This window comes from Aquarana catesbeiana, linkage group LG03, assembly GCF_042186555.1.
Source record: "Aquarana catesbeiana isolate 2022-GZ linkage group LG03, ASM4218655v1, whole genome shotgun sequence".
NCBI lineage: Eukaryota > Metazoa > Chordata > Amphibia > Anura > Ranidae > Aquarana > Aquarana catesbeiana.
This window is the reverse complement of record NC_133326.1, coordinates 651,783,629-651,905,524: the sequence shown is the minus strand read 5'-3', so window position 1 is coordinate 651,905,524 and position 121,896 is coordinate 651,783,629. Positions and strand designations below refer to the sequence as shown.

General features: G+C 43.8%; 2 protein-coding genes across 2 annotated transcripts; one reads left to right on the top strand and one right to left on the bottom strand.

The window, feature by feature from the left end:
- The first annotated feature begins 875 nt into the window (after positions 1-875).
- On the top strand, positions 876-69,375 carry CNN1 (calponin 1). Its single transcript, XM_073622663.1, has 7 exons — positions 876-1,122; positions 50,759-50,880; positions 51,618-51,684; positions 52,937-53,074; positions 59,412-59,522; positions 65,006-65,152; positions 65,429-69,375. The coding sequence occupies exons 1-7, from the start codon at positions 1,063-1,065 to the stop codon at positions 65,672-65,674; spliced, it is 891 nt and encodes a 296-aa protein (XP_073478764.1). The 5' UTR covers positions 876-1,062; the 3' UTR covers positions 65,675-69,375.
- A 10,389-nt stretch (positions 69,376-79,764) lies between these two features.
- Positions 79,765-104,403, bottom strand: ELOF1 (elongation factor 1). The gene is made up of 4 exons (XM_073622662.1): positions 104,281-104,403; positions 91,903-92,021; positions 86,650-86,720; positions 79,765-84,902 (listed from the first exon to the last, which is right to left on the bottom strand). The coding sequence occupies exons 2-4, from the start codon at positions 92,013-92,015 to the stop codon at positions 84,838-84,840; spliced, it is 249 nt and encodes an 82-aa protein (XP_073478763.1). The 5' UTR covers positions 92,016-92,021; positions 104,281-104,403; the 3' UTR covers positions 79,765-84,837.
- Between the last annotated feature and the right edge of the window lie 17,493 nt (positions 104,404-121,896).

The following is a 121,896-nucleotide window of genomic DNA, read 5'->3' as shown; positions in this document are numbered from 1 at the left end:
ATTATAGAGGTAATAAGGCACTCGGGAGTTGGGTTACTGTAATAAGATATTATAGGGTAATAAGATACTGAGGAGCCGGGTTACTGTAATAAGATATTACAGGAGTTATAAAGCACTTGGGAGTTGGGTTACTGTAATAAGACACTCAGGAGCTGGGTTACTGTAATAAGATATTAGAACACTGAACACTTGGTACATTGCACTAAAATGGAATTTTGAAGCTGAGTTACTATAATAAGCTATTAAACATTTCAAATTTCTTCAAAGATCTCTCCCACTCCAGTGAAGTTAAATAAATCACGATGTATATAATATAGACACGGAGGGAATTCCAGACATATACTCTCCTTATAAGTCCTGGCCTATATACACACACAGGGCAGAGGATGAAAAGTGATAATTGATCTCTTGTATCTGTTTGTAGAGATGAATTTAAATGCTTCAAGAAGCTTACACTCTATCGTCTGACTGGTTTACTTTGAGCCTATATCATATTTTATTGCCCGTCTGTACTCTGCCCCCTTTCCTCTATGTATCCAGCTCTGCCCTATCCTGGATTCCTATGCTCCTTGTCTCATCTAATGATTGTTACTCTTTCATTTCCTGATTGTTGGCTTTGCTGCTCCGTATTTCACGCATTATCTGAGTCCCCTCCCTAATATTAACCCTTTGTGGCCCACTCTTGCTCAGATTAATTTTTCAGCCTCTATCATTCTTGATCTCCTGACTATTCCCCTCACTTCTCTCCTCCTCCTCCTCCTCCTCATTCTCCTCCTCCCTCTCCCTCTGCCATCATCACTCCAAAAAAATCCAAAGTTGGAAAGTCTGACACACTCCTGATATCTCTGACTATATAAATATATATATATTTCATTTTTTTTTTTAATACCAACATGTTGACATCACAGGGAATGCTGCTCCACCATTGGCCGGGTCTTGGACCAATCCTTGGCGCTCCTTGCAGACACACATCACCCAAAATATCAGACATTTAAAAACTTGCAGGAAAAGTTTTGAGAGCATCTTCTGACGGAGAGAGGTGAAGAGATTGAACTGTCAGCCATGTCAGCTCACTTCAACAGGGGCCCAGCCTATGGACTCAGCGCCGAGGTCAAGAGCAAGGTGAGCTGTGTTCAGAGGAGGGGGTGTTCTATGACTGGCCCAAGGAGCTGACACTTTAAAAGGTCACCGGTCAATTTCTTCATAGGCTGAAGAGCTGACTATTTATGTATCCATGCCTGTCTAGCCTAAAGAGGTGACATTTCAATACTATAGCAGTTTTAACACTTGACCAAAGAGCTGATACTTTACTTGTCTGTTAGTTCTGACAGCTGAGCTTTTGTTTTTATAGTGATTAGTATCTATGTAATCTGAAGAAGTCACACTTAATTCGTTTTTTTGTAGTAAAAGTACAGAGTATTGAGTATAGTAGATTTTTTTCTTTGACCGAAGAGTTTTATAGTATACTTGTCTTATATTAAAAGACCAAAAAGCTGACACTTTATACATAAATCATTATCTGAGTAGTCTAAAGTGCTGAAATTCTGGTACTACATTGGTCTATTTACCCTGGTATTGAGAGCACCTGCTTTGTTATTATAATGATCTATTCCCTTGTGTGAAGAGCTGACACTCTATCCCCTGGAGTGTCTGACATTTCGGTACTGCTGTGGTACTCGTCCATATCGCGCCAGTATGATATAGATAGTTAACACTGGCTTATAATCCCTGGTGTGAAGAGCTGACACTTTGTTACAATACCGCTCTATATTCCCTGGAATGTTTGACACTTTGATACTATAATAGTCTATATACCCCAGTTTGTTATAAAGAGCTCACACTCTATTATTATACTGGTGTCTATCCTTTGGTATGAAAAGATGATACTTTTTTTTACCACGTTGCTTTATATTACCTAGTATGAAGAGCTGACACTCTGTTACTGCATTGTTTTATATACCTCAGTATGAAGAGCTGACACTCTGTTACTACACTGCTCCATACTCCCTGATATGAAGAGCTAACACTAATATTAGACTGTTCTATATACCCCAGTATATAGAGCTGACACTCTCTTACTACACGGCTCCATACTCCCTGGTATGAAGAGCTGACACTCTATTACTACACTGCTTTATACTCCCTGGTATGAAGAGCTGACACTCTTTACTACACTGCTCTATACACCCTGGTATGAAGAGCTGACACTCTATTACTACACTGCTCTATACCCCCCCCCCCCAGTATTAGGAGCTGACACTCTATTCCTAGACTGCTCTATATACCCCCGGTATGAAGAGCTGACACTCTATTACTACACTGCACTATACCCCCCCCCAGTATAAAGAGCTGACGCTCTATTCCTAGACTGCTCTATATACCCCCGGTATGAAGAGCTGACACTCTATTACTTGACTTCTCTATATCCTCTGGTAAGAGCTGACACTTTGTAACTACACTGTTCTTTATCCCCCAACACTGTTTCCACACTGGTCCATATCCCCCATTATGAAGAGCTGACACTCTATTACTGCACTGGTCCATATTCCCCGGTATGAAGAGCTGACACTCTATTACTACACTGGTCCATATTCCCCGGTATGAAGAGCTGACACTCTATTACTACACTGGTCCATATTCCCCGGTATGAAGAGCTGACACTCTATTACTACACTGGTCCATATTCCCCGGTATGAAGAGCTGACACTCTATTACTACACTGGTCCATATTCCCCGGTATGAAGAGCTGACACTCTATTACTACACTGGTCCATATTCCCCGGTATGAAGAGCTGACACTCTATTACTACACTGGTCCATATTCTCCGGTATGAAGAGCTACACCGGTCTGTATCCCCTGGTATGAACTTGTGACAATTTGTTAGTATATATTTGAATTTTCCTCTAGCCCGTAGACCTTATATTTCATAAATACCTTATCTATGTGTATCTATTCTAAAAAATAAAGGATGATATACTTGCTCTTTATCATTCCAGCCCAAAGAGCTAACTCTTAAATAGTACAGTATTCTATATATCTCCACTCTGAAGAGCCAACACTTTATTAATACTCTGCTATGACTCTCTGAACTGCTGCTTTATGTCTGTCTGGTCTGAGGACACTTACACATATAGTGATATGTCTATGCATTGTCCAAAGAGCTTACGCTTAAAGCTGAACTTAGGGAAAATGAAAAGTCCTGTGGCCACACTGCAGGATTAACGTCTCTTTCAGGTCTAGGGGGACCAGGCACTGCAGTTGTTCTTAACCTGTCCCTGCAGCCTGTTCTCCTCCAAATTCTGGTGGCCTAAAGGTCTTCTAACATCATCAAGACCAATGCAGGGACCATAGCTCTGCACCGGACTTGAGGATGCCAAGGAACAATCCACTGTCAGAGCGCAGGGGTGTGCCATCTCCCGGGAGAGGGGGGCCAGGTAGGTAAAAGGGCTTTTCCTGTCCTCTGGACAAAAACAAGCATTTAAACCTTGCAGCGTGGGCTCAGAAGGACTGTTATTTTTTCCGGAGTTGGTCTTTAATATTCCATCCTGAAGAGTTTGTGGATTTATAGTCGGAATGGCTGGCAGTGTAAATATTCTTGATTGTTTTTTATTGGTCTATAGAGTGACACGGGACTTTTTGGTCTGTCTGGTCCAGCAACGAGATACGGTATAAAAATAATAATCTCCATACAACTGACAATTGATGAATGAATGGAACTCTAGAGGTCCATTTACTCCAAAATCAAATGCTAAAAGCACAGTTTCAAAGACATTCGTCAAATTGTCAGAAGTATTGAAGATTTTTGTTTTAACGTTCGTTTAAAAATCTACTGGTGTGTGGCCAGCTTAACATACTGGAGCCATAGATAGCCCAGAATAATGTTTTCAGTCCACCAAGGGTTTGTTCTCACTTGCTTTGGTCACTGAAGAATGATCCACGTTGGGATTGCTCTTCAGAAAACATTTGACAGGCGTTGGCCTAGCATTGCCCTGCAGCATGTTGTGATGTATTATCTAGAGTAGGAAATGCATGTATGTCCTATTCTTTTTATATTTTTAAAGGAAATACCGACTGAAATCATAGGACAGGGGTGTCCAAACTTTGGCCCATGGGCCACATCAGGCCTGCTACAAGATTGTATCCGGCCCACAGCTAGGGTCAGCGACATAAAGTTCACAGATTGATTGAGGATTAAGGTCAGCAGAGGCTGCCTATGGTCTCCGCTTCAATTCTCTTCCCCATGTAATGGGGGGGACTTTAATGCCAGGGGGACTCTGATGGGAACCCTGATGTAAGGGGGCTATAAGGGGAAACTTAATTTAAAGGGGGCTCTGATGGAGATCTTGATGTAAGGGGGGGCTCTGAGGTGAACCCTGAAGGGGGCGGTCTGATGAGGATCCAGATGTAAGGGGGGCTCTGATGGGGATCCTAATGTAAGGGGGGCTATGAGGGGAAACTTAATGTAAAGGGGGCTCTGATGGAGATCCTGATGCAAGGGGGGCTCTGAGGACAACCCTGATATAAGAGGAGCTCTGATGGGGACTCTGATGTAAAGGGGGCTCTGATGGGGATTCTGATGTAAGGGGGTCTCTGAGGGGAACCCTGAAGGAGTGGTCTAATGGGGATCCTAGTGTAAGAGGGTCTCTGAGGGGAACCCTGAAGGAGTGGTCTAATGGGCATCCTGATGTAAGAGGGGCTCTGAGGGCAACCCTGATGTAAGAGGAGCTCTGATGGGCACTCTGATGTAAGGGGGGCTTTTATAGGGATGCTTATGTAGGGGGGCTCTGATAGGAAACCTGATTTAAGGGGGGTTCTGATGGGAACCCTGATCTAGGGGGGGCTCTGATGGGGACTCTGATGTAAGGGGGGATTCTGATGGGAATTCCCATGTAAGGGGGTGCTCTGATGGGGATCCTGATGTAAGGGGATCCTGATGTAAGGGGGGTTATGAAGGGTACCCATATGCAAGAGGCTGATTGGCTGCAGTCGCTGGTTGAGGAAATATTTCCAACATGTCCCTTCGACAGAAGTCATTCAAATGATTGACTTCTGCCCAGCGTGAATGGCCACACACTGATCATAAGTCAGCTGGTCTCTGATGAAACAGACAAATTTCTGTCAGTTATACAATAACTGGGTGCCCTTATCTAATCAGAGGAGCCAAAACTCTAATACAATAAGTAGGAGCCCTTAACTGATCTGAGGAGCTGACACTCTAATACATATATAATGACCACTGATGGAGAGTATAGCTGGTGGAAGTGATCGTGCGAAAAAAAAACAACATGCTGGTTGTCCTGAAGTCAATCGATATGTCGACTTCAGTACAGCGAGTTTGCCAATTGATGGATCGGCTCAGCAGGAAGTTCGATCCGTCTATGGCAGCCTTGATGCAATAACTAGGAGCCCTTATCTGATTAGATGAGATGACAATCTGCCTTCAACTGATCTGATGCACTCTAATGATGACCACAAACATATAGATTTCACTCATCAGTTGATATCCCCACCCATGATAAACAGTGTGGATAAAGGAATCTCCCCTGCTCATGACTACTGCATCTGATAGGATGCTGTCACTGTTCGGCCGATAATGCTCAGTGGATTTCTAAATTGACTTGTGTGAAACCCGGTGATGTCCAGCTCCTTCGTTTTTTTTTTCAGTCAAAGTTTCTAAATAGGTCCGATAGGGCCACCCATGGATCAAATTTCTATTCAACAAGAAATGGCCAAAATTGGAGCCATGTATAGCAGGCTGAAGTGTGGAGGGATTTGTTGGAAAGTAGCGACCAATTTGCGGCATCGGTTTTCGTTGGATGCTTGAAGCATAGCAGTATTATTGTCCCCGTCATGTGTATTTTGAGAATGTTTGGTTTTTTAAAAGAAGCGTTTGCCTCTGTTAATTGATAGATCTTTCATTTGAAAGGACATTCGTAAAAAAGATCTTTCTCGGATCTGGTGAGCACTGCCAGACATCTATGGCTGGCTTATCACACTAAGAAATCTTCCTCATCTGCTGAGCCTACTCAAGGTTGTCAGTATTGTGTGTATGGAATAGACGCTCGCACACAGCCAACACATGGCAGGTGGCCTCCCAGTGTTCTGTGCTTCTAAAACATGAATTGGCAGCACTGGGTGATTCTACGACCACGCTATGAACCTTTTGTTGACAGAATACGATAGCTATAAATAAAGCAGCTGTTAGTGAGGAGCAGCAGATTTGTTCACATTTGGCCACAGATGGATTGACTACTGTGTGATTGGTCTGCCAATGTCGGAGAGAGAAGACAACAGTCCTTAGTTAAACCTTTCTCCACATTTTTTTTACATATGATATTATAAATCAAGGAAATGTGAAATGAGCCCATGAGCAATATTGACGACTAATAATAATGATTATTTACAAAAGAATTCCAGGTATGGATATTGTTACTATTACATTGGTCCAGCTCGGTCCAACAGGTCCAACATAGTTACATTGGTCCAGCTTGGTCCAATAGACTCCAACAGGTCCAACATAGTTACATTGGTCCAGCTTGGTCCAATAGAGTCCAACAGATCGAATAAAGTTACATTGGTCACGCTTGGTCCAATAGAGGCCAACAGGTCCAACATAGTTACATTGATCCAGCTTGGTCCAATATAGTCCAACATAGTTACATTGGTCCAGCTTGGTCCAACCGATGCCAACAGGTTCAACATAGGTACATTGGCCCAGCTTGATCCAATAGAATCCAACATATTCAACATTGTTCAATTGGTCAAGCTTGGTCCAATAAAGGCCAACAGGTCCAAAATAGTTACATCGGTCCAGATTGGTCCAATATAGTCCAACATAGTTACATTGGTCCATCTTGGTAGAACATAGTCCATCAGGTTCAACATAGTTGCATTGGTCCAGCTTGGTGCAAAGGAGTCCAAGATGTCCAACATAGCTACATTGGTCCAGCTTGGTCCAATAGAGTCCAACAGGTCCAACATAGTTACATTGGCCTAGCTTAGTCCAATATAGTCCAACAGGTTCAACATAGTTCCATTGGTCCAGCTTGGTCCAATATAGTGCAACAGGTCCAACATAGTTACATTGGTCCATCTTGGTAGCACGTAGTCCAACATAGTTACATTGGTCCAGCCTGGTTTAATAAAGTCCAACAGGTTCAACATAGTTACATGGGTCAAGCTTGGTCAAATAATGTCCAACGGGTCCAACATAGTTACCTTGGTCCAGCTTGGTCCAATAGAGTCCAATAGGTCCAACATAGTTACATTGTCCAGCTTGGTCCAATAGAGTCCAACAGTTCCAACATAGTTACATTAATCCGGCTTAGTCCAATTGAATTGATTAGGTCCAACACAGTTACATTGGTCCAACTTGGTCTTATAGAGTCCAAGCTGAATCAATGTATCTATCCAAAAATAACTATACCTGGAATGCATCTTTAAAATACATCTAAAGCCATAATTGATTTTTTTTTTAGTTTTGGATAGAAGAGGGAAGATGTAGACCCTCTGTAAGGTTTTTATAATTGTCCGTGTCCCTGCTGGGGGAATTCACCCTCACCATTTGTCCTAGTGACCATTGTCCTTGAGGCAGAATATGATGGATAGAAAGCATTTATTGTAAAAGCATGCAGCAAAATTCTGATGCCATACATTTGGCAACTGTATCACTCAACATAAAAAGATGAAAAGACTTCACCACCCGCAAATTTAGTAAATATAAAAACTATTGGCAAATCTTTGGACTGGGTATATCTGGAACCAGCTGTAACAGTCGGGCCATTGACAACTGTAAATGTTGTACAGCATATCATTTGATGGCATTTTGGCAGACCCTTCCTTGCAGCTACCTTGCTCTGTCTGCAGGTATTGCAGGTGTCATTATGCTGATGCTTCTATATTATCTTCATATTAATATTATTGTGAAGTGCTCACCGAAGCAGACACCTGATATTTTGTAGACTTTGTTGAGAATTGGTCAGTCTATATTAAAGGCACTGATGTCAGCAATGTGCACTATAAATTGTGTAAGGTATTGTGGGATGGGCTTCTTGTATAGCTAGACATGATAAGACCATATTGACAGAAGCCTAAAGCTAGCTCAAATTTTATCTGATTCTTGCTGAAATGGGCAAAATTCGAGCTGCACGTGGCCCTGCAAGCACCACTCAGCTCAACAAAATTTAGTTAAAAAACTGACAGAGCTGAACATTGGCTGCATCCTCTCAGATTCAGTCACTGTTTGGTACTTAGGCTGCCTTGGTAGCCTGAATACAATAGCTGGTAGAGATTCCTCTATCCATCCTGTTTAGCATGGATGGAGCAATTGATTGTCCTTTGGGTGTTGAAAGACCATCTAAAAGAAATGGGCTCTTTTAACACAACTCAATGCAAAAAACTCATACGTTAAATACGCTCAAAGCTGTGAAGGGGGCCTTAGAGTGACATGGCCCTTAGGCTCCATGAAGTCACTGTCACATCTTTTCTTCTAGTTTTGATCCCTGTTAGGTTTTTATTGGCGCCATTGCCCCTCTAGGAACACAGACATTCTTTTTTTGTTGTGAGGGAAGTTTCTTTACAATTGTCACCACAACAGGAGTAAAGGGAAAGTCTTCCAATGGGGACACAAGTTCCGATGACAACTGTCAAAGGTGGGAATTACTCTTACCTATTGGATACAGAAACTGCAGGGCAATCTCACTGATGGGGAAAGTGACAGATGTTCCACTATATATAAAACTAAAAAGGTTTTGACTGGAGCTAAGCTTTCTTAAAATTAAATACATAACTGAAGTGTTTTTGCTTAGTGCCTGCCCTCAAAAATCAGCTTTAAAGGAATTCTGTTGCTAAAGTAAAAATGAAAAAACAAAAGCCCCTGCAAAAGAAGATCCCTTTAGTGGATTCTTTGCCCTGTTGCAGAGCAAAGTCACCCAAAGAATCTTCACATATGACACTTCTGGGTGGCCACGTGCCTTTGCCCCCATCTGTGCTCTGTGGTTCCTTCCACCTGCCAGTAGTGGAAATGGGGCTGGCTGTAGGAACTACAGAGCATGTGAGGGTTACACAGGCATCCAACACACCCAGAAAAGTCAGATGTTAAGATTTTTTGGGTGACTTTGCTCTGCAAAAGAGTGATGATTCCATGAACATGTTGTTTTTTGTTTTATTTCAGTAACTGAATTGCTTTCCGCATATGATTGGAACTGAAGAAATTCTTACATTTGGCTTAATGTACAACATCAACACATGTAGTTCCTGCTCCTAATGGGAGTTATTAAGTATTGTAGGCCTAGTAGGCCAGCCTAGACATTTCCTGGTTGGCTTTTCCTTGGGAATTCTGAGCTCTTGAGCTAACTGTGATTTATTCCAATTCGTATAAGTCTTCCCCTGGGGTCTACTTTTAGCTTGACATGCAAATGTCAACTTTTCCAGTAAAAGGTAAGCCTGGTCCGTCCCCTCATTTCCTACCTACTTAATCATCCTTTAATGTAAGGGTATTTCACTGACCAATAGGGAGATTCCTGAACTGGAATGATGTTGGAGCCAGTCTTAACTTCACAGACTTTTTTAGACTTTTTGTTGGTTTTGACATGTTAATACTCAGTGTTCACAATGCTGTGCTACTATAGTCCTATGTTCTTCCATGTTTATTGTATTGTCTTGTCCTACTTTAGTCCTATGTCCTTCCACATTCTTGTATTGCCTTGGCCTATTTTAGTCCTATGTTCTTCTTCATGTCTTGCATTGTCTTGGCCTACTTTAATCCTATGTCCTTCGAAGTGTCTTGTATTGTCTTGGTCTACTTTAGTGCTATGTCCTTTGAAGTGTCTTGTATTGTCATGGTCTACTTTTAGTCCTATGTTCTCCCTCTTGTCTTGCATTGTCTTGGCCTGCTTTAGTTCTATATTCTTGCATGTGTCTTATATTGTCTTGGCGTACTTTAGTTCTGTGTCCTTCTAAGTGTTTTGTATTGTCTTTCTATACTTTTAGCCTTGTGTCTTTCTGTGGGTCTTGCATTGCCTTGGCATACTTTACCCCATGACCATCAAAGCCTCTGGTATTGTCTTGGCATACTTTAGTCCTGTGTTCTTCCACATGTGTTATATTGTCTTGGTGTACATTAGTCCTATGCTCTTCCATGTGTCTTGTGTTGTCTTGATGTACTTTAGTTTTATTTTCTTTCACGTGTCTTGTATTGTCTTGTTGTACCTTAGTCCTATGTTCTTCCACATGTCTTTTATTGTCTTGGTCTACTTTAGTCCTATGTTCTTTCACGTGTCTTGTATTGTCTTGGTCTATTTTAGTCCTCCGTACTTCCACATGTCTTGTATTGTCTTGGTGTACTTTAGTCCTACATTCTTTCACTTGTCTTGTATGTCTTGGTCTACTTTAGCCCTATGCACTTTCATGTGTCATGTATTGGCTTGGTCTACTGTAGTCCTATGTTCTTTTGCTGTTTTCTTTTTACCATGCCTCTACTAGCAGACGGGGCTAAGGAAGAGTTAGGAGTGACCCTTTGAAAAACATTACATTAAAATCAGCAATTTAGCACTTGTGATTGTGAGAGTGGTGGGTGGTTACTACATGAAGAAGCTGAGAAATTTCAGTTTACATCACAGAAGACTTGCCAACAGCAATAAATCAGTCATAACTTCTGCACATTTGCCGTATTTAGAAACAACCGAACTAGAGACGCTTAAATCCTGAACTATTATGTCCGTATAACAGAAATGTGATGAAATATGGCATATAGAGGTCATCCACTATGGAAAAAACTGGCATTGTTGTAACCTTCATGTGGTTTGAGACAGTAGAGAAGCAATTTGATGTAATTTTGAGGATGAGATATTTTGGCGTCAATTGGCAACTGTAAATTGATTGCGTATATGAAAGAATCTAGGTACCCTGTACCAGAATAGTAGGATGAGATTTCACGCCTGGAGGAACAGACTACAGGGTTACATCAATGTTTTATTTTAAGCTACAGGTGTAGTAATTTTGAAAGATAAAGGTGTCAGCAGGCTTGCACATGTACCTGCATATGCGTGCTGTCATGTGCTGAAGGCTGCTCATAAACAAGTATGCAAGTGTGTATGTGATGAACACATACAGCTAGTGATCATGTTATTTGAAGATAATCACCTGATACATTTGGGGTGTTTTTTCAAACCAATACATTTCCAATAAACCCTAAATTGTACAAGGATAAAAAAATTAAAAAATGAAATATTTACTGTATCTCCAGGCAAAACATTATTTTTAGTTTTGGATAGAGAGCAGAAGGGTAAACCCTCTCTCGAGTTTTTCTTGGTGTCCCCATTGGGGAGATTCATCCCACAATTTCTACTGGTGACCATTGTCAGAGAGAAAGAAAAAGAAGGGAAATCCAAAATTTTAGAATTATCCCTAGAACAAGGAAAGGGGAAATCTTCAAATGGGGACACCTGCACCCAGGACTTCTATTAAACATTTTTAAAGATTTGCTCTAACTTCCAGTTACATCTGGCAATAAATATCTGAGATCATGGAGAACTGTTTTTTGCTGGCCTGTTGCCTTCACCCCAATACTTCCCTATCGACCCAGTGCATTTATTAACCAGTAGGAAAATGTAAATGGGTGGGGCTGAGCTGAGTGTATCAATGCCAGCTCTGGTCACTATTGGAGGTAATTTTTGGATGCATGCAGGCACCTGGAGTCCTCCACTCTAAAGATGGCAACATGCCAGGAGAAGTTCATTTGAACTTTTGTTCAAAATTCTGTAAAATCTTTTGTCAGAGCATTCAACTTGCCATGGACTCAACAAATTTTGTTTGAAAGCCCTTAAAATGTTCTCCTCATCTGCCGCTTAAAGGGAATCCCAGAAATATTATACAGGTTTCGAAAAACGAAAGTCACATTTAGTTAGAATTTTGTTAATTCGGATAAGAATTGTGCAACATTTTCACTCCTTCTTTTGAATTTTCTTGTCACTGTTGTCAAAAATGATTACCGATTCGATCCCACTAACCATTAGAAAATCTAAAAAATTTACATATTCTAATAAAATTGTATTGGAGTATGGCCAGCCCCACTCCATGGCTCGTTTTTTGTCTAGGGCATTGAAGAAAGCTTATTCTCCCCCGATCCTCTGGTCCACCTACAAACGGCGCTCCCCACGATCCATTGGTGGACTGTTCCTGATGTCCCGATGTCCAGAGTAGGTCTATGGGTGTGATGACATCAGGACCAGTCCACCGCACAAGACCGCTAGACCGGGGGGGTTGTTGTGCAGGGAGGATCGGAGGACTGGGTAAGTATACAGTATATCCATTCTCCAATCCCCTAGACAAAAACGAGCAGTTAACTCATACTGCATGGAAAAACCTTTTTTTTTTGCTCGGAGTTGGGATTTAGGGACCCAAGGCCACTTTACCAGCTAAGGAAAGCTCAGGGACTTCTTTTAAACTGCATAATATATAGATTGCGTGTGCAGACACAGGCAGTTTAAAGACATGATTTGTAATACAAAAAATGGAAAAAAAAATGAGAAGAATGAGCTACAAGTTATACTGACGACACTGAAAAAAACACTGTAAATCCAATAGGAAAAATCAAACCAACTTTAATAAGCATTTATGTTTGTACAGTGATAATAAGACAAATGGGTAGATATTTCATAAAGGGTAGAAAAAAAAATGTAAGTGAAAGTTGTAATGTATTTCTATTGGAGTCATCATTAGAAGCTTTCTCATAGGGGTTCCCTCTCCCCACCATTCCCTTCTTTAACTGTTATGGACATAGGCAAGATGGATATCCTCTTGACAAATGTTGTACATGTTGTCCTGATTTCCAGTTTGTGCCCATATACAGTTCTATTTTAACCATCGCAACCAATGAGATGCCAACATTTCTTCACTGCAGCTGAAGATAATAGGGAAAGTCTGAAGGAGAACCTGGTAACCATCAGGACCCTTCATGCCAGTAACGCCTTACACTGCGCAGTATTCATATACAGCAATGCATACACATTGACTCATACCGCCAGGCACAGGTGTCATAGAGCAACACATTTTATTATGTTTGAGCTTTTTAATCAGGTTTACTCCATGAAATTTTGGTCCATTTTATAAATCATTCTCTGACGTCGTTCTTTTTTTATGTCTGTCTCAGGATCATTTTTGGGCCCACAAATTTTCAGTTTTAGTAGTCTGTTGTTAAGAATGATTATCTACATCTCACTGTTTATATGAATAAAAAAGTACACCCATGGTATGGAATTATAATGCTCAACATACCAAAATCCCATGGTAAAATTACACTGTATACCCTTAAGGACCCTTAAAAAAAGAATACAAAAATAATATAAATATATATATTATATTACTAATTACTAATGTGTGTGTGTGTGTGTATATACATACAGTGCCTTGAAAAAGTATTCATACCCCTTGACATTTTCCACATTTTGTCATGTTACAACCAAAAACATAAATGTATTTTATTGGGATTTTATGTGATAGACCAACACAAGGCGGCACATATTTGTGAAGTGGAAGGAAAATGATAAATGGTTTTCACATTTTTTTTACAAATAAATATCTTAAAAATGTGGCGTGCATTTGTATTCAGCCCCCATGAGTCAATACTTTGTAGAATCACCTTTTGCTGCAATTACAGCTGCAAGTCTTTTTGGGGATGTCTCTACCAGCTTTGCACATCTAGAGAGTGACATTTTGCCCATTCTTCTTTGCAAAATAGCTCAAGCTCTGTCAGATTGGATGGAGAGCGTCCGTGAACAGCGATTTTCAAGTCTTTCCACAGATTCTCAATTGGGTTTAGGTCTGGACTTTGACTGGGCCATTCTAACACATGAATATGCTTTGATCTAAACCATTCCATTGTAGCTCTGGCTGTATGTTTAGTGTCGTTGTCCTGCTGGAAGGTGAACCTCCACCCCAGTCTCAAGTCTTTTGCAGACTCTAACAGGCTTTCTTCTAAGATTGCCCGGCATTTGGCTCCATCCATCTTCCCATCAACTTTGACCAGCTTCCCTGTCTCTGCTCTGCTGAGGAAAAGCATCCCCACAACATGATGCTGCCACCACCATGTTTCACGGTGGGGATGGTGTGTTCAGGGTGATGTGCAGTGTTAGTTTTCCGCCACACATAGCGTTTTCCTTTTAGGCCAAAAAGTTCCATTTTGGTCTCATCTGACCAGAGCACCTTCTTCCACATGTTTGCTGTGTCCCCCACATGGCTTCTCGCAAACTGCAAACGGGACTACTTATGGCTTTCTTTCAACAATGGCTTTCTTCTTGCCACTTTTCCATAAAGGCCAGATTTGTGGAGTGCACGACTAATAGTTGTCTTGTGGACAGATTCTCCCACCTGAGCTGTGGATCTCTGCAGCTCCTCCAGAGTTACCATGGGCCTCTTGGCTGCTTCTCTGATGAATGCTCTCCTTGCCCGGCCTGTCAGTTTAGGTGGACGGCCATGTCTTGGTAGGTTCGCAGTTGTGCCATACTCTTTCCATTTTCGGATGATGGATTGAACAGTGCTCTGTGAGATGTTCAAAGCTTGGGATATTTTTTTATAACCTATCCCTGCTTTAAACTTCTCCACAACTTTATCCCTGACCTGTCTGGTGTGTTCCTTGGCCTTCATGATGCTGTTTGTTTACTAAGGTTCTGTAACAAACCTCTGAGAGCTTCACAGAACAGCCGTATTTATACTGAGATTAAATTACACACAGGTGGACTCAATTTACTAATTAGATGACTTCTAAAGGCAATTGGTTCCTCTAGATTTTAGTTAGGGGTATCAGAGTGGGGGCTGAATACAAATGCACACCACACTTTTCAGATATTTATTTGTAAATAAAATTTGAAAACCATTTTCCTTTCAATTCACAATTATGTGCCACTTTGTGTTGGTCTATGACATAAAATCCCAATAAAATACATTTACGTGTTTGGTTGTAACATGACAAAATGTGCAAAATTTCAAGGAATGGGAATACTTTCTCAAGGCACTGTATACATATATATATATATATATATATATATATATACACATATACACACACAAAATAATTAAACAATTTATATTACAACATTTATAACAATAATATATATATATATATATATATATATATATATATATATATATATATATATATATATATATGTGTATATATATATATATTATATATAATGTTTATATAGGCAACGTGCCTTAATCTACATCAACATATTCTTACTTTTTCTAAAATTGTTAATGCTAGTCTACCCTAAGATGTTTTTCGACTTCATATACAAGTGATCCTAAAATAAAAAATAATATTTTTATTGCATGATATCATGAGCTTGACCCTTTGGTTGCAAGCACCTCATTTGTGCTACATTGATTTCAATACTCTGGAAGTGACGCACATGTTATCTAGGGGTTAAATTCATGTCATAATTATTTCAAGTCTTTCAGGCATGTTGTAGGGAAAATTTCCATCTATGCTCATTGGGTGGTATGTGTAACAAGTCTCATTGTTGCTGCCTCTGCAGGCTGTCCTATAATTCTTATTACTGCAAACCTAGGACTGCGCTTTTATCAGTGTCTCAGATCTAACTGTCAACAGGAATAAAATACGCCAATCTGTTTTAATGATCGGGTTATGGATATAAGTGCACCATTGTAAAAAAACAAAGCAAAAATATCTCGTAAATTCCTCTTCTTACACCATTTATATGTTCAGAGATTTCAGTATCACTATTTCCAGAAATTCCTTATGAACTTCAATGTCTGGCAGATGAACATTTAAAACAGAAGAAAACAAAGAAGGGAGAGGAGAGACAGACAGATTGTATTTATATGGCTTGGTTTGCTCCTTGCTCATTCCTTCAGAAGATGGGGTGGCATTGTGGGTAGGTAACCCTACAAGAATTTTTCGGATACTCTGATATAAGTAATCATCTATAGACAAGGCAACTGAAAGAAATCCACAGAATGGTTAATCTCTACAGAATACCTTGGGGACAACAGGAACCAGGCAATGGTACAGACTTGCTTGCTTTGTCTGAATATATTAAATGAGCACATAGGTTTTCAAGTACCCTACTTGAGAATTTAGGACTTGGACAACTTTAGAATGGAATGGAGAAAGAAGGTATGATCTGAGCTTTGCTTGAGTTTCTAGCTTACAGGTGGAGATAAAAGAAACATGTCAGGTGACAAATCAGGAAGCTGCTTTTGCAAGCCATTGGATGTAACAATTAGAAGGTACCTATATCATGATCTGGATCAACAAGAACCTTCACAGATACAACAAGCCCAGAAATTGTTCCTGAAAAACAAGTTGCCAATGGTGTCAATGGTGTTCCCTTATTTTTGCTCACGCGGGTTCCACGTAAGCGTTATACACCAATAAGCCATAACTTTATGACCACTCCACATAACCCTTCGAGACATGGATTCCACTAGACCTCTGAAGGTATGCTGTGGTATTTGGCACCAAGCCATCAGTGTCAGATTCTTTAAGTCCTGTAAGTTGCAAGGTGGGGTCTCCATGGATTGGACTTGTTTTTCCAGTACATCCCACAGGTGCTCGATTGGATTGAGAACATGTGGAACTTGGAGGCTAAGTCAAAGCTTTAAACTCAATGTTGTGTTCCTCAAACAATTCTTGAATTCATTAGACCAGGCCACCTTCTTCCATTGCTACGTGGTCCAGTTTTGATGCTCACGTGCCCCTTGTAGGTGCTTTTGGCCGTGAATATAAGTCAACATGGGCACCCTGACCGGTCTTCGGCTACACAGACCCATATGCAACAAACAATGAGCGTCGTTCAACCACTGTGTGTTCTGACACCTTTCTATCGGAACCAGCATTATTTTTTTCAGCAATTTGAGCTATAGTAGCTCTTCTATTGGATTGGAATACACAGGTCAGTCTTTGCTTCCCTTGTGCATCACTGAGTCTTGGCCGTCCATGACTCTATCTCTAATTCGCCTGGTTTTCCTTCCTTGAACCACTTTTAGTAGGTCCTGATTACTGCACACCATGAACTTCCCACAAGACCTTGAGTAGCTCAAATCCTTATGCTTTCCCATTTTTTCTGCTTTCAAAGCATCAATTTCAGGGACAACATGTTCACTTTCTGCTTGATATATCCCACCCACTTTCAGATGTCATTGTAAAGAGGTAATCACTTCAATTTACCTGTCAGTGTCATAATGTTATGGTTAAAGGTAATGCATGAGAGTAGGGGTCTTACCTTTTTCTTTAGGAGGACTTTGGAAGCCATGTAAGTCTCCCTCTATTTGTGCTGGTCATTGTTGTATCGCTGCTTTAGGTTGCCTCTTTTTGTATTCTCCGATAATCTATCAAAGCTTACCAATGCTGCTGTATAATTGTTGTGCTGGGGCCCTTTTTGACATTTCTTCATTTGTCGGTACTATATTGGCTGTGACAGGTCAATGGAAAGCGTCCGGCCTAATGACAAGGGGACAAGCTTTGCAGAACCAGAATTTGAGAACATTAAAAAACTGTTTTCTGGCATGTCACACGTCAATGATGAGGTTAAAATATAGCAGAAATTATTTATACATTAATGCTCATGCACCAATGCCTGTGTTAGCATGCATTGCATTCAGACAGTCCATTGAAACAGATTCATCAAAACACCCCAAAAATTGGACATGTCACAAATTTTTTGCCACAATGCACTATGGTGCATTGCTGTTGCAGTGCATGTGCATTACCTTAGTGTGTTGGGGTGCTATTCAAAATGAATGCCACCACAACGCGTCAAAGCATGTATTGTGGTTACTGTGCACAGTAATGTGTGTGCTCTCAGAAAACATAGATGTAAATCGGCCCTTATTGTGTACTGTTATAAAAAAATAAACTTTCAAGTGAGAGCAGTATCTGAGCTGGAGACCATTCAACACATGATTCCCAGCACCAGTGTACAAAAATACCCCGTATAAAAAATGACCCACAATCTGCTGGGCAAATGTTTACTGCTGCTGGCCTCACAGAGTAAGGCACTTATGAAGGGACTCCTCTACAGAATGGTGGCCTATACAGCAAGATATGTAATTTGGAGTCTGTCCCTCTTACCATGGGGTGACCCCACCCAGGGGGAGCTATGTGTCATGGGGTCTGTCCCTCCCACTACAGGGTGACACAAACAGGGGGAGCTATGTGACATGGAGTCTGTTCCTCTTACTACAGTATGACACCACACAGGAAGAGATATGTGACATATGTGAGTCTGTCGCACCCATGATAAGGTGACACAGACTGAACTTTGAACGGATGTAGAGGAGAGAATACCCAAGGTACAACTTATGTAGGAGGATTTGTTTCATCTCTGTGTATGTCACTTAACTGGGTTTATGTAAGGGTTTACAACTACTTTAATTAAATTAACTTCACATCAAAAGCCTTCCTTCACTTTATAGCCCCCCCCCCCCCCCAATTACATCAGACACCTTCCTTAAGAAGTTCCCCTATCACATCAGAGCTCTTCCTGTCACATCAGAGGCCCCCAATCACATCAGAGCTCTTCCTATCACATCAGTGGTCTCCCCATTATGTCAGAGGTTCCCCCATCACATCAGAGCCCCCCCCCCCCCATCACATCAGAGCTCTTCCTATCACATCAGTGGTCTCCCCATTATGTCAGAGGTTCCCGCATCACATCAGAGCCCCCCCCCCATCACATCAGAGCTCTTCCTATCACATCAGTGGTCTCCCCCTCAAGACAGAGGTCCCCCCATCACATCAGAGGCCCACCGTCACATCAGAGCTCTTCCTATCACATCAGTGATCTCCCCATCATGTCAGAGGCCCACCATTACATCAGAGCTCTTCCTATCACATCAGTGGTCTCCCCATCATGTCAGAGGTTCCCCCATCACATCAGAGGCCCACCATTACATCAGAGCTCTTCCTATCGCATCAGTGGTCTCCCCATCATGTCAGAGGTTCCCCCATCACATCAGAGGCCCACCATCACATCAGAGCTCTTCCTATCACATCAGTGGTCTCCCCATCATGTCAGAGGTTCCCCCATCACATCAGAGGCCCACCATCACATCAGAGCTCTTCCTATCACATCAGTGGTCTCCCCATCATGTCAGAGGTTCCCCCATCACATCAGAGGCCCACCATCACATCAGAGCTCTTCCTATCACATCAGTGGTCTCCCCATCATGTCAGAGGTTCCCCCACCAGAACAGAGGCCCCGCATCATGTCAGAGGTTCCTCCATCACATCAGAGCTCTTCTTATCATATCAGTGGTCTCCCCATCATGTCAGAGGTTCCCCCACCAGAACAGAGGCCCGCATCATGTCAGAGGTTCCCCCACCAGAACAGAGGCCCGCATCATGTCAGAGGTTCCCCCCATCGTGTCAGAGGTTCCCCCATCACATCAGAGGTTCCCCCATCACATTAGAGATCCCCCTCATGACGACAGAGGTTCCTCCATCACATCAGAAGTCTTCCTATCACATCAGAGGTCCTCCGTCAGGTCAGAGTTCCTCACCACGTCAGAAACTCCATATAGGTCAGAGTCCTCCCTTCACAATCACCTGGTCTTCTCATCACATAGGCCTCCAATCACATAGTCCCCTCTTCACATCAGCGCTCCACCATTTAGCTCCATTATTGTGGCAGAAGGTGGGAGGTTGAGCAGTTCTGGAGGAGCCAGACTTTCATCCTCTCCTAAATATTCGGGGTGTGCCATTTGTCCTGAGGCAGTATCATGCATTGCCATGGCACAGGTGGGCTGGCCACCAACACCGTATCAACAAGTGACACCCTGCATACTGCTCTAGAGCATCATTGGTTGATATGGTGCTGGCGGCTGGCCCTCCTGCACCATGGCACCTCATGACTCTGATCCCGAGCAAACTGAGTCCTGTGCTCACAGCACCTTGGGGGAACCAAAATGGCACCCCATTTGAGAAACATTTTGCAAAGACTAAGGATGGGTTATAACCCCTGTCCATTTTTTTTTGCCATCTGTGTCCCATTGGGGAGATTTCCTTTCATTTTTTGGCCCATAGCCAAACAGGAACTCTCTCCAAAGTGGATGGAGTCCCTGGTTGCACCAGAACTAGTGTCCTCCATAGGAGGGAAAAGTAAAAGAAAATCCCACATTTTGAGTTGTCACTGGAACAGGAATAAAAAGAAAATCTTCCAATGGAGACAACCAGGGACTCCGTCACTATGGAGGGATTTCCCCTCACATCCTGGTTTGGCTATGGGACAGGAAGTGAAGGGGAATCTATTCAATGGGACACAGATGGCAAAATAAATACTGACAAGATTTATAATCCTCCCTTACTCTATCCAAAATGAAATAAAACGTTTGCCTTAATAGTGGCCACATGCTTGAGTTTTAACAGTCAATCAATGTGCAATTCAATCAAAATGATCAAATCCGTAAAACAATCCAATAGCTATTAGCTATAACTTCTCTTCCAATCGATTTATGATGACCATACATTTGATAAATGATCAATTTATTTTCGATCGATCTCTTTTTTTATAGGAATATTGTTGACAACCCATTGGATTGATAGTTAAAATATGATTGTAATTTAAAATCTTAAATTATCAATCGCATCTCTGTTTCCATTCTCTTGTCTCATAATCTGATCCATCGAAATATGATCAATACATTTTTACCCTGGCAAATCAGCTCAGTTTGATCAAATCTGATCTAAACTGAGTCTAATGCTGTGTACACACGGGCGGACTTTGACTGGACTGGTCCGTCGGGACGAATATGTCGGACAATCCGACCGTGTGTGGGCTTCATCGGACCTGCAGCGGACTTTTTCGGTCGATAATCAGACGGACTTTAGATTTGGAACATGTTTCAAATCTTTCCGACGGACTCGAGTCCAGTCGAAAAATCCGCTCGTCTGTATGCTAGTCCAACGGACTAACAAGATCTTTTTTTTATTTTAACAAAAAGAACAAGATCAATTTAGGCAGGAGCCGATTACAGGAGAACTAATGGTGGTCATACACACTTTGATAAATGATCAATTTATTTTCCAATCGATCTTCTCAGATAGGAATATTATTATTATACAGGATTTATATAGCGCCAACAATTTACGCAGCACTTTACCATATAAAAGGAGACAATACAGATACAATACAATAAACTACAAGAGGATTAAGAGGGCCCTGCTCAGAAGAGTTTACAATCTAATATTCAATCTATAGTCGACAACCCATCCGATCAATATGTCACACACAGAGAAGTGGATCCCAATCAATAGTTAGGATACGATCAATACATACTATTCCAAATTATCGATCACATCTCTGTTTCCGCCATGTAATCTCATAATGTAATCGATCAAAATACAATCGTATTCATGACTAAAATATCTCAGTGTTGCCAATTGATGCAAAACAATCAATAATAATCTGCCCTGAACAATCTAATCGTCGTTCTGATTTTATTTAATCTAAATCTAGTCTAATGGTAGCCATCGGAAGATTTTCTTTTTAAAAACCGAAAACCGACGCTAGCGCAGCTATTGGCTACTGGCTATGAACTTCCTTATTTTAGTCCGGTGTACGTCATCACGTGCAAATCCGTCAAACTTTGGTGGTGTTCGTGTATAGGCAAGTCCGTTCGTTCAAAAGTCCGTCGGAAGTCTGTGAAAAGTCCGTCGAAAGTCCGTCGGAAAGACCGTCAGATCTTTGATGCCGAAAAGTCCACCAGTGTGTACACGGCATAAGGCCCCTTTCACACCGGCGAGGCTTGTCATGCAATTTGACAGGTCTAAATCGCCTGAGAAGTCGCTCCCTATTTTTCGGCAATGGAACCGTTCAAAATGGTGCGACGCCGACTTTGTGGTGCAGCACCGATTTGAAAAAGATGTTCCCTGCACTGTTTTTTGGTGATTTCAGGTGCGACTTGCATTGACATCTGTTCGCGAAGTCACACAGATGTCAGCCAAGCCGCACCTGAGGTCGCACTGACATGCGACTTTGAAGTCGTGCGATTTCAAGTGAAGTCGCGCAATTGCAAAGTCTGATTTGGTGTGAACGGGGGGGCTAAATCAATCAAAAGGGATCGATTGTTTGCGGATTTGATCATTTTAATTGAATCACACAGTGTATGGAGTCCCTGGTTGCACCAGAACTAGTGTCCCCCATAGGAGGGAAAAGTAAAAGAAAATCCCACATTTTGAGTTGTCACTTAAACAGGAACAAAAAGGAAATCTTCTGATGGCTACCATTAGACTAGATTTAGATGAAATACAATCAGAACGACGATTAGATTGTTCAGGGCAGATTATTATTGATTGTTTTGCATCAATTGGCAGCACTGAGATACTTTAGTCATGAATACGATTGCATTTTGATCGATCACACTATGAGATTACATGGCGGAAACAGAGATGTGATCGATAATTTGGAATAGTATGTATTGATCGTATCCTAACTATTGATTGGGATCCACTTCTCTGTGTGTGACATATCGATCGGATGGGTTGTCGGCTATAGATTGAATATTAGATTGTAAGCTCTTCTGATCAGGGCCCTCTTAATCCTCTTGTATTTTATTGTATTGTATCTGTATTGTCTCCTTTTATATGGTAAAGCGCTGCGTAAACTGTTGTCACTATATAAATCCTGTATAATAATAATATTCCTATCTGAGAAGATCGATTGGAAAAAAAAATTGATCATTTATCAAAGTGTGTATGACCACCATTAGTTCTCCTGTAATCGGCTCCTGCCTAAATTGATCTTGTTCTTTTTGTTAAAATAAAAAAAAGATCTTGTTAGTGTGTAGAGATTGGCTAGACACGTGTTCTGCATGCCGGTCCCGAACCCGAGCAACTGGGGAGGGTTTAGGAAAGACCTGGCTACCTTCTATGAAAAAAAAAATTAAAAAATTGCCAACTTTTTTTTTACGGAAAAAGGGCTTTCAAGTCGCGGCGCCTATCGAGTCGGATACACCTGAACTGTTACATACGTATAAAGCATGTTGGCCTTGTATGGATGGCGGGATCAGGGGGATCAGACCAAGCACATGGGGGGTCTCCCTCCCGCCGCAGACGCACAGCCCCCACCGCCCTCCCCTACGCCAATCACTTCGTACGCCATCCTGACAGAGAGCAGCCCTCGGTATAAATGACATATTTAGCAGTCTGGGAGCACAAGCGGCGGGCTGGCTTCGGTTAACCCCTCGCGAGTCCCAGCCAGCCGGGAGCTGCAGGGCTTCTTTACAAAGAACATAATCGTCCCTGGAAGCGAGCGAGCACCATATAAGGCTGCCTGCGCTCTCCCATGGAATGCCTCTACTATATAAGGTTATTGGTGAAGTTGGCTGTATACAGGGGGGACAGACCCAGGTGTGAAGGGTCCCCCCCTCCTTCCCCATTGCTCTTCACTCACATCCAACACCCCCCTCCTCCTCTTCCTCCCCATTCATACAGCCTGCTCGCATCACTAATTAGAACCTTGGCAATTAATGGCAATCCTGCAGCAGAACATTCCTGAATCAGAAATTCTCAGTCTGCGCTCGCAGGGAAGCTGATTTTTTTTTTTTTTTATGTAATTTTCTGGCTGGATGGCGGAGCTTTCTGGATGCGCGGCGGAGAGAAATAACAACTTGGATGAGGAAATATTTGACCTTTTAGCTATTTTTGGCAAAATTGAAAGCGGCATGATAATAAATGTCGCATACGTTAGAAGTGACGCAGCAATGGCCGCAAGCTTAACCCTTGTCTGTTTCAGTGTATAAATCAGAGGGGGGCGGCACGCCGCTCCACCCAAAACTGACATTGCGGTTTATGGCGGATAACAACGCTTTTACCCATTGGATTTTTAAAAAAAAATCTTTCTTGGTGATTTGCATTAAAAGCGGCATTATAATAAATGTTGCGTATGTTAGAAGTGACGCAGCAATGGCCGCAAGCTTAACCGTTGTCTGTTTCAGTGTATAAATCATAGAGGCGTCCGCACGCCGCTCCACCCTAGCTATTTTTGGGAAAATTGAAAGCGGCATGATAATAAATGTCGCGTACGTTAGAAGTGACGCAGCAATGGCCGCAAGCTTAACCCTTGTCTGTTTCAGTGTATAACTCATAGAGGTGTCCGCACGCCGCTCCACCCAAAACTGACATTGCGGTTTGTGGCGGATAACAAAGTTTTTCCCCATTGGATTTTTAAAAGAAAACCTATCTTGGTGATTTGCATTGAAAGCGGCATGATAATAAATATTACATACGTTAGAAGTAACGCTGTAATGGCTGCAAGCGCCGCAAGCTTAACCGTTGTCTGTTTCAGTGTATAAATCAAAAAAGCGTCCGCACTCTGCTCCACCCAAAACTGACATTGCGGTTTATGGCGGATAACAACGTTTTTCCCCATTGGATTAAAAAAAAAAAATCTTTCTTGGTGATTTGTATTGAAAGTGGCATGATAATAAATGTCGCATACGTTAGAAGTGACGCAGCAATGGCCGCAAGCTTAACCCTTGTCTGTTTCAGTGTATAAATCATAGAGGCGTCCGTACACCGCTCCACCCAAAACTGACATTGCAGTTTGCGGCGAATAACAATCGCTTTTTACCCATTGAATTTAAAAGAAAAAAAAACTTTCTTGGTGATTTGCATTGAAAGCGGCATGATAATAAATATTGCATACATTAGCAGTAACGCCGCAATGGCCGCAAGCTTAACCGTTGTCTGTTTCAGTATATAACTCATAGAGGTGTCCGTACGCCGCTCCACCCAAAACTAACATTGCGATTTATGGTGGATAACAACGTTTTTCCCCATTGGATTTTTAAAAAGAAATCTTTCTTGGTGATTTGCATTGAAAGCGCCATGATATAATAAATGTCGCTCACATTAGAAATGACGCAGCAATAGCTGCAAGCTTAACCCTTCCTCGTTTGTTTCAGTGTATAAATCATAGAGGTGTCCGTACGCCGCTCCACCCAAAACTGACTTTGTGGTTTTCGGGACGGATAACGATGCTTTCACTCAGCGTATTTTTTATTTTTTTTTTTTAACTCTTGGTGATTTGCATTTAAATTTTCTTTCTCCTGGTGCAGTAGAGGAGTCTCACTCTAGTGGCTGCACACTTAGGCCCCCTTCCCAGCTAACAATTTGGAATCAAGGGCAGAATGAGCACGATTCTGCCCGCAATTCCAGATTGCACTGAAATTTCTGCAAAACACGCAACAACTTGGGTACCATTCATTCTTAATAATGGCACCACCAAACGAAGTGTGAATTTGCTGCGATTGTCGCGAGTCAAAAATGCACGTCAATCCTGTCAAAATGTGCATGACAAAATTGCGTGAAGGTGGTCACCCAGAAAGGTGCGTGAGCTTCTTTTGCACGACAAATATGCATAGGTCATCTCATTGAAGGAGCTTCTCTACATGAACAGGCTGAAACATGTTTAACCACTTCAGATCTGAAAGATTTACCCCCCTTCCAGACCAGGCCATTTTTTGCGATACAGCACTGCGTTACTTTAACTGACAATTACGCAGTCGTGCGACGCCGTATCCAAATAAAACTGACGTCCTTTTTCTCCCACAAATGGAGCTTTCTTTTGGTGGTATTTGATCACCTCTGCGGTTTTGTTTTTTGCACTATAAATGAAAAAAGACCGACAATTCTGGAAAAAAAAGCAATATTTTTTACTTCTGCTATAAGACATATCCAATAAAAAAAGGTAAAAAATCAAATTTCTTCATCAGTTTAGCCCAGTATGTATTCTGCTATGTATTTTGGTTACAAAAATTCCCAATAAGTGTATATTGATTGGTTTGCATGTCATAGCATCTACAAACTATACAATATTTTTATGAAATTTTAATTTTTTAAATTTTTTTTTACTAGTAATGGCGGCGATTAGCGACTTATAGTGGGACTGCGACATTGCGGAGGACAAATCAGACACCTGACACTTTTTTGGGGACCAGTAACATTAATACAGTTAACAGTGCTAAAAATATGCACTGTTACTGTATTGATACTGACAGGGAAGGGGTTAATATCAGGGGCGATCAAGGGGTTAAATGTGTTCCTAGGGAGTGCTTGCTAACTGTGGGGGAGGTGCTTTGACTGTGGGAAGGCGGAGATCCGTGTTCCTGCTTAGCAGAGTCAAAGGATCTCTTTCTTCCCTACTGACAAAACAGTGATCTGCCTTGTTTACATAGGCAGACTGCTGTTCTGCCTCTCTCAGGAACGATTGGCAGGTCCCAATGGACATCAAGTCCGCGGGACCCGCTAATTGGCTGTTTGGACACAGCGGGGGCGGGTCCCCGGCTGCGCGCGTGCACGCCCCGGAAGTGCAAAATCACGTACCTGTACGTGATTTTGCACAGGAGAGCTGACTTGCCGCCGTATATGTCCTGCATAGGTCAGTAAACGGTTAAATTGCTCTAAAACAAAACGCAAACGGGAACACGCATTCCCAATACGAAAGGTATGAACAAGGCCTTAGGGCTCATTCACACAAGCTTTAATCTCTGAAAAGCGATCTGCATTCAGAGAGCATTTGACAGGTGGTAAGGGGGGTGTATAATTGCCTTCTCTCCGCCTGCTTTAACTCCTTGATTGCCTCACTAGAGCGTGGTTGCAGGGCGCTTGCTCACTCAAATGGGTCGCGTTCGGTGAGTGCTATGTCTGCCAAAAGCGACAGGGGGTATAATTCCGGCCATAGCCGCAGTGCATGTGTACATCCCTTTTGGCATTTATAGATGCGTTTAGAAAGCCTTTCTACCCGAGATGATGGTATAAGAATTCATACAATAGAAAACCAATGCAGAGGAGACGTCTGGAAAATGTTATTTAACGTGATGCAAAAGCATCAAAAACGGCTGCAATAGGCGCGTAATGGGCGTCCGTCCGTGGTATCAAAAATGTCAAAGTATGTCTAAACAAGCCCTTAAAGTGCACCTTCACCCCTTTTCTGTGGTTCCTCTCTCCTGCCCCCTCCCCTCTCTCTATGTGTGGCCCCCTGCAAACTGCCTCCTGGGATTTCTACATCACGCATCCCAGGAGGCAACTTGCAGGATCTCTTGCATGCACAGAAATGGCACATGGTTTCTGCAAGTTTACTGTTAGGGCCCACAGCATGTCTGCGCATGTGCAGGGGGTCCGGCACATGTGCAAACAGGCTGCAAGGATCTGCCATGTCCCATAAATCTGGCAAAGATCTCTGCAGCATGTCTGCGCATACACTGGATCTCAAATCAAGATGATGGCACCAGAAAGGAGCAGTGAAAGGAGAACTTTCCCTACAAGCAAGCCAACCCTGGACCCCAAGGACTAGTAAGTATGTTTTTGTTATCTCTTTTGAGGGAAAAGTTTTAGGATTTAAAAATCTTATTCTTGATAGTAAGGGCAGAGTTCCTCTTTAAAGAGGGACTTCAGAAATACTGTAGTTGCTGCCTTTTAAAAATGTACTTACCAGTACAAGGAATCCAGCACTGACTTCTTGCAACCAGTTCTTCTCACCGCTGTGGGTCCCCCAGGCCACCATCTTGGATTTTGGAATCAGCTCTCAGCTACGCATGTGTGAGAATGTGTGGTGCAATGAGTCTGGTCCTGTGACGTGTCCCATATGGCTACGGGTGGGACCAAGCAGATGCCATTTTCACCTAGGAAAGCATTGAGAAAGTGGGAGAGGGTACCTGTCAAAAAAAGGTACCCGTTCCCCATATAAAAAAAAAAAAATAGCTCAAATGATTTCGGGGCAGGGGTGAGGAGGGGGATGAACCATACTTTTACTTTTGCCGGAGAGAAATGTTCCTGTTAGCACAAGTTTATATATACCTAGTGGTAGATCCTCAGTGATGACTCTCTATGGAGGCTCACCTGTTCCTAGTGTCCTCAGTGATGGCTTTCTGAAGAGGGTTTCTCAGTTCCTAATGGCATATCCTTAGTGACAACCTTCTGAAGAGGGTTCCCCCCATTCCTAGCAGAATATCCTGAGTGATAATCCTCTGGAGAGAGTTACCCTGTTCCTAGCAGTATACCCTCATTGATAACCCCCTGGGGAGGGTTCTCCTGTTCCTAGTGGTATATCCTCTGTGATAACCCCCTTGAGAGGGTTCCCCCGTTCCTACTAGTATATCCTTAGTGATGACTTTCTGAAGAAGGTTCCCCTGTTCCTAGCAGTGTATCATTAGTGATGGCCTACTGGAAAGGGATCCCCTGTTCCTAGTGGTATATCCTCAGTGAGGACTCTCTGAAGAGAGTTCCACAATTTCTATCAGTATATATTTAGTGATGACCCTCTAGAGAGGGTTACCCTCTTTCTAGCAGTATATCCTCTTGAGAGGCTTTCCCTTTTCCTAGTGGTATGTTCTCAGTGATGACCCTCTGAAGGTGGTTCATCAGTATATCCTCAGCGATGACCCTCTGACGGGGGCTCCCCCATTCCTAGTTGTATATCCTCAGTGATGACCCTCAGGGGATCGTTCCCCCTGTTCCTAGAGATTATACTCAGTGATGACCCTCTAAATAAGGTTCCCCTGTATATCCTCAGTGGTGGCCTTTTGAAGAAGGTTCCCCCATTCCTAGCACTATATTCTCAGTGATGACCCTCTGGTTAGGCTTCCCCCATTCCTAGTGGTTTATCCATAGGATTGACCTTCTGGAGAGGGTTCACCTCTTCCCAGTTTTCTATCCTTAGTGATAACCCTCTGAAAATTGTTTCCAAGTTTCTAGCAGTATATCCTCATTAATGACCCTTTGAAGAGAGTTTCACTTTGCCAGTTCCTAATGATATGTCCTCAGTGATCACCCTCTGAAGATGGTTCACCCGTTCCTAGCGAAATATCCTCAGTGATTACCCTCTGAAGGGAAATCCCCCATTCCTAGCAGTGTAAGCTTAGTGATGACCCCTGAAGAGATTTCCCCTGTTCGTAGCAGAATACCCTCAGTGGTGACCCTCTGAAGGGGGTTCCCATGTTCCTAGCAGAATATCCTCAGTGATGACCTTCTGAAGAGGCTTTCCCTGCTCCCAGTGGTCTGTCCTCAGTGATGACCCTCAGGGGATAGTTTCCTCTGTTCCTAGAGATTATACTCAGTGATAATCTTCTGAACAGGGGAGTTCTTAGTGGTGTATGCTCAGTGGTGGCCTTCTGAAGAAGGTTCCCCCGTTCCTAGCGGTAAATGCTCAGTGATGACCTTCTGGAAAGGCTTCCCCCATTCCTAGCGGTATACCCTGGGTGATGACCTTCTGGAGAGATTTTACCTGTTCCTAGTGGTATATGCTTAGTGATGACTCTCTGAAGATGGGTTCCCAAGTTTCTAGCGGCATATCCTTATTGATGACCCTCTGAAGAGAGTTTCCCTTTTTCTAGTAGAATATCCTCAGTGAAGACCCTCTGGTGAGGCTTCCCCTGATCCCAATGGTATTTCCCCAGTGATGACCCTCTAAAGAGAGTCTCCCCTGTTCCTAGTGAATTACCCTCAGTAATGACCCTCTGAAGAAGTTTCCCCTGTTCCTAGTGGTATATCCTCAGTGATGGGCTTCTGAAGAGGTTTCCCCCATTTCTGGCAGAAAATCTGTAATGATGACCCTCTGGAGAGGGTTCCCCTGCTTGAACAAAAATCTACTGATGTATAGCTAGTTTACTGTAGACACAACATTAAATAATAGGAAATCCCTTTAAAGTGAGAAAAATGCCTTATTGGACAGTTGCCACCAAAGGACATGCCTCAGAACAAAGATTCCCTCTGTATTTCTGTTCTGGTGACAGCTAAAAATGTAGGATTTTTCCTTCCTTTCAATCTTTGTCAAAATGGCCACTAAGAGGAAAAAGTTTGAGAAAAAAATCCTTTTCTCCTGGTGGCCATTATCACCAGGATTGAAAGTATGAGTATGGCACTGACCCTTCCCTATGCAATCCACAACCAAAGAAAATAGTTTGGGCTTTAGATATGCTTTAAATCTGTGGCTCTACAGACCACACTGGTGGCCCAAGGAAAATGACATGGTCCATAGTTTTAGCGATGCTGGCATAAAAAGGGTGTGCGTGCCTTTGACCATTATCCTGACTTAGGAAATACATTTCTTTTGTTTTTTTCATGCTGTTCCGAGAATGATGACATGTAAAGGCCTCCTATATTAGGAGGTCCGTTTGGTTCCTTCTCTCCTACCATACCCTAACCAATTTAAATGTTAGAAATAGCTTTTCATTAGCTTTCCCTGTGGGTAGACTAGCCCAATCAAGTCCTGGGGAGCTTTGTACAGGGCTAATCAGAGACACTTAACAATGTAATTCCATAGAAATCACTCTGCATACTTTAAACACCCTGGCTGTACTTTGCAGAACCTTATAAGCCCTGTTTTGTCCCTTGGCATCAACACCACAACTGAAAGCTGTTTTTTTTCCCGTGATGAAACAAGCAAATCTCATCCATTTTTGGAAATTATGGGCTGAAAAGGGCAACCCAAATGATAATCACAGAACTGCTAATTTGCATTGTTCTCAGGCTGTCATGTGTAATAAGAGCTGCAAGGCAAGACGGAGGTCCAGGATTGACAGGAGCCAAGAAACCTACCTGGGGTTGCTGTGCAGAGCTGCCATTGTTATTGACTTTATTAGACAAGGTGACGGGTTTGCTTTATAGCCGGCACAACAAGCAGTCACCCCCTTTGTAATGCTACCTGCCACCGAAGCCCTGAGGATAAACATGACACTGCACCTGCCTCCCACAGTACAGCATATATTAGGACCACATGCATCAATCTAATGGTTCAATGCATGCTGCCATGGCAATAGGAAACTACTGCATGCTAGTCACAGGAGGCTCACTACGAAGCAAGAATGAGAATCCCAACCAACAAATGGCAACTCTCATATTTATTTTATTACAGGTTCACTTTAAGGAGCCATGTACCGCATGCTGCTGTAATGTGGCTACAAGAACATGGTAGGGAAGCAGATTGCACATGGGGGGGAGAGAGAGGTGTTTATAAAGGTAAACAGCATGCTTACTGTACCTGCTATAAGGTGAACCTGTTCCTGTGCCTACTATAAAGTTTTCTTTAATAGTGTGGCTGTCATCCTTATCCTTGTTTCGCTACCTAGTGAGTCAATGCAACCTGTCATGGCAGTCTAAAAACGACTGCATGCCAGTCCTAGGTGGTTTGCTGTTGCGCTTTATGAAATAACTTACCTCCTTAGTCTGTCCAGGAAGTCTATATGGTCACCTGCTGACTTAGCAATATCTACAGGCAGCTTAAATCTTCAATAAGACACAGAAGTTGAATCTAATGCAATTATACTTCTGCTTATTTCAGTACAGAGGATGTTTTTCCAGCCTTTTTGAAGTGTAAGCAGACAATGACCTTACTGATCCCTGTCTTTGCAAAGAACTAACACTGACTGACGGAATGTAGAAGAAACAGGGAGGGTCTAGCTTGCACAAAACGAACTAGCACTAAACAAGGAGGAGTACAAAAGGAGATACCGAATCACATAAGCAAACAAGGTGTAGTGGCTCTATAATGCTTTGTAGCGAGCTGTCACACTTATATGAATGAGTTCAGTGGCGACCGCTCCATTAGGGGTGCAGGGGCTCCACCCTCCTAATCCATGTGCCCAGCCCCTAATCTAACATGCAGGGCGCCAGACGCATGGATTTCAATGTTTTTTTTTTTTTTTGCTGAAGCATGTGATTAGAGCCTGAGGCTCCAATTGGCTTCAAAAAAGGGTGGGCTCAGGGCGCAGAGCACTGTGCCCTGAGCCCGTCCTGTTCTGTGACAAAAGTGAATTAATAATCACTATTGTCTTCCTGCTTCTCCTCCTGGCCAATCAGGAAGCGGGTCTTAAGACCCGATTGGCCGAGAGGAGAAGCGATAGTATTGGCCGGGAGCAGGGAGGGGGGAGGCACAGAGGAGGAGACGCAGGGGAAGCCGCTGAAGCTGCCCGTCGCCTGGATGGGGAAAGTGTGGGGCTGATGGGTGGACAGAGGGATGGGTGAGTGACGGAGGGGTGGGGGGGTTTGACCGACTGACTGATCGAGCGCCTGAGCGACTTGGGGGGGGGGGGACTGACCGATTGACGGAACGAACGGGGGGGTCAGGTGGTTTGTTTGCCGCCCCCCCCAAAAAAATAGAACACCAGCCGCCACTGAATGTTTTCTATTTTGTATTGAAATGGAATTAATAATAATTAAACTGCTATACAGAATTATTGTTTTGTATGTCAGCCTACTACAGAACAATAATTCTGTATTGCAGATTAATTATTCATACAATTTAAATCCAAATCAGAAAACATTCATATAAGTGTGACAAAGAACTCAGAAGCAAGGATGAGGATGACAGTCCAGCAATGGCAACTTCCATATTTATGTTCTTACAGGTTTACTTTAAGGAGCGCTGTACTAAATACTACTGTAATGTAGACAAAGGAGAACATGGCAAGTAGAAATGGACTCAAAGTGAAATTTACTGCAGACTTTTTACCACTTCTGCTCTTGTACTTGTACACCCCCTATGGACATTTACATTTCCGCTATGGGCCTGTTTATTTAACAATAATTTGTCATTATTTAGGTTAACAACGTCATTATTTCCTGGGTCAGACTAGCCTTTTTTTTTTTTTTTTGACAATATGATCTTGCAAAAAATGAATTTGCTTTCCATGAAATCTATAGGCAATTAAAGGTCAACAAAATGTAAAAAAAAAAAAAATGTTATTTGATTAGTGATTTTTTTTTAAAACATTCTAATAAAATATGTTTTATTCTATGATTTGTCCCATTTTAAAATGACACTAACATAATATCTCTGGTACAAAGCACTGCAAAGATAATTGCAAATGAAAAAGGGTTCTCTTTTTCAATTTTCTACTTTTATGCGACACAAACCAAGTAACAAAATTAATTGAAAATGAAAGAATTTTTTTTTTTTAACACTTTTTTATTGGTTTTCTGAAAAAAGTTGTACAATACAGAGCCTTTGAGCATTCCCCGGCTCAAACAGCACAAAACAATCAAAAGAAAATGTAAGAATTTAAATATTAATGGTATACAAAACCAAAACCAAAAAATCAGCAGTAAATACCTAGAGGGAGAAGGGGAGAAAGGAGTTAATTTGCACCAATTAGGGTTAACTGAGGGTTAGTAAAGACATTCAAAAAACACATTTTATGTATTTATTTTTTTTTGTTAAATATACTTGCAAGGTTTCTTTAGCTGATGTCATAAATTGTTATATTTTATTTACTGAGTGACACTTGCAGGCTCTCTGTTAATTTTTTTTTGTTAATTTACACAAAAACTCCTTTTGTGTAATACAAAGCAACACACGCTTTGCAATGGCAAGTCAATGCAATACACGGCACTCTGTGCTGCAAATTTTATGGCACATTCGATTTTCGGGGACATTCGTTTCAAGGAGCTGCCTAAAAACCCAACACACATTAACAGGAGCCACTGAAAAAATGTAAATCTAAATATAAAATATAAAGTCTTCTCATCCTTCTTCAGTAAATTGAGGTTATAGGTTATACCCTGTTTCCCCAAAAATAAGACCTAGCGTGATTGTCGGTGATGGCTGCAATATAAGCCTTACCCCCCAAATAAATCCTAGTTAAAGTCCTTGTAGGTCTTATTTTCAGGGTAGGGCTTATTTGGGGGGTAGGGCTTATATTGCAGCCATCACCGACAATCACGCTAGGTCTTATTTTCGGGGAAACAGGGTAGGTTGAGGGTGAGTATATAGTGTTTTTGTATATATTTTCAATGGGCAATAAACTTTTGTTTTTTTTCAGTGGTTGTAAACCCTCACCTATATCACATATACCTCCTATATAGGTTATATCCATTTTTCTGCAGTCTTTTCTTCTCTACAGCCATTCAAAGTCCAGAATTTATACAGCTTATCTGAGCTTACAGAAATCAGAGGGCGGGGAGCTAAAGTTACACTCTGCAGAACTCAGTGAGGAGAGCTGATTAGAGGGAAGGAACAATACTACCCACCCCCCCCTTCACACAGCACACAGGTACACTGAGGCTGTCAATCATATGCTGTGTACTGTAGCTCCCTCCCCGTCACCTTTTTATCTACTGGTGCCAGGAAAACTTGTCAGAAGTAATTCATGCATATAGCAGAGGGATTGGGCAGCGGACAGAAATGACAATTAGTGCTTTGGATTGAGACGAGTACACTCTATAGAGGGATATGCTTTGTTCATATTTCATGTCTGAGGTTTACAACCGCTTTAAGTGTAAAGATGATCGGCTTAAATATGAAAATATGTGTTAAATCATGTCTAGATTCTCTAAACTAATACGAGTCTACCTAAATATTCCATCTAGTTGGTATCCAATTAGGTAGGCCCTTGCACTGCATAGTTTCAGGTAGACCTAAAGGTGATTGTACAATAAGATGGTAGGTGATCCTGATCCAGTACATGGGTTTGGTACAACCCTCAGGCAAAGGTGACTCCTAGGAGGTGATAAGAAACGCATAGTATCTTGAAGTCCCCCGAGGATTCTCAACTCCTTTAGTAAATCAGCCTCCTTATCACAGCCCAAAAGAGGAAGGCAGTCCCATATTTCCCAATACCTGGAAGTACCAGCAGGCAAATGATGCTGCATATGAGCGAAGGGAAGATGAGCATGAGCAAGTAAAGTGACCCTGTCACCTGCTCACTGTGAGCAGAGGGAGAGTGTCTCCTGTTAGACCCCCCAACAAGGTATACCTACTGATCCACCTTGAATAAGCTTTGGTGTTGGATGGCATTGGAGCTTACACTGATAGAGGACCATCCTCCGCCCAGACACTGTTAGGGCCTAGAACTTGGTTTTGGTCCATACCCAGAAGAATGCTGTCAGTACTGGGCCCAGTCGGATGCAGCCTTGTGATTGGGCCAGCACTAACATCCTTCTTCCAAGTTTGACTGAACCCAAACCCATCCTTACTAGCAAATGGGTGCTCTGCCCCAAACACAGTCACATGGAGGTGGTCACATTTCTTCTGTGTCCTCGGAACCTACACTCCATAATAGCAACCTGAAGGATCAGGTTGGGGATGAAGGTGTGCATATGGGTGAGAATACCTTGGTGGGCTATCAGGAGAGCAGAGCCGGGGTCGAGGGGCAGGCAGGAAAGGCTGCTGTCTGGGGCACATGAGCCGGAGGAAAGCCTAAAGTAGGCAGCACCTGAAAGGTACTTCACAGCTCATGGAGGGCTTATGGATCACATTTCAGCCTTTTCTTCTTATGCACGAAAAACCTTGCCCCACCATTGATCAGGAGGGGCTGTCACTAAATTAACTTTGTATATGAGCTTTACAAATGGGGAAGGCATGGTCTCTTTAAGGAAAGGTTTTGGCATGGGCACAATGTGATCTTTGCTTTCCCCAGGGTGGGAGCGTACATGCAGCAATTTGGGGACTGTGCTATTGTGTCTTTAAAGTCTTTAGCAGTCTGTTGATTCCCATGACAATGACAGACACCTGTTCTCATCATATCATAATGATCCTCAACGGTCAGAGTGCGGGGGGAGGGGCGGTTGTGTTGGTTTTGGATCGGTGTGACCACTTGTCCCTTTTCTCGTCCTAGTTTGGTCAATTCCAGATCTGTCAGTGTTTGGGTTGGCAGAGGAGAGGGGAGTGCGTCTGGTGTCACTGCGTGGTCATCCATTTCTGTCTGTTCCTGAGCTTCCCCTACACCATGTCTGCTCTGCTGGGTCTCTCTATACTTATATAATGCTACTGCCTTTCTTATTTCTTTTATGTATATGCTCCACAGATCTCTTCTTGTATTCCTGATGCTCTCTGCTTCCACTTTGTAAACTCTTCTAAGTCTTCCCATTCTATGTCACATATGTAGGCAACAGTGCGCCGTACAACACCAAATATATGGACTAGAAAGAATTCATACACAAGAAATGATAAGTTACACATTATGGTTCATTTACACTTGCATCAACTTTAACATACATTGAAGTTCCTACCGCTTCAACATGCTTTTTTGTTGTGTTTTTGATACTTCTGTGGTGCTCCAGTGACGCTTCGGTGGTGTTTCAATGATGCTTCAGTGAAGATTTAGGTTGGCTAATGCCCTGGTGTATGTGTGCTGATTTCCAAATTTTAAAGTTTTAAAGGGGCCCAGTAGAACTCTAGCTTAGTAGTACCCCGACTCAGCAGATTCCCATCTCATTAGTAACCCTGTTCAGCAGATCCCTAGCTTATTAGTATCCTCATTCAGCAGGACCCCTGCTCAGTAGTATCCCCAGCTCTACTGATCCCCCACTCAGTAGTAAACCCTAGTTCTGCTGATCCCACATTCAGTAGTAACCCCCAGTTCTGCTGATCCCCCACTCAGTAGTAAACCCCAGTTCTGCTGATACCCCACTCAGTAGTAAACCCCAGTTCTGCTGATACCCCACTCAGTAGTAAACCCCAGTCCTGCTGTTCCCCCACTCAATAGAAACCCCCAGTTCTGCTGATCCACCACTCAATAGTAACCACGAGCGCTGCTGATCCACCTAGGAGGTGAAAAGAAACGCATAGTATCTTGAAGTACCCCGAAGATTCTCAAATCCTTTAGTAAATCGGCCTCCTTATCTCAGCCGAAAAGAGAAAGGCAGTCCCATATTTCAATACTAACCCCCAGTTCTGCTGATCCACCACTCAGTAGTAACCACGACCACTGCTGATCCACCATTCAGTAGTAACCCCCAGTTCTGCTGATCCCCCACTCAGTAGTAACCCCCAGTTCTGCTGATTCCCCCACTCAGTAGTAAACCCCAGTTCTGCTGATACCCCACTAAGTAGTAACCCCCAGTTCTGCTGATCCCCCACTCAGTAGTAACCCCCAGTTCTGCTGATTCCCCCACTCAGTAGTAAACCCCAGTTCTGCTGATACCCCACTCAGTAGTAACCCCCAGTTCTGCTGATCCCCCACTCAGTAGTAAACCCCAGTTCTGCTGATACCCCACTCAGTAGTAATCCCCAGTCCTGCTGTTCCCCCACTCAATAGTAACCCCCAGTTCTGCTGATCCACCACTCAATAGTAACCACGAGCTGCTGATCCACCTAGGAGGTGATAAGAAACGCGTAGTATCTTGAAGTACCCTGAAGATTCTCAACTCCTTTAGTAAATCGGCCTCCTTATCAAAGCCGAAAAGAGAAAGGCAGTCCCATATTTCAATCCTATCCCTCAAGTTCTGCTGATCCACCACTCAGTAGTAACCACAACTGCTGCTGATCCCCCACTCAGCAGTAACCCCCAGTTCTGCCGATCCACTACTCAGTAGTAACCACAACTGCTGCTGATCCCCCACTCAGTAGTAACCACCAGCTCTGCTGATCCCCCACTCAGCAGTAACCCCCAGTACCACTCAGTAGTAAACCCAAGTTTTTCTCATCCCCCACTCAATAGTAACCCCCAGTTCTGCTGATACCCAACTCAGTAGTAACCCCCAGTCCTGCTGTTCCCTCACTCAATAGTAACCCCCAGTTCTGTTGATCCACCACTCAGTAGTAACCACCAGTTCTGCTGATTCCCCACTCAATAGTAACCCCCAGCTCTGCTGATCCTCCTCTCTCTGTACACCACTTGTGACATTGCTACTTTCTCCTGCTCCGGTCCTCCATCTCTGCTGATCCTCCACCACTCAGTCCTCTCTCTCCAGTCCCTGCTTACCTTCCCCTATAGCGTTCCCATTTTGCACACCACGTGTGTCCTCTGCTAGTTGCCCTGCTCACCTTCCTGCTGCTCCACGCTGCGCACAGGATGTGGCGTCTGCATCAGACACCCCAGAATATTTACACATGAACCAGAAGTGACTGCTAATGACATCTTTCTGGTTCACTTGTTGGTTTCCCAGTGCTTCCAGGGATATCTCATATCTGAAATATCTACAAAGCAAAACAAAGCTAAAGCTGAATAAAAGCCTCTCAAAAGCTGCAGGTGCTGTTAGCGAGCATTGTCATAGACCTCTATGGATGCTTTGGAAACGATTGGAAGCACCAAGAAAGCGACATTGGGTATAATTTCTGAAGGGAAGTAAACACAACCTGTGAACAGGGCTGTAAGATAACCATTTTATCGAGTGACGAGGCTTTGATTGGCATTCAGAGTGCTTTAAAAAAAAAAAAGCGTATCCAATGACACATTTTGAAGCAGGTGTCTCACACCAATAGATTTTCATAGCTCCCAACTGTCCCTGATTTCGAGGGACTGTCCTTGATTTGTAGCAATGTCCCCCTGTCCCTCTTTGTCCCTCATTTGTCCCTCATTTTGGTCTGATCCATATAGTTGTATCTAAAATGCACTTCAAAATTGTACCCCAGTGCTAAACCTTTCATCCAATTTCTAAATTGCTGCATTTGTAAATTTAAAAGCCAATATAAAGGAATAGGAATAGGAGTGGTAAAAAAAAGTCCTTGTGGATTTAATTAACCTTTTTTCTGAATAATTTAAGGGGGTGTGGCAGGGGGCGTGTCCTATGCCTACATACGTTTGCTAGTAGGTGTCCCTCATTCCCATCTCAAAATGTTGGGAGGTATGCATTTTAGCGCAGCTGTAAAACACAGATCAACAGAGGGACATGTGAAAAACAATCATTTCAAATGTGTCTTATTCAGACCATAATGTTGTGTTGTACTAAATAGCAAAATGGATGTCAACGGACGCCAGCATGCCTTAAAACTCAACCAAAATGGATAGAAACGTTCATGCATTTTAGCGCAAGTAAGGCTGCCTTCACACTGGCAGCGCCCGCTGTTAGCACTAAAGCTCATGAAAACCGCCTCAGTGTAAAAAAAAGTCTTATGCCCTGTATACACGGTCGGATTTTCCTACAGAAAAAGTGTGATCGGATTGTGTTGTCAGAAAAAATGCACACATATCTGACGCACAAAGTGCCACACATGCTCAGAATAAATTAAGAGACGAAAGCTATTGGCTACTGCCCCGTTTATAGTCCCGACGTACGTGTTTTACGTCACCGCGTTCAGAACGATCGGATTTTCCGACAACTTTGTGCGATCGTTTGTATGCAAGACAAGTTGGCCCAAAGTCCGTCGGAAAAAATCTGATGGATTTTGCTGTCGGAATGTCCGATCAATGTCCGATCGTGTGTACAGGGCATAAGTGTGAATTAGCTTTAAACGAGCCCTTAGAGACGGTTTTCATCCATGCACTGTGGCAGCACACATTTGATACATTGGCGCATTTCGGTGCCGGTGCTTTTGAATAGCACCCCCAGGCAACACAGATGCGTGGCAATGCACCATAGCAAGATGCGACAAAAAATGTAATGATTCACCTGATAAGCGCTGTGCAAACTGTTGCCGCCATATAAATCCTGTGAAATAATAATTTAAATGTTTTTGTACACTGGAAGGCCATTGATTTCAATGGGGCTGTCTTAATGTGTTGTAAACGCATTAACGCGCCACACAAATGCAAATGGGACCTAAGGCTCTGTTCATACTGGGCAGGTGAGACAGAGCGCACATACCCATTTCCATGCACGGTGTGTAGAGCAGTCTATTCTTTTTAACAGACTGGCCAACGCATGAAAAAAGGAACGAAAGAAGCCCCTGACCCTTTTCGCAAAATCGAGCCGCACCAAACTGCAACCATGCATTTTAGTGCATGCAAAAATGTGCACGTTAACAGATGCACGGGGGTGCCACGCATCTTCTAAAGGCCAGTGTGCGTCTGTGCGTGTCAGAAAAACGTGAACTCTTGATGCGCATGAAGCGTTAAGCTGGCTATACAACTTTTATACAATTTTCTTGTACAACTTTCTTTTGGATTTACCAAAACCATATAATATGAGGTCACACCTAAATACTATCAAATTGTATGCAATCAGGCAGACCCTTCCACTACATAACAAAAAGAAGAATAGGGCGAACCTACAGATGGGAACGTCCGGAGAAAAAAAAGACATAGTTGAAGGTAAATCTAAAGGAAATTGAACAACAAAAGTTGTATAATGTGTATCCAGCTTTAAAGTGGCCAAAAACATTAGTTAGAAAGTCATTTTTTTCACCACCACTATTTCCTTAGGCTATGTTCACACGCACAAAATTGCGCGTGCGCGTAGACCTGCATCGGTGCCATTAATTCTATGCAGTCCGGTGCGGCGCACCCTTTTGAAAAAGGATCAGGGACTTCTTTTGTGTGTTTCTTTTGCAAAAGGCAGCCCACTGAAATGAATTGCTTGCCGTACACAGGAACATGCAGAGGAACTAAAGTGGGGGCTGGCAGGTATTTGGCCGCACAGTGAGCTGAGCAGTACTTATGTTTAGGGCCGTATGCGGCCAGGGGTGAATGCTCGGCACGCAATCGGTCTATATTTCAAGCATTTGTCCCTGGGCGCAGACTGCCGTAAATGTAAGTACCTCCATTGCACCGTCCAGCCGCAGCAGCTGTCAGCCTCTCATAAACTTTTACAGACTGCCGGTGGTGGGGCACCCTCTCTAAACACCCAAGCCTGCATGAGGCCTGACATGTATGTCCATTGTAAGACTCCTCTGCCAGTCATGGAAGGGCCACACAGTATTTGCCACCCCCCCCCCAGACCGCTGTGTGGTCCTATCAGCCTGGCATGCCGTGAATGTTGGCACGCTTGTCTCTTGCATAGCTGCATACTTGGTTCACGCTAAGATTTCCTGGGTCATTGTTCTTTATATAAACCTCCCAGACGCCAGAATTATGCCCCTGAGGGTTGGAATTCGCCCACCCACACGTTCCTCATTAGTGCTCCATACATTCCTCCCCTTCCACATCCGCCTGGCATGGCACCTAATCTGTGGTCAGAGGGATGTCATGTGACATCGGTGTTCTGGGAGAGAGAGTTGTGCCGCGTACACACGATCGGAATTTCAGCCCGCAAAAGACCGATGAGAGTTTTTCATCGGAAAATGTGACCGTGTGTATGCTCAATCGGTTTTTTGCTGGCTGAATTCCAGCCAGCAAAAGATTGAGAGCATGCTCTCAATTTTTTGGTCGGGAAAAGTTCCTATCCGAAAATGTGATCGTCTGTGGCAATTCCGACGCGCAAAATTCCTACGCATGCTCGGAAACAATTCGACGCATGCTCGGAAGCATTGAACTTCATTTTCTCGGCTCGTCGTAGTGTTGTACGTCACCGCGTTCTTGATGGTCGTAATTTCAGCAAACTTTTGTGTGACCGTGTGTATGCAAGGCAAGCTTGAGCGGAATCCTGTCGGAAAAGCCGTCATATCTTTTTCCGACGAGAAGACCGATCGTGTGTACGTGGCATGACATGATCTGCCAATCACATGTCAACGCAAGTTTTGGTGCATTCAACACCCTACCGCTTACATATGCATTAAAGTGGTTGTAAACCCTTACATATACCCAGTGAAGTGACTGGTCTCAGGTGATGCACAGAGATGAAATAAGTCCTCTTACATAAGTTGTACCTGTCTATCTACAGCCATCTCTCCGCTACAGCCATTCCAAGTCCAGAATTTATACAGCTTGTTTGAGTTTTCAGAAAGCAGGGGGCAGGGAGCTGAAGTTGCACTCTGCAGAGATCATTGAGAGCTGATTGGAGGGGAAGGGACACACCCCCTTCACGCAAAACAGAGGAACAGAGCTGACGCTGTCAATCACAGGCTGTGTGCCGGAGCTCCCTCCCCTGTCACCTTTTTTCCCTTGATGTCAGGAAAACTTGTCAGAAGTAACTTGTAGCACACCCCTGCAGGGACTGCTGATGAACTTGGATCCCCCACTCCTGCACAGCCAGGCACACCGAATCTTCACAAACACCCAGAGTCAGAGAACAGTCTGTGACTTTGTTTTTGTTATTTATTAGGTGTTAATAACTTGGATAGGGACAGGAGGTTATGGGATGCCCACTTCAGCAAAACTTTCAGTACAACTTCCTATATACAGCTATATATAGTCTCCTTTACTTTCCTCCTGCACACACACTTGCTGGCTCCAGCTGAATCACTGCAGAATAATCTGACAGGCTTCCAATCAGATTTTATTAATAGCCCTTTACAGGTAGGAACTCTTAGTCCTTTGTTGTGTAGCAAAAATCTAGTGAGACAGCTTGTAACTTCTCCTCTGCGGCCACCAAGGATGAGCTCCGGCATGTTCCTACAGCCCACGTGCAGAGCCGCCAGGAATTCGGCACGGCGATGCACTAATCACAGGCAGTGAGACATTGTCCCGATGTGCGGCTGCAGAGATCGGGAAATGTCTCACTGCCTGTGATTAGCGCAGCGCAGTGCCAACTTCCTAGCGGGCTCTGCATGTGGGCTGTGCGAACACGCCGGAGCTCATCCTTGGTGGCCACTGATCCCCTGATCCCAGCACCACCTCTTCAGGCACTGCCAACCCACCTGGCTGCAGCTGTCCCTTTCACTAACCCTCCAGGCTAACTCTTCACCAGTCTACCCAGCTAACTCTTCACCAGTCTACCCGGTTGACTCTTCACCAGTCCACCTGGCTGACTCTTCAACAGGCCGGACTCTTCACTAGCCCACCCAGCTGACTCTTCACCAGTCTACCCGGCTGACTCTTTAACAGCCCGGACTCTTCACTAGCCCACCCGGCTGACTCTTCACCAGCCTGGACTCTTAACCAGCCCACCCGGCTGACCCTTCACCAGCCCACCTAGCTGAATCTTCACCAGTCCACCAGGCTGATTCTTCACCAGCTCACCCGGATGAATCTTTACCAGTCCACCAGGAAGATTCTACACCAGCTCACCCGGATGAATCTTCACCAGTCCACCCGGCTGACTCTTCAGCAGTCCACCCGGCTGACTCTTCACCAGCCCACCCGGCTGACCCTTCACCAGCCCACCCGGCTGACCCTTCACCAGCCCACCCGGCTGACCCTTCACCAGCCCACCCAGCTGACTCTTCACCAGCCCACCCGGCTGACTCTTCACCAGTCCACCCGGCTGACTCTTCACCAGTCCACCCGGCTGACTCTTCACCAGTCCACCCGGCTGACTCTTCACCAGTCCACCCGGCTGACTCTTCACCAGTCTACCCGGCTGACTCTTCAACAGCCCACCCAGCTGACCCTTCACCAGCCCACCCCCCAGGTGACTCTTCACTACCCCACCCGGCTGACTCTTCACCAGCCTGACTCTTCACTAACCCACCCGGCTGACTCTTCACCAGTTCACCCGGCTGAATCTTCACCAGTCCAACCGGCTGACTGTTCACTAGCCCACCTGGCTGACACTTCAGCACCCCACCCGGCTGACTCCTCACTAGCCCACTTCGCTGACTCTTCACCAGCCCACCCGGCTGCCCTTTCACTAGTCCACCCTGCTGAATCTTCAGCAGTCCACCCGGCTGACTCTTCAGCAGTCCACCCGGCTGACTCTTCACCAGCCCGGACTCTTCACCAGCCCACCCAGCTGACTCTTCACCAGCCCACCCGGCTGACCCTTTACCAGCCCACCCAGCTGACTCTTCACCAGCCCGGACTCTTCACCAGCCCACCCAGCTGACTCTTCACCAGCCCACCCGGCTGACAATTCACCAGCCCACCCGGCTGACTCTTCACCAGCCCACCCAGCTCAATCTTCACCAGCCCACCCAGCTGAATCTTCACCAGTCCACCCGGCTGACTCTTCACCAGTCCACCCGGCTGACTCTTCACCAGTCCACCCGGCTGACTCTTCACCAGCCCACCCAGCTGACCCTTCAACAGCCCACCCCCCAGGTGACTCTTCACCACCCCACCCGGCTGACTCTTCACCAGCCTGGATTCTTCCGATGAAATCATCCTCCCCTGAGATCAGGAATGAGTCAAGAGGAAGAGTTGAAGTCCCCGTTGCCGATTTTCCCTTTACTTCCTGTCTGGGGAAGCGGTTGTCAGTGAGATGTTGGGGGGAAATCTCTCTGGGCTTGTTATGAGGTGCGCAGCCCTCGTTGAAAAGCAATCAGGAGTGAGGAGGCTGAACCACCACACCACAACGCAGTCCCAGGCCGGTTTCAGAGGAGCCCCATACACTTAAAGGGGTCACATTCAGCTCCGAGGAAGAGGGATGTCCCCGCTTCCCCAGAGCTGAGGAAGAGAGGACATCCCTCGAAATGCGTCAGTTTTTTGGACTCTTCATTCCATAATTGGTACTTGCCAGCAGATCATGCTAGGTGGAGCATCTGGTGCACTATATATATTTTGCGTGACGAATGTATTCGTTTGTGAGTAAATGTTATACATCTTTTTATAATAAATTGTTGCAAAGGTAATGTGCTAGGCTGGTGCGCCCTCTGTTCCTTTTCTTTTTAGAGTTCTCTTGGGCTTTCCCTGACCTGTTGGGAGTGGCAGCACAGCCAATGTGGTTGCTGAACCAGTGGAGACATCCGTTTTCAACCAGCTGCACAGCAACTTCTCCAGTGCAGGAGTATTTGTTTTTCTTTTATGTTGAGGCCACAGTGTTACCCCTGACAATGCCTTCATTTTCTTTTCTCCCCAGAAGGCCAGCACCATCTTTGTTCAGGCATCATCCAGGATCTACTTCCTGGACTAGGCTGCTTGCCCCTAAATGGCTCATGGTTGTGTGCATAGTTGTTTTTTTTTCTCCTTTTATGACTTACTGCAAAGTTACTTTGTATAGTCTAAGTGATCTCTGGGGGGGGGGTGATGGTCGAAATACCTTCTCTTGTCAACAGCCAACTGATGACATCATCTCAGCCTATGGAAAGGCTCTTGGCCAGAGTTTAGGGACTGCTTTATGATCACTGGAAAGGTGTACTATTGTGGCATACTGTGACAGTTCAGAAATGTATTCATGCAGACTTGTAAAATTAGTGTTAGGTGCGCTTTAATGTAAACAATATTATCAACGCATGTTAGGGCCCCTTCCACTAAGAATTGCTGCAATGTGCAATAAAGGCCTTGTGTGCACTGTGGTGCAATTCATTCTAAATGGCATCTCAACACACCTTCCCATTGAGAGGCATCAAAACTTATGGCTTGCACTGCAACACATGTCTATTAACCACTTGCCGACTGCGCTATAGCCGAATGACGGCTACACTACGGTCGTCTAGTTCTGGGATGCCGTCATATGACAGCGTGCCGCGCTTGCGCTCGCCTCGTGTCCGCTGAGGGGCCCGGGTGGCGCTATCTGCGAGATCACATATTGAGGTAAAGATCCAATCAGCGGCTCTTTACCACGTGATCAGCTGTGTCCAATCACAGTTGATCACGGATGTAAATAGAAGCCGGTTATCCGCACTCCTTTCCTCATGCTGACAGCATGAGGAAAGGAGAAGGGGACATCTACACTGATAATCCGGGCACTGATTATCAATGTCTTGATTATCAGTGCCCTCCCAACAGTGCCCACCAGTGCTGCCAATCAGTGCCTCCTCATCAGTGTCACCCATCAGTGCCACCTATCAGTGCTGCCTATCAATACCCATTAGTGTCACCTATCAGTGCCCATCAGTGTCACCTATCAGTGCTGCTTATTAATACCCATCAGTGCCACCTATCAGTGCTGCATCATCAGTGCCCACCAGTGCTGCCAATCAGTGCCTCCTCATTAGTGTCACCTATCAGTGCTGCCTACCAGTGCCCATCGGTGCCGCCTATCAGTGTCCATCAGTGCCACCTATCAGTGCCCATCTGTGCCCCCTATCAGTGCTGCCTATCAATACCCATTAGTGCCACCTATCAGTGCCCATCAGTTTCACCTATCAGTGCTGCCTATTAATACCCATCAGTGCCACCTATCAGTGCTGCCTATTAATACCCATCAGTGCCACCTATCAGTGCTGCATCATCAGTACCCATCAGTGCCCACCAGTGCCACCTTGTCAATACCAGGGGTTGCGGTAAAACTCATAGGCTCATGTTGCCACAATGCCATAGTGTGAACGGGCTCTAAGTATTATAAGCAGCTCCTTAGCGTTTGTAGTGCATCTCCATTCGCAGGAATGGGTCGCGTTTGGCAGTGGTTCTACCCATTAATGCAATGGGAAAGGGGGGGGGTGGGGATATTTGTTGCACCCCTGTACACCCCTGTCTACCGCCCCCCGTAGACCCCTATCTACAACACCCCTGTCTACTGCCTTTTTCAGCTTAGGGAGGGTGCTAAAAATGTGGCTCAACTGCATGTTGTTAATGCCACCCCCCTCAACCACAAATCTAAAGGAGCCCTTATGGTGTTGAAGCAGGCAATGGGGAGGCATCATATTGCCCCTTCACTGCCTGTCAAGCACCTCTGAAAAGCAATCCAGATGCAGATTTATTTTCAGAGGCTTGGCCATTTAGCCACACATCTAAACCTAGCCTTAGAATTCCCCTATCTCAATGCAATTCAACCAGTCTAGTGTGACTAACTAAAAACAATGCAGTTGGTGGAATTTGATCTCTGCAGTTGTTAAGCGGGAAGGATGACTAAATACACACACAGCGACCAGCAGCAGAATCTGCATCTCTGTGTGTATAAGAAATATGGTACATCAACGGTTGTACAAAATGTGACTGTTACAACCATAACTTGATTCAGATAAACATCGAGAATAACTCAAACTCTGTTCTTGCTATAGACTTACTATACTCTCCATTTAAGGCTCCATAGAAAAATAATTGTAGGCTTTAGAAAATGGAAGTCTCTTGGGGATGAAGCAGCTATATAAACATGGGAGGCCCTGATAGAGCTGAGGACTGGCTCAATCATTGTCTATTACAGGGGCTCAAAAACACTTCCATCTTGAGCCCCCCCCTTGCTTCTGCCCATGAGATGCTTTTCAGTCTCTGAATGTGAATTTTATTATTGAAATAGCGTGTGACAGCTCAGATTTTTTTTTGTTTAAGAAAAATTGTGAACTGTGAAAGTTCATGTACTTGCTATTAAAAAACAGACATTATGTTTATTTCCACAGCACTTGACATGAGTGTTACTTTACAAAACTCTCACACTGAGTCCTAAGCACTGTTTATATCTGCAGGTGTCTGGGCTGTCTGGCAGACTGGGAGAACATGATGTGGCTGCAGTTAGCTAAATGACCACTGTGTGGCAGCACAGGGCCTGGGACTATATTATGGAAAAACCCATTATGCAAAGTGGAATCACTCTTACCTATAAGAAGGATACTATTTTATAAGATCTATAATGAGGTAAAAGAGCCCCCCTCTATACAAAAATATAATAATTAAAATAATAAATAATCAATCAATAAAAAATTAATAAATGGCTTAAATTAATTAATCAAAATAATAAATACGTTGTTTCATTAAAACCACTTCAAGCAGAGTTCCACCCTGAAATTTTTTTTTTGACATTTTCCTAATCCATTATTAATAATAAAAAACATTTGGAGAGGGAAAAAAAAGTTTTTTTACTTAACCGAAGTGCCCTGTTGCTAGGTGGTGGCTCCTAATCTGCCACTTCCGGCTCCGCGGTGCTCCGCATCACTTCCTCCCTCACCTGTTCTCCTGGGAAATGATGACATTTCCCAGGAGTCAGTGGACAGGACTGTGTGCAAAAATTGCGTTATTTCCCGACAGGAAATGACGCAATTTAAGGCGGATTTAAGGCTTATCTTGGTTGACATTACAATGGGGCGGGCACTTCCGACGACGACGCCCATTGGGATGGCAACCTGAGAAGTTTTCTGCACCCCTAGATGTCCTTACTGCCCATGCGCAAGAACAGGCGGTTCATGCTGGTTATACAGCAGCACCGTATCCCGGAAGTATATGTTTGTTGGCTTCACCTGCCCACAAGTAAGCTGGGAATGCCCGAGATACATCAATATAAGGTAAGTTTTTAAATAAAATATCAAGAAAGGTGGCACTAGTAATAAGATTAACCAATGCTAAATCCACAGAATGTGATTAAAAGAGATAGTTTAAAAAAAAAAAAAAAACAAAACATTTTTACGGCTGGAACTCCGCTTTCAAATCAGGTTTTTTTGCTAGAAAATTACTTAGAACCCCCAAACATTATATATATATATATATATATATATATATATATATATATATATATATTTTAGACACCCTAGAGAAAAAAATGGCGGTCGTTGCAATACTTTATGTCACACCGTCTGTGCGCAGCGGTCTTACAAACGCAATTTTTTTGGAAAAAATAACATTTTTTGAATTAAAGAATAAGAAAACGGTAAAGTTAGCCCATTTTTTTTTTATATTGTCTAAGATAATGTTACGCCGAGTAAATGGATACCCAACATGTCATGCTTCAAAATTGCGCCCGCTCGTGGAATAGCGACAAATTTCTACAGGTTACCAGTTTTGAGTTACAGAAGGGGTCTTTTGCTAGCATTATTGCTCTTACTTTAACGATCACGATGATACCTCACGTGTGTGGTTTGAATACCATTTATGTATGCTGGGGCGACTCACATATGCGTTCGCTTCTGTGCACGAGCACTGCAGGACGGGGCGCTGTAAATAATTTTTTTTTTTCTTTATTTTACTTTTTATTTTTTATTTTTACATTGTACATTTAAAAAAAAAATTGGGTCACTTTTATTCCTTTTATAAGGAATGTAAACATCCCTTGTAATAGAAAAAAAGGATGACAGGACTTCTTTAGACCCCTTTCACACCGAGGGCATTTTGCAGGCGCTATAGCGTTAAAAATAGCGCCTGCAATCCGCCCTCAAACAGCTGCTTCATTGTCTCCAGTGAGAAAGCCCGAGGGGCTTTCACGCTGGAGCGGTGCGCTGGCAGGATGTCAGGAAAAGTCCTGCCAGCAGCTTCTTTGGAGCGGTGAAGGAGCGACGTGTTTACCATTCCTCCACTGCTGCTCCCCATTGAAATCAAAGGGGTAGCGCTGTGATACCTCCGGCAAAACGCCGCACCGGCGGCGTTTTGCAGGCGGATTCAACCCCTTTTCGGCCGCTAGTGGGGCACCCCGCTAGCGGCCGAATAGCGCCGCTAAAACGACGGCAAGCGGCTCGGTGTGAAAGCCCTCTAAATGTGAGATCTGGAGTCCAAAAGACCTCAGATCTCACATTTACACTTAAATGCAATAAACAAACAAAAAAAAAAAAAGTATTTTTTTTTTTCAATAATTTTTTTTCCCCGCCATTTTTAAAAATACCAGGCTTATGGCAGCTATCTGCTGCCATAACAACAGTATTTAGCGTCAAAGTACCGGCGTACAACGAGGACGGGCGGTCCGGAAGTGGTTAATGTATCCTGGGGAACAATATTTTTCCAGCAGTCATCAATGAAAGCTTCTCCTGGTATATTGTATCATTTTTATCACGGCTCAAGTGAACCACGCATAGCAAGCCTATGATAGCGTGTACATTGTCGCATCATAATGACACTGTGTCCCACATTTTTAAAATGTGTGACTATAATTGAGGAAGTAAACCAACTCTTTGGTCAGTGATAATATAGTGAGAACATTTTATGTGGAGGTTGTTAAAAAGAGTCGGAATTCTGGTGTGTAGATTTCGGAGTCAGCCATTGTTATCTATGGAGACTTCACAGTACAAAGCAGCATAGCCATGTTCTTTGTAACTTGTCTTACCTAAAAACCTTTTTGGAGTTGTGCTGGCATGTATTTACATATATACATATATTTACTTCAGATATAGCTCACGTAACCTTTCATTATATGTATAACTTGACAGTTCCAGTGATATGCAATAAATGGACTTTGATGTGTAAATTTAGTATTTTGATGTGTATTTGAAAGCCCAACTCCAGGAATTAGACAAACTGCAAGGGTTAAATGCTTATTAAGTCTAGTGGGAAATGAAGAGACGGTATTGCTTACCTTACCACCCACTCCAGCTGCCCTTTTCTCCCTCCTGTGCTCCAGGTTCTGGGTGAGTGTTGCCAGGAGTGCCTTTAAGGGGAGGCATTGCTGGATCATTGGCACCCTTGCTGGAGTGAGGAACAAGGTAAGTATTACATTTTATGCATGTAGCCTTATGCCGCGTACACAAGAGCGAACTTTCCGGCAGCAATGGTCTGACGGAACGATTCCAGCGGACTGTGGGCTTCATCGGACCTTTTCTGTCGAAAATTCCAACGGACTTAGAAATAGAACATGTTTCAAATCGTTCCGACGGACTCGATTTCTATCGAAAAAACTGTTTGTCTGTATGCTAGTCCGACAGACCGAAAATGACGCAAGGGCAGCTATTGGCTACTGGCTATTGAACTGCCTTTTCTAGTCTGGTCGTACGTCATCACGTTTGAAAGGAACGGACTTTGGTGTGATCGTGTGTAGGCAAGTCCGTTTCGTCAGAAGTCCGTCGAAAAGTCCTTCGGAGTTCAGTCCGACGAGAAGTCCGCTCGTGTGTACGCGGCATTAGACTTAATAGGCAGCTAAGCCTGGAACCCTGAGGAAGAGGGATGATCACTGCAAGGGCAGATGTTGTACAATCCCTGAAGTTAGGCTTTAATTGGGGTCACCACAACCTGAAGTGCTCCGGGTCCCCAAGGTCTAAATCCAGGCCCTGTCTAGGATAGAAAACAAGAGCATCTTTTGATACAAGGTAGGTAAGCAAAGAACACAGCTTTGTCACACCCTCAATAGAACATGAAGAATGAATATGCAGTGATTGATACCTAGTGATTGGTTAAAATGCATCCCTTTGGGGAGATCAATTTAGGTCCTGTATATCTAATAATTTGATCACCACTGATCTAGCACCTATAAAGGATATGGGGTCATTTGTCCCCATAATGCCCCTAAATAGGACTGGTATGACAGCTGGATAATGTCATATAAATGGAAAAATTTACAGAACCACACTGACAGGCTCCTTTGTCTTCTTTCAGTTGGCATCAAAATATGACCCACAGAGGGAGGCCGAGCTGAAAGAATGGATAGAGAGGACCACCGGCAGGAATATTGGGAATAAATTCATGGAGTCCCTGAAGGATGGAGTCATACTGTGCGAGTGAGTATCTACGAAACAGCAATCTTCAGAGACCTGAGGAGAAGGGCAATACATTTTAGGGGTCCTAAGTATTAATGTGCCACTTGTAGGCTAACCCCAAAGCCCATCTTCTGTGGACTTTATTTAGATTAACAGGGTTGGACAGGGACACAAGAGAGGCCCACTGTAGACTGGTGCCAAAGTCCATCTTTTGTGGAATTTATTTAGTTTAACAAAGTTAGGCTACTGTAGGGCTTACTTAAATTCAAGGCAACCATTGTGGTATTGCCCAGCTGAATTAATGCCATCGTCAGCCATTCATTCTCCAAACAGGTCAGAAACAGTTTGTTGGGGCATAATAAAAACCCAATCAATCTAGTCAAAACTTTAGTTTGGCCAGGCCAACTCCATTCTGTACACTTGCCATCACAGGTATCACCGCCTATCAGAGTGGACTGAAGAAGGTGGTATTAAGTCAGATGGGCATTGCTACATCCGTTGTCATGCAGTAAGGTATATCCGACAGTAAGGCTCGTATTGAATTTTTACTCTAACGTGCCATATAGCTTTTGATTTTAGAATAATATAAGAGCAGCCCTTCTGATGTGTGTCTCCAGTTCTTTTGTCTTGCTTTGAGATCAGTCTGTGGAGGCTGAGGAGGAGGGTAGTCCTTGGCCTTTGGTGGTAGTGGTGGGGTTGGGGTAGATTATGGACACTACTTGTTCTGTATAACCAGAATAGCCCTCTTCTATCCACAGATTAATTAACAAGCTGCAGCCTGGCTCCGTCAAGAAGATCAATGAGTCTACACAGAACTGGCATCAGGTAATAAGCTCAGGGGGTACATGACTGAAACCTTTAAATATATTAAGGGTATGAATGAAGTCCAGGATGGCAGTATTTTCAATATGAAGCTGGGATCAAGAAGACAGAGACGTGACCCCAAACTAGCAGGAGCTTAGCTCAAGCGTAACAATAAAAATTACTATTTTACCGAAAGAGTAGTGGATGCTTGGAACAGACTCTAGCAATGATAGACAAAAACAGTGAGGAATTGTAAGGAGCTCTTAATGCTGGAGGTTTCTCCTGACCTTCTTGATCGTGTGATCACTGTTATTGGCTGTCACAGTGCTATTGACTGTCACATGATTGGGAGCCTGTCCTACTAGCTTTGGATTGCAAACACTGACCAGGAGCTGTCGGTGACAGCATAGTCACAGTGCTGGTAGCCTGCAACTGAGCACGCTCCCAGCACAAAGCAGCGCTACTGGCTGCATGCATATATGTAGGGTTGCCACCTCATGCCTGTAAACCCGAACACATATTAATTACACAGGTTCTGTGGCTAATTAAGGTGATAATTAAACTCACTCGCTGCCTTATCTGCATTAAATTAGCCTCAGAACCTGTGTAATTCATATGTGTTCGGGTTTACAGGGATGAGGTGGCAACCCTACATATATGTGGCACCCCCACTAAAGGGTTTTGGAAAGCTTGGTAAAAGCATGGACCACTGGGTCTTTTTTTTTTTTTTTGCCATCACTCTTTGTTTCTCATTTTCTGTACAGAAAGTCCCCTGTTTGACACAATACAAACACTGGTACACCCTTACTTGTTCTCCACCATGGTTATCTCCTCCATAATTGGAGAGCGTGTTGTCACATCTACCCCTCCAGCCTCTCCACTATGTCTAATCACAGAAAATGCAAAGCGATCTCTGAATGGTGCCTGTGCCAAGTGGCTGACCTCCTGTACTCACAATGCAGCAGGGCAGGTGACTGGCACGGGTTCCAGAAGATCGTGGAAATCCCTGTAATAGTGGTGTCTACTACAGTGATGTCCAGCTTCTAGAGGGATCCCACGGGTATGGTATAAGCATAGTTTCCCTGGTCCAAGCTGGGCCTATTTTACCAAAGGAATTCTTCTTTAGGTAAGTTCCAGTTGAAAGACTTTGGCTTACAGACACCACTTCCTTTTAGCATATATAAAAAGTCCACTGGTAATGCATTTCTTTAGCTATATAAACTATGACTATGGGACATATATTGCCATCATTCTAACTTTGCTTTATTTGCAGCTGGAAAACATTGGAAACTTTATTAAGGCAATCACAGATTATGGCGTGAAGCAACACGATATATTTGAAGCAAATGACCTGTTCGAGAATACGAACCTCACTCAAGTCCAATCCACACTATTGACATTAGCTAGCGTGGTAAGTCTTTGTAAGTGCTTCAAGGTAGTAGATGCCACCACATCTTCTCTGGAGAAAAAAAAAAGTCCATGCTATCAGAGCATAGAACCGCTGAACCACCATGGTCCCCTAACCATGATTCCCTGGCATAGCATGCGGAGGAACCATGACACCTTGGGTCCTGCATTTTTTCACTTGCTCCTATTTAGTCATTTCCAGACCTCCAGGAAAGCAGTGAGATCATGTTGAAGTATTAATTAAGCACAATACCTAAATAGATCATTATTTAAGGCAGGCCAGAGGAACAGGCTGAGACAAGAGCCCGACATTTAGAAGTGTCCTCTGAATAATGGCCTTGGGACATCTAGGATCAGCCAAGCTTCACCCACTTTTACTACATGCTTCATCAGGAGAGCGCTGAATGACATAACGCCCACACCTATTAAAGGAGAGCTGTAATGGTGGAAATATGTAAGCTGCCACTGCTGACTTCTCCCTCTGAAAATGCTAGTTGCCTGGCTGCCCCTAGACCCAAAACAAGCAAATAAAATCAGAACAATGGTGAAGTCTCTGTTTCTTAGTACAGGTTAACTTAAAAAGAAAAAAACATGCAAAAAGCATCTTAGGCTTAATCCATACAGAAAGAGGGCACAAGTTCCTAACTCCTGCTCAATACCTTTGAGTATGAAGCCTTTAGGGCAGCCAGCCTCAACCAGGGTTCCTCCAAAGATTGCTAGGGGTTCCTTGAACTGTGGCTGATTGACCTCCCATCTGATGATACCATTCTTCACACTGACAAATTTATTTTAGCCGGGGTTCCCTGAAAATTATTTTAAGGGCTGCTCTGATGTAGAAAGGTTAAGAAAGGTTGTCTTAGGGGGTAGAAAAACCTACAGCTTCACACACAAGAGTGCTTAGTGAGGCATTTATTGGCCTGTGTGCAGCAGTGTCTCTGATGGGCTTTGATGCTGTCTCTTCCTGAGACTGTAATTACTGTAATGCAGCCATGGCTGCAAATATGGTGATAAATATGTTGTTTATGATGACTATGAGGTCTGATAACCCCAAATTGAATGAGGATTAAATACTAGGAGTGCGTTACGTATAGAGTGCAGGATTCCAGAGTGCGCTACGTACAGTGTGCAGGGTTCAGAAATGCGCCATGCACAGACTGAGGTCAGGAGTGCGCTATGCACAGAGTGCATAGTTCAGGAGTGCACTACGCACAGAGTGCAGAGTTCATGAGTGTGCTATGTACAGAGTGCAGGATTCAGGAGTGTGCTATGTACAGGGTGCAGGATTCAGGAGTGCGCTATGTACAAAGTGCAGGGTTCAGGAGTGTGCTACAAGTGCAGATTCCAGGAGTGCACAGTTTAGGAGTATGCTATCCACAGAATGCAAAGTTCATGGGTGCGCTGTGCGCAGAGTTCTGGGGTGTGCTACGCATACAATGCAGAGTTCAGGGGCATGCTATGCACAGACTGCAGAGTTCAAGGGTGTGCTACGCACAGACTCCAGAGTTCAAGGGTGTGCTACGCACAGACTCCAGCGTTTCAGGGGTACACTATGTACAGAGTGTAGAGTTCAGGGGTGTGCTACACACAGACTTCAGAGTTCAGGGGTGTGCTACCCAGAGACTTCAGAGTTCAGGGGTGCGCTACACACAGATTGCAGAGTTCCGGGGTATGCTACACACAGACTGCAGAGTTCAGGTGTGCGCTACACACAGACTGCAGAGTTCCGGGGTACGCTACACACAGACTGCAGAGTTCCGGGGTGCGCTACACTCAGACTGCAGAGTTTAGGGGTGTGCTACGCATAGACTGCAGAGTTCAGGGGTGCGCTACACACAGACTGCAGAGTTCAGGGGTGTGCTGCACACAGACTGCAGAGTTTAGGGGCGTGCTACACACAGATTGCAGAGTTCCGGGGTGCGCTACACACAGACTGCAGAGTTCAGGGCTGCGCTACACAAAGATTTCAGAGTTCCGGGGTGCACTACACTCACACAGCAGAGTTACGGGGTGCGCTACACTCAGACTGCTGAGTTTAGGTGCGTGCTACGCATAGACTGCAGAGTTCAGGGGTGCGCTAGAAGCAGAATGCAAAGTTCAGGAAAGCTCTATGTGCAGAGTGCGTATTTCAGTGGGTGCACTACACACAGCATGCAGAGTTCAGGGGTGCACTACACATAGAATCCAGAGTTCAGAGGTGTGCTACATAAAGAAAGCAGAGATCAGGGGTGTGCTACATGCAGAGTTCAGGGTGTGCGCTACATACAAAGTGAAAATTTCAGGGGTTCACTACATAAAGAGTGTAGTGCTCATGGGTGTGCTACGCACAGAGTACAGAGTTCAGGGGTGTGCTTTGCAGAGAACACAGAGTTCAGGGGTGTGCTGCGCACAGAGTTCAGGGATGCACTATGCATAGAATGCAGAGTTCAGAGGGATGCTCTACATACAGAGTGGAGAGTTCAGGGGCGCGTTACATACAGAGTGCAGGGGTGTGCTTTGTACATGGTGCAGAGTTAAGAAGTGAGCTAAATACAGAATGCAGAATTCAGGGTTCACTATGCATAGAATGCAGAGTTCAGCTCTCGTCTATACTTCTTTACCTCACATCCCCTATCCACATCTCACTTCCACCCCTCCTCAGCTCTGACCTCTACACATAACCTCCCACCACTGCCCTCATCTCCCTTCCCTCAAAATCTCCATCATCTTCCAAGTGTATCGACTTTGTTGCTGTGTAAGGGTGAACCACCCGCCCGGCTCTTGTCCCTCCCTACACACTGTAGGCAACTCTGCCTCTCATCCAGTGGCGGTGTCAGCATCCGACCACCAGGCAACAGATGGGGATCATAGGGGGTGCTACCTACCACATGACACCCCAGCTCCCGCCCATGATCGCACTGCAACAGGGGCATCTCCCTTGTTCACAGAGATCTGTGCGAGCCGCCAGGAGAGGTAAGCTAGGCTTCTGTGTTTAGAAGTGAGAGTGGTGAGTGGGGAGTGGAGGGCCAGAGCCAGAGGTGGTGCAGTTCTGCTTGACACTGTTCTATAAATCTTTTTACCTGTTTGGTGCTGCAGTATGAGTTAATATACCCTGTTCTGGCAGCACCTAGGAGAGTCGGACTGCTGTTCGCACACATAAAACAACGGTTTGGCTCTCCAGTGTTCCAACCATCATTGGTATCAGTGGAATGAATAGTGCCCCATCATTGGTGCCAGTGGAATAAATAGTTCCCCATCATTGGTTCCAATGGGAGGAATAGTACCCCATCATTGGTATCAGTAAAATGAATAGTGCCCCATCATTGGTATCAGTGGAAGGAAGAGGGCCCCATCATTGGTATCAGTGGAAGGAAAAGTGCCCCATCATTGGTATCAGTGGAAGGAATAGTGCCCTATCATTGGTGCCAGTTGAAGGAATAGTGCCCCATCATTGGTGCCAGTGGAATGATTGGTGCCCCGTCATTTGCCCCGTCATTGGTATCAGTGGAATGAATAGTGCCCCATCATTGGGATCAGTGGAATGAATAGTGCCCCATCATTGGTATTAGTGGAATGAATAGTGCCCCGTCATTGGGATCAGTGGAATAAATAGTGCCCCATCATTGATATCAGTGGGAGGAATAGTACTCTATCATTGGTGTCAATGGTGGGAATTGTGCCCCATTATTGGTATCAGTGGAAGGAATAGTACTCCATCATTGGTATCAGTGAAATGAATAGTGCCCCATCATTGGGATCAGTGGAATAAGTAGTGCCCCATTATTGGTATCAGTGGGAGGAATAGTACTCCATCATTAGTGTCAATGGTGGGAATAGTACCCCATCATTGGCATCAGTGGAAGGAATAGTACTCCATCATTGGTATCAGTGAAATGAATAGTGCCCCATCATTGGGATCAGTGGAATGATCAGTGCCCCATCGTTGATATCAGTGGGAGGAATAGTGTCTCATCCTTGATGTCAGTGGGAGGAATAGTGCCACATCATCGGAATGTAATGTGCTGTATTGTATTGTAATGTATTCTTTCATCTACGAGCATGCGTGGTCTTGGTCTTCCGATTTTTTTTTAAAACTAATACTGTACTGATTACACAAAAACCGTTCGCTCTGCTATCGTCTGAGAAAAATTTTTGGGCTTGTCCCTTTGGATATTGTTGCATGAACTGTCAGGATTGACTCTCGAAAGCTGTGTACTAACGATCAGATTATTGGACGATCGCTTCAAAAGCGATTTTTGTCATCCGATTTTCTGATCGTGTGTACCAGGCATAAGCTTTGAAAACAGAACTGGTACAGAACTTTCAGTGAAGGTACAGATAAAAAATAGTGTCATTGTCACCAACCGCTCAGTTTAGTTTAGTAGACCACAAATTCAACAATCAGTTGGCTTCATACTCCACCTAGTGGTGGCTTATCACAATGACTAGTTTAAGTTGGCTTCATACTCCACCTAGTGGTGGCTTATCACAATGACTAGTTTAAGTTGGCTTTATACTCCACCTAGTGGTGGCTTATTGCAATGACTATTTTAAAGTACAGTAAAACCTTGCATTGCGAGCATAATTCGATCGAGAAATATGCTTGTAATCCAAAGCACTTGTATATCAAAGCGAATTTCCCCATAAGAAATAATGGAAACTCAAATGATTCGTTCTGCAACCATTTATTCATAGGTCCTTCAGTTTATAGTCCATATAAAAAGATTATAAAAATGTGATAGGTTGTGTAACCATAAAATGTCCATCCACAAATGGAAGCCTCCACAAGGGAATTAGAAGCAAAATCCAGCAGGAGCTCCAGAGTATAAAAGAGAAGAGAGGCGCCTCTAAGTGTAGCAATATGGTTGCATTTAATGAAGGTACAACATTTAGCAAGTCACATGGTTTATGATTAAAAGAGGCATATCTAAGTATACAGGCATCTGGGGTAAATCTGTCCACATAGACCATCCCCCGCACCACCGGCTCTCACTGCTCTCAGTCTGCAATCATGACGGGAAGACTACTCTGCAGTAGAGCGATCTGAAAGCGAGGCTTGAAGCGCTCATGGAAGGGACGATGACGATGGCGGTGTGGAGGACGATCTATGTGGACAGCTTTACCCCGGATGCCTGCATACTTAGCTGTGCCTGTTTTAATCATCAACCATGTGAGTTGCTAAATGTTGTACCTTCATTAAATGTAACCATATTGCTACACTTAGAGGCGCCTCTCTTCTCTTTTATACACAGTTGTGACATGACGCTACTCTTTTATCAAGACATCGCTTGTATATCAAGTCAAAATGTATTAAAAAATTTTGCTTGTCTTGCAAAACGCTCTCAAACCAAGGTTTTACTGTAGAACTAAAAGATAAATTTATTTTTTTTCTTCATTTTGGATAGAATATGGGAGGGTTATAACCCCTGTCAGGTTTTTTCATCCGTGTTCCATTGGGGTGATTTCCCTCCACTTCCTGTCCCATAGCCAAAACATGAAGTGAGAGGAAATCCCTCCAATGTGAAGGAATCTCTGGTTGTCCCCAGAATTAGTGTCCTCTTGTCTCAGGGTGACAACACTGCTCCTCCATAGATCCAGTCCTGTAAGAGAGCCTTGTCACCCTAGGGAAGAAATAAAGTGTGTTACTGGGTGGGTTATATTGTATTTTTGTTCTTGGGTTTGGATATACCGTACTTTAAAAGAAGTCTGTATTAGGATAACCACGGAAGCTACCATGGTTGATCTCCCATAAAAACGTCTCTGGTTTCAACCCTTTCTAAGTCAATAACCTGAGAAAAGAATATAGCAAGTGAAGTCAGAAGTTCCGATATGCAGGTTTGCTGCTGGAAAAGTACTAAAATCATGACAGCCAAGCAGTTAGCATTTTCAGGAGATACAGGCATTTCCATTGTTAGGGCTGCTGATCGACATGGGTGCACGCATGGCAGGCTAACAAAACTGTTGGTAATTGCAAGGCAGCAGCTTAGCATTGTAAACCTTCAGGCAGGAAGTGCTGTTACTGGCAGGATCTCCAGGTAAGAAACTTTTGCAGACTCACAAAAAACACATACCAAAAAAAAAAAAAAAACTGTATACAGTGAGGTATGTTGCCAAACATAGTGAAAATTAGATTTGGGTTTACATACAATGGCAATTGGCAAGAGATCACAGAATTTATTCCAAGCAGCAGCCTTTCGGAGATCACTTGACCAAGCCCATTCTATACTAATGCACATTTTCCAACTGCTGCAGGTTGGCAGTTATTGGAGACATGTATATGGATGTCAGAGGCACAAAGCTTGACTGTAATAAGTGCTTGTTGGGCAGACCAAGACCCTGATGGTCGTGTAATATCTGTTTTCCAGGCTATGGCAAGGGGAGCCAAAGTTGACTTCGGAGTGAAGTATGCCGACCGACAAGAGAGAAAATTCAACCCTCAAAAACTCAAGGAAGGAAGAAATATCATTGGACTCCAGGTGAGTGCCGACTGAAATGAAATGCCTGTTTTTTTTTTAAAGGATTTCAAAGAAAATTAACATCTTTTAATGGTCTTGGACAACTCCAAAGACACCCTGGTAGGTTAAAATGCAACTTTACCCATAATGTCCTGTACACACGACCGGACTTTCGGGCAGAATAGGTCCGACGGTCTTCCCGACGGACTTTCGACGGAGTTACGGCGGACTTCCGAACGAACGGACTTGCCCACACACGGACTAAAGTCCGTTCATTTTGAACGTGATGAGGTACAACGGGACTAGAAAAGGCCCCATCGCAGAGCATACCAGGCCCTCATGTCTGGTATGGATTTTAAGGGGAACCCCCTACGCCGAAAAAACGGCATGGGGGTCCCCCCAAAATCCATACCAGACCCTTATCCGAGCACGCAGCCCGGCCGGTCAGGAAAGGGGGTGGGGACGAGCGAGCGCCCCCCCTCCTGAACCGTACCAGGCCGCATGCCCTCAACATGGGGGGGTGGGTGCTTTGGGGAAGGGGAGTGCCCTGCGGCCCCCGCCCACCCCAAAGCACCTTGTCCCCATGTTGATGAGGACAAGGGCCTCTTCCCGACAAGCCTGGCCATTGGTTGTCGGAGTCTGCGGGCGGGGGGCTTATTGGAATCCGGGAGCCCCCTTTAATAAGGGGGCCCCCAGATCCCGGCCCCCCCGCCCTATGTGAATGAGTATGGGGTGCATGGTACCTCTACCCATTCACCTGGGGAAAAAAGTGTCAATAAAAAAACACACTAGACAGGTTTTTAAAGTAATTTATTAATTTATTAAGTAATTTATTATGGTGACCCTGCCCCTTATGACGGCACAGTCTCAGCATTCCCAGGGACTGTGACGTCATAAGGGGCGGGGTCATCGGGTGACATCACCCGGTGACCACGCCCCATGCCTATATAAGTCGTTGCACGCCGTGCACACAGCATTACAGCGGGAGAGAGCGTTGTGTCAACATCGGAAGAAGAGAAGAGGGAAGAAGACGATGGAGAAGACCGGGTCACCGCTAGCAAGAGAGCAGAAGATAGAGGAGGAGCTCGGCAGAAGGACCAGAGAGCAGGAGAAGAACCAGAGAGCGGAGAAGAGGCCGGAGAGCGGGAGAAGAACCAGACACTGGGAGAAGAGGCCGGAGAGAGCGGAGAAGTCGGAAGAGACCCCCGAAGTCAGAAGAAGACCCCCGGAGCTGCCTAATAAATTACTTTAAAAACCTGTCTAGTGTGTTTTTTTGTTGACACTTTTTTACCAGGTGAATGGGTAGGGGTACGATGTACAATGCTGCTTTTTTTCTCCAGAATGAACAGTTTTGTTAAGGAAAGTGGAAAAATAGCAGATCTACTGTCAGGATCAGAAAACTATGTTAAAGAAAACAAAAACTGTTCATGTTAATGCTACAGACCCACCATATCATATATGCCATTTTTTATTTTAGGAAAATTATTTACAAGTGTCGACAGAAGTGGACTCTTGCTCTTTTTCCAGTATAGGCTTAAGAATTAAAAATGAGAGGCTGGGCAGTACACAAAGTAAAAATGTAATTTAAAGATGCATGTTCATCAAGTTCCACCTCTCACAACAAACCCCAGGGGAAGGCAAAACAGCACTTTGGGGCAACTGTTGAAAAAAAACTTCCAAAAAAGGCTCCCGGGGATCACATAGGGACAGGGGTGGTGGACACCACGCAATCCCCGGGACACGTGTCGGTGGTTTTTGAAGCATGGGCTTACAAACGTCCCCCTGATACTTTACCAAGCCGGAAGGGAAGCTTGTATGCGCAACTTATTTACAACTATTTGATATACTCCACATGATTGATGATCCCCTAGGCATTGTGTCACTGACAGAATTGGGTATACTGGCAAAGATCACTATTTTTAGATATACCCGCTTTTTACTGTCTAAGTATTGTGGGTCAATGACGAAATAGTCCCACCAGAACTAGTATATCAATTGTTATCAAATCATATGTGTCCCCGCACTCACTCGCTGGGACCCGTTGTGTGACCATGGTTTTTCCTCCCTTACATCCTCTACTTGCCCATGTCATTCCCATTTTCTGCATTTTTATGATTTTAAGCACAGCTCTCAAAGAAGCGCGTTTGGCGCGAAAGGTGTTGGGCTGCATTTAGAGCTGGACCTACCCTTCCCAGGCTGTGACCATCATTGACTTTTGACTGCCTTAGGGCTTATTGTTGGGTGAGATCCTAATAGATAGTCAGATGGCCCAGATTCTTTGTATGGTTGGGTACTTCTGGGTTGGGTACCAGTTACTTCTGTATGAATGTGTATTATTTGTATACCCCAATTCAGCTTTTTAATGTTTTTGTCAAAAAAAGAAATATGTATTTTTAATAGTATATAAAGTCGTGGTGCTTACAAAGTCTGATTTCTTTTTTCCATTCTAGGCATATCAATATAAGTGATATGTCTAGACTGGAAAAAAAAAGACATCTAGAAGAAAAGATTTTCTCATCACAATAGTAAAGAGTTCTTTACAACATAATATTATATTGTGTGTGTGTATATACAGTATACTATATATAATAGATGACATAAGATCACAAAGCGGCAAGAGAGAAGAAGATTTTGAGATATAGTAACAAGCCATTTAAAGAGTTTAAAGAGTTACTCAACTTTTGTTGAGAAAAAACAATCTCCTCTGGATGAGCAATGTACATTTATGAAGGATCACAGGATTAACAGCCTGGTCTCTGAGCTGGGAGAACACTCTCAGCATGAAAGCATTGGCCGCCCACTGATGTATATGTGTAGCACATGGGCGTTAAATCCCACCCTTTTGCTGCTGCATATATATGGTTATCAGACTTTGTAGCAGAGTCCAACTTTTTATTGCTCTGAAGAAATAGCCGTCTGTTTCACCATGTCCTTTGGATACTGATTCAGAATGAGAGGGTCTAACTGGAGATTTCACACCTCCTCTAAACTTTGGATCCCCCTTGAAAAAACTATAGCGGGCCCTTACCTTTCTTATGCGACTTGGGTACCTTCGGGTAACAGAGGTCCCAGATTGGGTTTCCCCACTGATCACCCACTCCCTCAACATCTGGGACAGATTGAACAAGTCCTTAAGGCTGGCCTCCCCAGTTTCACCATTGGCGCCCATAGGAGGATACCTGTTGTTTCTCCCTGGCGAGACCTTGGCCATGGGTGAAAGACGGTGATTTTAGCCTGGTCAGTTTTATGAAGGATGATGATTTGGACCCGCTAGATTCTCTCAGGACACGGTTTGGCGGCTTTCCTCTAGATTTTTGGAAGTACCATCAGCTTTGTCATTTTTTTTCTACGCAGGGTAGCCCTGCTCATGTTAGATCCACCCTCATGACTATGGGCCTCAAAGGACCCTGTCTCACACATGCTCTTGTCCCTGTATAAGCTCCTTAACTCGGCTGCCCCTAGACCCACACCAAGCTATATCATAGAATGGGAACAGGAGTTTTCTGAAGTGCAGTTGCAACATGTGTATCAATTGACACACTCTAGCTCAGTAGACTCAAGGATGCAAAATAATAATTATAAGATACTGACATGGTGTATAGAGTACCCACAACATTAGCCCGGATTTACCCGTCGGCAATCTTTGTTGGAGAGGTTTTGGTCATGGAGGTATGTTCCTCCATATGTGGTGGGAATGCCCTGTCATAAAGCCTTTCTGGACCGAAGTCAGAGACCTTATAGTGGAGATCATGGGCATGGATCTCCCTCTTTCTCCATGTCCCCGTTCTTACACTCTCCCGCTAAAAACGCAGTGCTCTCTCTCATCTCCAAAATGCTGCCAAGAGTCTCATACCTATCCATTGGGAAAGCCTGAGGGTCCCAAGTTGTAGAGACTGGACCAAGAAGGTGACTGAGATCATGGAAGCTGAGGAGTAGATTGCTACATGCAAGGGTATCCTGGAAAGTTTCAACTTCACATGGGCTTCTTGGAGATGCCATGTATCTGGGTTACTTCCGGTCTCCTCTAACCTAGACACGGCCTTGCTTGCCTTGGCAGACCCAGATTTTCAACAAGTTTTACAGGCGCACCACTGAGATCAACGCCCTTCCCTGACACTTTGCAGTTGTATGTTCTTGTTTGTAGTCCTTTTTTTCAGCCTGAGCCCCGACATGTCAAATTGCCACCTATTGCCGGCAACCGCACCTACCTGCACTACTTTTGGTGACTTCAGGGGCGATTTTAATAGACATCTGTGCAGGAACCTGCACAGATGTGTCTGAAATCGCTCCCGAAGTCGGACTGAATTGCAGGTTTGAAATCATGCAAGTTCAGCTGAAATCGTGCGAGTTGAGCTGAACTCGGATGATTTCAAACCCGCCTTCAGTGTGAACCTAGGCTTAGGCAGGGTTGCTGAGTTTTTAACTCCTGGTTTGCCATGTGTCCTTCACCCCCCTTCTTTCCTTTTTTCATTGGGTGCTGTTATCGTACTCTTTCACATTTTGTTGGCCCTAGTCCTTTGCTCTCTTTATACAAACATGTAGCTACAGCCTACGAATTGCCTTTTTTTTTTTTTACATTATTATTATTATTGGTCTGCTATTGATGTATGAAGATTCACATAATCTGATCCCTCCCTTGTGTGCTTTGTATTTTAAGTTTTTTTTTTTTACTTAGAACACGCCTCCCTATTTGGGAGCATGAGGCGTTATGTCTCTCCAGGGAGTAGAGATTGTGAAGTGATTTAACTTGTTACATTGCATACCTTGCTCACAAGTGGATACAGATGTGTCTATTATTCTGTCTTTTGTAAATCAAAATAAAGATTACTTAAAAAAACAAAAAAAGAGGGAAGGTCTGCTTCATTATCAGTGTTCTAAGGAAAAAAGCTGCAATGTCTGCATCCCTTTTCGAAGTATTTACCCTTGGGGATTATCTCACAACTGAAATTGCTACTGCAGGGGATGCCTAAAATTTGACTTTTATCTTAGACCCAAACATCCAAACAGGAAATGACATTTCTGGGGGTATTCTGTACACCAAGAAGGCAGAAGGCCTTCAGGTTGCCATATTGCATTGAAGTTTACAGAAAATTACAGCAGCTACAGTTTGAAAAGGAAAGATATTTTTTATTAACAATAAACTACAACGTGGCTTGTGTAAAAATTATACATACTACATATATATATATATATATATATATATATATATATATATATATATATATATATATATATATATATACTACATATATATATATATATATATATATATATATATATATATATATATATATATATATGTAGTATGTATAATTTTTTACACAAGCCACGTTGTAGTTTATTGTTAATAAAAACTATCTTTCCTTTTCAAACTGCAGCTGCTGTAATTTTCTAAATATATATATATTTTTTTCTTTTTATTTGGTTTACTTTTTTCCACTAAATTGGAGTTACCCTTTAAATGTATTTCCTGTGTGCTGATGCTTTTTTTTGTCTGTTGACAGATGGGAACCAACAAATTTGCCAGCCAAAAGGGGATGACATCATATGGCACCCGTAGACACCTGTATGATCCAAAATTGGGCAATGAACAGCCAGTGGACACATCTACCATCAGCCTACAGATGGGCACCAACAAGGGGGCATCCCAGGTGAGTGGTTTAAGGAAAGATTGGACACAGTAGATGATATTCTTTATCCTCTTCCATCAAACTTGTCAACTAATTATAGTGTAAGCAGCCATTTTGTGCATGAGCCACTGGTTATTAAAATACAACCTGTCAAGCCGCTGGCAACGTCGTACCTCGAACCCCAGTGAGGTCTAATTTTTTGGTAGGACAATTATTGGCTCAGACCACCAAAATGGCTGCTGAGAATTAAAAAAAAAATGTCTGACTGGCTAGAATAACCGAGCTGTTTCTCTTTAGGCCGGAATGACGGCTCCAGGCACCAAACGTCAGATCTTCGACCAGAAGCTTGGCAATGACCAATGTGACACCCAAACCATCCCCTTGCAAATGGGAACAAACAAGGGGGCATCTCAACAAGGCATGACAGTGTACGGCCTCCCGCGTCAAGTCTATGATGCCAAGTACTGCCTGGACAGCAACGTCTATCAGCTCGGTGAGGACGGCCACTACGACAACGATCATCAGTATTACAACTCTGAATAAAGCCGCCCGTCTTTCAGATAACCTCCACGTCACCCTCTCCTGTGCCACCGTCTACCTGCTACCCGTGGCAGAGAAGGGTGTCCATTTTATGCCAGCGTGTGCTAGTTGCTCTGGCAAAGGGGGTTAATGCTACCCACTATCCATGTTTGCTCTTGCAGAGTAAAAAAAAAAAAAAAAAATTAATGATACCACTAGGTGCCAATATGCCTCCTGGCACCTAGAACGCTGCATGTCCCAAACCTGCTGTTCTGGCAGAGAATGATCTCCCTCCTACCCCCTTTCTTCTTTCCTGGCAGAAAAGGGGGTATAACTGCCCATTCTGTGCCAGACTGTGCCCGCTGTTTTGGCAGTAACAAAATAAAAACCCATTCCCCATATGTCTGACGCTACATTAAAAGAGACTGGGAATAAGCTATTCGCGGAGCCTTGCATTTCTTTTTTTTTTTTTTTTTTTGCCAAAAAACACAGCTCAGCATTCAAGTGTACATCTGCAGAGCATTGCTCTTTCCATCTCACTGTTAGGTGAGACAGAACATTGCACCCTAACCACCATGCCGCTTTGGTCACTCCTTTCAGCTGTATCATTTCCCAGTAGGCAGTGCTGCAGTGTAGAGTCTTAACCGCTTCGTAACCGAGAGGGTTATGCTCTTTGATGGGAACCATATTCAAATCTATTTTTTTTTTTTTAAATATATATCTTACTGACCACGGTCAACGGGATTTTCATTTTTGGGCATGGTAGAACACGGGCAAAGAAAATAAAAGGATGCATTACAGTTGTCTTACTATGTTTTACTACAGCTTTATTTTTTATTTTTTTTTATTGGTAATAAAATAAGGCACTTTTTTTTGCCGATAAAACCATATGGATATACAGACTTTATCCAAATATTTACACAGGAGTAGAAATTGACTAATTTAATGTAGACGCTTACATGGTGCCCTTCCAGATACTTGTAATACTGTTCAAAAAAAAGAGGAATAGAGAGTTTTTAGAGAACACTAGAGAAACCACTAAATCACATCATTTTTTAATGTTTACAAAAGGAAAAAAAAATCTTACCAGACATGTACATATTTAAAACATGTATTAATTAATTTTAAAAAATCTTAGTGCCGAAACCGAAAATTCAGGATGCACTTGGCCGAAACCGAAAATTACAGTTTTTTTTTTTAGAAAAAAAAAATATATTTTTATATATAATTGTATTGTATTCAACTTTTTAATTAATATTATGAATTTAAATGAATATGAATTTATTGGCGGCCATTATAGACACCTTTAGCGCAAGTAAAGCTCAAGAAAAATGCATCCTTTTAAATTCTATGTATGTCTTCACACTGGTCTGTTGCGCTTCCATTGTGGTGTTAAAAATCCTGCTTGCTGAATTTTTGGTCAGTTAAAAGAAGAACGCAGCAAAAATGCATCTCCTCGTTGAAATGCGTTGAAAACGCAGCAAGAACGCATCAATAACGCACCCGTGTTGCATCTTTGAGTCAAATGACTTATGAAAAACACACCATGAGCACAGTAAAATTGTGTCAAAATCGCGTGCGTTTTTGGCGCCATTATCGGCACCTTTTTCTTTATCGGTAAAACAGCGGAAACACCATTTTCAGCTGCCGAAATTCCAGTGCATTTCTATATAATTATAATAGAAATATATATATATATATATATATATATATATATATATACACATACACATTAAATTGGATAGATCATTAGATGCTAGTGACATTATGTTTTACCACCATAGGGTACTAGTAATCAAAACCCTTGTCAACACGTTTCAGGGTACGACCATCTTTGTCAGGACAGGGCAAGTGTTCAATATCACATAAAAGTGTTCAACTATATGTATAATCCATCTGAAAGTTAACATATAAAAATCAATTGCCATATAGCCATAAATATTCTATTTAATGATGTGAAACGTGATTGTATATGTATGTGTATATATATATATATTTCTTTTATTATATTATTGTATAATATATAGTCAATTTTAAATATGTTCATGTATGATAACAATTTTATGTTTTGAGTTTTTTTTTTTTTTTTTGCTTTTTTACTTTAGCGGTTTATCTAGTGTCGCCTAAAAACTCCCTGTTCCACTTTTTTTTTTTTCCACCATGGATGGAAGGAAAAAAAAATGCTCGATTCCCCCATCAACACAGTATTGATGGGGGATTCTCTCCCGCAGTGCTATTGTGTTCTGCCCCTGGGGAGCCTTTCCTACTAGTAAAGCACAATGATTAGTGTTGCCGGCTATACCTGGCGGCACTAATCATTGGGGAAAAACCCGACAGGCTGGTTGCACACAAATCAATTGATGGATCGACTTGTGTACAACCAGGGAGCCCATACCTGGATCGAAATTCCATCCATGTATGGCCAGCTTTAGTCTTGTTACAAAAAAACATTCGCTGTGGCCACTTTGGCTGCCACAATGAAAACTGACAGTCTCCTAATGGGTCACATCAATCATAAGCTTCCTTGGCCACCACAAAGAGCCATCCTAATGTGTCCCATACGCAGTTCAGTTCGACCCTATAAAACACAATGCATGCATGGAAAGTTTTTAATCACGACTGATTTTTATTCGCTCTAATCAAAGGCGATTGGACAAGTCGGATGGTAAGCCCTTCTTTTGCAATTTAATTTTTAGATGTATGAATAAAAAAAATAAGGGGCCCACTAAAAACGTCTTCAAAATGATTCCATCTGTAGTTGGGTGGAATCAGAAGCACAAAGCAATTGCACATATAGAAAGAAAAAAAATCTAAAATGTGTTTGAAAATATTGATTAAATCAAAAATAAAAATTCAAAACTGATGAGTATGACCAGATTATTGGATTTACTGAAGCTATATCTTTACTGATGTGTGTCTAAAACTGGCCATACACCAGTATCATTTCAATTAAAAATGTTTGTTTTTTCGAAGCATGTTTGATTTTCTAATGGTTAGAAGGATGACTATTTTTGACCGTGGTGATGAGAAAAGTTTGAAGGATCAAGATAACAATTTTTTCTTGAATAAATTATCTTTTGTGAATGTGGTTTATCTTCGGGAAAAATGTTACTTATTGTAAAGTAGCCTGTTTAATACCTCTGGAAAGCCATAGCTGTAGGCGGATGAAATTTTTAAGGGCTCGGTAATGGCAAGATCAAATGCTCTGGCAAACAATTTTTTCCAAATTTCCATACAAACAAAATTCTACTGGCCAGCTTTTTTTTTACAGGAAAGTGAACCGCAAAGCTGCTGGTTTCCAAAAATCAAAAATGCCACCAATGCCGTTGTCTCAGGTGGTCTGCAGAGTGTCGCTGCCTCTGTGGTTGCATTTCTGGCCATTAAGGGGAATGAAGAAGTGAATGGAAGAGTGGTCGGGGCAAGAATGCTCTGCAGATTCGGGAGTCTTACTAGTAATGCGTAGAAGGGACGTTGCAGGTGTGGAATGGGAGGGGTGGGCGCTGGTTGAATAATGCTCTGGCAGGTGAGAGGCTATCAGGACAATGACAACCACCAGGATGAGTGCAATGCTCTGCAGACTACCATGTCATACTGTATCTTGATCTTGCCTGGCTCTGTTTTTGTGCATGTTCCTATCCCCTCTCCTCACCGCAGCATAGAGTATGTGAACGACACCTCACTTTACAGAACTGACTGCAAATATATTTCTATATATATATTTCTAATTTGTCTCTCTGTGCTTTATTTGCGCAAACATTGTACAAAAAGGAAATACTGAACATGGGCCACAAGAGATGAATAGCCCTGGATGTCTACAAAATGAGCTTCCCATTGCAGCTGTGTCTACCAACTCCACCATGGAGCTGTCTCCTAGCTCTGCCTCTAAGGCCCATGTTAGACTATCAATCCTGTCGCTTGGGGCATTTCGCCAGCAACAGGGTTGCTAATTAGAACACACACACACACCTGCCCTTGATGGCTGAACAACTATAGCATCTCTGTTGCCAGTGAGGCTCCTGTGCTATTGAAGCAATTGAGTAATTTGCCATCAATCGGGTTATTGTGTAATCATTGCTAGTGTGTCATGGGCCTTAGGGTAAGACTATATGGGCTTTTTTAATCTACTGAAAGGTTTACCACTCATCTCATAAGCAGCACATTGATATTCAGTGTTGCAATGGACTGGTGGTTTCAGAAAGAAAAGGAATAAAATCCCCAATGCAGCCCAGGACCTAAAGTGAACTTGACGTGGCCAAAACACCAAGAACTTGACGTGGCCAAAACACCAAGTGCCATATTTCTTACCTCATAGACTAAAGAAGTAAGGAAGTATTTAACGCATGCTGTGGGCAGATGGGGGGTGTTGGGTGTTACTGGAGTTAATCTTAAAATACAACACCAACATGATTCAACAGTGTTAAAATGCAGTTTCTTGCTGAGAAATATTGTGTTCAATAGTTTTAAATCTGGTGATCCTGCTATGAAGGTCCTTATTTAGGCACTTTAGGGTGATAACTTTCTATTCCTGTTCTGGGCTGCTGCGTTTTAAAGTAAATAAAACAAATGCCCCCCCCCCTCAAAGAAAAGGTATCTGTCCCAAAAATCTTTACTCTAGATCAGTGGTCTCCAAACTGCGGCCCATGCGCTGGATGAAGCTCTTTGCTTGCATCTATCCATCCTTTTTAGCACTACTTCTCCCCCTGACACTGACAATGGGGCACTATTCCTCCCACTGACACAAACGATTGTCTCTTGCCACTGACCACACTCTAGCTCCCTAAAGTCTGAAGGACAGTAACCTAGCCCTTTGTATAGAAAGTTTGGAGACCCCTGCTCTAGAGTGGTCTCCAACTATTTTTTTTAGCATCGGACACTTCCTAGAGCAGCCTTTCTTAGCCTTTTTTTCCCCCGAGGAACCTTTGAAAAAAAATTCAGATCTCAGGGAACCCCTGCTAAAATTAATTTAATAGAAGTCAGTTAGTAGAATCCCTCTTACATTGGTGCTCAGCATAAAGGAACGATGTTCCGCTTACAGTGGTGGTCAAAACATCACCCTTGCGGACACTTATTATCAGTGTGAGGCCCGGACTATGCCAAGTGGCATTGACCACCAGTCTATGTAGGCACCATCATATAAGAGGTCAAACAGCCACCTCTCAAGGAACCCCTAACAAACTCTGGAGAAACCCTAGTTGAGAATGGCTTTCCTTAGTCATCCCTTAAATTCTGTGGTTTCATTCACCGTCACCATAGGACACAGAAGCGGAGAGGGAACCTCAGCACACAGAGGTGTACAAGGCAGGTGTGTTAAATGCTGAAAATTCTTCAAGATAGCAAAGATCCTCAGCATGGGACAGGTAAGTCTTAGTTGCAGGGAGGTATTTTGAGTACCCGAGTCGCTTTAAAGCAGGGGTCTCCAACCTTTATAAACAAATGGCCAGTTTACTGTCCTTCAGGCTTTAAGGGGGGCATGCTGTGGCCAGGTGGAGTAGAAAATGTCATAGTGTGGGAGCAAGCAATGCCTCATTAGTGTCAGTGGAAGGAAAAGTGCCCCATCATTGGTGTCAGTAGGAGGAATAGTTCTTTGCATCGTTGGTGTCATTGGCAGTAATTATGGCCAATTGTTGGCACCAGTGGAATAGTTCCTCATATAAGTGGAAGAAATAGTGCTCCAAGGGCCTGATAAAGACAAGCAAAGAGCCACATCTTGCTGCTTTTACGGAAACCAGTCTTATCTGCAAATGTATTAAACTGCCACCCAGAGCTGAAGGCAGGCATCTTCTCATTAATGGCTTCTTGAGCACATTCAGACTCCATTACTCTAATTTAGACCGTAGCATAGAAGATGACAACTGTTCTCCCTCTTACCACACCTTGGTGGGCTCACCCATCAATTTATACAACCAACAATAAGCTGTATCCAACTCTTGGTGACCCTATAGTCCAGATTCTCTGGGTACCACATCTGATAATGCTTGAAGGCCCTTTTCACAAATTTTTCTAGGCAATTTTTTTACATCACCGGGTCATTCCTCAACCTTCCCTAATTGCTCAGGCTTAGGACAGCATGTAGAATGTAATAGCACATGTACATAGCCAATTTGTACACATATACTATGGCCAACTTACCAATCAGCATGTCTGTGGTGCATATCATGTATGGGAGGAAACCCATGTAAACACAAAGAGAACATGCAAACACCATGCAGATCGTGTCCTGGCCAAGATTCAAACCAAGCAACCCAGTGCAGAAAGCCAAAAGCATGCCAACCACTAAGCCCACTGTGCTGCCAACAGTAAATTATCAGAGGACAAACTCAACTTTGTATGCTGAAGATGAGGCTTTGGATATTTGGTTGTGAACGCAGCTCATCTTGAAAACTATATTTAAACTTCTGGCTCCCAGCATGCAAGTTCGTTTTTTCAGAAAGCACCAATGAAAAGCCTCAGCGGTACATTTTTATATGTTTACATTATTATAGTTCTGCTCAGTGAAATATATAGAAGTGCTGCTTGTTATGAAAAAATGTATGTACCTTCGTCCTATTACTAATTACCACGAGAGTCCATGTTGTCTCCACAACTGTCCAAATTTCTAAATTTCTGCTCAGTGAGATAATAGAACAGAACCGAAATAAGTCCAGACACATAAAAAAGCATCCCAACACAATTCACTGATATTATATTGAAAATATATTATAAGTATGCCAACACAGTCTGATGCACCGTGTCACACAAGAATGTTTACTGCCTGTGATCTCATACCATTGGGTCTAGCAGGGGGGAGGATCTTCTCCAAAATATAGGTGACCACTTGACACCAATCTCAGTGTTTTCATATTGGCTTCAAAGCCTAAGGACTAATTTAGTAGATCCTTTCTAAGCCTAGGTTCACAGTGTAGCGGGTGCAGGAATGCATGTAAATTGCATGCATTCCCACAGCCAAAATGCACTGCTCTTTAGGAGACATGCAGGGGGTCACAAATCAGAAAACACGGCACGTTTTCAAGTGCATGAAACTGCAAGGTGCCAAAGCACCATGGCCTGCCATGCAGCCATGTTTTACAGAAAAAAAAGGGTCAGGGAAAATAGGGATTTTTTTTCCAGCAGGAAATGCAGGTACAGCAGCCCATTCAAATGAACCACTCACACAGATGTGAACCTACACTAAGCAGACAGTATCTATACATCTCACTGCCATCACAAATCCCACCCCCCAAAAAAATATGTGGTCCTCTAGGATACTGGGCAGAGCCTCAGATCACTCGTTTAAGTAAAGCACCACCAAATGTGAACAATGTTTGGGTAACTGAACTCAGATGGATTTCTGACACAAAGGCTCAATATGGTAAAAGGTCCAGTCCACTCAAAAATGATGTTCCAGCTACACCTACAACTTAGGTCATTTAAAAGAGACCAATGCTAAGAACATTTTCGAGGCTTCCATTGCTGACCTAAAAAAATGCAAGCTGCCTGGCTGTCTCTGGCTGAGGTGTTAGAAAATTAGCAATTTTCAGAAGGTCTGAGGCTTTTGGACGTCTACACAAGGAAGGAAATTAGAGCTAAAAAAAAAAAAAAAAACATACATATGTCAAGTACACATATAATCTTATAGGAAGTTCCATGTTAAAATTAATGGTCTGGTGGTGGGTTCCAAATAAGTGATTAACCCCTTTATGAATGGCCAATACATATGTGCGGTGGGGTTAAAGGCTAAGTTCACCTTTTGGAGCATGTTACACCCATATTTAGGACATGACGTGTAACAAGCTCCAGGATCCTCTCCCTGCCATCACATTTTAAAACCGTTGCAGCTGTGCAGGGCTCCAGCTATACAGCCACGTCATCCATTCAAAGCAATCTGTGAATGAGAAAACTACAAGTCCTGTCTATCACCGCAGCAGATGGCTTGTAGTTCTCAATGAACTGCGAGGGGGCTGATGAGTGCCCCTCATAGTTCATTGACACTTCCTCCACTTTTGTAACTGCCTGTACAGAAGGATGGGCAAGAAAGCTGGAGATAGTGTCTGCAGGAGCCTGACATTGTACCTGTGATATACCGATCACTGATGCAATGCTCTGCTGCAGGCTCCTCTAAATATACAGTATCTCACAAAAGTGAGTACACCCCTCACATTTTTGTAAATATTTTATTATATCTTTTCATGTGACAACACTGAAGAAATGACACTTTGCTACAATGTAAAGTAGTGAGTGTACAGCTTGTATAACAGTGTCAATTTGCTGTCCCCTCAAAATAACTCAACACACAGCCATTAATGTCTAAACCGCTGGCAACAAAAGTGAGTACACCCCTAAGTGAAAATGTCCAATTGGGCTCAAAGTGTCAATATTTTGCGTGGCCACCATTATTTTCCAGCACTGCCTTAACCCTCTTGGGCATGGAGTTCACCAGAGCTTCATAGGTTGCCACTGGAGTCCTCTTCCATTCCTCCATGACGACATCACGGAGCTGGTGGATGTTAGAGACCTTGTGCTCCTCCACCTTCCATTTTGAGATGCCCCACAGATGCTCAATAGGGTTTAGATTTGGAGACATGCTTGGCCAGTCCATCACCTTTAGATTCTTTAGCAAGGCAGTGGTCGCCTTGGAGGTGTGTTTGGGGTTGTTATCATGTTGGAATACTGCCCTGTGGCCCAGTCTCCAAAGGGAAGGGATCATGGTCTGCTTCAGTATGTCACAGTACATGTTGGCATTCATGATTCCCTCAATGAACTGTAGCTCCCCAGTGCCGGCAGCACTCATGCAGCCCCAGACCATGACACTCCCACCACCATGCTTGACTGTAGGCAAGACACACTTGTCTTTGTACTCCTCACCTGGTTGCCGCCACACACACTTGACACCATCTGAACCAAATAAGTTTATCTCGGTCTCATCAGACCACAGGACATGGTTCCAGTAATCCATGTCCTTAGTCTGCTTGTCTTCAGCAAACTGTTTGCAGGCTTTCTTGTGCATCATCTTTAGAAGAGGCTTCCTTCTGGGATGACAGCCATGCAGACCAATTTGATGCAGTGTGTGGCGTATGGTCTGAGCACTGATAGGCTGACCCCCCCCACCCCTTCAACCTCTGCAGCAATGCTGACAGCACTCATATGTCTATTTCCCAAAGACAACCTCTGGATATGATGCTGAGCACGTGCACTCAACTTCTTTGGTCGACCATGGCAAGGCCTGTTCTGAGTGAACCTGTCCTGTTGAACCGCTGTATGGTCTTGGCCACCGTGCTGCAGCTCAGTTTCAGGGTTTTGGCAATCCTCTTATAGCCTAGTCCTAGGCCAGGGGTAGGCAACCTTTTGAGCACAGTGTGTGGAAATTTTTTTTCAAAGAAATTGAGCGTGACAATTTTATAACAAAAAAATGTCAACTTCACACTCATTCACGAAAATGTTTTTCTATAAAGTAAATGCTGTAAACTACTTTAGTAGTGAGAAATTAACATCCTGAACTCTCACGCCTGAGATCAGCCCCAATTCCTGAAACTTCACACTTCAGATCACTGTACCCCCCTGCTCATCTGCCCCACCACTGTAACCCCCTGCACATCTGCCCCACCACTGTACCTCCCTGATCATTTGCCACACCTCTGTAACCCCCTGCACATCTGCCCTACCAATGTACCCCCTTTCTCATCTGCCCCACCTCTGTACCTCCCTGCTCATCTGTCCCCCCCCCTGCTTTTCTGTCCCACCACTGTAACTCCCTGCTCATCTGCCCCCCCTGTTTACGTGTTCCACCGCTGTACCCTCCTGCTCATTTTCCCCACTGCTGTACCCTTATGCTCATCTGCTCCACCGCTGTACCCTCTTCTTGTCTATGATATGCAGAGTGGTGAAAGGAAGCAGAGATGAGACACATCTACCTGTCCTGGCACACTCACCCTGCTGATCCACCTCTCGCATCTAGCCCACGTGCTTGTATGAGATGTATGTGATGTCACATACACGCATCTGGAATGGAGGCGCAATGATGAGCTCAGGTCAGGGGCATTTTCTGAAAGCAGTGGGCCTGTGTGCAGGATCAGAAGTTAGCCCCCAGCAGCGGAGAAAAAGTGAGCCGCAGGAAGAGTTGGGTGTGATTTTCACTGTGCTGAATACTGGCTCTGGCATAAAGGGACACGGAGTGCAGAGGGGTTCAGTAGTAAGTGATGCAAATGTTCAGGAATAATTTCAACAAAGTTCCCAGAAGCTCAACAGTAATTCCACAAATTGTCATAATGTTTTACATTTCCCTTTTACTGTACCTGTAGTACCCTTGTAATAGTCAGTTTCAGGGTAGTTAAAGTAGAATTCCAGGCTAAACTTAACTAATTCCACAAAATTCCAACCACCTGATTGTGGTTTTCTCAATCACAGTGAAATCTCTTCTTTCTGAGATCGGTAGTGGCAACCAAGTGAGTCATTTTCCTCCAGATGGTGGGCGGGGCTAGCAGGACTGTGATTGGCTTTAGCAGTGGCCAATGACAGTCCTCCAAAAGCTGACGATCGCAGCTACAGCAAAGTTAGAGAAGCAAAGGTTTCCCATCTTTTACAATGTGTGGGGGCACAGTGCCTCCCCCTCAGTGCAGGTGAGGTGTGGGGAATTGTGAAATTTGGAATGCATTCGTGTCTCACTGACACTTCCCTGCACTGCTGATGGGGAGGGAGTCGAGTGCTGGCAAAATAGGCTTTGTGAGCCACTTGCAACACCAGTGCCGGGGGTTGCCTACCCCGTAGGGTTGCCACATCATCCCTTTAATCCAGGACACACATTAATTACACAGGTTCTGTGGCTGATTAAGATGGTAATTAAACTCACTTGGTGCCTTATCTGCATTAAATCAGCTTCAGAACCTGTGTAATTAATATATGTCCTGGATTAAAGGGATGATGTGGCACCCCTACTACCCCTGCTCTAGGCCATCTTTATGTAGAGCAACAATTCTTTTTTTTCAGATCCTCACAGAGTTCTTTGCCATGAGGTGCCATGTTGAACTTCCAGTGACCAGTATGAGAGAGTGAGAGCAATAACACCAAATTTAACACACCTGCTCCCCATTCACACCTGAGACCTTGTAACACTAATGAGTCACATGACACCGGGGAGGGAAAATGGCTAATTGGGCCCAATTTGTAAATTTTCACTTATGGGTGTACTCACTTTTATTGCCAGCAGTTTAAACATTAATGCCCTTTGTGTTGAGTTATTTTGAGGGGACAGCAAATTTACACTGTTATACAAGCTGTACACTCACTACTTTACATTGTAGACAAGTGTCATTTCTTCAGTGTTGTCACATGAAAAAATAGAATAAAATATTTACAAAAATGTGAGGGGTGTACTCACTTTTGTGAGATACTGTATATATATAAAAAATTTAAACTTATGCCCTGTACACATGAGCAGAATGTCTGACAGAAAAAGTCAGACGGAAGCTTTTCATCATCTATTCCGATCCTGTGTATGCCTCATCGGACTTCCTTTTTCGATGATTCTGACGGACTTAGAAATGAAACGTTCTAAATTTTTCCGACGGAACCACCGATCGTCTGTATGCTGTTCTGACGGACCAAAAACGCTGCATGCTCTGAAGCAAGTAGAAGACGGAAGCTTTAGTGCCAACATGCTGCACATACACGCCACTGGGCAGTCGATGTTTACATGCTGAGAGCATACACAGGACAAAGACCGAGCTGTCAGCGGTAGCTGGGGGGGATGCAATCGCTGTGACGGTGGTTACATGATTGCAGATTATTTCTGCCCCCCCCGCACCGGGCATTCAGAACTGTTTAAAGGGATGCCAAGATGGGCGGAAAGGGGTTTAGAAATTTGAAGCCCAAAGGACCAGGTAACTAACATTTTCATTAGACACGAGCAATGGCACCAACATTCCCTTTAACAAAGGGGTTCCTTTAGAGTAAATTTTATCATGTTTTAACCAAAAAAAAAAAATCCAGCCTGTCCTGCTCCCCATGCCACTGATCATCCTATTTGAAGAGATCCCACCAGATAAAGAATCTTCTATATCAAAATGCTTCTGGCCTAGTTAGCTTTTTTTTTTTAAGACAGCGTTTTTAAAAGAACAGTGAATTCATCTAACCCTAGTTCCTGGCTTTGCTCCTACCTGTCCCCCCATTCATAATATGAACCAGAAATCCAGCATAGAATTGGGGACCATTAGTGACAGCCATAACAGGTGTGTAGACCTAAGAAATCCGGCATACCAAGTGTTGCAGAAGGAACCCAGAACACAGCTTTGTGCTGTGAAAATACAAGTTTACTAGATGTACTGTACATATGTGGCACTTTACAGTAACAAGGGGAAGGTGCTAAATGGTCTACATTTCAGGATTTAGGTACATCTTATTGCTCATCTATGGAAAGATGGTTAACATTTGATATACATCTCATTAACACCAGCCAAACCCACTTATGTAACCCTATAAACATCCAAACTTCTGTGATTTTCCATCTCTTCCCCATAGAAAGTTGGCTGGGTATATGACAACCTAGCATTTCTCATGCCTAATCCCATAAACAAACAGAAGCTCATTTCTGCTTATTCCTCCTCAACCTAGCTGGAGAGCAAGATCATAACCACTACCAGGCCTGACTGAAGCCTCATTCAAATTCCTCAACATGAGCTCCAGCCTGGAATCCAAAGGTCATAAAAAAGACAATAGGTATTTAAACTCCTTGGCCTCTACCAAAAGACTGAGACGTACTATACATTTAAAGCTGGTCAACTATTTTTTTCTCATTTTACATTTTAAGTGTGTGTGTTGCTGATGTCACAGTGCAAGTGGCGCTAAAGTGATGACATCAGCAACACTCTTTGCATCGTGGAAGAACACCCACAACAAGGAAAAGACCTGAACACCATTTACATCATGTAACCAGCCTTAAAGGGATACTAAACACACACTGTTTCATTTACATTATCTCTTCTCTTTCTGGATATGGGTGATGGCACTGTAATTATTTTAATACCATCTAAGTACCCTTTTCCTAATCGATATACAGCACTCACATGACCCAGATCTTTCCCAGCCTGTCTGCAGGGAAACATAAGCAGGAGGAGCTTCTAGGCTTCTGCTGCTGGTCACGTTCAAAATAAAAAAAAAAACAAAAAACAGCCTTTGGAATACAGAGTAAAAATAAATATTAAAAGTAAAAATATCAAAAATGGTTTTAAACTGGCATACAAATATATATTTGAAATAAAATCTTTATTATTTTTGTGGAAATAACATGAGGTGGGCAGATTTCTGCCATTCACAGGCTATGTCACTCCCCTCCAGCCTGTGTCTTAGAATAACAGGGAGGTGAAGCCTCCATCAATCTACATGTAATATCCTGTTCACATTGAGTTTAGCTGGTTAGTGGGCATGGAGGGGGGCTGTCATTTCCCAGTGTATATGCCCACATGTGTGAGGTGAAAGCACCGATAATCTACATGTAATATCCCACCCCCATTGTGTTTAGCTAGTAAGTGGGTATGGTGGAGGAGGTGGGGAGTGGGCTGTCATTTACCACTGTGTATACACCCACATATGCGACCCTACAGTCACATGAGCTGCTCAGATGTGATAGGGAGGAAATGCTCAGCATAGAAAATACACTAAAAACTGAGCATGTGCAGAGTTGCCACCACAGCTGCAAAATCCCTAGCTGAATTGGGGACATGGACAGAAGAGAGAGAGATAGAGAGCAGCAGAATCAACCAGGTTTTTTTTTGCAGAATGCAGAAATTGAATCTCATAGTGACTGAGTGAGTATGAACAGCATGTAATACACCATTTATTGATCGTTTTTTATGATGTGGGTTTAATGGCACATGGCCGGGTAGCTGCGGAAAGAATAGTCAGATTCTTGCTGCTGGAATCATCGGGTTATGCGGTCAGCAGTGGCCGCAGCTACCAAGCCGTGTGAAAAAGGCCTAAGACTTCTGGAAACCGTAAAATAAAAAGTAAAAAAATAGAAGTGGACGGGTGGGCTAGAGCTCAAAGTGAGGCTTAAAACAAAAATCTTTAATGCCTCGTGTCACTTATAAGATAATCCCATCACACACACTTGATCCTGAGCCTTTCAACAAAAGTCATGACATCAGTTTAGTGTCACTCTGTCTCCATTTTAATAAAAACAAAAACAAAAAAACACTTTTACATCAAATTGGTAACAAAGCATTGCTCCTCTAAGATACCTTCAAGCATAAAATTTTCATGAATTAAAAAATACTTTATTGGCAAGTCCAGTTATATTGTTCAATGCTGTGTGTTGGTCAGTCTAGGTTGTATTTTCATGTCTGAGCACCAAGAACCCCAACATGTAACCCAGCTGTGCTAATGCTCGATGTTAAAAAGTTGAACTCCCAAAACAAGCACTTATTGATATACACTATGTTACCAAAAGTATTGGGACGCCTGCCTTTACACGCACATGAACATTAATAGCATCCCAGTCGTATAGTCTATAGGGTTCAATGTTGAGTTGGGCCACCCTTTGCAGCTATAACAGCTTCAACTCTTCTGGGAAGGCTGTCCACAAGGTTTAGGAGTGTGTCTATGGCAATGTTTGACCATTCTTCCAGAAGTGCATTTGTGAGGTCAGGCACTGATGTTGGATGAGAAGGCCTGGCTTGTAATATCTGCTCTAATTCATCCTAAAGGTATTCTATGGGGTTGAGGTCAGGACTCTGTGCAGGCCAGTCAAGTTCCTCCACTCTAAACTCACTTATCCATGTCTTTATGGACCTTGCTTTATGCACTGTCGAATCATTTGGTGGAGGGGGGATTATGGTGTGGGGGTTGTTCTTCAGGGGTTGGGCTTGGCCCCTTAGCTCCAATGAAGAGAACTCTTAAGGTGTCAGCATACCAAGACATTTTGGACAATTTCATGCTCCCAACTTTGTGGGAACAGTTTGGGGATGGCCCCTTCCTGTTCCAACATGACTGCACACCAGTGCACAAAGTGAGTCCTGACCTCAACCCCATAGAACACTTTTGGGATGAATTAGAGCGGAAACTGTGAGCCAGACCTTTTCATTCAAGTGCCTGACCTCACAAATGCACTTCTGGAAGAATGGTCAAACATTCCCATAGACACACTCCTAAACCTTGTGGACGGCCTTCCCAGAAGAGTTGAAGCTGTTATAGCTGCAAAGGGTGGGCCAACTCAATATTGAACCCTACAGACTAAGACTGGGATGCCAGTAAAGTTCATGTGCGTGTAAAGGTAGGCAGTTCAATATATTTGGCAATATAGTGTATCTATGTATGTTTTACAAATCTACTTTGCATTCATCAAAGCTAGATTTTACCATGTACAAGTAGCACTGACATCACTGTGCTGCACACAGCCCATGCAGTGAAAAGAGCTTTGGGAGGCACCCAACAGGCTCCAACTACTACACCTGGGATATGCAATTAGCGGACCTCCAGCTGTTGCAGAACTAGTCCCATGAGGCATAGCAAGACTTTGCAATGCTCTCACAAGCATGACACTCAGAGGCATGATGGGACTACTGGAGAAGTCATCTTTAAAGCCAACTGTATACTCATTTGATTCCAAGATCTTCTAGCAGATCCGAGCTGTATAAAAGGGAGGAAAGGAAATCTCACTGTAGTGTAAAAAGACTCACTAATGTTATGTTGTGGAATGCTCTGCTACTTGAGGTAGAAATGACTTTTTACTACTCTGAAGGGGACAGTATGATTTCCTAACAACCCGTGGCAGCTATGATTGAAGGGTGGTATGAACAGATTTTGACCTGCAAGGTACATCGGACAGCCAGAAATAAAACGTATTCCCCTACCCTGGCACATCCCAACTTAGTGAAATTTCTGCTGCCCAGGGGATTGTGGGAAGGTAAACATATTTTTATAGATCTCTATATAATTATATAGAGTGAGTTTTTAAAGAATAACTGGGTTAAGGATTTTTGATTGACAACTGGAGGAGTTTTGCTTTAAAGTCATATTTAGTACAGTTGCAATGGGACACATTTTATGGTCCAGCTCATCTTCTTTAATCAGAGTCCCATGAAAACCAGCCAAACGACTGGATTATCTGTACTAATTAATCCACTACCCAGACACTTCAATCACAGCATGAAGATCCTTTTCCATCACAGAAGCTTGGTGAAAGAATTGTAAATATATAGGAGGTAATCCTGTTCACTTCTAGTGTAAGCAAATATATTTCATGCGGTTCTAAACACCAGATGTGCTTAACCCCTTTTTTTAGGGCCCAGTGTGATTAGATTGACACCGTTATGGTAATGGAAACAGACCCAAAACGAGTTTAACAGAAGAGTTGCCACGTCTGATGATCTGGGGACTTGAAAATTCACTAAAGCTGCCAAATTGACCATCTTGGTGAAGTGCCACCTTGTGTCTGGCCTAGTTTTCTGCACGTTTAATGCAGACGTCTAGTCAGATGTAGAGTTAAATATTTGTTGCAAGGCCTCCTTCACGTGGCCATTTAGGCACCAGATTCTTACAGTTAGAACAGGTACATGCAAAATAAGGGTAGCCACCCAGCCTATACAAAGTGCTGACGGCGGCTGATGTAGCTGCACACTATGCATCTGACTCCATCCAGGCTCAGACACACATCCCTGACCGCAGGTAACCACTTGGTGTGCGGCTACATGCAACAGCCACTATTTGCATGCACTTGTCATTCCAGATGCAAGAATCTGCCGATTCTTGCCAGTGGAATTCAGTGTATGCAGCTTTATGGTCATGCAAAATAAGGCCTTAAAGTGGTTCTAAAGGCATGAAAGGTTAAAAAAAAAAACCTTCTGCATGCAGCTTACCCCAATACTTACCAGAGCCCAAGACAGCTATGTGCACGAGAGCCGCTACTCTCATAGCTCCCTGCCTCCTCATTGGCTGAGACAGCAGCAGGAGCCATTGCTGTCCATCACAGCCAGTGAGGAGGGAGCGGAGGTGACTGAGCCACACTGTGTCCCATAGACACACAGAGACCCTCAAGAGCAAGTACGCTCGAATACCCCCATAACAACCAAATTGCTATGAGGGCACTCAGTGGGGAAAGGGGTCTTTGTGCCCAGAGCGCTGACAGGAGACCAGAGGAGAGGATTGGGGCTGCTTTGTGCAAAACCACTTCACAGAGCAAGTATAACATGTTAATGTAAGAAAAATAAAATATTTGTACCTTTATATCACTTTAAGGAATAAGAAAATGACACAATCACTAATCCTGAAGAAACGACTGCTCCATGTGCTTATTGCTGCCAGACCCACGACCAATTATAGCTGGGAAGCGAGGGGAATTAGTCAGCCCTGCATGAACATCATTCCCAAAGCCGCTATGGTTATTTAACATCAAGGGTAGGCAACCTCAGCACTCCAGCTGTGTTGAAACTACAACACTACTTCTGAGACACAGACTCTCTAATGCCACGTACACACGACCGGACTTTTCGACCGAACTGGTCCAACGGAACAAATCCTTCAGACATTCCGATCGTGTGTGGGCTTCATCGGACTTTTTCTGTCGAAAAATCTGTCGGACTTTAGAAAAAGAACATGTTTCAAATCTTTCCGACGGACTCAAGTCCAATCGAAAAATTCCTTCATCTGTATGCTAGTCCGACAGACAAAAAAAAGGACGCAAGGGCAGCTATTGGCTACGAACTTCCTTATTCTAGTCCGGTCGTACGTCATCACATTTGAAACGATCGGACTTTGGTGTGATCGTGTGTAGGCAAGTCCGTGTCGTTGGAACTCCGTCGAAAAGTCCTTCGGAGTTTAGTCCGACGAAAAGTCCGGTCGTGTGTACACGGCGTAAGATGCTCTTTTTATACTCAATCATGTTACGGACCTGTTGCCAATCAACCTAAAATTCGTTTCAAAATGTTCTTCAAGCTCTTCCTTGTTAGTACCACTTACCTTGCCAGATTTTTGTTGCCCTGTCCTTACTTTTTTTGAGCCATGTTACTGCCATCAGTTTCTAAATTACCTTTTTTTTTTTTTTTCTTAAAATGGTACATTTAAACATTTGGATTTTTTTGTGAATAAAATACAGGTTTATGCAATCTACAAATCCTTGCATTATAGTTTTTATGTAGATTTAATACAGTCCTCCCAACTTAATTGAGGTTTTACAAATCCCATCATGCCTCTGTCCCTAGGAAGTATGCATGTGGATATTAGAGTCGTGCAATGCCTCAAGGAACTTTACATTCCACAACAGCTGAAGTGTTGCGATTGCCTACCCCTGTTGTAAAATCTAAATCATCTCTTGCAGCAGAGCTCACAAGACCAAACATAGTCATGCATCTCTGGTACTCCCTAGCCGCCGCTATTCCAGCCAAGTATTTTGTACCTTCTGCAATCGTTATAATTTTTAGGCAGCAGTGGATTTTACTATAACGGCTACACTTAAATCCATTTTTAATTGGAGGGACAAACTGGTTCTTGATGCGAGGGCAACCAAACTCTCAGGTTCATTTTTCCCCAAGTGCAGCATGGGATAATAAAAGGGAGAATCTGATTGGCTGACATGGATAACAAAAACAGATGCGCCCTTTCAGACCGATCCTAAATTCAAGTCCAAATTTCAGTAGTGACAACAGTTGGGGTACTGACATCACAGCCGGTGAGAAAAGAACGAACAATAATGTGCTCTCTATTTTTTTTTATATCTTTTTATCAAACAGACACATTATATAATCAACTCCAGAACAAATGTAGATATTCAGCCTGTCATTACTACTCACTATAATACACACCTCATATAATGTTTCCAAACACTTTTGTTTGATTTTTGGAATTGATGAAAGGCTGAATTTTTTTCCTTTACATAAAAAAAAAGGGTCCTGACATTTCCAGGCTCATTGACAGTATATAAATAAAAATTTGTGATTCTTTTTCTATCCTTGAAAGCAAACATAAAAAATAAAACAAAGAAGAAAAAAGAAACAAACAAAAAAAAAAAAAAAAAAAAAAAAAAAAAAAAAAAAAGCACATTCTCAACTAATCAGACATGTCACGTGTCCGGCTGTAACTGGCTAGCATCAGCTGAATAAAAAGATCCCAGCTGCTTTAATCCTAAAGGGGACCTCCCCTTATATAGCTGGGTACGGTGAAAGTGAGACACAGAAGATGACCGTTGCAGATTGGTAGGATCGGGGGTCGCGAATGATGGCCGCCGGCTACTGATTAGCAGCTTCACAGGCATCGATCCAGTCACTGTAGACGTCCACTGCTTCTGAAAGGTCTGAGATTATACGTCAAGGAGAAGCGACTGAACATAATGGAAATACAAAAAAGTCTGGAGAGTGATCTGAAGCTTGAAGAAAGATGATGGAAAACTAAAAATTACACTTGTCAGTAATTCCTCTGCGGGAAAACCTTTATACAACTGTACTGCCATAATGTAAAGTCTCCTAATATGAGACCTTGGATAAAGTGGGGAAATGATGTGAACTCTGTCAGGATTTTATTTTTTTTACTGTATCCCTGCTGGAGAGATTCATCCTCTTTATTAATCCCTGGTGACCTTTGTCTAAGAGAAATTGAAAATGTAAAATTTTGAGTTGTTGCAGGAGACCTGGTAACGCAGGCACTTGTTATAGTAACAACTGTCCAAGAGATTTCCCTCAATGTAAAGAAGTTTCCTCCAACTTCCTGATGCGTCTTACTTACCTGAGCCCCATCTAGATCCAGCAATGTTGTAGGAGAGTCATTGGCTCCCTCTGCTGTCAAAGTCAGTGAACCAATGAGGAGAGAGGGGGCAGGGCCAAACCAGAGCTCCATGTCTGAATGGACACAGAGCAGCAGCTCAAGTGCCTCCATAGCAGGCTGCTTGCTGTGGGGGCACTCAGGTGGAGGGAGGGGCCAGGAATGCCGGTGACAGACCCAAGAAAAGGATTGGGCTGCTCTGTGCAGAACGACTGCACAGAGCAGGCAAGGATATGTTTTTAAAAAAAATAACAAACAGACTTTATTATCACTTTAATGTGACCTGTTGGGGTGCCTTGAGGACTGGAGTTGAGAAAACACTGCTCTAGGCCTGATGGAAAAACTGCTCGCATCCAGAAACACATTACCATGTTTTAACCTGCAAATACCATCTTTCAATCATCTGCCACATCTTGTTGTCTGTTATATCTCCTGCTTTCAATAAAGATCTTCGCTGATAGGAAAAGGGCATTTTGGAGTTCAGCTATCTGATAAAGACTGCCCACTGTGATTGTATCTGCTTATACAGGCCAGGCATAGGTCTCAGCAAGTGATAAGTCACTATTACAACAGCTGGAGTCAGAATAACCTGACAGAGGTTTTAAAGCAGAATTTTACCCATAACTACTAATGTTCTTTAGAGAGGAACATTCCACCAAAATTATTGTGTGCTGTAAATTGCCTCCAGTATTGCCAGAGGGTGACATTTTGCTGAAGCCCAGAGCCCCTGAGCAGCAGTATATATTTAGGCCTTCAGCAGATCGGTCTCTAGTTTTTGGCAAAAATGGAGAGCAACTGAGCATGTGCAGATCAGGGTGAGACGGTGCATTACTGGATTTTTTTTTAAACATTATAGGGACTTATTTTTAATGTTATACATAGCTATACCTGCAAAAAGGGCCAGTCTGAAGTGAGCTAGCAGGACTTAATTTTCTGACTAAATTGTTCCACTTTAACTCTCCCTACTAAGATTTAAAATCCATACATTATAACTCACAATGACATCTTTGTGTTGCCAATTCTGACCTTCAGCAGGTAAGATCTTAATTGTCAACGAACATAGAGCTGCTCTTTTGAACCAAATTCTCTTTTGTGCCTCATATCAGTCACAATGATGGGATAGTGACAAGCATATAACTCCCTATGACCAAATATATGAAAGCAGATTAAGAACAAACAAGTTACTCTGGGTGTCTGGTTCATAAGATGAAGTAATGTGGGTACTAGTGCCCTCCCAACTTTGAAGCAATATTGGTAAATTATATATATTAAGTAAAGGATACAGGTTATAGGTGTCTGAAATTCCTCGAGGCACACCGTACACGATATGACCCCCGTATTCCGTGCTCTGTCCCTGTAAAACACAGAAAAACATCAAGTCAACAAAATGCAATACATACACAAGAGATGACAAACTCATTTTTATCATTAAAAGCCTAACTCCAGGTTTTAGTTAACTTTTAATAGTTTGTTAGGGCCAAGCTCGTCCAAACAATCCATTTTCTTCACAAAACACATGAAGTGGTCAGCGGCACTCCATGAACGGTCCCACCACAGGAGCAAAAACAAGTTGGGCTGGGTGCTGCTCAGCCATTCACAGGAAGCTTTGTATTTTCTGAATAAATACAAAACTTCCTCCAGTTAGCTGATACCAAGAGGCATGACATCACTCTCCTTGCCTCAGTGGAAGCTTTGTATTCATTCAGAAAATACAGATCTTGAATGGCTGAGCAGCACTCAGCCCAAGTTGAATTTGTTCCAGGAGCCGGATGGGTAGTCCCTGTCCTGCTGTCAGAACACAGCGCTGTATAAAGTTCATACAGTGCTGACACCTGCTATATGCATTGATGAAAATAGTTTGTTTGGACCAGCTTGATGCAAACAAACTAGTTACAGTTCGTTCGTACACGTGTACACACACACACACAAACCGATAATCTAAACCAAAACAAAGGGAAAAAAAAGTTTTTTAAATGATGCTCATTTGAATTAGCGTTCTTTTCCCTAAGAAAATTAATGGCAAATTTTTGTTTACACTATATACAAAAATAATAAAATAATTTATCTTGTCTGTTCCGGAGTTTGGATAGCCCCAAATTAGTTTTTGGAGATGTATACAAAACGTAGCGCCACAAAACTTGGTTCATATCAGACAATTAGGAATTTTACACTCTGGTTATATATAAACAGAGCCATATGGCCTGCTGGAGGTCATCTTAAAGCACCAGGCGAATCTGTTTACACAGCAGGGCGTTTGTAACAAGGGGGTGCAAATGGGAATTCATCTCCTGAAGGATGTTCTCACATAGGCCTCCCCATGTGATGTATGGGTGAGGGTAGAGGAGCATCAACTCAGACCTCCTGGTGAGGAGTAAAAATTAAAATGACCAATTTCTTGACTTGCAACAACATCAAAGGAACCAGATATGGACTGGAATGTTGACCTGGGTCAATGCAGGTGTTCCCAGAGTAACACTGCCACCTTGTGGAAGACAGTAACATATTTCCTGGAGGATGTTTGTGGTACAAAACATACTTCCTGGTGATTAAGAACAACCCCTTATAGATTCTCATTGGACAGAGGACTACATGGGCGGGCAGAGGGTGTTTGTGTGGGTTATGCCTAAGTGCTTTAAAACATGAGGGCCAATTATGAAGGCCCCATCTTTGTCCTGGAGCCCAACCAACATACAGAATCCTGAGGAATGACTTGCTCAACGTATCATCCCTGCTCTAGGTTTAGTTCAACCTGATATTATTACAAGATCTATAGAAAGGTTAACATATACAAAATATTAGCAAACGTTTGCTTTGACAATACAAAGTAGATAAAATCTTAAGTGCAAAGTCAAGAACATATATTCACAAAAACAAGGAAGTATTAAAGACTGTATATGGAGCATTGCCGGCACTAGGCAAAAGCAACGATACAACCCAGTGCTTAATTGAGAGAGGGAGGACATCAATAAATATAATACAGAGAGCAAGGTTCCCCCTTGTGGGATTTTAAAGCCCCTAATGGTGATAGAACATCAAAAGACAATATGAATGAAAGAAAAAAAAAAAATAAATAAATAAAAAAAAAAGAAAATTTATTATAGTATATACCGTTCAAAAAGGTAGCAAACAATTAATACTTAAATAAATACTTAAGAAAAACGTGGCTGATACAGTTACACATCAATATGATACATTGGTTAGATGCTGTGAGGGATCAGAGGACACCATATGGAGAGCAGACTCCACACCCAACGCATTTCAGAAATGACTTCCTTCTTCATCTCCTCCCCTGGGAGGTCTAGCTTAGCTCAGTGACGTGGTTGCGCCATGCGCCCAGGGGCCAGCAGTGGAACACACACCGCCCCAGCATGGCGCTTTGTGCCGCAGGGCGATGTGACGCCATGGCTGTTACTCCTAGGGTATTTAAGAAGCACTGCTGGGCTTGCTCAGTTGCCCCCATACGCTACTCGGCAGGGTGGTCTCTACCACTATCCATGGGATGCTTTAATACATGATCTTTCTTGGTAAGTGTCGATGTGATGTTTCCTTTGTGTGCCTAGTTGATTTTTTCCTGAATGGTTAATTTATTTGCGAAGCATAGGACCATATACATCCAGAACACAGGTCAATTACTTTTTTTGACATTTAAGCCTCCAGATTATTACTTCCGTGGCTATATTCACATTATATATACCTATGTGGACAATATGCGATTTTCCATCATCAACATGCAAGTCTGTTTGTTGTTTGGCACTAGAATGGACAAAGGCCATATATTGTATATATTCCACTATGCTGTATCTGGCTAAATTCTATTTATTTGCATTTATAGTATGATGCTATGATCCCTTGATACACCCAGGAAGGAGGAAGTAATTTCTGAAACGCGTTGGGTGTGGAGCCTGCACTCCATATGGTGTCCTCTGATCCCTCACAGCATCTAACCAATGTATCATATAGATGTGTAACTGTATCGGCCACGTTTTTCTTATTATTCATTGTTTGCTACCTTTGAACTGTATATACTATAATAAATTTATTTTTATCATCCATATTGTCTTTTGGTGTTATATCACCATTAGGGCCTTAGAATCCCACAAGGGGGAACCTTGCTCTCTGTATACAGGAACGTTGGCCCACTCCTAATCCTCTCGTCTTCTTTCTGTATTTTCAAATATAATGCAGTGCTGTTATATTTGAGAAAGTAGTATACTGAAGGGATCACACACTGTACTTAACACTAGAAATGGATATTAGGCCCCTGGACGTTACACCGCAATAAGGAATTACATAGTCAGATGGGGGGGAGCTTAAGAGAGCAAGGAACGAAAAAAGAATAAATGAATAGGTGAATAAAATACACTCTAACAAAGCTATCGGGGGGGGGGGGGGAGATGTCTGCAGAACCACCTTCAGCCCAAGCAAGGAACTCCAAGAAGTAGCGGAACATGAACCATGAGGTTCAGGTGAGGGAGAACTTTTCCTCCCATCCAGCTTCCTGAGCTAACAGTCGTTCCAGGTCTCTTATACGGTCCACCTCACTCGCCCAATCCCCGACGGAAGGCATAGTCTTCGATCTCCAATGGCAGGGAATAACTACCCTAGCTGCAGCCAGGAAGTGTTGCAAGAGGTCTTTCTTTAAAGATTTGAAGGATCCAGGAAGCATAGACAAAAGGACTATCTCAGGTGGATAGGAGGTGGCCATCAACTTACAATACAGTTCAATTATTTGTTGCCAAAATCTCTTTGCAGGGGGGCACTCCCACCATATGTGAAGCATGGTACCTCTGGCTACATGACGCCAACAAGAGTCTGGAGAGGAAGGACTGAAGTGATGGATGGTCAAAGAACATCTGTACCACCTAGTCACAGGTTTAAACCCTTTTTCTTGGGTCGTATTGTCAAGGGAAAGTTTATGAGTTGGAATAAAACACTTGTCAATCCGCAAGAGAAATTGAGTGACGTAGTTCTGATTCCCACACCTACATGTAAGGAAGTAAGTCAGGGGTCAGAGCGTTCAATACTAATGAATATAGTTGGAAGACTACATGAGTTGGAGGGTCTTCCTGGAGGAGCATATCTTCGAAACCCGATGGGTCGCCAAGAACGTCTGTCAAGGAAGGGCTAGTACGGAAACCATTGTGTAGGGTGGCTTGCTACTGATGTGGAAGGAGTAGCCATCATCAGTGACTGATCTGCTCGAAGAACTTGAGTGAGTCACCCATGACCTTCCTTAATCCAAGGCCTATACCCCGTTGCATGCAGTGCCGGTGGAAAAGCCGGGGTCCCAAAGAAGGGAGTCAAGGGACCAAAAGGTTTAGATGGGCTACAAGTTGCCATATTTGGATTGTCTGACGTGTAATGTCTCAGAGAGATGGGCCCTTTCGAAGAGTGGTTGGGATCCATGGAAGGGCACAGAGATCAAAAGAGTTCATTTGATTTTCTAATTGGACCCAAAGCTTAGAAGAGGAATAATGGAACCAGTCTGATGTGCGTCCCTGCCCTTGTTTTATATGCTCTGTATTACAATCTTTAGCTTTTATGTTACGGTTCTACTTTCTTTATAAACATGAAGAGCTCCGCTTATTTGAGCATTGCGTTTACTTTTATAGCCAATATTAATATATAACCATTAAAATGATCATAACTTTGACAGACTAGCTAACTATAGGAACAGACAAGAGAATACAAAGTTATAATTTAAATAGGGGGAATCCAACCCCTCCCACCACCACCCCATTTATTTCAATCTGCAATTAGAAAACAAAGGGGCTTTCCTAGATTGCAAGCTCATGGGGACAGGACCCTCACTCCCACTGTTCCTGGTGATCTCAGTTTTGCAAAGCAGCTGTAGGCACTAACCGTGAGAACATTTTACGTATTATGTCACACACGAACTGTCGTGGTACATTTAAAAGGTGTTACACCCGCAAACACTGTAGCTGCTGACTTTTAATAAGGACACTTCCCTGACCAGGGAGCCCTGTGATGTCGGCCGCCTGAGGAAAAGGAAAACCGGCAGTGGGGCCTCGCGGTTTCACTGCCCGTTTCCTACTGCACACATGGCACTTTGTGAATGGCCAGCTGTCTTCTGGGACACGGATAGACACGTCCCAGAAGACAGCGGGGGTGGGGGACTTGCCGTACAAAAAGGATATGACGTCCTGTGCCGCAGACCGGATGGATCGGAAGTACTTCATAAAAAAGGTATGTTAGAAGAAAAATAAATACAAATTTTAATATCCAAAAAACAAGGGGTGGAGAGGTGGTCTTTCATTTAAGACCACCTCTCAAAAGTGGGTGGAACTCCGCTTTAATACTTTGTACAGTGCAATAAGGGATTTTGGCGTCACCTAAATTCTGGTTTATTAAACCCAACCCAGTTCACCCATCTATAGGAGAAGCTCATTACAGTGGGTCCAAAAAAAAAAATTGAGAAATCTTAAAAAAAAAAAAAAACAAACACCAGCAGGCCAATAATTCTGATCAACATCAACAAACAGCCACCTACAACATCTAAACGTATAGCATCTTACATATTGACATCACAGGACTTTTCGTGATTGCAGAAAGGACACGTGAACTGCGTCTCAAGGACTCCAGTCTTCTTCTTGGGTGGAGGCTTTCTCTTTGACTTTCTACGTCCCATTTTTTTCTTAAAAAAAAAAAAAATAATTTTTTAATAATGTGTTAAACTTTTTATCCACACAGAATTGGAACAAAAAAAACCAGTGCATACACAAATATCACACACTGCAGTCAATTCAATACAACTCTTCCAAGCAAATGTTTTGTTAACAGAATGGAGTAAGAGCATCTGTGAGCGTCCCGGATTAAAATCAGTATTACAAACAATGTTCATATAATCGTAACAGGAACGTTGGGGGGAGGAGGCAAAACTCCTGTGCAATAAGACAGCTCACCTGTATTGAACTGGTCTTCTCATTTCTACAACGATTAAAACATATTATAGCATGTGCTACTGTATAACCAGCTCTGGGATTGGACGACTCAGATACTGTGGAAGAGTCACAGTGCTAATGTTTGCCATGAGGGGCAAAGATCTCATTAACACTAAAAGTTGAATTTCCAGGCATCACCTAACTAATCTTAAAAATGCTCCCCTCCCCCCTCCAAACAACTATTCTGGTTAACCTGTATAAAGCCGGCCATAGATGATACGATCTTCTTTCCTGCAACCTGTAAATTGCTTGATTACACCAGGAACAGTCAGTGTTCATAGAGGAATCCCTCCCACTGAGCCATTGTGTATTCCTGGCGGGGGAGCCGTCCCTGCCGGGCGAACACAGATTCATGTCGGCGGCTACCGCATCCTAAAAATCAGACATGCTGACAGATCGATCGACTTGGGTACAATCAGCCCACACATACATGGATTGAATCTCAGCCAGTCTCTGCTGAACTGGTCAAGATTTGAACCATCTATGGCCGGCTTAAGAAGGAGCTGTATACCCATTTTCAGGCCACTCCAGTCACGTGACCCCCCCCCCCACATCAGCCAGAACCAGCTGCAGGGGAGAGGAGTGTGCATTTTGACAAGGGCTAGTAAAGCCTGGAGCAGCGACATCGCCCATAGAATTCTATGTCAAATCCATTGTCAGCACTCCCTCCTCTCCCCTGCAGCCACGCTGGCCGACACAGGAGCTGGATCACGTGACTGGACCAGCCTGAAAATAGGCAAGTATATACATCTTTCTTACACAGGTGAGTCAGAATAGGTGTTGAGAGGGGGGGGGGGGGGGGGAGAGTGAGGAGAGAGCAGTTTTAAGATTAGTTAGGTGGTGTCTGGAATTCTAATTTTAGGCTCGGCTCACAACTATGTGTTGCAGGAAAGCCAACGACACCCCAAAAGCAAGCTGCATGAAGACCCACGAGATCCGATTCCAGTGTGGCAAAATAAAAGGGGGGGTACCTGCACCTTTTTCATGTGGATGCAGTGCGAATGATGGGCTCAAAACGCACTGCACAGAATTGCATGTGATTTGCACAGGAATTTGGTGCGATTCACATGCGATGTGACCCATCACATCAGTGTGAACTCAGCCTCAAAGCCCAACTCGAGGAAAATATAATCCACCCTGAACACGGGTTTAAAATCGTTGGGGGGGGCGATTTGAAAGACAAATATGTGGGTTCATGCACAGATGTCTACTGAGGTCACCAAAAGTAGTGCAGGAGCTACTTTTGGAAATCGGTGCGGCGTCGCACCGATTGGGACAGTGCCGCTGCCGGCAATAGACTGCGACTTGGCATGCGATTTCACATGTCAAATTGCACCAATGTGAACAGGGGCTTAGAGTGCAAGACTAAACATCAAACAAAACAAAAACCACCTTTTAATAGTGGCTTCCCCACAGCCCCAGGGTGCTGTGATGTTTTCAGGAAGCTATGTACAGCACACTACAAGGTCCTCCTACCAGCTGCAATCTGTCTGCACAGTATAGAGAAACACAGAGACCCAGTGATTACATCACCAGATCTGACATGGGTTAGGAAATGGAAAGGTTTTATTTAAAATTTTCATTAGCATGTTGATGAGGGGAGATGATCCAGGGAAGGTAAAACATAAGATTAAAGGGGTTGTAAAGGTAAATTTTTTTTTTAAAAAAAAATAACAAACATGTTATACTTACCTTCACTGTGCAGCTCGTTCTGCACAGAGTGGCCCCGAACCTGGTCTTCTGGGGTCCCTCGGCGGCTGTTTCAGCTCCTCCCCGCAAGCATTAACCACCTTAATGTGAGCTCCCTCGCATGGTGGTGAGTGCTTGCGGGCGCGCTCCCATGATACAGCCGGCGGCTATAGCCGCTCGCTGTATCACTCGGCCCCGCGTCATCGGATGTGATTGACAGCAGCGCGAGCCAATGGCTGCGCTGCTTTCAATCCATCCACTGCAGCCAATCAGCGACCAGGCTGAGCTGCAATGAAGATGACGAGGACGAGCAGCGAAGATTCGAGGCGTCAGGTAAGTAAAACGGGGGGCTGGGGGCAGCGGTATTGTCAAAAGTTTTTTCACCTTAATGCATAGAATGCATTAAGGTGAAAACATTTTTACCTTTACAACCCCTTTAAACTTCAGCTTTAGGAGAAGTTGGACTTTTTTTTCAGCTGCTCCTGAACTCTCCTCCATGTTATCTTATCAGTACTGTACACAGGGTCGTTTATAGTTGTTTCTAGGCAATGGAGTTAAGAAACATTTTTTTTTTTTCCTTTTCAAAAAAAAAGTTCAGGATGGATGTTCAGAGGCATTTAAAAATGCCAAACGCCTGTAACAGCTTTGTAAACACGGTAATGCTTGTTTAGCCGCATTTCATTTACTGTCGTTTTTTACTATTTGCAAGAAGAAGAAAAAAACAAAACAAAAACACAACACAATCCTGAACACAAACGTGGCTAGACACGTAATGTAAACGCAGCAAAAGTGGGAGGTTTTTAACCATTGCTGCCCGCCCACCATCATATGACGGTGCAGCTGTTATCCTGGGCCGCCGTCATATGATGGCGGCCCTTCCAGGTCCCCTAGGGGGCGCACGCGCCCGCCGCGTCACTCGGGTCCCGGTGCGCATGCCCGGCGGCCACGATGACCGCCGGGCACCCGCGATTTCCCGGTAACCGAGCAGGACCGTGGATCTGTGCGCGTAAGCACACAGATCCACGTCCTGTCAGATGGGAGGAGACCGATGACGTGTTCCTTGTACAGAGGAACACCGATCGGTCTCCTCCCCTTCTGAGTCCCCTCCCCCCACAGTTAGAATCACTCCCTAGCAACATGATTAACCCCTACAGCGCCCCCTTCTGGTTAACCCCTTTATTGCCAGTCACATTTATACAGTAATCCATGCATTTTTTATAGCACGGATCGCTGTATAAATGTGAATGGTCCCAAAAATGTGTCAAAAGTGTCTGATGTGTCCGCCGCAATATCGCAGTCATGATAAAAATTTGCAGATCGTCGCCATTACTAGTAAAAAAAATAAAATGCTATAAATCTATCCCCTTATTTTGTAGACGCTATAACTTTTGCGCAAACCAATATGCGCTTATTGCGATTATTTTTACCAAAAATATGTCGAAGAATACGTATCGGCCTAAACTGAGGAAAAAATTTGTTTAAAAAAAAAAAATGGATATTTATTATAGCAAAAAGTAAAAAATATTTTTTTTTTCTTCAAACTTGTCACTCTTGTTTTGTTTATAGCGCAAGAAATAAAAACCGCAGAGGTGATCAAATGCTCTATTAGTGGGGAAAAAATGATAAAAATGTCATATGTGTACAGTGTAGCATGACCGCGCAATTGTTATTCAAAGTGCGATAGTGCTGAAATCTGAAAATTGGCTTGGGCAGGAAGGGGGTGAAAATGCCCGGTATGGAAGTGGTTAAACATCGTTCAGGGGAGGTTGTAAAAGGTCTCATGTACATTAAGCTTTAAAGTATAGGTGTACTTTTAATAGGCGTCACTAACTCCACTCCCTTCTCCTCCTATCTAATCTACACTAACAAAGCCAGCCACAGCCGGCTCCACATCCTCCTCCTCTTCATACTTCATCACTGAGCCCTCAGATATGAATAAAGGCTGAGAATGGAAATGCTGAGAAGACCCCCATCCCCAGCCGTCCTGCAGGGATCAGTATTCTAGTGTATATCTTATTGAAGGCTCATTCTCAGTATGTGTGACACCCTATAATAACCTGTACAGATCAGTGCCAGCTCATCACTAGGGTACGTTTGTTTTCTATGTCCCCCAATCACACCAAAACCTGCCTTCAGGGGGCTTGGAATAAAAAAAAAAAAAAAAAATATATGTAGACATGCTGGATGAATCCGCAATGCATAGACCCCACCCCATGTCAGCACTAGGGCTCATTCACACCAACAAAGCTCTCTGAAGAGAGATCTGCATTCAGGTGGTTCTTCAGGAACCATCTGACATGTAGTGATCAGGAATTGCCTCGACCGGCTTTACCCCATTAAGCCCTCACAAGCACAACACAACCGCGTGGCACTTGCAGAGCGGCTACATTCAGCAGCACTATCCTTGCTGTACGATTCCTGCACCGCAGAACACCTCCAGCCACCCGGTTGAGGGGCAGTAAAAGCATGGCTCAATCACAGGTTTTACTGCCCCACAACTCTGCAAGGAACAGGAATGAAGCGTCATTTGTGACATTTATAATGAAGCTAGAAAAGTAAACAGCCCAACACTCACCAGCCTGCACACTAATGCGGCTCAGTTTAGCATGCCTAATGGTGTGAATGAGGTCTCAAGGTACACCTGGAGTCAGTGATATGCTCCCGTACCTGTCCAGCTGAAGATACCAGGAAAAAAAAAAAAAAATCTGTGTTGCTTTAACCCTTTAGGCCCCATTCAGATCTCGCCTTAGCCTAGATTCGCACATATACAGTGCAGGAAACACAGCGATCCCACCACATTGTAAAACAATACAACATGTTTTTGTATTTTTTTTTTTGTCAATACAAAATTTACCACCCCAAAAGGATTGCAAAGGCAATGCGGTTCTGGCTCCAAAATGGGCTCAAATCACACCGCAATGAATGGCATGTGAATTTCACAGGATGTTATGGTGTTCAGGGCTGAGCAGGGACAAGACTTTTAGGGCCGATTTACATGCGTTTTTTGTATGTCACACGTAAGGCAGATTATTAGGGCTGCAAATAACAATTATTTTCATAATCAATTAGTTGGCCGATTATTGTTTTGATCAATATAAATAAAATTTAAAAATATAAAAAAGGAGGTTTGGTATACAATTTAAATTTAATATGTAAAGTTTTTTAAAAAAAAAAAAGCCAATTATTAAATATATAATAACCAACTATATGGTTAGAGAGCAAAATCTCTAATCCACTCTGAGAATAACAGACAGAAGAGATATACTGTATATACTATTAGAGGAGATATACTGTATATACTATTAGAGGAGATATACTGTATATACTATTAGAGGAGATATACTGTATATACTATTAGAGGAGATATACTGTATATACTATTAGAGGAGATATACTGTATATACTATTAGAGGAGATATACTGTATATACTATTAGAGGAGATATACTGTATATACTATTAGAGGAGATATACTGTATATACTATTAGAGGAGATCAAAGGAATTTTCAGACAGTGTATGTGGTTTTCGTTCAGAAATTACATTTGTTTTAACCACTTGCCGACCGGCTCCTGTACATATACGTTGGCACTTTGAAGATGGATATCTCAGTAACGGCAGCAGCTGCTGCCACAACCCAGGTATCCATCTCTTCAGGAGCCGATCGTTCTTACGATAATGGTGGTCTCTGCGGCGGAAACGCCGCAAGATCACCGTTAGCAGCGGGAGAGGGCCCCCCCCACCGCTCTCCGGAGCTGTCGGCACCGGCGGAAGCGATCGGGTCTTTGTCGTGGCTGGGTATAGAGACAAGTGAGGCTAAGATGGCCCCGACCCGTCTCCATACCATAACAGGGCGGAAGTGACGTCATAACGTCACTTCCGCCCATACGTCTTAAAAAGGCACATTTTTTCAATGTCATTTTTTTAAAATGACAATTTTTTTTTTTTTGCACTTTAGTCCAAATATGAGATCTGAGGACTTTTTTGACCCTAGATCTCATATTTAAGATGACCTGTCATGGTTTTTTCTATTTCAAGGGATGTTTACATTCCTTGTAATATTAAAAAAAAAAAAAAATTTGTCATTTTTATTAACAGTGAAAAAATAAAATCAAGTAAAATAAGAAAAAAAAAAATGTTTTTTTTAAAGTGCCCTGTCCCAATGAGCTCGCACGCAGAAGCGAACGCATAAGTGAGTAGCGCCCGAATATGAAAATGATGGTCAAACCACATTAGAGCTGCACGATTAATCATATAGAGAATCGTGATCTCGATTCACCACCCCCGCGCGCGCGATCTCCAGCCAGGATTACCGCGATTCTTGGGGGGCGTGGTCTCGGCATGGAAGTGTGAGGACGTGTTCCACTTCCTACTGAGCTCCCGGTCCTCGGCTCTCCAGCAGTCCTCCACGGTAGACATACCCAACATTATCCTCTCCAGCTAGTTACCCGGGTGGCAGGGAAGGCTGACTGCTACAAGAGGTCCCGCTGGTGGGATGGAGCATTTCCTGGTCCCCGTACAGTCCGCGGCTTCTACCCCAGACACATCCAAGATGGCACCGGTGGCTACCACGAGGACGGCACTCAGACTGTTGGCTGCAGACCTGGAGAGAGAAACGGATGGCCCAGGCAATGATATGCCGCCGTTCTCACCACCCAGTGATCTCTCCCCCTGCCTGCCTCGTGCTCTCTCTCCCTCACACCGCTCCTTAGCCCAGACAGACAATGATGAGCGCTGCTCCCTGCATATGCCACTATCCAATGTCCATGCAAGCTGATTTACCTGGACCCAGCTTCTCTCAGCCCCGGTGTGGGACAGAAAGACACGCTCTGAACCCTGATGTCACATCTCCGGTCACAGTGAGTACATCACACAGTGCGACACCCCAGCAGGGGTCTTACTGGGCAGCTCACTGAGCAGACTATTTGGGCATTCTTACAAAAACTCTTCCACCAGAGAGGACTTTGAATCACTGGCCTCTCGTGTAGAGATGGCTCTCAGGGGGGGGGGGGGGGGGGGGCTGGCTGGGCTTAAGCAGGAAGTAGTAGATGTTACAACACGGGCCACTACGCTAGAATCTGAGGCAACTACCATCACTCAATCTGTAAGCAACATGCAGACGGTGTCATCGAGATGTAGCCTGGACCGGAGGATGAGCCGCCGGAACCAGCGTGGAACGCAAATGGCGCCGATATCGGAACCAATGTTAGCAACCGGAACTGACTTCAGTCAGCAGAAAGCATAGTGCCCGGCCTGGACTGCGCAATCAACACGCCGCTCGCTCCCGATGCTTGGGGCTGGTTATCCATCCCTTGCTGTATTAAATGAATAACCAGCCCCGAGCAACGGGAAGCGAGCGGCGTGTTGATTGCGCATGCGCTGTCTACAGCTGATTTTTCTTTTTTAATTTAACCATATTAAAGAATCGTGATCTTTATTCCAAGCAAAATAATTGCGATTCTCATTTTTCCCAGAACCGTGCAGCTCTAAACCACATGTGAGGTATCGCCACGATCGGTAGAGCGAGAGCAATAATTCTAGCCCTATACCTCCTCTAACTCAAAACATGCAACCTGTAGACTTTTTTAAACGTCGCCTATGAAGATTTTTAAGGGTAAAAGTTTGATGCCATTCCACGAGCGGGTGCAATTTTGAAGCGTGACATGTTGGGTATCAATTTACTTGGCATAACATTATCTTTCATAATATAAAAAAAAAAAAAAAAATTGGGCTAACTTTACTGTTGTCTTATTTTTTTTTTTATTAAAAAAAGTGATTTTTTTTTCCAAAAAAATGGCACTTGTAAGACCGCTGCGCAAATACAGTGTAAAAAAAAGTATTGCAATGACCGCCATTTTATTCCCTAGGGTGTTAGAAAAAATAAATGTTTGGGGTTCTAAGTAATTTTCTAGCAAAAAAAAAAAAACTTGTAAACACCAAAATCTCAAAACAAGGATGTTAAAAACAATTGAAAATTTCAAACAACATTCTTTCATTCAGGGAAAGTACAAAGATTTTTCTTCTGAAAATTGATCCTTGTGGCCAGCATAAAGCTCGGTTGATCTGTTTCTGCAGTGCTTTTTGCTGTGTTTTGATTTTTGCGCATGTGATTTTGCTTTTTTTGACCAATTTGTTGGGCAAATTAAAAAACATAAATTGCTGCAAAAATGCATTATATGCTTTTCTGTAGGTGAATCTCCATTGAAGTATAGTGACCAAAAAAGCACCATTCTGCTTTAAACAAACAAAAAAAAAAGTCCCTGACCCTTTCCAAATACACAGCGGCTGAAAAAAGCACCAAAAAACATATATGTGAACCGGGTCTAAGACGTTTAGTAACATAATGGGGTTAAAAAAAAAAAAAATAGCCCTTTATAGTACAAGAGAAAAAAAATAAAAAATCACTACTGGAAGGGGTTCATTTTTTTTCCGTAGAACAGTGAAATAATATTTACTGTAGCGATTTGCTCTTTTTGTACCATAAAAGGCTCATTTTAGTTTTTTTTTAACCCCATTATGTTACTGACCGATTAATCGATAATGAAAATAGTAATCAATTCATTTCATAATTGATTAGTTGTTTCAGCCCTACAGATTATTCACTTTAACGGGCTGCGCCTTATGCACATTTGTTGTCAAAAATAAGCTGTGTCAATTGCACTGGGTTAGAACTGCCATTAGAAATAACGACACTCAAACGCATGTTGAGTTCTTTGCCGCCATTTGGAATCGCAGACAGAATCGCTAATTCCAAATGACCCAATATGAACGTGGACTTTGGGCCAGGTCACACCAGAATGCGGTGCGGAAAGGGGCGTTTGGGGTTCAAAACCCACTGCCTTTGCGATCTGCTGCAGGAGCCAGTACATTGTTCACAGCACCAGATCGCATGTTACCGCAGAACCATTTGGTGCGTTTCTGAAAAGCAATGCATGCACGAGTTTTTGTGCATTCCGCTGTGTTTTGCAACCCATTCATCAAATGAATGGGCTGCAAAACAAAAAAAAAAGAAGGCGCTGGAATCACACAGTAATGCGTTCCTGTGTGATTTTGGTGGGACCAGCCCTTCAATTTTAAACTTGTGTGTGCAAATAAAACGTTACAGTAAATATTGCAAAAGTCAGTAAACATGTAAATTATGAGAAAGGAAAGTAATAGGGATGCGTCCTGTGAAAAACTTCACGTGCAGATTAGGGTTGCACTGATACCACTTTACCAAGTACTTGCCGATACTGATTCTTTATGTCATGTGACAGTGGCACTAATATGCAGCACTGATGAAGAGTGGACTGTGTCAGGAATGTTTTATTCTTTTTGGGTGCGATAAAAGGGGTCTAAACAGACCTCTGACATCTCCCCTTTAAGACAGGGAAAGAGACCGAGGACACAGATTCCCCAGTCCCTTTCTCTGCAGCCTCAGCTGCACTGAAGATGAATGGACAGGAGACAGAGGCTCCTCTCCATTCATAAACTGAAGCATCATAAACACTGACTCTTTTCATTCAGAAAAGGACATGTTTACCAGCTCCTTCCTCCGCTCTCCATCCTGAAAGATCTGGGACAGTGGAGGGGGATGGGACCAGAGGAGGATACAGGGGAGGCTGCCCTGTTATCAGATTAGACCTCAGAGCATTTGTACGAGTACTACGAGTACTTCTGAAAATTCTTGGTATCAGCACCAATACTAGTATCAGTGCAACCCTAGTACAGATCACTATTCCACATGTGCCAACTCCAGCACGCCCCAAACCACAGTCTCTTCTCAGAAATCCATGTCCCTCACCCACAGAGGTTATGTACACTTTATTACCAAAAGTATTGGGACGCCTGCCTTTACACGCACATCAACTTTAATGGCATCCCGGTCTTATGCCGGCCATACACTATACGAAAAATCGGCCAAACACATTTTCGAAAAACGAACGTTCGACCGTGACCGCAAACGATCGTGCCATCATGTAATGACCGATAAATTGTTCGGTGGACATGAATAAATAATTTTTTGTTCGTTTTTTTACATATACCTAGTGCAGGCAGTTCGGACGGGAAACACATTAACCTTGCAATTTATCGTACGTTCGGCAGAAATTTTCCAAACTTCCCGTTCGTTTTTTCTCCACAAAAACGTCACAAACGATTATCGATTTGTGCCCATTAACTTGCCGAAAAACGAACGAAGTGCCTATACGAACGATTTTTCGGCCGATTTTTTGTATAGTGTAAGGCCAGCATTAGTCTGTAGGGATCAATATTGAGTTGGCCCACCCTTTGCAGCTATAACAACTTCAACTATTCTGGGAAGGCTGTCCACAAGGTTTAGGAGTGTGTCTATGGGAATGTTTGACCATTCTTCCAGAAGTGCATTTGTGACGTCAGGCACTGATGTGGATAAGAAGGCCTGGCCCACAGTCTCTGCTCTAATTCATCCCAAAGGTGTTCTATCAGGTTGAGGTCAGGACCCTGTGTAGGCCAGTCAAGTTCCTCCACCCCAAACTCGCTCATCCATGTCTTTATGGACCTTGCTTTGTGCACTGGTCCAAATAGGGTGGCCATCTCATCCCTTTAAACCCGAACACACATTAATTACACAGGTTCTGTGGCTGATTAAGGGGGTAATTCAACTCACTTGGTGCCTTATCTGCATTAAATTAGCCTCAGAACCTGTGGAATTCATATGTGTTCGGGTTTAAAGGGATGAGGTGGCAACTCTAGAGCCAAATGATTTGGTGGAGGGAGGATTATGGTGTGGGGTTGGGCTTGGCCCCCTAATTCCAGTGAAGTGACCTCTTTAAGTGGAATTCCACCCAAAAATGGAACTTCCGCTTTAAGTGATGGTGACCCCCGACATACCACGTTTGGCATGTGATTATTTTTTTTGGGGGGGGGGTGATTAGCTCGTCTACAGATACCCAGTTTTTATGGGCACCCAGCTCCCACGTCCTCCCCGGGCTCCGGAAGGAAGATCACCTCTCCTCCCTCCCATCTTCTGGGACACATCACAGGTATCAGAAGATTGCTGCCCAATCACATAACGCAGCGTGGCTCGCACATGTGCAGTGTGTGCCCAGCTGTGGAGCCACAGCCAGGCACACACAGTTAGAATGCCGGCACTGCAGAGAGGAGCGAGGCTTTTTGCATCCTCATCGCTGGACCGCGGGACAAGTGAGTGTCCGATTATTAAAAGTCGGCAGCTACAATTTTTGTAGCCGCTGACACTTAAATGGGTGGAACTCCACTTTAAGTCATCAGCATACCAAGGCATTTTGGACAATTTCTTGCTCCTAACTTTGTGGGAACAGTTTTGGGATGGCTCCTTCCTGTTCCAACATGACTGCGCACCAGTGCACAAAGCAAGGTCTATAAAGACATGGATGAGCGAGTTTGGGGGGGGGCTTGACTGGCCTGACCTCAACCCCATAGAACACCTTTGGGATGAATTAGAGTGGAGACTACGATCCAGGCCTTCTTGTCCAACATCAGTGCCTGACCTCACAAATGCACTTCTGGAAGAATAGTGAAACATTCCCATAGACACATTCCTAAACCTTGTGGACAGCCTTCTCAGAAGAGTTGAAGCTGTTATAGCTGTAAAGGGTGGGCCAACTCAATATTGACCCCTACGGACTAAGACGCCGTTAAAGTTGATGTGCGTGTAAAGGCAGGCGTCCCAATACTTTTGGTAATATAGTGTATATGTACCTGGAAGAGTCCATAGGATGGAGCTGGCCAGCTTGGCACGGATCACATTCCAGACCGCAATCAGCGATAAAATGAGGAGGTCGAACGACACAAGGAAAAAAACAAAAGTGATTGGTTGGCTCCCATTTGTGTCCAGCTGGAAATGCCAAGTTCCTGGCTGTATCTGCCCACCCTTCAGTGCTCTCTGATGAGGGACAAGCATGCAGCCAGTGAAGTCTGAACTCCGGCCTTCTCATTATGAAGGTAATAAAGACACAGGATCAGCAGACAAGGGGTATTTACAGAAGGGGGTCACCAATGGAGGCCTATTAGGGTCAGATCCCCTATAAGAAGACATAGAATATAAGACTGCCTCTGATAGAGAGCTAAACACATCGTATACATACAATGACAAACACCCCTACACACAGATCAGTGCTGCGATCTCCTAGGAGGCAGATGGTTGCTATAGGCAACAGCCAGCCCCTCTCCTGGCTCCTTTGGAGGCCCCTAATGTGCCCACACAACATCCATGGCGGAGATACGGGAACCCCCAGCACTGAGCCCACCCATCTCCCATTATTTACCTTCCTCTTCCCGCCGCACTAGCTCCTTCCTCGCCAAAGCTGCTGACTACTCCGTGTGACCGGAAATGCCCTCTCTCTCTCCGCATGCACTTCCCGTTTCAGCTAATCCCGCCTCTTCCGTTTTACGATTGGACGAGCCAGGAGGACGGAGTCATTGGCCCGCGAGGAGACGCCAATCACAGAAAGAGGGAGAGGCGGGATCTACAGAGAGGGGATGTGGGGCGGGCGCTGATTGGCTAGTCCGTATAACTCCACGGCGTTGCTGGTTGCTAAGGCCTGGCGCGCGAAGCTGGGGAGAGGAACACGTGGCTGTGTGATGGGGGGAGGGGAAGGATCACCTCTCTATCATCATCCTCATCTCTATCATTCATCATCCCCCATCTCTATCATCGTTCCCATCCAGTGGTTTCCATCATTTTATAGTCACAGAGCAGGCATGTAACACATGAAGTCTATGATATGTGTACTTGTTCTGGTCAGTGACTGGTATAAATGTAATCACTTCCCAACCGGACAATTTTGACTCTTCTCTCCTACATGCAAAAATCGACTTTTTTTTGTACAAGAAAAATCACTTAGAACACCCAAACTTTATATATATATATATATATATATATATTAGCAGAGACCTTATAGAATAAAATGGTGGGTGTTGCAATTTGTTATGCGGTATTTGCGCAGCAATTTTCAAACGCAATTTTTTGGAAAAAAAAATACAGTTTAATGACTCTTATTGCACACAATCACTATATAACACCACGTTTTAAAAAAAATTACTTTGTAAAAGTTATTGCCGAGTAAATAGATACCTAACATGTCACGCTTTAAAATTGTGTGCCCCCGTGGCATGGCGGCAAAATGCCATACTTAAAATTCTCCTTAGGTGACGCTTTAAATGCCTTTACAGGTAAACAATTTAGAGTTACACAGGAGGTCTGGGGCTAGAATTATTGCTCTCGCTCTGACGTCTGCTGCGATACCTCACGTGTGGTGCGATCACCATTTACATATATACGTGCGCGTTCGCATTTGCGTGTAAGTACAGAGGGACAGGGCGCTTTCATTTTTTTAAAATTATTGTTATTTATTTTATCCAAAACTTTTTTTTTACGCTGTCTAATTTATTTATTTATTTTTTATTAACTTTATTGCTATCACAAGGGATGAACAACATCCATTGTGACAGCATGGGCTGTACCAGGTCCTCTTTATGAAGAGATCTGGGGTCTATTAGACATCAAATCTCTCCTCTGGCCTCCCATGCAGCAGATCAGACACAGATCGGTCTGATAGGCTGCTTTCCTGGCCGTTAGCGGAGAGGCGGAACCGGAAGTTACAAACTACTCGTCGTTCACAGAGAGGGAGGAACACCATCAGTTCCTCTCTGTCTGTTTTGTCCCGCCGTTGCACCGGTCACTTCATTCCCAGGCTCCGCGATCAGACGGCAGAGTCTGGGAAAGGCGGCGGGAGAGGGGGCACCCATAGAAGTGATCGAGTGGCTGTTCAGCCACTTGAATCACTTCTGCAGTACAGCGAATCGCCAGCTGAAGGTTTTCATACCGGGATGCAGGCATCATCCCGGTATAACCACTTGCAAACCGAGGACATTCATGGGGACCAAAACAAGTTTACTCTACCTATTGTAGAGAATATACTTTGCTTCCTATCCAGAATTGGGGAAACTCTTCCCAGTTCCTACTGGAAAAGAAAAGTACCCACTGGGGATATTTCCCCCTCACTTCCTGTCAAGAAATCAATCTACCAATGGGGGATAATTACACTCAATTCCTGTTGAGAGAGGAACACACCCATTGGGGGGGATTCTCCTTAATTCCTGTCAGAAAAAAAAAAAATGCGCCCAGTGGGGGGATTTTCACTCACTTCCTGTCTGGGCAGGAACATACCCATTGGAGATACACTTCTCAGTTCCTGTTAGGGAGGAAACATACCCATTGGGGAGATTTTCCCTCAACTCCCGTTGGAAAAGAAACGAGCCCATTGAGAATACCCCTATTTCCTGTTTGGGCAGGAACATACTCATTGGAAAAAAAATGCCCTCGCTTCCTATCAGAAAAGGGATGTACCCACAGGGGAAAATGCCCCCACTTCCTGCCTAGGCAGGAACATACCCATTGGGGAGACTCTTCTCAGCTCCTGCCAGGAAAAAAATGCATCTATTGGGGAGATTTTGTTTCACTTCCTATTGGGAAATTACCATACCCATTGGGAATATTTCCCCTCCCTTCCTGCCAGGAAAGAAATGCATTCATTAAGGAGATTTCCTCTCATGTCCAGTTGGGAAAGTAATGTACCGATTCACTTCCTGTCTGGGCAGAAACATACCCATCGGGGAGATTCTCAGTCCTCCCCAATACACTTTGCTGCGATCTTCAACTACCTTGATAATGCTCTTGGGCTCCACTTTACTGGCCGCCGCCATTTATGTGTTATCTGACAATATTCAGGGGGTTCTTGCCCCTGATGTAAGTACACTGGCCAGTCTACATGCTGCTCGTACCATCTTGGAACAATACTGAGTCTACCATAACTAAAAATAACATTTACTAACCTCATTACATGTGTCAACTTCTGGATTCCCCTGAAACATGGCTTCATCCGGCTCAGTTAGTGGATCCAGCTTCTGGAGTGATGGCTTCTTGTCCATCCTCTTCCATTTCTTTCTTTGTAATATAATCTACTTTCTCCAATGGAGGAAATGCCGCTACAAGCTTTTCCACATAGGGATATTATTTCATGGATTTCTAGGGTTCAACTTCTGGGACTTCCCAATGGAAGCATTGCTTACCTGCTGCAGTAAATGCCTCTATGGGGGCAAAGTCAAAGCACCTACTTCTTCACCATCACAACGGTTTCCGTCAATTCTGGCAAGGAGAACACAGTGATTATTGCTAGCAGTTATAGCCGCTGGCAATAATCACATGTAAAAATCTGAAATACTGGTTGTACCCAAGTCCATCAATGTATCGACTTGGGTACAATCAGCCTGCTCATAGATGGTTTGAATCTTGGCCGGTTACATAGTTACGTAGTAGGTGAGGTTGAAAAAAGACACAAGTCCATCAAGTCCAACCTATGTGTGTGATTATGTGTCAGTATTACATTGTATATCCCTCATTCAGATGATTATCTAATAGTTTCTTGAAGCTATCAATGCTCCCCGCTGAGACCACCGCCTGTGGAAGGGAATTCCACATCCTTGCCGGTCTTACAGTAAAGAACCCTCTACGTAGTTTAAGGTTAAACCTCTTTTTCTTCTAATTGTAATGAGTGGCCACGAGTCTTATTAAACTCTCTTCTGCGAAAAAGTTTTATCCCCATTGTGGGGTCACCAGTACAGTATTTGTAAATTGAAATCATATCCCCTCTCAAGCGTCTCTTCTCCAGAGAGAATAAGTTCAGTGCTCGCAACCTTTCCTCATAACTAAGATCCTCCAGACCCTTTATTAGCTTTGTTGCCCTTCTTTGTACTCGCTCCATTTCCAGTACGTCCCTCCTGAGGACTGGTGCCCAGAACTGGACAACATACTCCAGGTGCGGCCGGACCAGAGTCTTGTAGAGTGGGAGAATTATCGTTTTATCTCTGGAGTTGATCCCCCTTTTAATGCATGCCAATATTCTGTTTGCTTTATTAGTGTCAGCTTGGCATTGCATGCCATTGCTGAGCCTATCATCTACTAGGACCCCCAGGTCCTTTTCCATCCTAGATTCCCCCAGAGGTTCAACAGGGAATTCAAACCATCTATGGCCAGCTTTAGCAGCAAATTGGAAATTATTCACTTCAGGGATGGCTGTCTGTATGCTGAAAATCTAACAATGTGTAGCGCACCCCCGAAGGAGCCACTAGTTTGATAAGCCCTCTGAAACTGGTTTCTTTCTACGAGCAATTAGTCTACACCTTTACCACTCTGACACATCCTTGCTCAATGGAATAAACACCACCAGATTAGATTAATACTGTGTGTATTAGAAAGAGATTGTTCAAATAAAGGAAGGTAATACAGAACTGATACCAAACTACTAGAACACCTGTTTTTATACAGAGTACTTCTATACCAAGTCGTATACCAAGAGCAAAACCAATGGTAACTGGGCCCAGTTTTCATTATACACCCCGACCACATGAAACTCTAACAGGGTCACCAAGAGTACAGTAAAGGCAGCTTAACAAAGGATGTTATAAACCTCTGGAGACTACACTGCCATTAGTCCCTGGAGTTGGTGGCGGTAGACAGCTGTCTCCTATTTTTGAACAGCATTCAAATTGGTAGGTGGGGTTGGGAACTATCAGTTATTTTTTCTTATATTTTTCCATGTCTATTTCCATTTTTTCCCTCCTCACTTTTACCTTTTTTTTTTTTTTTTTTTTTTTATGGTTGGGGTGTGCATTTTTTCTGTGGTTATATGCATATTCTGTTGTGTTCACATAGACAAATGCAGCCTAGGTCCCTGAATCGATGCCTCTTTGACATGTCTCTTTGTAGGTGGGGTTGGGAACTATCAGTTATTTTTTCTTATATTATATTTTTCCATGCTTATTTCCATTTTTTCCCTCCTCACTTTTACCTTTTTTGTTTTTTGGTTGGGGTGTGCATTTTTTCTGTGGTTATATGCATATTCTGTTGTGTTCACATAGACAAGTGCAGCCTAGGTCCCTGAATCTATGCCTCTTTGACATGTCTCTTTGTATTTTTAGAATTAACATTTACCTGAATATACTTCACTCTGTACCCCTGATGAAGGTGCTTTTTTTAAAAGATTGGAAACGCGCCGGGTATCGGGGTACACTACCCATTGGAGAGTATTGATATTCTTTTGGGTACCATGATATATTGCTTTTTTCTTTTGCGTTTTGTTTTTGTGTATCATGTATGTATTGTATAGATGCTAGTCGTCTTTTTATCTATTTGTATTAAACATGCAATATTATTAAAGTTATTAATTTTTACATCAGAGTTGGTGGTCTTTCAAAGTCCCACTTAGGGGGTATTTCCTTTTGTTCAAGTGCAATAGGGATGGGACTACCACACTCTGGATCTGACATGATAGAGGTCTCCTTTTTTTCTACTGTTGTACCTCTCCTCTTCTCCAGAGTCTTTGACGGAACTGATGTTGGAAATAGACAGGTTTGGCCTTATATCTAATTTTAAAATATATATCGAGAAATCAGTGTTTACGCCGAGCCATGTGCCTTTGAGGATGAAGACCACCTTGCAACAATCTTTTCCTTTTGTTTGGCGCCTTGATTCTATATTCTATTTAGGGATCTATATCTCTTCAGATATAAAGCGCCTATATGATCTAAACTATGGACCCTTGATTGTATCAATAATAAAAGACTTGCAAAAGTGGAGAAGTCATACTCTGACATGGTTTGGCAGGGTAAATGCACTTAAAATGAGTGTAATTCCTAGGCTTATTTATGTTTTACATACCGTACCCATAACACTCCCACAGACATTCTTTAAACACATACGAAGGGCTTTTATGACCTTTGTGTGGGGAGATAAACATCCCAGGTTGCCACACGAGATTTTGAGGAGACCAAAACAGGAGGGTGGGGTGGGACTCCCGGATATAGCGTTTTATTACAGAGCAATGGCCCTGGTTCGTATAATGAACTGGTGCCATGACTAAAATTTGGGTGCCCTTGGAGAAAACATTAGCAGGTAGGAATTTCCCTATTTCATTTGAGAATGGGAAAGAGAACTGGGCTACAATTTTACATCAGAGCAGATTAAAAGACCAATGGGAGTGACACACCATATTTCAATAAGTTCCCATATACAGGAGATGTCTTTTAAGTTCCTGACAAGATGGTATCGTACACTGGTTCGATTGGCTCAGATATATCCATCGGCGGATGTTAACTGCTGGAGGGAATGTAACCAAAGGGGATCATTTCTGCATTTATGGTGGCATTGCCCAAAGATTAAAGCTTTCTGGGAGGAGATAGCCCCTTGGATTAAGAAAGTGACACTTAGACCTATAGAATTCTCTCCATTACATTATCTTTTCATGGGACGCCATCATCTGCTAGGTTTTATAAGAGAAGCATTACTCCCTATTTGCTAAATGCAGCCAAAATATTGATACCTAGATTTTGGAAACAGTCTGGATGTTCCACTATGATGGATTGGAAAAGGGAGGTAGAAAAAATAATGGAAGCAGAGAGATGGATACATATGGTTAAAGACCAACAGAATACATTTAAAGATACATAGGCAGGATGGCTGTATTATTACGCAGAAATAGGGGTGGATTAAACCCTTTTGGGGGCAATGTTGCATTATAGATAGGATAATCTGTGATATGCATCTGGTGGGGAGAAATTGGGAGAAGGTGGGGTTTTTGTTTTTTTTTTTCATTTTTGTGTTGTTTCTTATTTCCTCCTCTGGGAGGCACAGTGGAGAGATGATTGATGTATGGAAGAGGATAAGTTATAATAGTAAATTAGGCACGGGATGGGCAACACGTAATGGAATCACATAAAGAAGGGTAGATTGAAATAAAAGGTGGAGAGATATAAAAATGAAATAGTAGAGTGAGATTATATTGAATTAAAACACTAAACATAATAGGACATGAAAATAGTAAATTCGAAATGATAGGTTTTTTTTTTTACTTATATATTTTTATTTATTTTTTTTGTATTGTTGGTTGTTTGACACGTGTAATAGGGCGCTGTAAAGCCCCCTTCTTAATTATACTTTGAATAATGTTTTGCACAAATTGATTTTTGGTTATAGGTATGCAGTGGTAGTGGGTGGGCTTTTCTTTTTTTTTTTTTTTTCCTTTCTCTCTTTTGAAGAGGACATGATCAAGGTGTGTTTTCTTGGGGTTAGTGTGGTGTATGTTAATAAAAAGATTTGTGCAATGTGTATTTCTATATTGAAACTTGTCTTAATAAAGAAAAAGTGATTATATAAAAAAAAAAGACCCTGGAGCGACCCTGCTACATCCAAGGCTGCCTGCAGGACTTTGCCATATAAGAAATAAAGCAATCCTCAAGAGAAAGGAAAAGAAAGAAGTGGGTGGTAAGATGTATGCAAAGTAAGTACTGTAAGACAGAATGGGAGTGTCTCAGAATAGTTTTTTTCGGTCGGCTTTGTTGGGGCCCTTATGGTGGTGCAGAAGCGATGATGCTTGGTGATTTCTGTTGGCTCTCAGTTCAAGAAGACTAACTACTAAGGAAGTGTTTGGTGAAATTAATTTGCAGAAAAACTTAAACAGTAGCAAAAATGCAATAGGTTCAGGAGGAAGTAAAGGTAGTTCTGGATTATTGGGGCAGTTCTGGGAGGGGATGACATGGCAGTGTTCACTGGGGATTAAACAGGCAGGGCAATGCCTAGGGAGCAGGAGAATAAGGCTGTGTTGGGCAAAAGTCTCAATCTCTGCTGTACAGCATAAGTAATGTGTTAACAACTCTCAGCAATCCTGCGCTTCAGCTGTCGATAGCGGAGGGTCACCTCATTGATTGAGCTCTGACAGACCCACTCCATACTGTTGAAGATGCAGACGTAGATTGGCGTACCCACACTGTACTGCTGAGGCTGCCAGAGAAGACCGGCAAAACTTGCACTGTACTGCTGAAGCTGCAAGAGAAGACTGGCAAATCCGCACCGTACTGCTGAAGCTGCAAGAGAAGATTGGCAAACCTGCACTGTACTGCTGAAGCTGCAAGAAAAGGTTAACCTGCACTGCAACACTGGGGTGCTGCTGCATAGTCTGCACTGGAGATGAGTGCCTTAAGGGTTCAGCACTCTAGCCTGGGTGTCTATGTCCTTCCTTGGTCTAGCACCAAGTGTCCATAACCTCCGGAGCAGTTCAAAAAGCCTTCCTCCGCTCCTCCTCTCAGGCCGCATAGCTTCCTGGGAACTGTACTAGCACTTGGCTACACATGTACTGTATGGGGATTCTGGTGGAGACCAGGGCATTTATGATGTAAAGAAGGGGATTTGGCAAGTCCTGCAATTTCAGGGATGTTGGTTATGTAGCACCCTGTTTAGGCAGGGTTGCTAGTAAATTTACCTGCCAGGTATAGTGGGACTGAGTGCATACAGATAAGAAGGGGGGCTGGGGGGGTGCCAGATATAGGATCCGCCCAGGGTGCCAAATGCTCTAGGTCAGTGATGGCGAACCTTGGCACCCCAGATGTTTTGGAACTACAAATCCCATGATGGTCATGCACTCTGCAGTGTAGTTTAGCATCATGGGAAATGTAGTTCCAAAACATCTGGGGTGCCAAGGTTCGCCATCACTGCTCTAGGTACACCCCTGACCATTAGGCTTCTGGAGGTCCAGGACCTTTGCTACAGCTGTTTCTCAACTCCAGTCCTCAAGGCGCACCAACAGGTCCTGTTTTCAGGCTTTCCATTATTTTGCCCAGGTGATTTGATCAGTTTTACTGCCTTAGTAATTACCACAGCTGTTTCATCTGAGGGAAATCCTGAAATCATGACCTGTTGGGGTGCCTTGAGGACTGGAGTTGAGAAACACTGAGTTATTAGAACTGTTTGCATAGAAAGATCATTGTTATTGGGATTGAAGCATGTATGCAGTGAAGAGAGTTTGTTGGTAAATCACATCCATTAAAGTATATTTGAACCCAAAACCAAAATTTTTATATATATATAAATATATAAAAGTTTAAATAAATAGTATTTTAAATCCTTTGTTGTGGCCCTATCTTTTTTTTTTCTAGGCTTCTCTTCCTTTATATTTATCTGGTGATCCAGCTGGTAAGTCTGTTATTTCTCCACTTCCTCTAACACAGTGGTTCTCAACTTCAGTCCTCAAGTACCCTCCACGAGCCATGTTTTGGAAACTTCCCTTGGATAAAATAGCTTTTATCAATACCATGCGATTGATATTGATTTAAAGCAGCTGTGCAAAGTAAAGCAAAACCTGAAACCATTGCCGTTGGCTGTACTTGAAGACTGAGGTTGAGAACCACTGCTCTAACAAACCAAGCTGAAAATTCACCTTTACCACAAAACTGCCTGCGCAGATCAGGGGCATCTGTAGATAAAAACAAATTGTGCAACTATGACTAAAGATGAATACTACTCTTGCTAAAGTGTAGGCCATTTACATACCCTATGAAGCCTGACTGGAATACTCCCAGGACGTTACTAAGTGGGCCCTAGTCATTACTGCTTACCTCCACCATCACAGGAGTGAGCTCTCAAACGCTGAGCTCAAAGCTACTGCATCAGGAGAGCAAAAGCACATGTGAGGAGGTTTTAATCAGAGAAAGAGCTCACTCCTGTGATGGTGGAGGTGAGCAGTGATGACTAGGCTTCACTAAGCAACATTCTGGGACCCACATGGCGGTGGCAGAAGACATCCTGATTAGGGATGAGCCGAACACCCCCCCTGTTCGGTTCGCACCAGAACATGCGAACAGGAAAAAAATTCGTTCGAACACGCGAACACCGTTAAAGTCTATGGGACACGAACATGAATAATCAAAAGTGCTAATTTTAAAGGCTAATATGCAAGTTATTGTCAATAAAAGTGTTTGGGGACCTGGGTCCTGCCCCAGGGGACATGGATCAATGCAAAAAAAAGTTTTAAAAACGGCCGTTTTTTCAGGAGCAGTGATTTTAATAATGCTTAAAGTCAAACAATAAAAGTGTAATATCCCTTTAAATTTCATACCTGGGGGGTGTCTATAGTATGCCTGTAAAGGGGCGCATGTTTCCCGTGTTTAGAACAGTCTGACAGCAAAATGACATTTTGAAGGAAAAAACTCATTTAAAACTACCGCGGCTATTGCATTGCCGACAATACACATAGAAGTTCATTGATAAAAACGGCATGGGAATTCCCCACAGGGCAACCCCGAACCAAAATTTAAAAAAAAAAATGATGTGGGAGTCCCCCTAAATTCCATACAAGGCCCTTCGGGTCTGGTATGGATATTAAGGGGAACCCCAGCCAAAATTTAAAAAAAAAATTGACGTGGGGTTCCCCCTAAATTCCATACCAGACCCTTCAGGTCTGGTATGGATTTTAAGGGGAACCCCGCGCCAAAAAAAAAAAAAAAAAACGGCGTGGGGTCCCCCTAAAAATCCATACCAGACCCTTATCCGAGCACGCAACCTGGCAGGCCGCAGGAAAAGAGGGGGGGACGAGAGTGCGGGCCCCCCCCCCCTCCTGAACCGTACCAGGCCACATGCCCTCAACATTGGGAGGGTGCTTTGGGGTAGCCCCCCAAAACACCTTGTCCCCATGTTGATGAAGACAAGGGCCTCATCCCCACAACCGTGGCCGGTGGTTGTGGGGGTCTGCGGGCGGGGGGCTTATCGGAATCTGGAAGCCCCCTTTACCAAGGGGACCCCCAGATCCCGGCCCCCCCCCTGTGTGAAATGGTAAGGGGTTACTTACCCCTACCATTTCACTAAAAAACTGTCAAAAATGTTAAAAATGACAAGAGACAGTTTTTGACAATTCCTTTATTTAAATGCTTCTTCTTTCTTCCTTCATCTTCTTCTTCTTCTGGTTCTTCTGGCTCTTCTGGTTCTTCCTCCGGCGTTCTCGTCCAGCATCTCCTCTGCGGCGTCTTCTATCTTCTTCTCCTCGGGCCGCTCCGCACCCATGGCATGAGGGGGGAGGCTCCCGCTCTTCTCTTCATCTTCTTCTTCATCTTCATCTTCTTCTTCATCTTCTTCTTCTTCTTCTTCTTCTCTTCTTCATCTCTTCTTCCTTCTTCATTTCTTCTGCGGGCCGCTCCGCATCCATGCATGGAGGGAGGCTCCCGCTGTGTGACGGCGTCTCTTCGTCTGACGGTTCTTAAATAACGGGGGGCGGGGCCATCCGGTGACCCCGCCCCCCTCTGACGCACGGTGAATTGACGGGACTTCCCTGTGACGTCACGGGGAATGCCACAGGGAAGTCCCGTCATGTCCCGTGCGTCAGAGGGGGGCGGGGTCACCGGGTGGCCCCGCCCCCCGTTATTTAAGAACCGTCAGACGAAGAGACGCCGTCACACAGCGGGAGCCTCCCTCCATGCATGGATGCGGAGCGGCCCGCAGAAGAAATGAAGAAGGAAGAAGAGATGAAGAAGAGAAGAAGAAGAAGAAGAAGAAGATGAAGAAGAAGATGAAGATGAAGAAGAAGAAGAAGAGAAGAGCGGGAGCCTCCCCCCTCATGCCATGGGTGCGGAGCGGCCCGAGGAGAAGAAGATAGAAGACGCCGCGGAGGAGATGCTGGACGAGAACGCCGGAGGAAGAACCAGAAGAGCCAGAAGAACCAGAAGAAGAAGAAGATGAAGGAAGAAAGAAGAAGCATTTAAATAAAGGAATTGTCAAAAACTGTCTCTTGTCATTTTTAACATTTTTGACAGTTTTTTAGTGAAATGGTAGGGGTAAGTAACCCCTTACCATTTCACACAGGGGGGGGGCCGGGATCTGGGGGTCCCCTTGGTAAAGGGGGCTTCCAGATTCCGATAAGCCCCCCGCCCGCAGACCCCCACAACCACTGGCCACGGTTGTGGGGATGAGGCCCTTGTCTTCATCAACATGGGGACAAGGTGCTTTGGGGGGCTACCCCAAAGCACCCTCCCAATGTTGAGGGCATGTGGCCTGGTACGGTTCAGGAGGGGGGGGGGGCCGCACTCTCGTCCCCCCCTCTTTTCCTGCGGCCTGCCAGGTTGCGTGCTCGGATAAGGGTCTGGTATGGATTTTTAGGGGGACCCCACGCCGTTTTTTTTTTTTTTTTTTGGCGCGGGGTTCCCCTTAAAATCCATACCAGACCTGAAGGGTCTGGTATGGAATTTAGGGGGAACCCCACGTCAATTTTTTTTTAAAATTTTGGCTGGGGTTCCCCTTAATATCCATACCAGACCCGAAGGGCCTTGTATGGAATTTAGGGGGACCCCCACATCATTTTTTTTTTTTTATTTTGGTTCGGGGTTGCCCTGTGGGGAATTCCCATGCCGTTTTTATCAATGAACTTCTATGTGTATTGTCGGCAATGCAATAGCCGCGGGTAGTTTTAAATGAGTTTTTTCCTTCCAAATGTCATTTTGCTGTCAGACTGTTCTAAACACAGGAAACATGCGCCCCTTTACAGGCATACTATAGACACCCCCCAGGTACGAAATTTAAAGGGATATTACACTTTTATTGTTTGACTTTAAGCATTAATAAAATCACTGCTCCTGAAAAAACGTCCGTTTTTAAAACTTTTTTTTGCATTGATCCATGTCCCCTGGGGCAGGACCCAGGTCCCCAAACACTTTTTATGACAATAACTTGCATATAAGCCTTTAAAATTAGCACTTTTGATTTCTCCCATAGACTTTTAAAGGGTGTTCCGCGGCATTCGAATTTGCCGCGAACACCCCAAATTGTTCGCTGTTCGGCGAACTTGCGAACAGCCAATGTTCGAGTAGAACATGAGTTCGACTCGAACTCGAAGCTCATCCCTAATCCTGATTGACATCGGAACTACCACAGGGGACATTATTAAAAATGACTAAAGGACTTGTCAAAAACCGTATCATGATTTTATTGCACTACACCGGGTGAATGGGTAGGGGGTACTATGCACCCCTTACACATTCACATTGGGGGGGGGAGCAGGATCTGGGGGCTTCCAGATTCCGATAAGCGTGCCTGCCTCCCCCCCCCCCCCCCCCACAACCACAGCCCAGGGTTATGGAGAAGAGGCCTTTGTCTCCATCAACATGGGGACAAGGTGCTTTGGGGGGGGAGCACGCCCACACACACGCACTGAGGGCATGCGGCCTGGTATTGTTTATTTTCAAGGGGGTGGACCCCACACGTTTTGTTTTTTGGTGTGGGGTTTCCACTCAAAATCCATACCAGACCGAATGGCATTGTATGGATTTTGAGGGGGGAGCCCACTCTGGTTTTTAATTTTGCAGTGAGGTTTCATCCATACCAGAACCAAAAGGAATTGTTTTGATTGATCAAAATCGGATCCTGTTCATTAAAGTCGCATGATAGTTGGATCAAAGTCACAGGCAAAATCTGATTAAAAGTCGTGCAACTTTCATGTCGCACCAGCATGAAATCGGGCCTTACAGATCCTTTAGCAAATGAAACTGTAAGCATCACATGACCTATAACAATATGGCTGTAGCATTAGCATTCTTAAGTCTAAAACGTAATTTTTACAAGGGTTGATCGTTTTTTTTTTTCCGTTCTGCTCACCTCTACCAATTAAATACATTCTAATAGCCAGAATACATTATTATTCTGGCCAATAGAATGCATTAAATACACATAAACGCATGTGCAATACACAATGTAGCACCCTCTACTTAGGTGCTAGAGGTGAGATTTTTGCGAGAGAGCAGATAAATTTAGGCAGGCCTAGCTGTTGTTGACAATCTACACTTCTGCCAATAGGCCGACATTGAAAACACTTGTATTAGATTACTTCACACTACACAATTAAAAGCTATTGAGGAAAAAAAAAAAAAAAAAATTATGCACAAGAAAGAACACAGCGAGGGTGGTTCACACTGATCACAAGATACATAGACACTCATGTGGCACCTGCACTTGCTCCAGTAGTGTATTTAGGTCTTGTGCTGCCCTAGGCCTGACTAAACTCGTGCACCCCCCTAATTTAAATATGACCCACCCCTCCCTGTCAAGGCCACACCCCTTGCTGTTTAAGACCAGCCCAGAAATTTTTGAATGGGGACACTAGTTCTGAGGGCCTGGAGGGGGGGGGGGGGGGGCAATGGAGTCCCTTAATTTGCATAGATTTCCTCTCACTTCCATACTTGCCAACTGTCCCGGATTTCCCGGGACTTGGACGCCATTCCGGAATTTCTGGTGTCCCGGGAAATGTCCCGAGAAATCCGGTTCTTCACGATTCGCCGCTGCTAGAGGTCCGCGGCCGGCGGGGCCGCCATTTTGATGAAGTTCAGGAAGACGGCTGGGGGGGGGGCTAGATGGAGCTCCTGCGTTGCTGCCCACCCTCCGCCTCGCCTACCCCCCCGCCCCTTTCCATATCAGACATGCTGTGGACACTACTAGGACACCTCTGAGGTAGGGGGGAGGAGCACCGCTGTGGGACTCCTGATGTGGGGGGGGCTCCTTTGGGGACACACACCTGATGCAAGGGGGGCTCCACTGGGAACACACGCCTGATGCGAGGGGGGCTCCACTGGGAACACACGCCTGATGCGAGGGGGAGCTCCGCCGGGGACACCTGATGCGAGGGGGAGCTCCGCCGGGGACACCTGATGCGAGGGGGAGCTCCGCCAGGGACACCTGATGCGAGGGGGAGCTCCGCCAGGGACACCTGATGCGAGGGGGAGCTCCGCCAGGGACACCTGATGCGAGGGGGAGCTCCGCCAGGGACACCTGATGCGAGGGGGAGCTCCGCCGGGGACACCTGATGCGAGGGGGAGCTCCGCCGGGGACACCTGATGCGAGGGGGGGCTCCGCCGGGGACACCTGATGCGAGGGGGGGCTCCGCCGGGGACTGCTGGTGTCAGGGGGGGGGCTCCGCTGGGGACTCCTGGTGTCAGGGGGGGGGCTCCGCTGGGGACTCCTGGTGTCAGGGGGGGGGGCTCCGCTGGGGACTCCTGGTGTCAGGGGGGGGGCTCCGCTGGGGACTCCTGGTGTCAGGGGGGGGGGCTCCGCTGGGGACATCTGATGCAAGGACGGACAGCTGGTGGCAGGCGACGTGGCTAGTGACACGCTCAGGGATCCCACTGATTCTGTATTATGGGGAGTTGAATGATTTCATTTTATATTACAATGTAACAATAGAAATAATGCACTTCAATCATCCTGACACCATAACAACCATGGTGCCGGGATGATTGAAGTGCTAACACCAGGTGTTTGGAGTATCTTTATCTGCCGATTGTTAAACTTTCTAGAATACACATATTTTTATTGTGTAGGAGCTGGGGCTGCTGTCCCGTCATTTCCCTCTCCCCCTCTCATCTCAGATTCTAACCACACCCTCTCGAGCCACGCCCATTTAAGCCACACCCACTATGTCGCGTAAACCACGCCCATTTGTCACTGCGGCGCGCGGACGTCACGCCTACAAACGAATGACCCGCCCCCTAATTATTGTACGGCTCCGCCTACAGCCACAAAAGTGTCCCACATTTTTTTTTGACAATGTTGGCAACTATGCACTTCCTGTTTGACTATGGTGCAGGAAATGAAGGGGAATCTCTGCAATGGGACAGGGATGGTAAATAAACTGACAGGGGCTATAACCCTCCCTTATTCTATCCAAAATGAAAGAAAAAAAAAAAAAAAAAAGTGTAGCCTATAGTTCTACTTTAAGCACAAATTTCTGATAATTTTATGGAGAGGACTAAGAAGATATAAGCATGCCAATGGTGCAGCAGAAAACATATAGCACAGTGAGGAAGGTTTGTGGTCTAGGATGATAGGACAGTCAAAATTAGAAGTGGCGCCCCCCACATTTGCGGAATGCCGTCCGCTTGCATACCGGAAGCAGTGTGGCCACTTTATGGGGGCGCTAGACTAATTTGCCTCTCACCCCAGTCCGCCCCATAAGACTAGCGCTACACTAACAGTGTAGCGCAAGCCGGTGGGGACTCTTTCCGTGCTGCCCCCCTGCAAAGTGCTGCCCTAGGCCTTGTCGGCCTAGGCCAGGATACAGCATTGACTTGCTTACAAGGACGTTTAAAAAAGGAACAGCTCCCCTGACCAGCCATTTGACTACAATGACTGGTCGGGAGAAGGTTAAATTAGCCATGCCCATTTTGTCGAACTGCTGCTTGATCACCCTGGTAGAGGTTTCATTGGGTCGACATATGCTTATGCTATATAGGTTGTCCCAACCCCTGCAATGGTCACTATTGCTGAACAGCGGTAGTGCGTTTGAAGGAGCCAGGTTTGTTTGCACCCCCCCAAATATTGACCACCAGCCGCCACTGCATCCAAGAGTTCTTCAGGATGGGAGGAGGGGTTTTCTCAGCTAAGCACACCCTCCAAACTGCACCCCTGAGCTAAGGGCAGACGAATTCCAAAAAGTTAAACACTACATGAATCATCATCCCCCTACTCAAGATGGCCACACCTAGACATGCGCGGGGGTGTTTTTCAAAGTGATTTCTCACCAAAATAAAGCATAGAGACATGGTTGGGTAAGTTTGCTATGAATAATAAAAATGAATTAACTAGCATTTGTGGTGCTCGGATGCAGTGTAGTTCCGTTTTAACTAACCAGATTCAAGTTGTCATTCAAGATATTTCTTTCAGACACATTGCACATGCAGTGCAATGTTAAAATGGCACAACAGTAATTCTGTCATTGCTAAAAATGTAACTGGTGTCATTGCTGTGACACTACATATATGTCAAGACATTGTTCCATTACGGCTTCCTCATCACCAATAAAGGTTCCAGTGTTTTACTGGTGGACTCTGGATGAAGTATTTTCTTCTATGATACTTCTGCATCCATAAGATCAGATGATGCTTCAATGGCACCCATTCATTGGCTTCTCTTTGGGAAGTGGCAATACATCCTTTAAAAAGAACTCCACAGTACACCCGGAGGGGGACTTGGGGGTCATCTAATATAGAACATAATTGAGCTAATTTACTATAAAAAGGTGTTGAAGCAGGCGGTAGTCACTCCATCGCCACTGTTCTACAGTGAAAGATTTACAATAGAAATAATAGCAACTGCATTTTGGAGACTATGGTGACATGATCTTAAAAAGGTTCAGTTCCTTGTTTTTGCAATAAACATGGTTGTTCTCAGTTATGTAATGGTTAGTATCATCTCTCTCTGCTGAAAACAACGTTCATTATGGAAAATAACGGCAGCTGTAATTTAGTCAACCAAGCCATAAGTCCTTCATGTTTTGGCAGGTGGGTTGAGAAATTTCAAGATACACTTACCAGTAAAGTTTTTTTTTTTTCCCCCCAGAAGTCTTTCAGGACAGCACCTCGAGAGAGATTGCTCCTCATCCTCAGGAAACACTGCTACCCCACCTTTAGCCCAATCGCTCTCAAGTCCTCCTGAGCACCTGCAGCCCGTCAGGATACACAAACCATAGATTTCTAAAAATAGAACCCTATATCCTCCAATAAGTTCTGGCTGGGTTGCGAGCGCCGTCCTGAAAGACATTACCAGTATGGAACTCTGAAATTTCCCTTGAAAGAATAAACAAGTAAACACCAACAAGGGTGGGACCATGGCTTGTAGAACCTTGAGAGCAGGTTCACACTGGGACAACTTGTCAAGCGACTTAGCCGCCTGACAAGTCGTGTTCCGTTCTGTACAATGGAAACGTTCTAATAGAAGCGACTCAAGTCACTTGGTTACTGTACTACTTTGGGGGCGACTTGCATTGACTTTTATATAGAAGTCGTTTTGCAAGTCGCTGCTGCTGCTGTAGTGTGCAGGTCGCCTGAGGCATTAGCGCTGCAAGTCGTGCTGCCTCAGTGTGAACCGGCTCTCATAGTTGGGGAGGTTAAAAAACAAAAAACAAAACAAACAACACTACAAGTCCAACCTGTGTGTGCTTTTATGTCAGTATTGCATTGTATATCCCTGTATGCTGTGGTAGTTCAGGTGCCTAATAGTTTTTTTTTTATTAAATTATCGA

What these genes read in the sequence shown, in the direction of transcription:
- CNN1 (XM_073622663.1), top strand. Translation starts at nt 1,063, where the DNA reads ATGTCAGCTCACTTCAACAGGGGCCCAGCCTATGGACTCAGCGCCGAG. An exon ending in GCGCCGAGGTCAAGAGCAAG is followed by an intron (nt 1,123 to 50,758) that starts GTGAGCTGTGTT and finishes GTCTTCTTTCAG; the next exon opens with TTGGCATCAAAATATGACCC. An exon ending in GATGGAGTCATACTGTGCGA is followed by an intron (nt 50,881 to 51,617) that starts GTGAGTATCTAC and finishes TTCTATCCACAG; the next exon opens with ATTAATTAACAAGCTGCAGC.
- ELOF1 (XM_073622662.1), bottom strand. Translation starts at nt 92,015, where the DNA reads ATGGGACGTAGAAAGTCAAAGAGAAAGCCTCCACCCAAGAAGAAGACT. An exon ending in AAGTCCTGTGATGTCAATAT is followed by an intron (nt 86,721 to 91,902) that starts GTAAGATGCTAT and finishes TGTGTTTTACAG; the next exon opens with GGACAGAGCACGGAATACGG. An exon ending in ATTTCAGACACCTATAACCT is followed by an intron (nt 84,903 to 86,649) that starts GTATCCTTTACT and finishes GTATAATCTCAG; the next exon opens with ACCTTTCAGAAGCAGTGGAC.